Source organism: Xiphophorus couchianus, chromosome 5, assembly GCF_001444195.1.
Source record: "Xiphophorus couchianus chromosome 5, X_couchianus-1.0, whole genome shotgun sequence".
NCBI classification, from domain to species: Eukaryota; Metazoa; Chordata; class Actinopteri; order Cyprinodontiformes; family Poeciliidae; genus Xiphophorus; species Xiphophorus couchianus.
The window spans coordinates 34,621,067-34,765,245 of record NC_040232.1 but is presented as its reverse complement, the minus strand read 5'-3'; the positions used below and the strand labels follow the sequence as shown (position 1 = coordinate 34,765,245).

Genomic DNA, 144,179 nt, shown 5'->3' with positions numbered 1-144,179 from the left:
ATAAATCTGAGTTAAATCAGAAGGTGGATAATTTTTTTTAAAAGTCATATGTTTAAAATTTTGCTTATTTGTTTGTCCAACAGGAAGCGGCTCTGCAGAATGAAAGGTTGTGGAGATGAACGATGCGTTTCCTCAAGCTGGATGTTCAGACCTGCTCTTTTACGTACTCGGCTTGGCAGAAAGTCGCCTTTCCAGCTCTGGAGATGCTACAAAACATCCATTAGTCTGGATTTAACAAGTGCAATCTCGTGAACTCCTCAACTCAGAGAGGCTTTGACACACTAAACACTGGACCTCAACTTGTGTCACCTTAAAAGCACAAATGGATGAACTAAATGAGGATCTATCTGTACAGCGCTTCAGGAACGCAGGACAAGAGGCAGCCATTGACTGGCTACTTTCAACAAGTTGCTTAATAGCCAAGATGGATATTGAATTGCTGATTTGGGGCTAAACATGGAGTTTGAAATAATAATAATAAAAAAAGCGAACTGACCAGGAGAACTGGATTTCTACACTGGGAAGACTGGAAACTGTAGCCTACAGCCTTGGCCTCAGTGCCAAAAAAAAAATACTGTTATCCTGAAATGTTTGAGTCTAATATAATGTAACACTGGAGTAGTAGCACACTGATCATACCACACCGACTTTAGAGTCTACTATGTACTGTAGCTAATTGTACAGGACAATATTAGTAACCTGCTCAATCATTACTACTGTCTAATAAAATAAACAGAACAGCAACTAAAACGCCTGCTTTAACAAAATGCTATAGATATCCACAAGTCTTAAAGACATGTCTTTTAGAGGCTGTTGTGAACCAGTTATGTAGATGATGCTACATTGTAAGAAAAAAGAAAGCTTTTAAGAAAATTATTTCCTGGTGAAAGAGAAAAAAAAGTATTTCTTAACTTATTGAAGAGGAGGATATGAAGTCGTTTGGTTCTCAAGTGTAATTATTGCCACAGACATGTAATATTTGGTTGTACTGTAATGAATGTTATTTTTCATAAAAAATAATAAAAAAATGATCAAGAAAAATTGCAGTGATATCTTTGGGCAACTGAAGAAAAACCATGCACATTATCAGCGCCTGCACTTATGCACTTTGTGTGTTTAGCTGCACGTTGCATATTAGAATCACCTGCTAATCTTTGCTCTATGACTGCAAGTCATGTGGCACCGTCACACGAAGCAAAGCAGCGGTCAGCAGAGTTTCTGGTTGCTATAGGTACTCATGGACAGATATGTCAACAGAGGAGTATCGAATGTTTGACAGCAGGACAAGGGAGGGAGGCTGTCAGCTCAGGAATGACAACGTGATGAATGACAGAAAGGGTGAGAGCATACTAAGGGTCCTGAGAGGGGTCCGGGAACCTGACAGGAATGATGAGAAAGACCAAATCTACACACAACTCGAAAAGATGGGGGGACGGAGGGGGGGAATCATTTTAGAAGCAATAGTTAAGCGTTTTTCACATGAGCTCGTTTTAGTAGCATGTTCAGTTCTGCAAGAATATTTTTAAACCAGAACATTTCTGCAGAAATTTAAAAGGTGTCTGCCAACATGTGCGTATTGGTCGGATCCATATCAGGTGATCTAATGCTGAAAATGAGCAAAAATGCTAGAGTTAGCTTTAATTCTGTCAGTAGCATGTGGGGTATCACTAGCATGTTTGACCTCCAGTGACTTACTCAACTCAGTATGCAAACATTAGTATGTAAACTAAAATTAGCTAAAATTATAAGGCTAGCTTAAATTCTGTGGGGCATTACTAGCATGTGGACGCACATTGACTTACTCCATTTAGTTTGCTAAATGTAGATAACATATCAAAAATGAGCTAAAATGCTTATTTTTAAGGCAAACATTAGCATCAGAGCTATCACTAGCACTTAAAGAGACTAGCATGTAAACACTACCAGTAGGATGCAGGGTCCTGGAGGTGCATGGGAGTTTGCCCAACCAGTTTAAATGTGTTTTGCGGACTTGGAGAAGACGTTTGACTTTGTCCCTCTGGAAATTCGGCTAGAGGTGATTTTGGAGTACGGGCGACCAAGCCCCTTGATACGCACGTTTAGGTTCCTGTATGACTAGTTTCAGAGTTTGCTTTGCTTTGCAGGCTGTAAGTCAGGCATGCATGTTATGGTGGCCCTTTGACATGGAAGCTGTTAATAATCTGTAGGGACAGAATTTCTAAGCGCAGTCGAGGTGTAGAGGGATTCATTCTGGAGGGCTCAGGATTGTGTCTCTGCCTTTTACAGATGACATTGTTTTGTCGGCTTCATCAGCTTGTGATCTACAGTAATCCGCAGCCAAATTTGAAGAGGTCAGGAACTAAATAAACACCTCCAAATCTGGGACTAAGGTGTTGAGCTGGAAATGGGTAAACCACCTTCTCCAGTTTGATGACAAGTAATGCCCCAAGTTTGCAAATAAGGGGAAAGACAACAGAAGATTGATAAGTAGATTGATACACCATCTGCAATGATGCAGCATTGGTCTGTCACGGTGAAGAGAGAATGGAGCCAAAAAGCGAAGATCACGTTCCTGCCTTCATTTATGGTCATAAACTTTGAGTAGAATGAACAATCTCAAGGTCAGAAGCGGCTGAAATGAGTTTCTATCTCAGGTTGTCTAGACTGTCTGTTACAGGGAGGGTGAGAACCGGGTCATCTGGCAGTGGTTTAGAGAAGAGCTGCTGCTCTACATTGAGAGGACCCAGCGACTTGGGCATCTGGTCAGGATGTGTCCTTGACCCAGAGATGTCCTCACTGGGGAGTAGAAAGTTCTGGTGGAAGATAAAGTATACATGGATGAAGGCAGGCAGGAGTTATTAAAGTGGAAAAAAGTTTATATCAAAATAAAAAATGTGGAACTTGTCCTTTATTCCTTGAGGGATTTTAGGTGCAACAACACCTGGATGGTGTGCAGCAGATGAATCCAGCAATGACTGACTAAAACATGAAGGATTAAAGACTGAAGATCACAGATTAGTGGAACCTAGAAATGTAAATATAATCCATGTTTCACATGATCAAAAAGCATTGAACAAGAAGACAAAATACATAAAGTAATAAATGAACAAATAATTGGGTGCCAATTGACTTAGTGGTTCAGCAGGCACTGCATCATGTGCAGAGGTTATTGTCCTTGAGCCAAGGCTCAATTTACGCCCCTGCGCCATTTACTGCATGTCTTCTCCCGCCCCTCTGCCATTCTTCTTGATCAACGTCCAATGAATGAAGGTCTCTCTCTACAGCTCCAAAATCTAAAATAAACAAATAAGTACAATTCATAAAACTCTCAGGGAGAAACATGGTTAAACAAAAAGCTTTTACAGCGATCAACAAAATTTATGATAGGAAACTATGCTCTGTGCCACAGGTCCTGTCATGAGCCTGGTTGACGTCAAAACATGCAAAAGAAGCAAACACATATTAACTTAGGCTGCCTACAAGGGAAACGTGTTCTCGTCTCATCCCCAGACATTTATCTGGCAGAGTACAATGTTATTTAAGGAATGAAAATAAGGCCAATGTTTTGTGACTCTGTGATTGTGTGGCCCCTTCCCGCCTTGAGATGGTCCTTTGTGGGCTGAGAAAAAGAAATAGAAATCTGACAACTTCAGCTGATAAGACTCCTGTACTCACAGGACAGTTTGAAGAACATCTTGTCTTGTTCAAAAAAATATTGTAACAAAACTGCTATCTCCTTGTGATTTTGTTATTTGCTGTATTTTTTTTTGTAATACAATTTCTTGTGAGTCTTTGCAGCTTGTTACAGATTTCTGGCCTCTCCTCAGATAAATCATGACCCCCCTCCGATCGGGTCCGGTTGTCTGTAGAGTAGGTGTGAGGTTTTGTGGTCCAATGAACCACTGAGGGTGAGCCAAAGTTCAGCCAGGTCACAGAGGCCACACAAACGTTCTGCTCCCAATGCATTATGATGGTTTATGAGAGTGGATGCACATGCACATGGTGGGCATGCGAACGTGGCTGCCTGCCATCCCTGTGGTGTTCCTCTGACAAGTGTGTGTGATTGTGTTCACGGTGTTGTGAACCAAATGGAGAGAGTGTCTTTTGGCACGACGTCCCCCCACGCCGGTAGCTTAATGAGCTGGTAGCTGGCAGCCACTCAGGGTCGGTGGGACCCTGCGGGGTCGCACCATGGTGTTTTGAGTCAACAGCTCGGCGGGTCCTCGTACATTTTACACTCGCCCGAGAAGACGAGTGCACGCTTTTCGGAGAGGTCACAGCAGCTTGGCACAGCTTTAGCCGATCAACATACGGAGGGTTATGTGCACACAGGCCGACATCGGGGGAACACAACTCTCTTGCTCACCACTATGTGTTTGCGTTCACATTTTTTTGTGAAGTTAACCCTATGATAGTGGGGAGCGATTACATAAGGTTCTGGAGGTAAACAGAGTTTCGCGGTATCTGTACACGCATTCAACTTCTCACCTATCACAGATGTTTCACCTGTCAGGACAAGCAGTTAGCAAAAATATTCTCCACGGTTCTCCCTTCGTTTGAATAAAACATGCTTGTTAGGGTAACTGTGTCTTTTATGCTTAGTTCACACAGCAAGATTTTTATGATGGTTTTTAGTGATTTCTTCCATCCACCAAACTTAAGGATGCCCCGATTAGCTCTTAAGATAATGTTAAGAGATGCTCCTGTTGTGTGCGGTGGGTACTAAGAGTGATCCGGTCTGTTCTGATGGACTTCAGGACCATTCTGATCTAAACCCCCCCCCCAAAAAACCGGGCATTAGTCTGGCCTAAGTGTGAGTTAATGCATGAAGGACTTGCGATCTGTCCAGAGTCTACCCCACCTCTTAGCTAGTTCACAGCAAGAATAATAAAGCAAATGAATGAATAGACATTTCTCCCTAAAAAAAAAAAATTACAACAAATGTACCCTGCTTTGTCTTGTTCAGGGTCAAAGGCATCAAAATAGACTCACAGGAAGCCAGTTGACAGCATGTATATTTTTGGAGTGTGAGAGGAAAACACATGGACAGGAAAACAAGGCAAATTCCACTCACAAGGACTCCTGCAGCTGAATTTCACCCTGGGATCTTTTTCCCAAAAATCATATTGTTAAAGATATTTGTATGTCGCATAGGCCGTTAAGCACAGACTCTTTTTTTTTTCAGTTTGTACTGGGGATGTCCCAGTCCAGGGGTTTTTAAATGATTAGTATCATAGTAACTGATTAAACTCACAGTATAGTGTTGGTGAGCCGTCTGTTTTATATCAGCCAGACTCATGAGGAGCGTTTTGTTAGACCAAGTTTTAAAAATTAGGGGGCCATATTTACATGCTTACTATTTTTACCAGCCATGTTGTCAACAAGTTGAGTAAAATAGAAAGAAAATCTGCTAATGCTAGCCCATAACTTTAGCACAATTTATTATAATTACCGTGGGAGCTTTTATCAGCTGGCAGCAAGTTACTTAATCCCGACTGATGAAATGAGTGGCTTCTCGCTTCTTCAACAGAAATGTTGAAACACACACTGCATGGTGGTGGAAGTGTGTTAAAGAAAGGGGCGATTATTGGAAGGCGTCAAGCAGAGAAAACATCCATCCATCCATCCATCCATTTTCTGTCCACCCTTGTCCCTAATGGGGTCGGGAGGGTTGCTGGTGCCCATCTCCAGCTACGTTCCGGGCGAGAGGCGGGGTACACCCCGGACAGGTCGCCAGTCTGTCGCAGGGCAACACAGAGACATACAGGACAAACAACCATGCACACACACACTCACACCTAGGGAGAATTTAGAGAAACCAATTGACCTGACAGTCATGTTTTTGGACTGTGGGAGGAAGCCGGAGTACCCGGAGAGAACCCACGCATGCACAGGGAGAACATGCAAACTCCATGCAGAAAGACCCCGGCCGGGAATCGAACCCAGGACCTTCTTGCTGCAAGGCAACAGTGCTACCAACTGCGCCACTGTGCAGCCCGCAGAGAAAACATCCGAGGAAATTCCACAAACTACTAAAATTGAGTGAAGGTCAGTCCAATGCAGCATTACAAATGCGATGGAAACTGGAGGGACTGGGACTGAACAGCTGCGTCGCCATAAGAAAACCACGAATCAATGATGGATGGATGAGGGTAAGAAGAGAAGCAGATAGTGTCCACTGTGTAGGCCTGCTGCTGCAGTTGGTCAAGTCTTGATTTAGCCACATTATAAACGCAAAAACATGAGGTCAACTGACTGCAATTCACTTAAAGAAAAGTTCCCCTAATTTGACCACTTTTGCTACTTTCCAGAAAGAAACTGGCTTATGATTACTCAGCCCTCTTTTAATCAAATCTGATTCATTCCCTTAAGGTTGGTCCAAAGCTGTCCGCATAAGCCCGGTAAAGGTCAAAGCACTTTGTTGAATAAAAAAAGTTTAGAACAGTAAGTTAATAAACTGCTTCAGTGGAAAAGCTAAAATATATTATGCTAGTTTCATCCTTCTGGCGTTCTGCGTTCCCTGAGGTTTGAAAGAAAATCCACAAATCCCATTTGTGGGGTGTTATGGAGCTTTAAAGAACCGATAAATCCTAAAGGATTAACCGGCACTTAGTCGGCCCCATGAAATTCAACAAAAATGATTAAAAAAGGAAAAAAAAACAAACATATGAAGAAGATTTATTGTTAGAGGAGTCCAGGTATCAGAAGAGATAAAGTATTTGTAAAATAGCGATCAGGTTGGGAGTTTGTCCATGATGTGAGTCTGAATAATGCATTTCTAGTTGAATTTGTTTAGATGATTAAAAAACAAACAAAAAAAGAAAAAAAAAAACAATTCACACTCGCCGAAATCAGATTTAGTGTGCCGGGAGATTTCCATTCTCTGCCCAGCAGTTTGCACATTTCTGGCTCGGCCTGCTTCTTATTGTGACAGACTTTGTCAATATTATCCGTCTGTCCCGATGGGGAAGTGAATCTCCCTAAAACCATTTGTTTCGCTCTCTGGAGGAAACCCAGATGACCGGCCCCGCCCGAGTGAACGCCCGCACACACACAAACACACGCCGCCTCGGCCACAATAGTGTTGTCATGTGGTGACGGTGGGTTTGTGCTGGTAGTTTGGTTTCTTTGCTGTTTTCTGTGGCTCCCCCACAAGACCCCCCACCCACCGTTTGTCCTGGGTTCACTATGGGTTAGAACGCTCACATGAACATCCATGTGAGCGTTTTCCATTATGTTGAACATGTATTTCCAAATATAAGGCCAGAATGGGAGCAAACTCTCTTACCATAGCTCTAGATTTTGATTGAGTGGCTACATTTGAGTTCACAGATCACAACTGCTCTCTTTCTTTTCACAAACCTCAGTACTACTTTGAACTAAGTGGAAAATCTTACCAATTGCGCCCAAATGTAGAATTGCATTTTATATGAATGAATTATCCATCCATCCAACCATTTTCTGTTCACCCTTGTCCCTAATGGGGTCGGGAGGGTTGCTGGTGCCCATCTCCAGCTACGTTCCGGGCGAGAGGCGGGGTACACCCTGGACAGGTCGCCAGTCTGTCGCAGGGCAATGAATGAATTAAATAAAGCTAAAAAAAAATGGGACAGATTGGGCTCAAACCCTATCCCTACATATCCACTGGAGGAGGATCGTGTTCTGGCATTGGGATATAAAGTGGGTGTTTTTTTATGCTTCAAGGTGCGGACCATTATCAATTATCAAATGTGAGGTCGTATTTTTAGGAAGTGCTTACATCGACAGTTTGAACACATGAAGATCGCAACAAAACAACACTTCAAAAACACCAAATATTACCAAGTATTCTTGGCCTATTTGTATTTGGCCTACAAATAGAAACTTGGCCTAGTTTCTATTTGTACTAGGATATTTGTTTCTAGTACAAATATCCACAATTGAATAAAAGGCTAAACTAGCTTGACTTCTCAGCATGACATAAGAACTTGTTTCAAGTGAATTCCTTGATAACGACTTTAAAACGTACTGGTTCCACTGGCAGATAGTTTCACCTAAAAGACATTTTTCCCATGTTATAGGTGAGATAATTTGCCAGCGGAACTAGTAAATCTTCATCAATACGAAGCCTCGTTGACTTAAACCAACCTAAAAATCAAACTTTAAAGAGGTTTGATTGTTGCTTCTGCCATCAGCGTGTGGGAACAAAAGCTTTGGCACTGTGGAGAACTTTGAAGGTGTTTCTCTGAAACATTGATTCACACTCTAAACCAAGACCAAGATCACAAAAAGCAGTTCTAGTCGGCCATTCACAAGGCTCAAAACGGTTTAGTCCCGTTACAATCCACAGTCCAGATTTGAGTTTCTAAGTTAAAGATAATGCCAAAAATGACATGTTAAGATGTTAGTATGTAAATCAATAAATTCAGCTGGTAAATAGTTGTACAAAATGTTATTCAAGAGTTCAAGTGCTTGTTGTGAGCCACAGGTCAAGGTATTAATGAGAATATTATTCTCAATTATTTTTTAGCTATGATGTAAAGAATCGACTCGCTGGCAACTTGAACTATGATGGACCCTCACTCTGTTCCGTCATCTGGGCTCAAAATAGATTAAAAAACAAAAATAAATCTAAAAAAGGAACATACTACGAACTGCTGCCAAGTTTTCTTTGTTATTCATTGTTTCAAAAATAATTTGGAACAATTAACGGCAATAAAACATCTGCAGTCAACTTGCTGAACCGGTGATTTTTCCATATAAAGACGAGTCAGCTAGTCTTCCATGGAAAAAAGAAAAAAGGTCCAACCTAAGCTCTTCTTAGACATGCTATTAGCACGTCTCTCAAACAAAAGCAACTCCTAAAGCAGAAGTGAAACCAGAGTTAGCCTGGGCGTTGCTTTCCAGTGCTGAATAGTTCTTTGAGACTTTGCTTTGATGATATCTCCTTTAATTGCGTTGCCAAGTTGGTTTGCTTGTTGATACGTAATTCTCCAGTAGCTATTCATCTAACTGATAAACTGAAAAGGCAGCAAATGTTGGCATGTCGAGGCAGAAAAAGCAGCTCTTTGGGTTGGTCCAGCTGTCATGCAACTACCTAGTGACAGCAACACTTTGGTAGAAACAGTTACCTTAGTAGTTCTATAGAAACGTCCCACATGCAACCTGTAATTTGGCTACAAACACTCATGCAACCAGGTTTTTATCCAGAACGAGCAGGAGAGGTGTTGGGTCCGGTCCTATTAGCTCTACTCACTTCTGTCTCTTGTTGACTTGGTGTTGTACTCAAGAACTCTGCGTAGTCTCCTCCATGTACGCCCAAGAATCTTCCAGACAACCTTGCAGTATTGACCCGGATTGCTGGTTTCTCTCCACGGACATCTGCTGCAGATCCTAACCTAGGAATCTCAAACCGCTCCAAAATTCAAACCACAGACACGCCAGAAGCAGTTTTTGTTTTCTTTTTTTAATGAACATTCAGGTAGAAACAGATAAAAACCAACCTCTTGTTCTACGTTTTGCTTCGTAACCAGAGTCTGGACTCTGAGGTGCTGATAAACAATTGCTTGCTGGCGGCGTGGACGCTTGAAGTTTTACATTTGACCCAAATGCTAGCGTTTGGCCGTGATGTATGCGATGCACCGGTTTGACGCTATGAACTTTACTGGAAACTGCCTGCGCCGTAAACAACCATAATCACTGTGAAGAGGAAGTAGAACGAATCAATCTGATGTGGCCAACACGGACTGAACGGCTTTGTTAACTTCCTCTGCTGCCACTGCTAAAACTACAGGCCGACTGCGATTCTTTCTGAAACAGTGCAGAAAACCAGCGTCATCTTTCACAACTTGTTCTGCTCACTGATTGGTCTGTTTGAAATTTTTCCAGAATAATCCAGATCAATGGGAGAAAGCCCAGACGGAGGACTGAGGGGAGATGAGAATCGAGCAGAATTGCGTAGCAAGGCAGTGGCCAGGCTAGTAAAACACTGTACAGCTAACAGGATTTAAAGCAATATTTTTTAACACAGTGAGAATAAGTATGTCTCTTACTTTCTATATTGAAGTATTGTCGTAAAGGTGCTTTGCCACAAAACATTTGTTGTCCTTATGCTCACCTATTTTAAAAGGATATTCGAAGCCTTATGCTGAACTTAAAGTAAACAGGTCTGCAGCAGGCATGCTAACTTTTTGTAGCATATTGAGTTTACGATTATCATAAAAAGAGAGTTGATGGATGACGAAGCCGAGACTGTCCTATTCAGAAGTTTACGCAACAAGCAAAATTCAGACATTTTTTTAGCTCTTGGAAAAGTTCAGGGTTTTTCCCAGGCCTTCGCTAAACTGACAGCTCAGTTGTGCAACTTCAGAACATCACGCCGTCTCTGATACGTCTTAGAAAATGTCTAAACTGTAAAATCATCTTCTAAAAAAATTTTGAATTTCCGTAATAACCTATGCCTACTTGTTCTGGGGAAAAAAAATATTTGCAACAAAAAAAACCCCAATCATATATATATATATATATAAAGCTTTGAATGACGGTGCAGGTTTTACGTGTTGAGCTTCATTACTGCACAGTTAAGATTAGTTAGTTAGAAAATCAAGTTTTTGTTATTAAATCCTGTGAATCAGTTCATATGACTAATGAGCTCCAACCAGAGCCTCAGTCCAAACTGTTCAGTAATCCACTGTGTGAGACAGTGACGGCTCTGTCCAAATGATCTCATTTCCCAAAAATCTTTCAAAAATCAAAACGTCCGTCTCTCCCCCTAATTTCTGCAAATAAGTACAAAAAGCTTTGAAAACAAAGAACCCGGGTTGTCAGTCAAGTGATGACAAACATGGCGCAAGACCGTGTTGCACAATAGCTCGGCATTCAATATTTCTGCACATCCTCCTGCGCCGCTTCCTGTTATGATCTTGATAGGAGCTCGACTCATGTTTACGCTCACGGGAGAAAATCATCAACAACGGTTATCTGTCGCCCTTTGTGTCACCACCGGGTCCCAACAGCGTCTGCGCAGCGCCGACATCATGAATGAGTGAATGGGAGTTATTTCACAAAGGGGATAATGCATATCGATCATTGTGAATGCATCAGATTTATCCAAAGAGGCAGATTTTCTTCTGTAGTCCCTCAATTAGCACGTATAACATTCATGACTTATCATTTGTAACAGATTTCAATGTACAGCTAAAACTACTGTAATGTAGTTAATTAAAAAATTTGTCAAGGTGTGAGCACATTCTGTTTTAATCTTGAAGCCGTTATGAAGACCATGATAAAAACTTAAATCTTCTTTCTAGCAAAAAAAAAAAAAAAAAAAAAGTCTGAGGTTTTGGTCACATTTAGATTTTCCCATAATTGATTTAAAATCAGTTGATTTTTTTTTTTTTTTTTTGACATTTTTTAAAGTCTTTCCAATGGGAAAAGTTGGAAATGTGGAGCAGCCAGTAAATCAGAGGAATCGCATTTTTATTTTTAGCCACATTATTTGTTTCGGGAGTTGTGGTTACAGTAACCAGACATTAGCTGGCTTCCAGATTTCCATTTTAGATGCACAGAAGTGAAACACAGAGTTCATGCTTCTTGTGTTCTTTTTCACAAAGCTTTAAAATCTAATTCTCTCTCTCTCTCTCTCTTTTTCTGTATTCCCTTCTTCCAATCAGACTCCTCTCCTCATGCTGCTCTGCATGTGTGCAAAGATGAAGAAAGTAACCCTGAAAGCGGAACGCCAGGATTGACCAGAACTATATTCGACTCTGGTTCCACGAGGGATGTTGCAACATTCGTGTTGCAACACGCGTACATCCTCAGAATACGGCAACTTTTTTTTGTTTTTGCAGAAGTCTGTGATTTAGAAAAAAAAATAAAAATATTACTCTTATGCACTCATTTCTTACAAATCTGTCAGATTTCATCATTATTCCCAAATGTGCATTTGGGAAGTAGAACTAAGGTCAACCATTTTATGTTTCCCACACAAAACTTGACCGCTGACGCCCTACTTCACAAACACTTCACTCTTCACATGTAGTGACGAAACAAGTGACATGGAAAAGCTGAAAAGAGAAGAAATTCCACCTCATCTGTGGCTAATTTCACTGTAAACCAACACATAATACGTTGTAAACGAATCAATAAATGACGCGAGTTCATGAGTGATTTCGCTCACATACCAGCCATATTCTCATCAACTGAAAGGAAACGTCTTCTGATTGGTTCAGATGATTTTATTTTACTTTATTGTGAAAACATAATCTCACACTGAACTCTGACAGTTTGCTTTACAGATTTCTTTTCTTTTAAAATCTGGTGAAGGTAAAATGGATCCCAGTCCTCGTCCAAACTTTCATTGCCACATTTCTAGTTGTCCTAAAAGGTTTTGTCATTTCTCTGACTTCAGATACGTGCAGTTTGAACGTACTAGATATTTTCAGCCACTTGTTGACTGAAGGCAGTCGTTACACATCTTCCTTACATGAATCGTGTGCTCTCTTGTCCTTCCAACACTGAACAGTAGGTGAAGACAGGCGTCACGTCGCCTCTGTAACCTCAGGACCCAAACAATAAATCCTGCATTATTCATTATGTTGTTCTTCAAAAGTCGGGTTCATTCAAACATGCAAAGTAAGTGTTACAAAATGCTAAAGTTACATTTACGGGAATTGGCAGGGTTGCCAATGAGTGTTGCACTCATGGATTTGCAGATTTTTAAAAAAAGAAACATCATTTCTTATCAGAGATTTTGTTATTCTCCAACTACAAAATGTACTTAAGATAAATGTTGGATTTCTTGAATTGTTACATGATGTCACTTTTTTTGGCCTAATGAACTTCATCATGTTTTAGTGTCAATCCTGCAAATTAATCTGGTAAATTCATTTGGCCAGCGCTGTTAATATTTAGAATTTGATGGGTAAAAAGAGAATATGACAGATTTTATTTATTTACTTTCTTTTTGGATGCTGTCAGTCAAAATGATGGACAACCAAAAGTCTACGTAGCGCGGCCTCTGGTTATACCTTTCTTTCTAATCCTGGAGATGTGATGTTGCTGCGTATAGTCACCTTCCTAGAATAATGGGCCAAGTCATTTTTTGCCAAAAGTCATTTATTTAATTTTTTTTGCCTAAAACATATTTTGGAAAGAAAGAGTTGGTGATTATAAATTTTTAGGTCATTATTTTAGGAAAGTGAGGATATTATACCACTGGTGGAGTTGCTACTGCAGCAGAGACTCAGAAGAACCGGCTGCGACATGAAAATAGCACCGCTGACCGTATCCAACATTCGCATATCACGCGAGTTTCACTCGAGGTTCCAGAGATCAAACGGTCAACCTAAAACTCTCAGAGTGCTCGCTCTCACCGGGGCAGGTTGGCTGAAGAGGGGCTTTTTAATGACATCACCAACCACATCTGAAATTCTAAGAACAGAAAAGGATTTTAACGTGCATCGTCTCCCTGGTTCGGAGCAATTCGAATACTTTACTTGAATATTTCTGTAACCATCTGTTGTTTATCTTCTCAGCTTGTCATCACGCACTCTTTGGTTCTGCTGTCAGCTCCACCTAAACTCTCGACACTCTCTCTCTCTCTCTAATCACCCTGATCTCTCCCCTGCACTCCGGGTCACTCTGTAATCCGTCTGTCCGAGCCCATCGGTTATTGTGCCATGCATGTTGCCCTGTCGCGCCCCCTCCTATGCGTGTGGCGCTCCATTTTCACCGCGGGTCGACTTCTCTCTTCACTTAAACCACTGCCTGCTTGGTGCTGATTCAGCACCTCGACCTAAACTTTAACCCGAAGAAACAAAACAAAACAGAGAAGACAATAACCCAAACACAGAGTACCAATGTGTGCACTGCATTTATAATAGCTTCACATTTGTGACTTTTTTTTTTTTTATGTCGGCGTTTCCAGATCCCAACATAACGTTTCACAATAAGAATGTTTACGCGGCGTTTAAAAGCGTGTGAATGCATATCAGCCACGTGAGATCAGAGCAGTGAGTGGAAACTCGGAGAGGAGGTGTGCCGTGGGTTCCTGTTTATCACACGAGGAAACGCACAAGCATGTACTAATTGGGCTAAAGCATGTGGTTGGTTCAAAACAGAAGTTACAAATTTGACTTATGACAGCTGGCTTCAAGTCAGATTTATTCTTGTTTTTTACCCTTTTTGCCCTAAGGCAGGGGTCTCAAACTCCAGTCCTCAAGGGCTGCAGTCCTGCAACTTTTAGATGTGCCTCTGCTGCACCACCTGAACAGAATAATTAGGTAATTAAGGCTCTGGAAAACTGATCTACACAAGGAGGAGGTCATTAAGTAATTTCATTCCAGTGTTTTGTACCTGTGGCACATTTAAAAACTGCAGGACTGCGGCCCTCGAGGACTGGAGTTTGAGACCCCTGCCCAAAGGTAAAGGAAATAAGCCATCGCGTGTGGCAAGAATAACAATTCTTGCCACACGCAAGTCCAGAAGACACAGGTGGAGGCCTCAACAATCGCCTGGATCCATGACTACCTCACTAACAGGCCACAGCTTTTTAGACTGAAGGACCGTGTGTCTAACCAGACCAGGTGGTCAGCGCCACTGGAGCGCCACAGGGCACTGTACTCTCACCAATCCTTTTCACTCTCTACACTTCAGACTTCCAGCCCAAGTCCAACTTCTGTCATCTGCAGAAATACTCAGATGACTCTGCGGTTGTTGTGTTTGTCGGAGACGAACAAGAATCTCAGTAGGGAGATCTGGTGGACAGCTTTGGGGCATGGAGTGAGATCAATCATTTGATCTTGAATGTGAACAAATGAAAGGAGGTGACTGTAGATTTCAAGACAAACCAGGTTAAATAAAACCGTATTTCCATGAGGGAAGAAGAAGTGGAGGTGGTTGAGGGATATACATATCTCTGTGTTCTTCTGGACTGAAGATGCAACAGTGAAGCCGTCTACAAGACAGGACAGAACAGACTGTACTTCTTGAAGAAGGTAAGGTCCTTCGAGGTTTGCAACAAGATGCTACATATTTGATAACTCTGTTGTCGAGCGTAATCTCTTCTGACATTATCTCCTGGGGCAGCACCGTTTTTAGCAACAGGCTCAACAACCTGATAAAGAAGACTTGTTCTGTTCCTGTCCGGGAATGACTGTGGAACCTCTGGAGACGATGGTGAAAAGAAGGATTTTACACAAAATCAAGAAAACTATGTACAATCCTGAGCATCCTCTTCATGAGACTGTCATATAAAAACAGCTTCTTCAGTCAGAGGCTTTTTCACACCTGCTGTTATGCAGGCCGCTGCAGGAGAGCCTTCCTGCCCACAGTCAATGGCATCTACAACAACCTTTTAAAGAACCTTGTGTAACGTGAGTTACAACATTATTTATTTATTTTTTTACCCCTCCAGGGGGTCTTTTGTGGGCTCTAATGTCCCTTATATGACAGTAGGCTGACAGGAAACGGGGAAGGAGAGGGGGGAAGACATGCGGCAAATATCGTTGGGTCCGGGAGTCGAACCCGCAACGGCCGCGTCGAGGACTCGAGGCCTCCAAATACGGGTCGTGCTAACCGCTACGCCACCACGGCACGCCCAGTTACAACAACATTTAATTCCAATAAAGTATTCTTAAATCTGAATCGTTTTGATGTGTGCATGGACTCCATGTTTTCAAATGGATCAACGTTAGAAAACACATTGATTGGATAAATATGGAATCTTGTTATCCTGTGGTCACAAAATCTTGTTTTCTGAAGTAATATTGAATTTGCATGTTTTTAAATGCTTCACTTAGATGCATAAAGTTTGTATGGTTATTACTGTTTTTGTCATAGTAGATTTTTGCCAGTGACACACAGGTTTTCACAGCTCCACTGGCAGGAAGTGCTACCTTAGCGACCAGAGGGGAAACAAAGGAAGTTCAAACCGCATGTTTCAAATTCCAGCGCTTTTCTTACCCGAGCAAAGGAACCAAAACCAGGGAGGGAGGGATGGATGCAGAAGTGACGGGAAACAATGAACAGCACACACACTTTCCCTCCCCAAGAAGACTCCAACGTTCAGACTGAAGAGCCACAGTCGTACAGACGGCCAGGCACAAACAAAAGGTCAATTATGAAGTGCTGGTTAGAAATGAATAAATAAAAGCAGCTATGCACATATTTCATGAAACAGTGGCAGGGGTGAGGTCATCTATCACTCACTGAAAATCTCACCACAAAAACAACCATGCGGAGGTCAGAAGGGAAATCTTAATATAATCTCAAGTTAGAAAAAAGAATTGTTGTTTCAGTAGAAAACAGGAACTGTATCGTTCACATTTCTTGCAAAGAGACAAAGCAACTTCTTTCCCTTTTGTAAATGTCTCCCACACAGTCAACACAGATTGTGTGACTGTTTGCTGTAGTGTCAATATTTGAGATCCTCCAGAGGTAGTTTTAAAAAAATAAAAATTAGAAATTGTATTTAACATATATGACTCTGTTCTGCCCCAATGAATAGGTTTCAATATGAGAAATGTACTATTACTCACACTTGGGAGCATGGCAGCACGCCCACAGATTTAATTGGTTAACACAAAAAACAGATCAACCCGTCAACGCGTGCAGCTAAATGCATTCAAAAGTAAAATGTGAATAATCACCAGAACAACTCAAATTGAGTATCAGGATCCGCAGTGTGAATGTAGCGTTAGTCCCTCAACTTGTAACTGTTTTGTGTAATTAATGTGACACAAATTTGTTTAGTTTTTTACCGTTTTACCAAATGTGGAGAGGCAGCGGATTTCTGTGTAACCTCTTTTACACAACCGCTAGCTAACATTTGGCCCCAACGTACGTAATGCGTCAGTTAGACGCTATGAAGCTCACCGGAAATTCCTGGTAAACAAACATCTTGAAATTCTACCAAAGAAATCCAGCTCAATGGGAGAAAGCAAAGATGGGGCACTGAGGGGAAGTGAGAATCGAGCAGAACTGTGTAGGAAGGCGATGTTCAGGCGATTAAACTCATTATGTCTTTATCTTCTTTAGCTTATAGAAGCATAACTCAAGATAACCTATGCTACCCTATCGATAAGCTTAACAAAAAAAAGAAGAAATGTTTTAGGCCTAAACAGAGAGGGCGCGTGCCTCACAAACTAAAACCGGGAGCTGGTTCCGTCGTGTCTGAAAAGCTTTGGCACAAGATTTTGCAACGTTCTTCTCACTCAACCTGAAAGTTTTGTTGATAACGGATCTTAACTTTGGTGCTAAGAAACACCGTGGCGTTCTGAAGTCATGGTTCTGTGCAAACCTGTCAAGTCTTTCTTTTTTCCTTTCAACAATGAAGGAAAATCTGAACACCCGATAACTGGCTAAACTTGAGTAAAACAAACAAAATAAAAGTGCTTTATTGCATCTCTGCTTATTTAATCCTGTTGATCTGACGAAATACATCACGCTCACATTTCCCTCTCTGTTTGTAAATTCCTCAGAAGAAACGCTCTGCTCAATGCACCTGCATAATTCTCTCCCTCTGCCCCTTTCACCTCCTCCCTCCCACATTCTCTCCGTTCTGACAGTGTGATCCATGGGGGCATTATCTTCCCATTATCTGTCCCTCCCATAATCATTTTCCTCACCTCAGCCGGCATCTCTGGAGAATATTAATCAGCTCACAGACAAGACTAATCACTGCTCTGTGGCTATAATGGGAGACGCAGTCAATCTTGCGCCGCACCGCCAGCGTGCACGTACACACGGAGAGGAGCAGTTTCCAATTAGTGAGTAACTCCCTCCATGCCTGTGGAAAAAAAAAAAAACACCTCAAGTCTTCATAAATTGGAACACTAAATGTCAGAGATGGAAAGAAGAAGTTATTGTACAACTGCAATAAAGATAACATATTGTACCAGTAATTTGTAACAATCTTTCTTTATTTTATTTTATTTTTAAATCTGCAACATTCAGCTTAGGGAATGTTATTCTGGGAAATACTAGAATTTGCTGCGTATCCCTTTGTCTTGTTTTGACGCTCCAGAACGCTACAAAAGTACAAAATCTTATCAAGTATTTTTGTGTAGTTTCTAAAACAAAATATCTTTGTTCACTTGAAATAAGATAAAACTAACTAAGAGGAAGCTTGTTTAACTCAGTAATTCCTTCATGTTGATGAAAACGTATTAGTTCCAGCTGGCAGATTATTTCACTTACAGCATGAGAAAAATGTCTTTTTGGCCCGGATGAAGTGAGTCTGGACTGGAGGTTTCTTGGTAGAATCTGAATGTTTATGTTCAACAACCTTTATATTGGAAACTCAGTGATTTTTAACCTGCACCTCCTCAATACCACCGTCAAAAAGGCCTTTTAAATCAGCAACACAACAGGTTGTACTCCCTTTATTTAGAAGAACCAATCCTAAGACAACAAGGGATTTACTAATCATATTAAACGTGTGTCTACGCCTGTCACGATAACAAATTTTACTGGACAATAAATTGTCCCTGAAGTCACCACAATAAACGATAATATTGTTTTTTGGGACCATTTTCAAGTAATATAATGAGAGTGACATAATAATGCAAGAACACATTCTCAAGGACCAATAAACTTTCATTTCTAATGAACATTTAACACTGGAACTGGAAGACATTTTACATATCCAAAATAAATGAAACAACAGGAAAATGAATTATGAGGTCTCTATAAACAAAAATGTCCTTCAAAAAAAAAAGGGCGAGTTGAGACCAAAGCGTCAGACTGAAGATTTTTGCCATCCAGTTTTCGGTAGAAAAGAGAAAAACGGCAAATCGTGCAAATGGAAATTATTGAGCTGGTTTTAGCTTATCGTGCGATTAACTGATCTATATTGATTATTGTCCAAAAAGTAGGCGACGCAGATGAGTTACTCTATGTAATCTAAAAACAATGTTTCTGACTTCACATCCATGGAACTGAAGTGTAACCTGAGAGTAAAAACGATAAATATCTCCTTCAGTCATTTTGCGAAAATTTAGCCTGCATCCAAAAATCAGCCCATAAATCATCTTGCAAATTAATAAACCCCTTCCTAACGAAAGAACCACCGACAGAGGAAGAAAAGGGCAAAAGATGAAAGGATGCAGCTTTCCCCCCTCGACGGACCAAAACTAGAATGTTCTTGAACATGAACCGTCGCCCCGAGGATGACGACAAGCGGAGGAGAGAAACGGAGGGATGGAAAGAGGAGGAGTGTGGAAGATCAGAGGCTGAGGAATGCTTGCCATGGGGATGCAAAACTACAAACCGTATGAAACTTCAAGTGTCCGCGTGTATGTGCTTGCAGGCTTAAAAACGCGCATAAAAGGCGAGATGTACTTTCGTACGTGCAATGTCAGTTGTTCCCTAAACGCGCCGACAAACACTTGGCGTCTCTCAGCGCGTCCTCAAACTCCCAAAACTGATCTCCAAGAGAAACGTCACGGTGAAAGACCTGTTAGCATGACACTGGATGTGGTGCAAAGATAAGGAACAAGTGGTTATATGAGGAGCTGTCAATATGTGTGTGTGCGTGAGAGTGTGTGTGTTTGTACGTGGGCCATAAATCCTAAGGGGGACTTAAAGCAGACACAGCTGTTTCACACCAGTCCAGATGTCGCAGGCAAGAGATCCACAGCGATATAACGACGAAGGAAGACATGACCAGACCGATACTACACACATCAAAGACTGCGGACTAACAGACACGCGTTGTGGAGAAGGAGAAGAAGAAAAAAAGGACACAAACACACATTGCAGATGGCGTTGGGTCTCGGCGAGCATCAGAAGAAGCTTTGAACCAAGTGAACTAGCTTTCCTAGTAGGGCTGCAGATTTCAGGTGGGGGGTGTAAATGTGCGGGAGTAAATATTTAACCTCAAGTAGTGCCTCAGAGCTTTTCTTTTTTTTTTGACTTCTTTTAATGATTGAGCTACTTTATTTGCAACTCCCACACCTTGAAAACATCCCTGTTCAGATCTTTGCCAACCTGTTTCCAGCGTTGGAGCTCAGTTTTGCTCGACCCACTAACTTTGTTCCTCCGCACAGTTTTATATAGGATTGCTCTGACGTTTGTGCTGCACAGATTCCACCTGAAAATGACCAGTTTTCTATGAAAAAGACACTTTTAAGATTTTTTTTTTTTTTTCTGATGTAACTAAAGCAAAAGTGAAGTAGTGGTTTAAAACGCGTGTAGCGATGACAGCGCCAGGGTAAGCCACAAATGAATGAGTTCATTCATTTCACTAAATTTTACTTGAAGAGTGGCGATATTTCATAATAAAATTATTCAAGTGAAATAAACAAACAGCATATAAAAGCACATTTTCCACAAAAGGTTACTCAAGTGAATGTAACTCAGCAAATGTTGCTAGTTGCCACTCAACTCCCAACAATAAGTAAGACACCTTGAAGAAATGCCAGCAATGGAAAAAAAAACAAAAAAAAATAGCATCTATACATTTGTTTTCTCAAAATACAGCCACCAACATGAAACTGAAAGAAGAACGGTGAAGAATCACGAGTGCTTGCCACATTTTTCACAAAAAGTGCTTTACTCGTTATCAGTTCGCTACAGCCCTGATGTGGGTCCAAGCTGATAAAACGGCTGAAACAATGGCACCTTTTACAACGTTGATGTCAACAAACCAGATTCCACATCTCTTATCTGTTCATTTCTACAAAAAAAAAAAAACTTCTTTCAATGTTAAAGTAAAACCAGTTTTGCATGTCGACACCCTTATTTCATGGTTTTCTGTGTGGTGGTAGTGGTGGCGGCCTGGAGAGTTTCAGTCTCCCATCAAGTCATTATAGGGGACGAGTGCACTCTCGCTCACCTTCGCCTCTCGGATGCACTGAAGGTTTCATCGTATACTCCCTGCATCGGGTTTCCTTCGCAGGATGTTTTGAAAGTAAAACTGTAGCATTTTTCTATCTTTCTTGACGCGTTCACATGTGGGCTCAGGTTTCCCAAGACGAGCAAACGCGCACGCCATCGACATCTGCCGCAAACACACAGTTGCATGCAGAGGCGACGTTACAACACAGTACAAAGAGAAATTCCTCAGACATTAAGGCAGAACATGGCGGACGTTATCTGACTGTTCGAATGAGCTCGTCACGCCTCGTATTTTCTACATGATTTATCTTTTTCTGACAGCTGCTTGGGAATGGCTTACAACTTTCACGCGCCACTTCCTTCCATTACTTTGAAGGTATGTTTACAGATAGACATCAGTCAGATTTCTGCGTTTAATTCACCACCGGTTGACTGATAAGTTACATTGTGAAACTACTAGCTCTCTGCCACTTTTCATTACTGATCTTATTGGGGTAGTCACTCTCACTAGTATGAGTAAAAAATAGGTTTGGACCCACATTTACTGTAAAAAAAAAAAAAAAAACTACCTAATTTACTCTTTACATATAAAAAACGAGGGTTTCAAAAGCTAAGAAAAAAAACATAATTCCAACAGAAAACTCTCTGTTGAAATAGGCAAACAAACAGCACATGCAAATCAAATTGATATTAACGTGGTGAGATTCCTCCTGGATCTCTCAGTGAATCTGGAGCAGTTTGCTCAATGTGCACGACGCATTATATGGCTGCTGTGACTGACCTTTCAGTGCTGTGTGACTTTATAAACTGGCAACCAGAGCTACACTATCAGCAACAGAGGGAGAAGTGGTGTTGGTGTAAAGTAAACCTGAGATGATGTTGGGTTTAAATGAAAAGTTAAAGACATTTACGATTCGAGAGTCAGCTGGTGACTGCAGGTACAGATTGATGACAGGACGTTCAACAGGAAAGAAACTCAGTGTAAGAAATGATCAACCAGCTTGTCCTTACACAGATAAAAGCAAATGTTCATTTTTTGCGCATTTTTGTAAAAATAATTTCTCACAATGATATTCATAGTGCTGTTTGGATGCAAACAAGTTTGGACCATTTTATCTGAGTAAAAACCTATTTCACCCAAACGTACATTTAATATCAACAGATGTACAGAGTTGGGTCGGACCTAGTTACATTTACTCAATTACATGTATGTGAGTAACTTTTTTTTTGTTTTGTGAAAAACTTTACTTTTAGGAGTAGTTTTACTATGCTCTACTTTTTACTTTTATTGAGTAATTTTATGATGAAGTATTTCTCCTCTTACTTGAGTAAAATGTCTGGATTCTCTACCCACTGAATGAAGAACGAACAGATTCAACCAAAAATAATTCACCAGACACAGACACACACGTGCAGTTATTGTTAAAGGTTTATATTAAAAAATTTTCTTTTACCCGATTTTATTTTTGTTTCTCATGTAAATTATTATCATTTTGGTCCTTAAAATACCAACATTTTCACTCAAATTTTATTCTGGTCCATCTGATGATGTACATTTTAAATATTAAGCGATTGATAATTTGATCCGTTACTCTACGTGAGTAACTTCTTGGATGGATACTTTTTTACTTTTACTTGAGTACAATTTTTGGGTCCTCTGTAGATGTACCAGTCGTCTTTGTGATGAGCTTTTTCAAAATTGGCATGTTTCCATCATAATTTCAACACGTGCCATACCACATGGTTAATGGAAGCGGAGTTACAGTAAAGTCCTTCACATCATCGTGGCGAGACAAAAATGAGTGAGAAACATGGCGGCCTAATCACCAAAGAGATCCATCACAGCCTCATGAAACGGCTGTTGACTCAGCTGTGCTGTGTGAGGTATAAGCCATGGAGACCACCTCAAACACACCTTGGTCAGGGGGCGCAAGTACTTAACCACTCTAAAACAACACCGAAGTGTGAATCGTTCTGTAGTTTATCCACACAAGCCCCATCAAGGGCATTGGCTCTTTGTACGGGCAAACCCTAATTACAGCCTGGACAGTCATGAAAAAGCTTCCGTTCTGACATCAAATGCAAAGTCATTGAAGTACAAAGGCTTTCCTTTTTTTTTCCCCCCTTTGTTTTTGATGGCAGAAGGTGCGTAGAACCGAGGAGGAAACGGCGAACAGATAACACGACTTGCAAGGGAGTTGGCAGAGGAACGGATTTGCAGCAGACAATTGCGAAGACAAAAATGGCACCGGGGAGACAGACGAGCATGAACAAAAAATGGAAACATGATAAGAATGATGGATGTTGGACGAGAGCTCCACTTGCGTATCAGTGAGTGTGTAAATAGCTGTCGGTTCGGTGGACAGGATAAAACAGCGTTGGAACAATGGCGCAGACAAGGTGATTCACAAACTTTATGAGCGGTTTTCACATCATCCTGGTTCAGTTAGAGACCGCACACTTGTGTGTGTTGGACGGACTTTTCTGAAATGGTTTTCCTCTCTTTGTTGCGTAGAAGCAACAATGGTTTATCCGGCACCACATTGGGAGGGGGGAACCAGTTATCCCAATGCAGTCCGGAAAACTCAGAAAAAGTAGAAAGTCTGAGTTAAGTATTTTAGGTCTGGATGGATATGAAGAAAGAAAAATATTTATATTTCCAGACACTTGTATCTTTCCTATCCTCTAAATCTGGGATGTCAAACTCCAGTCCTCGAGGGCCGCTGGCCTGCAACTTTTAGATGTGCCTCTGCTGCACCACCTGAACAGAATAATTAGGTCATTAAGGCTCTGGAGAACTGATCTACACAAGGAGGAGGTAATTAAGCCGTTTCATTCCAGCGTTTTCTACCTGTGGCACATCTAAAAACTGCAGGACAGCGGCCCTCGAGGACTGGAGTTTGAGACCTGTGCTCTAAATTAACCCATCCATCCGGCTATCAATGTGTCAATACATCAGTCTATCCATCCACGTATCTCTTATTTCCACTAATTACTCCGCCCGTGTTTCATCAAAACGTCACCTGTAGAACTGAAATCTCTTAATCAAAACTTAAAGTACATAATGTAAGATAAAAATGTCTCAAAAAACATTTTATTATGCCCCAATTTCCTTTAGTTTTCAGCCAGACCTTGGTGGGTTTACTCAAATGTTTTGGGTAATTTTCATTCTACAGGATCTAGTTCTGCTTGAGCTTAGTTTTTTATCATCTTTCTTTCTTTCTTTCTCTCGGTCTGAAATTGTCCCTAAGAGCTGTCTTCTGGACCAAAGACTTTATGGTAGAGTCAGTAACGGTGACATGGTTGGGATTCCCTGAACTACTACCTTTCCAGCTCTGTGCTTCTCAGCTGGAATGCTGTACTTTTTCTCAGACAGCAAATATTTCCTCTTTACAGATCTCCTATGAAAGTTAAACTTCTAGTCTCTTTTTTATTGTACTGCAGTGGTACGTTTACATCCACGTTTCCAGAAGCTGCCAGGGCTTAGGTACATTACAGGGTTTGTGAAGACCTCCTGTACCCAACACCTGGACGTGTTGGTCATATAGCTCTGATTTATCGCAGTACGAGGGTTGAAAAGTCTTTGCAGCTGTTGCTATCCTCGTAAGCGTTTGATTGTTTTTTTGGGGTTTTTTTGGTAGTGCCTTAACGTTGAAGTGCTTTCACTTAAAAATAAAGGCTGCTTCTGAAAAGTTTGTTACATATCAAGACACATCGACACTCAAACTGCATGACTGTAACAGAACAGTATTCAATATAACTGAATCACAATGTATGGTTAGGAAAACTTCAGAAAACACAGAAAACAGAAGCCTTAAATATCAAATGGCAACACACACACACGTTCTGGTTCAACAGTGATGTGATTGGTGCATCTTTATCAATAGTCATTGTGTTCAGTTCCATTGTTGACTTTCTTAGATTGAAAATGTCTTCATCTTTTGAATCACACCTTGCGCCTTGTGTGGTGTCTGTCCACTGGTTCATCGGCCACTGGAGCGTTTTGTTCGAGTCTGTGTTTGTCGTCTTATCCAGGAGTTGTCGTCCGCCAGTATCTTCTCTTCTTTGACAAAAACTGTTTGGTGTTGACCTTTGGTACATTAAATATGGCTAGCACATAATCTGGGTCTTCAGGATCATCTGATTTTGAACCTGAACAATACATTAGAACAGGGATGCTCACACCTTTTTGAGCATGCAAGCCACTTATGAAATGGCAAAGTCAAGTTAAATTATTTCTAATTATATTGAGAATTCTTTCATTCCGTATGAAAGTGAAAGGTTTTATGCTCTTACATGGTCCCCCCCATCATTTTTATTCCATTTCTTAAGCTTAAGAGAAAAACCAAGGGCTAAAAATTGGAGCTAACTTGCTCCAATTTTGCAAAGCAAAATTGCTTGTACATGCAGTGTGTCGAAAAGTCCCTTCTTCTTCTTCTTTGTTATAAAGATGGTTAGTAAACAACTAAAGAAAATATTACCGCCACCAACTGTCTATTTTTTTTTTTCAAATGTCATGCGATCTGACGTGTTGAGCACTCCATACCAGCTGGTGGCACCATTTTTGTTGTTTGCCAACCGCCAATACACACTGAAGAAGAAGAAGCCGTGTTGCTTAACAATGCACAAGTAGTAAAGAATCTCCTTCCTGCATAACAGGACATACGCTTACAAAAAAAATTAAATATTTGTTAGTAAATTTAATTTGAATCTTGGAGCGACTGTGTTTTTAGGCTTCAGATAAAACCTAATAAAAATACCCAAGTGATGTTCAACCCTACTAAAAGTGCCACTTGCATAAATAAAATCTAGATTTTTTCATTATGATGAAGCAGGAAAATTTAAAGATGGGTTAAAGGACTGGGGTATTGGTTGTCTCTGGGTATTTAAAGTACCTATTCAGGTGTGGTGTCAGGAATGCTATCTTTCGTTGATAAGAGTTTATTCTTGTGCGTGTTTGTGTTTGTCTAGGACCAAATCATTTGCCGTGTTCCTGTTTGTCTGAAGCATAAACAGACGGTTCCTGTGTAGGTGAGGACGCAGAATCATTTCAGTGGGTATGTGTGAGTTTATTTGGGGAAAAGGGCTGTGTGTTTATGGTGAATGTCCACGTGCGTGTGGTTCTTCCACATAATATCCGCTTCTAGCTTTTGTACTCCAACAGCAGATTTGTCTCTGTTTTTATTTCTTATTTTTTCAGATGTGGATGTTTGAAAAATCAGAGAAGGGCGATGGCCGCCTGTCTCACAGCAAAAAAGTTTCCTTCTACAATCAAGCGACTTATTGTCTAGTAATGATTTTAAATAAACTTTTTCATTTAAACGTTGTAGATAAATCCTATAAACGCTTGGTTTTCTGAAAAAGGTGCAGGTTTTATTGAATTTGTTTAACACCCACACGTACTGTTACTGAAATAAAAAGGAAATATTGCAACCAGAAAGTTGAGTTTACACTTTAAAGAGACTTAATATTCTGAGCTGTTGGATGTGAAAAGGAGACAATGCAGTTACTTTGAAATGGAAATGTAATTTTTTTTTTCCACTGTGGTTGTGGTGAGTCGGTATCTTACTAAAACTAAAGTCGTCTTTGTTTGACGGATCAGCAGTCAAGCTAACTGCTACTCAGACCAGGGCTTGTTTAGGAGCTGATTTTTCAAATGTAAAACCTGCTTAACAGGAAAATGCCCCTTTAAACATTGAATGCTAATTACATTCATAACTCAGCTATACAGTGGTGATGACAAAAAATGGATCAACAGCCAGTATCCTGCTTTTTCCTTTGTAAATGCATTTTTTGTCTCCAACATCTATGACATAAATATGCATTATCGTTATTTTCACTTTCTTCCACTTTGAAAGAAGATCAGATTTCAAACGTTGGGCGCCAAACCAAAGTTTTACAGCTTTCCTGCTGTCCACTCACTGTGCACCTTTTCTTGCAGAAGCGGACTGACACGTTGTAGAAAACATATTTTCCTCTCGAGTAGCTTTTTACATCTCACCAATTCACGTGACTTGATTTTAAACCACCTGCCTGTTACTGAAAATAGTCGTCATTAAAGTCCTCCTCCCTCAGCGACACGCCCAGAGCAGTGTTGAGGCCAACCAGTCATGAATTTCTATTTAAACACCAGAACTATTTTGCGATGCCCACATTTTTGTATGCAAAGCAGTTAACACAGACATACGAATTCATGCAAGGAACAACAAACACCGCCTAATAGTGACCCTGAGATGCACACACTCTGTATGCTCACACCAACATCACAAGCCAAGTTCTTGACAAGCGACTCCAAGCAGTCTCTGCCTCCTCCACAGCTTCATAATTGACCTTCTGTGTGTGTCTGGCCATCTGTGTGACTCTAGCCGCCCTGTTTGAACATTTCCATCAACCCATCTCTGCTCATTTCGTTTGTCCTCCGTTTCTCCTCCGCTCCCTTTGCCCGTCCAATCACACGCTGCAGCCTTAAATAACGAACACTGTTTGTGACTGCTTCCTCATCTGGGGTCTCATCTCTAACGGAAGATTTGTTGCCGCAGGACGCCAGCGTATCGGCCCGTGTTTTTGATGCACATCGGTTTATGCGCCGTCGGCGATGCGGTTACTACTGGGCATTCTTTTCATTTTCTCTGGATTCAAAGTGGATCAAAATGTCAAGCGAAAGTTTGAAATCTTAATATTCTGCAATAATGGAAGATGGGCTTAAGATACCAGATGGAAATAAGTTTGTTCATTGAAGTTTGCTCATTGTTTATAATTGCTTATCTCTGCAGTGGGTTGGTGCCTAACGCCAGTGGTCCTTTGGTTTGAGGAGGGGTTCACGCTGGCAGGTCAGCAGTTCATCATAAGGCAACTGCTGATGTAGTTGTCCGTTGACAACTATGTTGCCATAACTATGTGGTCCGTTGACCACATAGTTATGCAAATTGTAATTATGAAAATAAATTTGCTTAATCTCAACATGACAGTCTTGGGAAAAAACACACGGTTTTCGATAATGGACAAATTGGTTTGTCGGCCGTATCAAAATTATTGTATTTCGCAAAACTGAAGGATGTTACTACTGGCAAAAACGACAGACGACGACAGGAAGTGGTAGGATGATGGCGCGGCATGATTTTTAACTAATTATCTTATTCACATGTAATTTTAATTGCGTTTCTTATATATTTACAAGATCTTGTGCACATTTGTAATGGAAACGCAGCTGGTGAGACGCACTCGTACCTGAGAAGACAAACCTAGCCGTCATGTTTCTGGACTAAAGCCCGATCACGGTGCCCTGAGGGAACCCATGAACAGGGATGACATGCAAATTCCACGCAGAAATCGTTTTGCTCCAAGACAACAGTGGGCCACTATACTGCCTGTTCAGAAATCAGTGTAAGGTAATTTATGCATCTTGCCTGACCTGCAGGACCCAAGTTGCTGTAATGACGAGAAGGATGCTCTTGATGACGACCCCTGCAGCAGGTTAAGGTCAAGGAGAAGTGCATTGGTCCTGCAGCATGATCACTGCCCCACATGTGTGGCAGAAGCAGAGCAGCAGCGCCTCTCTGTGGCAGCAAGGGCAAACTCAGTCTGAGACAGAAATATGAGAACATCATTTTTAACATATATAGAGACAGATCTTTAATTCTTTTGTTTTCAAATGGAAAAAAAAAACAGTTTGACATTTCACTTCCCTGGCTTTCCTCGTGTCTATGACACTTTTTTTTTGATACCTTGGAGTTTGATTTCAACTTTTTATCATCAGCCATTTTGAAAATAACAGATCAACTTAGCTCTGAACACTCGCACATGTTCTCTGCATGTATAATTTTAATGTGTTTATGTCAGTTTGAGCAACCAAAAGCACGAATCTCTAATGTGTAAACAGCGCCTCCTTGTGTTCTTCTACGAAAACACAAAGACATTCCAACAGCAACTAGCAGCATGGTTGAAGAAAATGTTATTGCCCAAAAATAAACTAAATAAGAGCATTTAAAAAAAATGCAAAAAAGAATTAAATATTGTTCTATTATCAAACAGTGATCACAAAATACAAGTTACTAAAGTAAATGTAGGTTTACACAAAGTCCAAAATTAAACAGTAATACATTGAAGTTAACAGTTACAGAAGTAAACGTATCCCAGCTTTTAAAGCAGAAGAAATAAAGTCAATATTACAAGCATGTAATATTCAACATTTAACAAAGTTTTCCACTTCTAAAAATGTTAAATTACAATTTTTTGCATGTTGCTTCATGTTTTTCAATAAATAATTTATAGATTCATTTACAGATTCAACACAAAAAGCAGGCAAACAAAAGAAACAAGAATACAAATTCTGACACTACAACATGGCTCCTCTCTAACAACGTTTTACCAGCATTTCACTGAGCAGTAGCTCCAATGATCCCTCCCAGATCCACCAGGTGTTTGCTGATTACTGCTGGCTAGTCTGAAGGAGCTGAGTGGGGGAGTCGCAAGGTGAGGGCAGCTCTGAGGAGGAGCTTAGTCCTCGAAGGCGGGGCTAGGTCCACCCGGGCGTTTTGCACAGCTGAATGGTTTCCACGGGAGATTAAAGGATTTCTCAATAATCATGCATGAAAGAAGTTACACTCCAGGTATGTTTTTAACATAACATATTTTACATTATCATAACATAATGTAAAGCTAAAAAAAAAAGAAGTCAATTTTACATAATACTGCCCCTTTAAATATTTCAAGCTCAGTCAGAGCAACTCTAGTTATAAATTTTAAATCTTGACACATTCTCAACTGGATACAGGTCTGAACTTTGACTAAAACCATTTTGCCGTATCACTTAGGCACCGATTGCAGTTTTCTGACATATCACGATTATCGATCTTTAAAAAAGCCTGACCTTCCGATTCGGATTTTCAATTGGAATATCAATTCTTTTCATGTGAAATCTCGTTAAATATAGCAAGAAAGTCATTGATTTGGCAACAGTGGGGTGACTACTGTTAACAGCAAACATGCAAATGTAATCCGACTGGCCGGTCTGTCAGCCAAACCTCTCTAAAGGCAGAGCGGAGGAGGACATCGACCTTTGTGATAAGATCAGCTGCATGTGTAAGTATTGGAGGATCACCCGTCTCCCACAATTGAGGAAATTGGCACAGATGAATCGGCTGGTCGATAAATCGCTGCACCCTTAGTATCGATAGCTCTACGTTGGGGATCGTCTTCCTGACGGAAGGAGAACAAAGAATATTTTAGGGTGAAATTCTCCTGCCACTGGTGGATCACACAAGATGAGTTTACGTTCTCATTTCTCCATTGACAGCAGCGCTAATTGCGACCTCGTCATCCTCTGTAACCTTCCTCAGCTCTCCTGTCTCCGCGCCTCTGGATTCATGTCCCTCCTCTGATTCTGACACTAGAAACTGGCCGAGGACGGACCCAGAGGAGCAAGCGCTTCTAAAGAAGATCTGACCCAATTAACCTATCGCACCGAGCGACTCCATATTTAGCAGTTTGCTGCTCATACCGGTGTGATCCAAGGTATCCTGATCCGTCAGGTGGACCATTTTTAGACGTTGCCATTCTCCTGGTGCAGAGCTGCTGAACTGCCTGTCTTCCCTGTGGCTCTCCCCTTGTTGATTCTTCAAGCAGAGGCGAATTCCCAGGAGCGGCTCCCTGTCAGGGTCCTCACTGTCAGAGACACGGAGCGTACGAAGTTCCTCCGCCGCATCCTGTCGGCGCCTCCGACTAAAGTCTGCGGTGAAACGTCATTTCAGCTCAACGCGTTTTAGATTACCTGCCGAGACTTGGCCTCTGCGACCGCTATAATCTTAATTCAAATCAATAACGCTTCTGAAAATATACTGTAAAAAATACTACTAATAAAACATGAATAAAATGTGAGTTTTCTGGGTTTTTTGGAACGTTTCCCACCTTTCATCAGCAGTTCTTCTCGGTACGTTTCTGCACTCTGACGCAGTGCTGGCCTCAATAACATTCATTACATTCCTTAATTTGACGTATAGCAGCAACTCCCGAGGAAGAGCTGATAATTATATTCCGGGGAGAGGGTGACTGTGCCTCCATGGTGGGTTATGCAGGGTGTGAGATGGAGAGAAATGTCAGGATGTCAGAGTCCCTGAGAGGTCTGACAGACAGAAATATGCAGACATGAAATGATAATGCAGGTAATTTCAGTTTACTGAAAGGTAGATGCACTTTATAAAGCACTCCCAACATTTTAAAATATATCTTTTTACCATAAGAGTGCAAAAAGCCTAAATTGTCTTTTTCCTTTTTAGCATATTGTCACCATCTTGAAATAATGTAATAAGTATTTTTTTTGCCAGAAGTGACTTTTGCAACAAAAAAAAGTACTAGTACTACTACTAATAATAATAAATAAATCACCATCTTGACTTTTTTTTTTAAAAAAATGCTGATTTACAATAAAATGAGAATAAGCCTGTAACTGATTATTAACTTCCATGTATTTTGGACAACAGTCTTAGAAAAACGTCTTAATTTCACATGTTTTAAATTAAATGGAGGCTTATTAGTAAATAGCAATGTGTCATTCAAATGACAGCTGCATTTCCTTGCAGGTAAATTCAAGGATTTCCTTACAAGCAAAAAAAAAACAAAAAAAAAACAAACATTGGCAAACGTTATTAAACTAATGTTTTCTTTCCAATTAGATTGTGGAATTTGTCCCAAAGAAAAACGCTGACTCAGTGTTTTATCTTTTCACGTTCTGGAATTGGCTATGAAATGTGTAAGAATGAGCTCAGTGAAAACAAAAGTGAATTTTACGATTAAAGCTAAGCTCAAAAACTACACACACAAAAAAACCACATTTCCCTGCTTGCTTCATAACGTCAGAGCTTTAGAAATAAATTTTCAAAAATGCAAACAAAAAAAAACCTTCTAAATGTACTGAGCACAAAGTGGTGCACATCTACAGAAGAATATACTGTTTAAAAAAGCACTAAACAAAACTATATTCAAATATTTACACAGCATGTGATTATTTTATCTAATTTTAGCTAAGTAAGAAGCTAAAATTCCTGTGTTAAACAACAGTAGGAATTCAAAAAGTGAAGAAAAAGACACAAAGCTCAATCACAACTTCATGGCTAACTCTGACAGGGTGACGGTGGATATGTGTAAAAGTCCCGGTTTGAAATAAATCTCTTTTTTTTTTTTTTTTTACGATTGAGAAACTGATCAAAGAAGAACTGAAGCTCTTTTCCAGAACATTACAGAGAATCTCGCATTTCCTCTTCTGGTTTCGATGTGGGAGCCGTGGTAAGCTGAACGGATCGTTTCACTGGAAGTGAATGTTCAGGATCGTTTATATAAATATTTCTACCTCGAGTTACGTCACGAGTTTTTAGATCTTAGAAGCAAAGATCTGCCACACCCACACTAACAGATGAAGGAAGTCAATCCCACTGATTTACAGGTCCTCCACTAATATAGATATATATTGAGACGTTTTCTAAAACAATTTACAAAAAACTAGAGAGGCAGGAGAATATTTCATACAACTGGCATCATCAGACACATGGAACAGAAACAACAGAGAACTCATCCAAAATAGCTGCGTTCACACTGACTATATAATTATGCAATTTGATGTTTTGAAAATAAATTAGCTCAATGGAAACACAACGCAAATGCAACTTAGAAATAACTCTTGTTTTTTGATCAAAAGTTTTGGCATTTGAATGAAGTAGGGTTTTTTTTTTTTTTGGCCACACTGAAGTTGGTTTATTTTGCAAAACTGCAATGGGAAAAAATTTTTTTTGCCTCACACGTGTCACCAGATGTTACCACTGGTGCAAAACAAGAAGACGACGACGACAGGAAGTTACCGACATATATTGAATTGGTGTAGCAAAATAAATAAGACATCTGGACATTTTCACTTTCTGCAAAAGGTTTTTGTGTCACACAAGTTTAACACCAAACTTGTTTACTTTAGTACAAGTAAAACGTTTTCTTGTCCTAAAACTGCATGCAAAAACCTTTTAAATAAATACAAGTATACAAAAATGATTTGAAATGAGTTTATTCTGCTAAGTGAAATGTTTGGATCCGTTAGGAATAAACGTACAGCAGCGATCATTAGCTCCCGTACTTCCTTCTGTCTTGTGCCACATTTAAATATTTCTCTCAGGGTTCAGAGCCATAAACTGAGAGGTCAGAGGCCATGCTCACGTGCAGTTCCCATGGAAACTGGTTGACAGGCCTCTGGACCTGCCCCTGCTGACGCCTGCCCTCCTTGATCATCAGCTGGACGTCCTCGTCGTCGAGAAGGCGTATGAGGTCGCCCTCGGGGTCGCGGTAGTTCAGGGCAATGTCGTCCACCTTGAAGACATTCCTGACCGAGAGAGAGAGGGAGAGTCAGTAAGAAATTGGTTTTAATAATCTAGATGGCGCATGTTAAATATTTTCAACCAGTGTGTGCTGTAGAATTGGTTTTGACTGTGTTATGTTTTAGATCTGTTACACTTAACTGCATTTTGACAAAAATAAAAATAAAACATCTCCCAGGACTATTCCTTTATCTAAATTAGGAGGGATTTTAATTCAGTTTTAGGGTGTAACCTCTTAAAAATGTTAATAGATTGTAGCTTTGAAACTACAGACTAATAATCCCTACTGGACCTTTGCTCTAATCTACAACTTATAGTTGTACTGGTGAAAGTAAAAGAAACTTCACTTGGCTTTTAAACCATAACTGCTATGAATCAATCTGAGATTAGAGCCGATTTAGGCGTTTTCACTGTGGACGCCCGTCTGCAGTGGGCAGTCACACGTTTGCTTAGCTGGCTGAACCTGAAGCAGTGACATTCCCACAGGAAGAGCAGGGATAAGAGCCAGGATATATGTAAACAGAATGGTTCTGGATCCCACAGTGAAGATGCACTAAGCTGATGGCTAATGTAAAATAAAACGTTTAGAGAAATTAAAGAAAAGAGAAAAATGTTCTGGGTCAAATAGATGAAACAAACGTTTTACACAGCAATCGTGGCACTGCTTACTGAAACTGGTAATAAAGAGAAGTGAACAGAGTCTAAAGTGATTTAAACCCTGAGAATTAAAGAATAAAAGATTTTTACACAATTAATGTTCACTTTTGCTACATCTTTGGTCTGAAGGAAATGGGCTGCTGCTTTCTTTTGTGTGCATATTTTTAAGTATCGCATCAAAAAAGGTTGATAGAAATGCCAAAAGTCAAAATAACTTCCTTAATCTTCCAAACAAGAATTTTTTTTACTGTGGTCTGAAGTGGTTTTTGGCTTTCTCGAGACAGAGTTCGTGCGCCAGAGGTGAGACGAAAACACATTTGCCAAATAAGTTCTTACGTTTACCTCACATTACTGACCAGCTGTTTCCACCAAACAGTAACATCTTCAACACTAGATGCCAAGACAATTACAACTTAAAATGCATTTCCGGAAACCTCTTCATTTATTCCGAAAAATGAAAAGTATGCGGTCCATGGACAAAGTCAAGATCTGATGAAATGACGCTTTGGGTTGATGGAAACAAGCCGGATCTGCTTTTTTCTTTCTTTCTCTTTGGTGACATTTTAAAAGTCAGCTCATGATTTGCATGGCAGTTGAATGGAAACTTAGATGGTACCTTAATAAAATTGGCTGGATAGCGTTTCACTAGTAGACATTATGTCTATGTGTGACTGAATTGAAATGTTTGGTTTGGTAAAGAGCCTTGTGAATTGGCATTATATAAATAAATTGAACTGAATAATACATTGCATTTGACAGGACTTTCATAGTTCTGTTGCCTAGTGACCCACCGTGGATTCATTGCGTCAAAAGTTACAACTAGAATAAGGCTTTTAATCAATTAAAATTGCTGACTAATTTACACTAACCCCCCCGCCCCCCCACCACTCAATCACAGCTTCTTCCCTTTTCAGTTAAGTATAATATTTTCTATTCTCCTAAATCCCATTTACTCATTTCATCCAGCATCACAGCCTCACTCTGTAATCTGCCTCTCTCCCTCTTGTTATTGGCGCCGAGCCGTATTAAAACTCAAGAGCAGAGTCTCATCCGTCCGACTCTGGGGCACAATAGCCCCAAACACGGAGAAACAATAATGAGCAGATAAGCAGAGGAAATGAGCTGATTATGAATAGAGGAGGGGGGGGTTCAATTGTCGTAGCACTCACCTATCTAAATGAGCAAATAACGAGAGATGGAGGGAGAGGATGGATGAAAGGAAAAGGGGCAAAGAAGAACACAGTGTCACGCAGTCAGTGAAGCGGTGGAGGAGGAAACGAGAGCGGCCCCAAAGGAATTTATTTTGATTAATTCTGATGATTGGAAAGTGGTAAGTATTGCAGCACATAACGAGGTCTGCTCTCCCTCAGGGAAGGCAGGTCAATGAACAGCCGCCTTAAGATATAGAACATCATCGCGCGATAAAGGTTGAGATGGAGAACCAACTCGGATCAGCAAAACTAAGAAATAAAAACCAGCGCCTTGACAAGGTATTCACACTCACTTTAGTTTTGTTTTTCATTTTTATGACATTACAAACAAACTGGAATGCCTTTGATTGGGATGTGAATGAGTAACAAGATGTGCTCATTGATAACAGTGCATCTGCAGGTTTCAGCAAGTCGATTTCAAGACCTTTTTAATGCCACCTTGAATAATATTTACAACAAAAAAACCCCTAAGAATACAGGATGGTTCAGGGATTATCAATCTTGTCAAAAACTGTGAAACTTCTGGGTCTGTTTGCAGCTCTTGGCTGCAGCTTTGTGCGTCAAACACTGCCTGCCTCAAGTTTAAAAGGGAAAGAGTTTTTTTTGCTCTTAGTCTCATTTTGGTTGGCAGCAGAAGTGAGCTAGTTGCGAAGATTAATGTCGTCCATCCAACTGGCGATACATTTGCCCTTACCCATGATAGAAGCAAACACTTAGCTAGCTACTAAGGGTGCATTGGTAGCTAGTTAGCGTTAGCCTCCACCACATCGAGTCACAGAACGCGACAAAGATTTCTGCGCATGACTCAGACTTTTGGGTGACCGAGAAGTCCTGCAAGAAAAACACTGCTTATGCGAGAATGTCCGTTAAATAGTTCTGCCACAGCAAAATTTAAGACTTGTGATTAATGTATTTAAGGCCAATGTGACATTTTTTAAGACATAAAAGAAAGTTTAAGAACTTGATTTGACACACACAAATTTAAAACTGCCTAAGTCTTTTAAAGGATGCGACAACACCCTCTACAAAGTGGGAAAAAAAGGACTTGGAAAATGAGTTGGCATTCAGCCCCCACTTTCTTCAGAAAAACTGCATTTATCCTGAGATTAACACGCACACAAGATTTTTGTAAAGAACTGGCTGCACTGACAAAAAAGTTCAAAAGGTTTTCGCTCTTTTTGCGAGGCGTATAGAAGTGAAATTATTTACCCAGCTGAATGAACACTAGAGACGAAGACTGGATGAATTAGATCAGCTGTCAATCTGCAAATTTAATAAATACGTGTGGATGATCTCAGTTTTAATAACAGCAGAAAACAGATTCTGTGTCTCTCATTTGCAGTAGGAGGCAGATGACACCCGACTCCTTCACACATGGAAAAATATCCATAGCATATCCCCAATCGTCACCCCGTTGTTCTACCAAATAAGCCATTATCACATATCTAAAAGGTGTGAAGATGCACATGATACCTTTACCTCTGCACAGCTTATGAAACATATATGAGTGACACCTGTATTTGTGCTTCCTCACATACGTAGATGCCAATGCAACAAGCTCTTACAGACATCAAATTCTCAGTTTTACCCACTAAAACGTTGAACCGACACAACGAAAGCAGAAGCAGCACAGCGCTCACCTCATGCGGGACACCAGCTCGTTGTACGTTGGCTGGATAGTGAGCGCCTCTTGTACACACACGTCTCTGTATGAATGGACAAAGATGGCCAAAAATTAGACAGCAAAGATTAACAGTTAAAGGAGAAACAGTTAAATTCCACAGTGAGGACAATGTTGTTGTTTTTTTTTTGTCTTATTTCAGTAGATTTTAAGTGGTGCAAAACAAAGTCTGTCAACCTCAGACAGTATACAGTTGCCCTGTTGAGAACAGGGAGTCACCTTTGTTCTGACCATCTGCACCTGCAGGTTGTCTGCAGTAGCAGTACTGTTTAGAAATACAGCAGAAGCCATATATTTACATGCATAATTTACATTTACAGACAGGTTGCACCATGACGTCCAGCCCCCATCTCTCTGATGGGGGCTGGACGTCCCAAAAAAAACCTGCTCACCAACAATCACTACCGTTGGTTTTAGCTGTCAAGTTGTCAACGTAACACGCTGAATGTTAAATGTGCAAGTGATGTACAGTATAAGACAAAAAGGGACACAGTGCTTTAGATAGCAGGGTTCAGGGTCATCACATTTCACAGGTCAGGAAAAAGCTTGAAGGAAAAATAGCAAGTGAGAGGGATGTAGCTCAGTCATGCTAGCTTGACTTTGACAACCTTAGCATGTAGACATGCTGTGTAATTTGTTGTGTTTCGGTTAAGTTACACTGACTGACTCTGACTGATCATCCATGGAGCAGATGTTTAGCTAATCAACCACCACCACTTATTAATTATCACAAAATAAACATGGAGCCTGAAAACATATGACTGTAACAGACTGGATGTTCTGTTCTTTGAGTGGGAAACGTTTACGTGGTTTTGGTGTTGAATCCCGATAAACTGGAACATAATCTCTGACTTGTCATATAGTGGAGCTGTTGTAAGTCAGTTGCTACGGTAACGGCTCTGTGTGTAGCACAGACGAAACAGTGAGCGAGAAAAAAAGAACAAGAGTGGTTCTGAGTTGTTCTTTAATGATTCTTCTGTAATATTTTTCCCTTTGCTGTGGCGCACAGCACTATTAATACCTACATCTCCAGGTTTCATTTAGTAACCAGAATTTTTCTACCACAGCAACGGTACCATGGACGGCATGTAAAAAAAAAAACAGCGTGTTGCACATGTGTAAAATTTCCTTACAATAACATGCAACATGTCTATGCTAATCCTGTCTGGAGGAATGGGACAGAAATCTAGCAAACTGTTGGAAGGAACTTGTGAAAGGACTTAATTATACTAAGGAAATGGATGTAAACGTCTGAATTCAAAGAATAATAATTTAAAAAAATCTTCTCTGGTATTTTCGAAACAGAAATGTTGGAAAATCTAAAGGACCTAAAACATGAAATGTTTAGTCTGATTAAATGTCAGGAAGTGAGAAAAGAAGAATGTGTCTTTCTTTTACAATAAATGTGAATATCCAGCATTCAATGTTATACAGAGAGCAAGATCAAACCGACCTGGTTTCCACTCCGGATGGGGTGAGCAGGAAACAGCGAAGGCAGCTGTAAGTGTGGCCCCCGCCTTCACCCTCAGAGTCACTTTCTGGGAGGGGCTTAATAATCTTCACAAAGGATTCTGGGAAAATACCTGTTTGATTGTTCGCCGTCCCCTGAAGGAAATAAGAGGAGACAGAAACACGGATGTGATGAGGAGAGTCTCAGAGGGCGGAGGTAATTCAAAGAGAGAAACGAGGGGGAAAAAACCCAAACAGAGCCGGAGAGGCTTGGTGGAATAATTAGGCAGCTCATAACGAGCTGCTCATGTGAGAGGCACTCGGCGCGGTCATAAAGCTCCGTTAGCACGCCCGTGATATCTGAGCATGTTAGTCTGGAAAAATTAAAACCATGTGTAAAAGGTGCAAACTTTTACAATAGAACTGTGATTGGACAACACAAAGAGGACAAATCAGATACATATTCAGGATTTGTACCAAGTGAATGCTGCCTGTCTGTACAAAGAAAAAAGAAATCAGTAAGTTTTAACTCTAGAGTTGTTTTGGAACCGTGGCTTTGTTAGGGTTGGTCCACGCCAAGAAGGGAAACGAACCAATTTTAATTCCAAACTTTAAGTGGTCTGGATCTATGTTTCCCCAGGTTTTCTTAATGTCTTAAAATCAAATTTTTAGATTTTTAAAAAAACTAATTTTCAGTCAAACATGTCCGCTCAGTGAACTGTTTTTCTTTTTTGTTATTTTTATTCAACAAACCCAGCCTATAAATGAGTCGGTCGTTAGAAAAGCCTGGATGTTTAGGCGCACTTTCTTGTCTCAAAGAAATACGTTTCCTTCATTTATTTTATTGAAAAGCTTTTTTTAAATTATTTTTTAATGGAAGCTTTTTTAGTTTCTGTTACAAATTTATGCAGAACTTTGTCAGCATTCTGCTAATGTAGAAAAAAAAATAAACAATCTCGCAATTGTGGCGTTTCCATTAAATAAGAAACACAATTAAAGGTAGCACTGCTTGAGACACAGAAAATAGAAAAGCAAATTCAGCATTTAGAGACACAAATCAGTGTTTTAGGTCTTTAATTTCATAAACACAGGAGATTTATTTACTGCATACACAATGTAGCTGGTTTCTTAGACCTAACACTGTTTGTTTTTTCTTTCACTTGTCCTGATGGCTCTTTTTCTTTAAGAATAGAGTAATATAACATCATAATCAGACGCAAACAGATGGATAGAAAATGTGTATCCAGAAACAGCTTGAAGAAAAACTGATCTGAACCCTGCTGAAAGATTACATCAAAGTTTTTCTCCTTGAAAGAAACATGAAGAAATTCGGACTGGTTCAACACTTTTACGGAACATTGTGTTACGTTTGTTGGCGAGAACGAACAGATCAAGGTTTTTATGTTCTGCTCTTTTGTTTCCGAACTCCCGTTCAGGTTAAGTGCCTTTTCCTCCTCCATGTTTACTCTCACTCCATCACATCAGCTTCCACCTTCTGTTTCTTTCTCCCACTCACTTTCAACTCTTGTTTCTTAACTTTACATTTTTTTATACATATTATGTTGCCTGACTTTCTTTTTTTATTATTTTAAGACTGACCAGAATTTATTCCAATTATATTGCTTGCCAAGGTCCGTATTTCAGAGTGGAGCTGCTAATTAAAATGTGTAATTTTGGATGGCAGTCTTAGCTTCTAATCAGACCTTTTATTATTATAATCATTATCATTTCTCATTTAATTAATATCTATTTTCTGTCTTCTCTTTTCACTGTTATTCATTCTAACATCTCTTTGCTCCTCCTGGATAAGAATCAAACAGACACTTTTGTGTTTTCTGTACATCCATGTAAATCTAAATAAAATCAGATTTATTTCCACAAAGAGGAAAACCATAATCATTGCTAAAGAGGCTCTGCTTGGATACATTATTATTATTTTAAGCCACACTTGAACCAGAAATGACATCACAAGTGTCTAGCCTGAGCTAATGTGCAGAAGTTGCTCAGTGGTCCAAAGTCGGCTTTGGAGCTCCACCAGGTGTTTGCTAATTGCTGCTGGCTAGTCTGAAGGAGCTGCTCTGTGAGGCAGAAGAATGGAAGCTGCAGCTCTGAAGAGGAGCTTCGTCCTTGAAGGCGGGGCTAGGTCCAACCAGGTGTTTTACATAGCTACATGGATGATATGAGAGATCCAACCATTTAGCTCTGCTTTGATTCTTTGCATGAAAGAATCAAAGCAGAACTCATGTTTACATTAGAACATGATGTAAAGCTCCAAAAAGTTTGTTTTACATGATCCTGCTCCCCTAAATCAAAAATCACGTTCTTCAACAATTACAATAAACTTCCTCTTGCAGACATTTATCAAAACATACGACTTGTCCTCTTTTCAAAAGATTATATCACATTACATGAGTTTCAGTGAGTTGGCTCCTTAGACTCTGAAGGCTCTGTTAGGTTGTTAGGTTTTCTCCATTATGTGTTTTATTACTTGGACAGAAGTTCTGATTGTTTCCATCTTTCCACATTTAGTTTCTTTCTCTTACATAAAGTATGGATTTTGTTTGGAGTGCATCGCTTGTTGTAATGTGAACAAATTGTGAGGTTTTCAGAGATGGTCATTTTACTTTATAGCCTAACTCAGCTTTAAACTTTACCAGCGTTGTTCCTCGATCTTCATGACGCGGTTAGCTCTTTCCTTTCCTCCTACGTGAGTAACTCGAAGTTGGACTTGGTTGACCTTTTATTTCGGCGTGTCAGATCAAAATGGATAGTATGCTCTTTTTGCGCTTTTTCGATTTTTAAAATGTTTTATAACAGCAAAGCTACCAGCTGATAGCTTCAGTTTTTTTTTTATCCTTCTCTGTTCCTTTCCATCCTCCTCCTCTTCTCCTCCAACTCTTTTCGCCTCCCCCACCTCTCACTCGTTCTCTCTCTCCCTCCTCCGCTCTCCGTCTCTCTCTCTCTCTCTTCCCGCTCCCCGTTCTTACCTCCAGCCAGTCGGCATTGACTCGTCGCAGCAGGAAGATCACTTCTCCCCTCTTCAGGTTTAACTCTGCCTTGCCGTTCCCGCGAAAGTCAAACATCGCCTGAGACAAACAAGACGGGGGGGGGGAAATAAAAGAAGATTAAAAAAAGCAAGTGAGTGGGAGAACGAAAAGAGAGGAACAGAGAGAGTCAGAGCGAAGCAGGCGGACTGAGCACCAAGAGTGAGCAATGACGGGTAAGACTTCACACACCTTTTAGTTTCTGGAGAGTTAGGGATGAGTGTTTCGTGTGTAAGTTAATGAAGGATGTAAAACAGGAGGATGAAGATTTTATTCTGCTTAGAAAGTTGAGATTTTTGCCCGAAGAGGGGAAACTGATATACAAATACGATGAAAGTTACAATTTAAAAATGAAGGTACGGTAAAATACGTTGAAAATTCAGAGTTCAACAAATGATTTGAAGACTAGTTCAAATGTGAATTATTCTACCTAAAACTGACAGACAAACAAAAAGCATCAAGATGACATTTTGGTGTCGCCTGGTGATATTTCTAAACTGGCATCCGTTGAGAAATAATCAATGTCCCCAAACAAAAATCCAGTTAGGAAGCTGAGGCCATCAGAGGTACGATCTGTGACTAAACTGCTACATTTTCATGGAATAGATGCAAAAACTGTGACGAGCAGACATGAAAATGCTGGAAAGCAATAAGAGGCATTGTGTAAAGGTGGATGAATTCTTAACCTTTCAGGTTATCATCAGTGTGTGAAATAAAAGCCTGTAAGAGTGAATTTGCATGGAAAGTAGAGCTCACCAGACCCAATTTACGCGTTTTACACACACACAAAAAAAAGCCTTTTAGCCTAAAATCCACTCACACAAACTACTTCATTCACCGTGTAACTTTTTGGCCACAATTTACCTAAAAAATAAACCCTTCTTATGTTCATTTTTGTTTTGAATATCTGCTTGAAAGACTAAGAGGCAAAGAAAATAAAAAAATAAAAATTTGGACAGCAAGCAGCAAAAGTAAAGAGAGAAAAGGCAGAGAGAATTACAACCGTGACCGAAAAAAGAACAAGGAGCGGTAAAAGCAGTGGGAGGGAGGTGCAGAGGAGGTGGAGGAGGATGAAGAGTAGGAGGAAGAGGATAGTGGGTAATAGAAAAAGGAAAAGTTAAGCAGAGGTGCAGCGCTGCAGAGAGTTGATCAATGCTGCTTGTTTTTATGCTGGTTGTTTCCCACAGAGAAATGGTGATGGTGCCATTGGTGTAACAACAATGTTTCTGGAATAAAAAAGGAAAAAGGTTATTTTTGCCATTTGCAATATTATTGTGGCTGAATAGGACAAAAATAGGTCAACAGATTAGATCAATAGAAATTATGATTGTTTAATTGGGAATCAGTTAATCATTTATTTGACTGCGAGTTGCTTTTTACGTGTTGCAAAAGTGACATTTTGTAAGTAAGTTTCAGTGGGAAACTAACCTAACTTTGAGCTTTATGTGAAGTTTGCGTCCACTTTTTACAAGTCCGTTTCACCTAAACATGTTTTGTCTTTATGTTGTTGTTTTTTGTTTTTTTTGGACAGGTATTGTAATTTTGCTAAACTTCCAAACATTTAATACATTTGTTTTCTCCTCTCCAGTTTTACAATCTCAAAAATGTCAAATCAGTTTATGCTAATGCTATTTTATAAAAATTAAGACCTTATTCATATTTGGGTTTGCATTAGAATGTTATCTACAGAGAAGGTGATGGTTTTTAACCAGAAAATTGATTTAAGAGGTGGAGTGTGGCCAATAACCTCCCTGTGCAGTAAGATGTTGACTTGTTTGGTCGCCAACATGTTTCACTCAGGAAGATAATTGGTGTTGCACCATCTCCAGCCCCCAATCCCAGTGTAGACAATCTCCCAATGCAAATGTGACAGAATCATAGAAGTTTATTGGAACAGTGTCCAAAGATGGTGGAAGTCTCTTTTGCTTTAGTTTGATTCCAAACTAAACATAGCTTACGTTTCTTAGCCCAACAGGTCTGTAAACGAGGCTAAGAGAGTTGATCACTGCAGGTAACTTATGCTAGTGTGTAAAACCTTTTAACATAATCTCACTTTAAAAAAATCCCAAACTATTCCTTCAACTAGTTTCCTTCTCTCCAAAAGAAGTCAAAATTTCTTCTAACCTTTTCATGGTTGCTTGTAATACGTCTCTATTACTTTGGAAGATTTGCCAATGTCTTTTGTTTGACATTTGATTATTTCTATTGCAATATCTTCTTAAACATTTGGATCTTTAGACAATTTCTTATCTTATCTGCCGAGGGATAAACTGTTTTATGTTCCTAAAGTAAATATGTGAGAAAATTTGTAGGAAAACACATTTTGACAGACATGAAACTAAATGATTCCCAAAGATCTTAAAACACAAACAACTCTTGTGCATATATTTTCAGGATGTTTTTAATGACAGTTTTAATTTATTATTATTTTTTTTTTTAGTAATTTGAAAACAAATTTGCTGAATGGGAACAACAATAATTTAGAAAGAACTCGTTTTTTGATAAAAAGCTTTGGGGCCAGCAAGAGGTTGTTTTTTTTTGGCCTTATTGAAATTGGCTTATTGTGCAAAATTTCAATGGAAACACTTAATCTGCATCACACACGTCGCATGATCAACAACAGGATTTTGTCACAAAGAAAAAGACTACAGGAAGTGGCGAGAGGATGACGGCGCGGCATGTTTTTTAGGGACTTATCTCGTGAACAAACTTATCCATGTGTGATTTTAATTACGTCTCTTATTTAATGGAACAACAGTGATTGTGAAATTGTGTTCTTTGGGCGTTAGCAGAATATTGACAAAGTTTTGTTCACATTCGTAATGGAAACACAGCAAGTGACACTTTGTCCCTGCCCCCACCGACCGTCATTAGATCTTTTTTTGTGTGTGTGTTGTTCACAGTGAAACAAATCCTGTTCTGACATGGGCTGAAAGGCCACTGGGAAAGGAAGAAGCCATTATTCCGAACACTACATAAAAAGCAGGCTGAAATTTGCAAATGAACTCGAGGACAAAAGTCTTAATGTTTGGAGACATTTGGTCTGATGAAACTTGATAACCATTGTTGACACTGGAATCAGTCACCATCCCAAACAACGGAGGGTGTCTGTGTCATGTTGTGTGAGTGTTTTGCTGCAGAAGGGACGGATGCACTTCACAAAACAGATAGCATCGCGAGTAAATATGTGGAAATGTTAAAGAAACATTTCAAAATAAGAGACAAAGTGCAATCTTTGACACAAATGGGTCCAAATGGACAGTCACTCCAGCCAGAATAGGTACAAATTAGCTAATCTGGCTAATTTGGTGCTACCATAAGACTGGTCCTCGAGGGCCGGTGTCCTGCAACTCTTAGATGTCTCCCTGGTCCAACACACTTGAATCCAACAGCTGAATCACCTCCTAAGTGCAGTCAAGTTCTCCAGAGTCCTGCTAATGATCTCATTATTTGACTCAGGTGTGTTGAAGTAGAGACGCATCTAAAAGTTGCAGGAGACCGGCCCTCGAGGCCTGGAGTTGCCCACCCCTGTGCTAGAGCCAAATATTTGACAAAATATTGATATGTTGTCAAATATACATTGCCAAAATATTGACAAATATGTCTTTATTTTTGAGTGGCTACCTCAAAGTACCAAAGAAAGTTGAAAATTATGAGCAACGTGGCCCAAAAGCCTGAAACAGTAACACCAGGTCTGTCACAAGGAATAGGACAAAATCCCAAAAATATTGCGTTGCTTACAGGACAAGTTACTCTACAATGACACCGACTTAAATTGCAACCATACTGGTAACACCAAAGTAAACTTCTGAATTTTAAGAAGTGATACTTCTTAAAAAAAGTATCACTGAAATAACACAAGATCTTACCAAGTGTTTTCGGTCTCGTTTCTAGAGAAAATATCTTCGTACACTTGAAACAAGACAAAGATTTCTTAAGAGTAACTTTAAAGCAAGATGTCGTTACTTGCTTTAAGTAAATAATTACTTAATGTTAATATAAAAGTATTAGTTCAACTGACAAATAATTTCACTTAAAACAAGACATTTCCCCCATGTTTAAGTGAAATGATCTGTCAATGGAACAAGACCTTTTTCATCAATATTAAGACAAAATTGACCTAAAAAAAGCTCATATTTCGTTGAAAAGTTACTTGTAAGTTGATTTTCTCTCATTTCAAGTCTAAGATATTTGAACTAGAAACTAGACCAAAAGTACTTTGTAAGATTTTCTATTTTTGCAGTGATGTGATAACTTCTGGTATTTGATAAACAATATAAATGAAAATTCAGGCAATCCGAACTGTTCCAAACCAGGAACGGTTCAAACTAATGTCAGACATTGAGATAAGAGGTTATGTTTCTTTCCATACATTCAGTTGTGAAACATGCACATGTATGTAGAGTGGCGTGAATGCACGAGCTTTGAAAATGAATAGCTAAATCCAAAAAGAGAGATTGCATCAGAAATTGGGTCTGACATGTCGACAATTTAAGAAACATTTCTTCAGAATACTCCACATGTTCTCTTGTGCGTCTCATTCACTGGCGACACAGGGGAGGACGTGTGTGCGTGTGTGTGTGTGTGTGTGTGTGTGTGTGTGTGTGTGTGTGTGTGTGTGGATGTGTGTCGAGAGAAAATGAGCCACATACTGGTGGCAGATTAATGAAGCTGGGGAAAGAGGGAGCAGCTTGGATTAACAATCCGCTGAGATTACACTCACCCAGAGGACAACACACACACGAACCGACACGCACACTTGTTCTCGCCGCAGGAATCCAGGGCCGCTATTTTTAATAAATGGCTCTTCACACTGTTTTATTACAGTGTGTACCTTCAGGTTGCAGTAATTTGCAGATGATGTGAAAATGTGTTTGAGGCCACCATTTCCAACTTAAACACCAAACACGCTGTGACAAAGCAATTGACCGTCTCCATATGCCTTCTGTCGCTCTATGACCTTATCATCCATCCTGCTATCCTTTTAAGATTGTTCTTCTGTTGTCTCTATTGTTGTCTCCATCCATAGCAATTGACGGTCTTACAGAAAATTAATTTATATAATAAAACTAAAGAGAAACAAGAAAGAGTCATTGTAAAAAGGTGAAAACAATGCAAGAACATTTTCCTTTAAAGTGTAGATTTTCACTGGGAGTCGGGTTTGGAGTCACAGTTGAATAATCAGTTGAGACAAAAATGTTCAGTTTTACTTATGTCCAAAGACATAAAACTCAAATTACGCAGCTAATTTTTACTATTTGTCATTAGTTTCGATGCAAGTGATCGATTAATGAGTTAATCTAAAGTTAATTGATCTTATCCATCGACCAATGATTAATTGGTAAGCGGCCATTTTCTTCAAAACTTTTGTTTTCTCTTGTATCAAGAGGACCGACTGTCTTTCCTTCACGTAAAGGGCAACATTTTTCATAATATGTTAAATAAGAAAACACACATCAATTTTTCAACTGTATTTAACGCTGACTAAATTAACAGAAAATTGTGATTTTCTCACGCTATTAAACTTAGATGCATTTATAAAATATAGCAAAATGAGAACATCTTAGGTTGCTAAATATAAAAATAATTCCCCATTAAAAGACAGCTATTCATACAGAAGTACTGGCTTTACTTTTGTATGAAGTACTGGCAGAACTCTAGAAAGTATTGTTAAAACGTCCCTCTATGAAATCTGTTAATTCACGAAAGCCCTCAAAACAAACCTTGCTATTTGTTATTATATTTGTTTTTTTCCATAATGGCACAATTTTTCTGTCATCAAGTTCTCGCCTTCGTAGCACAAAAGTAATTTTTGAATCAGGAGTTGATGCTGCTCTGTCATGTAACTCGGCTGAACGAGTGCAATTAAAGTTATAACTTAACAAACTTAGCTGAGCTGGTCCAGTTTTTATATTTCAAAACATTATTTAAGTGCATTATTTTCCATCCCTCACCAGACTCTCTTTGGACCGTTTCTCTTTCCCGTTCTTCTATGTCACCGCCATCTTGAATCCTGTATCAGCTGGCTCCGCAGCTTATGGACGACCAGCGGCGCCCTCTGCTGGATGGCGGCCAAACTACAACACTAAAAGAAGGCCTAAGCGGACGTTATCAGTTAATCAATTGGAACTAATTGTAATCAAATAAACTATTAATCAACAAGTAACCGTAAGTTGATTACCTGTTTGCATCCCTAGTTTAAAGGCTTTACACAGAGTCCCTCCTCAGTTATTTATTATTTATCTTGGAAAACAACCTCCATGTTTTTGAGGCTGATTATTATTATTTATCTTAAAGGTAGTTCTACATATTTGTACATACATATTAAACCACCTCTTTTCCAATTAATATTCATTAGAAAATCTGCAATGCCATATTTACTAGCATGCGCTGCATCAAGGTGTTTATTTATCCCGTTTCTGGCAGCAATTTAAAATGTGTTTTCCTCTCGAATTCTGCTTTTCTGTTCACTTGTGCTCATTTTCCTCACTGGACAAACCGTGCCTCTGGCTTATCCGCACGAAACTCCCACCAACCGAGAGCAGCTTGTCTCATTGACCTCGTTTAAAGCTCATAGTAGCACAGTTAACAACAATTACTCATCACGCTGTTTGGGGCAAAGCCTGGAATAAATCCTTGCGGAGTGGAAAGTGTTGCAGAGAAGACGGCAGTGCTCTGCAGTGACAAATGCCCGTCGTGTTCTCCTGTTATCCATAAGGCTCAGACCAGCCAGTGATCATTGCTCGGATAGAGCTTAATAGCTTCTTTCCAGCAGCACTGGGGAACACACACACACACACAACATAGCCCCCCCAAAAAATGCACAGAGGACCACTCACTTTTCCAGAGAGAAAAAAAGACAGAGCTAAAATAAATGTTGAGTAGGCTGGCAGCTTCATGAGTGGAGTACATCAGTGCTTTACTTCTGTGTGGGAGAGAGGGTAAGAAGACAGAGAGGAGGCAGTGAAATGAAGTTTGCCGATTAAAGACTATTTCAGTGTGCAGTAAAGAAAATTTATTGTGTGTGTGTGTGTGTGCCTATTAGAGTCCCACGGTTTTTGGGGCAGCACAAGGTCAGGAAAGCTAAATGCTAAATGCTTTAGCGAGGGGATGAAGCACGGATAGTTCAAGAGCTTCACTTCACCTGCAGACACGCACTCAGCATGCAGGCTACTAGCCTAGCAGACCGAGCCACTTACACAAGAGGGAAAATGTATACCGAGAGCACACTGACAGCGCTAAGTAAGGGGAAGACAAAATGTGCAAAGTTTGTCTCTTCCAGTTTTAAACATATGTTTTTAGTCGTGACTGAGGGACAGTGAACCTCTGAGTGGTTTTCTACGGTGGCCCTGAAGTTCAAACCACTAAACACAATTACAAATTAAGAAAACGGTAGAGCTACTGTAGGTCCCAGTGGGAAACCTCAGACATCTCTGACTGAACGACACCACTTTTGGCTTCAGATACAGACGTTATTCTGGTTGTTGAAATCATGAATGTTAGCAACGTGCTGATGCTAACGTAGCCACTGCTGTCCAACAATAGTTTGAATGAGGGCATGTTTTGAGGATGATTGAATAAGTCTCTTCACCCAAATCATGATTTCTACACTTCAGTTCATCCATTCATGCAGAAAGTTACTAGATAGCTAACCAGATAGCTAGCTTTTTAGGTAGATATCTCATTAGCTAGATAGCTAGGTGGCTAGATAGGTAGGTAGATTAACAAGCATCATCATCATGTCCTCTAGCCTACAGATTGTCTGCAGCATGTTTACCTTACATTTGCTGCAATAGCTTCCCAACCAAACTTGTTCAGCTCTGAGGTGAATGACTGCTGCATCAAAACATTTTTAGCAAAGAACAGAACAATAATGACAGAATGCGACGAGGAGGCAGCAGAGAGGATTAAAGCTAGAAGGTTACAAAGTTGTGTAGAGAAAACCTGTGTGAGGGGCAAACAGAAGAACAAACCCAGGAGGAGTTTGATGTGTCATGGAGAGCTTTGAAGGGAGAATGATGAAGAGGTAATGCAAGGAGAGAGCCTCCTATGAAAGGAGGAATGGATACAGAAATTAAATTAAAACAGGAAGTGAAGCGAGACAGGAACTTTTGATGAGGTCAACAAGGTCACAGTGAAGTGGATGAAGAGAGTTGCACTGGAACACTTCAAAATTTGAAGTGTTCCAGTTTGACACAGGGGTCTAAAGGTTTCCACCTGTCTTTTCTGCCTGTTATTTTGAGATAGTTAGTGTTAAATCTACTGCAGAGCTTTTGGAATATATCACATGTATATGCTATGCTTTAAAAGAACCAAAATGATTAGCAATAATAGTTTAACAGGCTTTTCCTAAAGTGATTAAGTATTTTCTTGAGACAGTGTCTCATTGAATTCACTTATTTTTAGTTCAGTCTGTCGGCGTGTGCAACCATTTTCACTGCAAATGCATCGGATATTAACCATGTTTATGTTTACACATGGATGACAATTCAGCAAACCAGACTGACTTTTAAAAAACTTTGTGGGGTGCTGTGGTGGCGCAGGGGCAAAGCATGACCCACGTTGAGGCCTTAGTCCTTGTAGCAGTGGTCGTAGGTTCGATTCCCGGCCTGGCGACGTTTGCCGCATGTCTTCCCCCTCTCTGATTACCCTGTTTCCTGTCAAACTACTTTCAAATAAAGGCCACTAGAGCCAACAAAACCTTAAAAAAAAAAAAAAAAAACTTTGTTCCTACCAAACTTTCATAAGAATGCAGACATTGTTTCTGACTCTTGTCTTGCAATCGTGAAAGAAACAGAGTTCAACAGGCCTGTAAATTTGTCTTTCACACAAGCAGGATTATTATTATTATTATTATTATTATTGTTATATTTCCCCATGATCAGGGAGATATTGGCTCCTAGTGGAGTGGCTCTTCAAACCTAAACTATGATCGGATGGCAAATTATTCTGAGGAATTCTGAGAAAACAAGTCGTCCAACTTAAAAAGAATTGAGTTAATTTATTACAAGTAGTCAAACTGAGTTCATCCAGGTAAAAATATTTAGTTTGTTAAGTTTTCATGTCGAACCAATGTAAATAAATTAAGGTTGACAAACTTAATTTGATTACATGTAACAAATTAACTCAATTGTTTTATGTGGGACCTCATTTTCTCTTTTTTTCCCCGGTATAAATAAAGCGGCATCGTATTAAAGGGTTCAATACTATTGTATGGTTAGTTCTTATGGCTAAATCATATAAATTTTCTTCTTTTTTTCCCACATAAAATAAGATTAAGAGTAAAATTACCTATTGATTAAAATTTTTACTAAAATAAAATGTTGCTTTAACAAAATGTCAGATAAAAACATCCTGGATTGTCTCTTTGAACATAATATGAAATAATAAAAGAAAAGCATTAACAATGCTATTTTGCTAATCTAGACGGCCTTCTGCTCTGTTCCTATTTGTTCTGCCGTGATTTACTTTATATTTTAGAACATTACTCTGATCTTTACTTCCAAGATGTTTGGATAAGAAACAGCCAGTTTTCATTAGAACAACCTTTAAACAACTTGCTGAAAACACAGAAATCTACTAGATCCTCCAGTAAACATCTTCTTGTTTCACCCAGAAGCCACTCTAGATCAGCTGTTTCTACAGCGTCCAGCTTTACAAGCAAATTCAAACCATATTTACACTCTGAAGGTTTCACTTAGGCTTTGGAAACTTTATCCCCCTCCCCCTTGTTATTTAATTCCTTTCACTTTTTTCATTTTCAGATTGTGTAGGATTTTATGTGCCGTTTCAAACTTCGATGTATTTCATTTTAATTTGCAAGAATTGTTGGATAGAATTAGCCTAGTCGACTTTTAAACTTCTTTTCCTACATGCCTCTTAAAACTTTTGTAGTGGCTCAGGGTTTAACTCAGGTAGTGTTAGGACTCTGCTGATGTGTGTGTGTGTGTGTGTGTGTGTTTGTGTGTGTGTATCATGAGTTGCACTGAAGCCAACAGGTTGCTGCTAACAGGATAACGCAGCACGTTTCTGAGTGAGTTAGTGCATTCTGCGTGGTTGCTTTAACTACGAGGTTGCAGCTCTGTGGGAGGTGATCGTAGCCAAAGCAGCAAAGAAAAGAAAGAAATGCGGCTGCATGTACCTCTGCCCTGGGGGAGGAGAAGAGGTCCATCTTTGGTGCTTTTACTGTTTTCCTAGAACACACAGAGAAACGTAGAAAGAGTCACGCAACTGAACGTCGTCTGCAGAAGACAAGAGGTGAAAAACACGCAAACTGATAGAACAAGCTTTTCCCAAAATAATCCACAGCTCAAAGTGAGAGGACGACTTAATGTGTGTATTTTCGGTCGGGACACCAGAGTGTATTAGACGTTTATGCTATTGGTTTGCCTGAAATCTGTCCTGAGAAATTAGATGTGCTGTCATGAGATTTATTTATTTTATTTTCCAAAAAGGCAGATACATTATAAGGATTTTTTTTATATATATATGAAATGTTTGGATGTCTTAGATCCAAATTTGGCACTAAAATTTCCTCATCATAAAAAATATTAATTTAACATCAAATACATTTTTAACTAATCACTTATGCATTAACAGTTTACTACAAGCATAAATGTAATCTGAAGTTTTTATTCTTTCTTGTCCTTTATATATATACAGTGTATATAAAAAAATGCAGATAGTGTACAGAAATTTCATAATTAACAAGGTAAATGCAGAATAAAATTTTGTCTTAACATCTAAATTATTTTAAGAAAATCAAAACACATAATTTTAATACTTCAATAATTGAATCAAAAATCCTCCCAAAAACTGGTTTGCCTTTATTATACCTGAGACTAACAAAATGATCTTTCTTGTTCAAAAACAACATTTGTAGAAATCACAGTGACTTCATGCTCCAACAAAAACCCTCCGCGATACGATCAAACAGAAAATAAATGCATCAGGTTGTCAAAAGAAAAAATGCACAGCGGTTTAAAAATAAACGTCCTATTTACCTCAAGAACTGTCTCTGCTCTAAAGAGTTGATGGGAACACCGAACGTGAGAAGTGGTTTCAAACAAAGTAACAGTCTCAGAGGAAGACACTCAAAAGAGGAAACATCGGTTTTTCTTGAACGTTTCCAAAAACAAAAAAAGCTAGATTTTCCTTTGAACTGCCTGAAGGTAGGCACAGGACAGGGGAACAAGTCAAACCTTTGCATAATTTCCTGTTGAGAGAGTCTCCACTTATATCTGACTGGACCACAAGAAAAGGAGCCAATGAGAGGCTCTGAAAACTGTTAGGTAAGAGGAAGGAGATTTTTGTGTAACTTTGCTTGCGTTGTTTCTCTGCTTCTTGGCTCAACGCAGCCAGAAACTGAGAGGAAAACGAGGAGATGTTGCCTTGCAGGCCCGTTCATACAATTGAACATTCACATTTTGGTCAAATTACAATTTTAATGTATTTTATTAGGATGTTATGAGTTAGATCAACACAAACTGTTGTATACCCGTGAAGTGGAAAGATATAGAGACATGATTCTCAGTATGTTTACCCCCCCCAAAAAGGATTTTGTGATACACTTTATCCAATCTGACTTAGCTTGAGCAATTCTGCAATAAAAATAATAATAATAATAATAATAATAATTAACGTGATAAAACAGGTGGAGATTGTTGTTCAGATAAAGGCTATTCTACAAAGTATTTATTAGAAGGATAAAAAATAAAAGGCAAACCACATTTTAAGACTACATGTGGGTAAAAAAGGGAACTATTCATCCTTTTCCTTCCACTTTACAATTCGACACAACTTCACGTCAGTCTATCAAATAAAATCTTACTAAAATCTTTTGTTTGTGAAAGAAAAATTTAAGGGGTTGAAATCAACAATGGTTTATTAGTATTTAACGCAATCTGCATTTTTTTAGTCCTCTCATGTTATCTTCAATGCCAGGAAGCTTTAATTTCTAGGTCATTAGCGTCTATGAGACAGAAATCAGCAATGTAACCGAGACCCGGATCTGAAAACCTGGAACTGTCTTATATTTAGAGAGGAAGTTCATGACTAGAAAGGTCACTGTTGCCACATTGCATGCGCTGGGAATTATTGTTGAACTCCTGGCTGTGGGAAAGCACCCACACCTCCAGATTGTGCATTGGCTGGTTGACCAAAAGAAACCAGAATCCTGAGTACAAAACATTCTCATGATGGTAGTATTGATTGTGGTGTAATAATCTATTTAGCAAGTATTGAGTGGATTAGTGTTAAGGTTCATTTTATAATAAAATAGAGATTTTCAAATTTGTGAAAATCCAGAAACATTGAAACATTTTTAGAGGTCCTTGATACCGAATGTTAGCCCCAGGCTCTGGATTTGGAAAACACACAAATCCAGAGCCTGATTTGTGTGAAATTACCTATTGCCATCCGATCAATAGGTAATTTCTTTTTCTTTGTTAGAAAAAGAAAAGACTTTGGAACTAAAACTGAACTAAATATGACAAACCAATGTAAACAACAGACCAAAGACAGGAAGAAGGAACTTTAACCACAACACAATGAATCCAAATCAATCAACAAAATAAGACAACAAAAGGATGTAGTCAATCAAAAACTACAAAGACACAAAAACCCACTACCAATGAGTGAAACGTCTTCGGACCCTAAACAAGAGCACAAATATATAAAATTTAATGTAATCATAACAATAAGAATGTAGTGTAAAAAAACTGTCTCTAATTTACGGTAAAATACCGGCAGCAGAATTTTAACGTAGAAATACGGTTTTGGTCATGGATTTTGGATCTGATGGATTTTACCATATTTTTTTAAAACATATTTATATGGTCTAAAAACCACTGCTGCCAGTATTTTACCATAAATTAGAGGCTTTTTTTTTTTTACAGCGTGTCAATCGTTCCACTAAGACATATGATTAATGAGACTATTTAAGGCATGGCAGAGAAGTTTCACTTCCACTGAACTGACTGGAGTCAACATCATTCCAACATCCCTGTGACTCCGACATCAGACGTTTGGCTAATAGCTGATGACATCCAGCAACATTTACACCATTTGTCGTGAACTCGTACTGAAAACCAACACTTCTCTGAAAGCCGTTTTAGTATTTCATAATTCCTTTGGAAATGATCACAAGAGCTTCCTCATAGTTTGAATATTTGCACGGGTTGTTCCTTTGTTACACAACAGAAAGTTGATGAGATTCCTGGAGAACTCTTAAAAATGCAGGGCGCATTAAAATAGTTATGGTATCCTCATTTGTCAGAAATAAACAAACATATTTTGATTTAATTGATGTTTGTCAAGGTAGTGACATAAGTGGTCAAAGGTTTAAAACTTGGCTGCTTTTTCAAACATTGTAAATCTAAATCCTGACCATCTTTCAGGTGGTCAACGTGTTTTGTAATGTACTTAACTCTGACCTACATATCTTTAAAGCAAAAACAGGTTGCTAAACCCCAGGGCTGAAGTGGTGTTGCGTCTACAAATACTTAGCAGAAGATACTTTTTCAAAAATTGGCAGTAGGAAATTGTGGCAAAGACAAACTTTGTTGTCAAGTCTTAGCTGAATTTGCTCGCAAATACTAAGGGTGAAACATTTGATCAGATTTAAAATAATATCTCAGCTCCAGCAAACCAATTGACAAATAACTGTGATCGTTTCTGACTCATATGATCTGGTTAAAAATAATAAGATAAATAGATTAATGTCATCAGCGTAGAGACTGTAACCTAGTTCCCCGATTCCCAACCAGAATCCAGGCGCTGGTGTGTTGACTGTATTGTCAGGCTGCTTTAAACACTGGGAAAGGTTCAATGCCCTTTGTTTTAGGCAATACTGTAACTCTGCTTCAGTAGTGCTTTTATTTTGAAAGTACCGGGCTTACACTTTGCGGGTGGGTGGACGAAGACGCCTCAGGGCCCGAGGCGCGTGCTGGCTGTCCTGTTCCGTCTGGTAGAAGAACATCCTGAGAGTATCATCAAGTAGCAGCCATGTTGGAAGACCAAGCAGCCTCTGAGCAGAGAGAAATGAGGATGAGTTGGGGGCGGAGGGAAGTGCTGGAAGGATGCAGTGCCTCACTATCCTCATGATATGACAAGGATAAAGAATAAAGATGAGGGAACAGATGCATGAACAATGCCACAAACAAGAATCATATTAGCGGCTTTTTTGGCATGCAAAATGGAATTAAGAAAGAACGAATCTGCACACCTCTACTGTAGAATAAAGAGTACAGGGAGGGGGGTTTTCACAAAAGTGAAAAAATCCCCAATATTTTTTTTCTTTTGCCATGTAAAATAATTATATTATCTCCATATTAATAACATTTTTCTGTTGAGCAGTTTTTGTTATGTTTGTGATTTAAAGGGGCAGTGTTATGTGTTTTCCAGGCACAAAGTGCCATTTTATAGCACAAGCAATTAACTATGTCAACTTCAGTTGTTAGGAAATTGCTATATATTGTATATCAAATGTGACTTAAAAGAAATTTTACTTTGCAACTTAACACTTGAAATTGGGCTTCTGTCTCTTTAAGAAACTTCTGCTCTTTCTGAAGCTCCACCTTCAGGAGGTCATCACAACATGGCTCCTCTATTAACCCTTTAGCATAATTTTTACCAGCGTTGCTCTGAGAAGTAGCTCGTTTAATGAACCCAGCAGATGTGCCGTTCCACCAGGTGTTTGCTAATTGCTGCTGGCTAGTCTGAAGGAGCTGAGTGGGGTCGTTGCGGGGCAGTGGTGCTGTGTGAGGCGGAAGTGAACTGGCAACCCACCGGTTCCAGAACAAGCTCTACCACTGCTGCCACCTTCACCCCATGCTCCACTCCGTGGTGGTGGATTGCTCTCTCAGGGTCAAGGGTCAGTTTTATTCATCAGGTCAAGTCTCTTGGTGTTCTGTTCATGAGTGACGGTAGGATGGAGTGGGAGATGGATAGACTGACAGGTTTGTAATGTGGGTGCTTCCCTGGTATGTACCCTAAATTACCGGTTTAGCTTCATTCTGATCCTTGACACGGACACAAGCAGCAGACTTAAATGACTGGACTTAACCTTAGAGAGTCCAGTCATTTGGAGACAACTCTAAGTGCAACAGCTGTTGCTCTGCAGCTGAGGTAGGTAAGGGGTGCTTCCTTCCTAGGCAACTTCCTTTAGAGGTTTTCCACCATCTCGCACTTGGAGGATACCCCAAGGCAGAACCCAGTGGAGGGAGTATTTATCCCTTCTAGTCTTTAAATGCCTTTAGGATTCCCCAGTGAGAGTTGTAGAGTGTCACTGTGAAGAAGCATATCTGGGTTTCTTTACTGTTCTTGTTAACTCTGCATGCCAACTTTGGCTAGGCAAAAAGGCAGCAGATGGCTGGATGTACGAATTTGTTGTGAATCCAGGTGTCTTGATGAAGGGAAACTGGAAACAGTACAACACTGAACCGTGCTGCACCATCTTATGCTTTGGTTGTTTGCCATAAAAGTTAACTGAAGCATAATTGTGCTCTTAAGCTTTTAAGGAAAGAAAAACATATTTTTAAAACTCCTGCGGTCTTAGCGTGACAATAAAGAGGAGCACAGCAAGTGTCACAGTTGGACAGCGGGGAAGCGGAGGGCTTGTCCAGTCAGACCGTCAGTTCCCAAAACTACACGACAACAAACAAAAACCTTGTAAAAGCGCACACAGGGTCAGTATGACACTGTTGGACCACCCACTGAGTAAAAAACTCATTGGGTCCAAATGATGGTCTCTTTAGACCACCCTAAAGTAGTCAAGGACAGGATTGTCACGACAAGAGCATTGGGTTTGGTCATTTCAGCAATGGGTTCAGTAAAACTCACATGGTTCGGAACACCTGACCCATCTTCTGTCAATTAACGTCTGGTGATGCCAGCAAATATTTGAAAGGCTTAACGACAACTGCAAAGACGGGAAAGGGCAAGGACAAGTGGAGCAGTGGAGTGGATAAAAACAGAGGATATGACCAGAATTACAAGTGCAAGGCAAGCAAAGGCGATAAGAGTGTGAGAAGTGAGAGCAACGTAGGTTGTAGTAGAACAAGAGTAAAGGAGAAAAGAGAAGAAAGTGAGTGGGAGAAACAGAACCTGATCGTGTTTTTAGCAATGGAGCAGCAGCGAAACATGTCAAAAGTCCCACAACTAAAGTCAGTCAGACGTGATGTGGGCACAGGGCAGAGCAAAGAGAAGAGAGCAGAAACGCCTACATGTTGAGCTCCATCTCCAAACCACTGCTGAAATATCTGAGTCGGTGCTTATCCACCTACAGCATCGTTCTGCCCACTAAGATGTAGGTTTCTGCATCGCACGGCGCAGAAGACTGCGAGCGCGCCAGCAATTCCTTCTCCTTTGAACTAAATGTAAAAAAAAAAAGAAAAAAAGGCGCTTATTATGAAAATCAAATGTGATTACCTTCATGTACGTGTTGAGTTCAGGTATTCGGCTTTCTGCAATCTCCTTTTTGTTGCCGATGTAGATTTTTCCTGCGGTCAAAGTTAAAGGTTCACAAAGACATGAGAGGAATTAAAAGGATTTTTCCTATATGGGAGCAGAAATTGTTGCACTTCAGGTGTTTTTCTTTATGTTCAAGATTTCACATGACTCTCAATTTACCCCACGTATCAGCTGATGTACTAAGACCGCATAAACTGTGGATTATTGCCAACATGTTACTGTAAAGATAGTGAGCAGAGGTTATTTTACGGCTGCTTAAAAAAAGTATTTGCCCCCTTATAGAGTTGGCAATGATTTATTTTGATGTGTCTTGTCTTGACGTACCATACAGGAGTGCTGGTTGGTTTCATATGCTAGTGTAGCTTTGCTCTATAAGAACAATATATTAAGATGGTATCCTAATTAATTGGTTGACTTTACTAAATCAATCCAGACTGCATCTGGTATCAAAGTAGAGCGATTCCACTAACGGAGTAGGAACCTGCAGCTAGTTTTTAGTTTTTATTATTCTGCTGCGTGACCCGAGTTCTCCTGAGCTAAAGGAGAACTCAAACTGATGGGTGCACATTATTCTGTAAGAGGCTTTTTTTTTTTTGGTAAAATTTATGATTCCAACAAATAGAGCAAATAATTTATGCCCTAAAGTCCAAGTCAGGATTTGATCACATCAGGGTGAGATCATCAAACTACCAACACAATGTTTGATGTTTTGAGTTTGACAAAGCTAAATAGTTTCTTGCAGCACAGTGTTGCTTTTTCTTATATTTTCCCTACTTCTTGCTGTTGAACAGGAGCCATTTTTATGACTCCATCCATCCATCCATCCACCCATCCATCCATCCATCCATCCATTTTCTAACACCTTGTCCCTAGTGGGGTTGTGAGGGGTGCTGGTGCCTATCTACAGCGAACCAGAGGCGGGGTCACCCTGGACAGGTCACCAGTAGGTCACAGGGCAACACAGAGACAGACAGGACAAACAATCATGCACACACACACACACACACACACACACACACACACACACACACACACACACACACACACACACACACACACACCTAGAGAGAATTTAGAGAGACCAATTAACCTGACAGTCATGTCAAAGGTTAAGGTGGTAAATACACGTCGTGTGGCTAGCGACATTGTATTCTTGGTTTGGGTAGTTTTGTATTTATTTTATTTTTGTTTACCATTAATATATGGAATTGCTATTTTAAAAACTGCTTTTTGTAATTACTGAGGTCATATTCATCCAATCTTACATTTCCATCACGATCTGAGACTCGTAAGTGTAACAAAAAAGCAAACAGAAGAAATCTGAAGGGAGACGAATACTTGTTTTCACCACCCAGTGGAAGTTTTAGCGATTTGAAAAGTGTCGTTTTACAGAAATAATATTGTTTTTAAAGTCAAACGGTGATCAGACCAATGAAAGTATTAGCATGTCAACACGCTCCGAGCAAAAATTCTAAATTGTATTTATTTGTTCGATCCGAGCACCATCCTACGAGGTTTACACTTTAATAGGCTGGCGTGCAAATATTGAACCGTAATAATGGTCAAAACATCCATCAGGTTGACTTTTTTTTCTCTGGCTCAAACATCTAACAGGAAGTACAGAGATGTGTTTTACTCAACCTGAGAACGTGACATTCATTCAACTACTCCAGTGGTTTGTTTTCAGATTCGTCTGAGATTGGCTGTGATTCTAAATTGTTCCCCAGACATTCATCCACGTAGCGATGCTGTTTAAATCAATCCTCATCCAGCCATCATCCAACCCCGTGGTTTTTGGACGTGTTGTAATGTCCGTCATCCTCTTTCCTCACCAACTGGGAAGTGGGGAAAGAGGAAACAAACAAACGCAAATTCTGACATCAACGTCTTTATGCGCTCCCCCACCTTTAATTAGAGAAGCCTGAACCGACGAGAGAGAGTCTGTATTGTTTTTCTTTTAGCCCGTCTTCCCATCAGCCCGTTCTCCCCACTGTCGTCCTTATTCCCTTTCCATCCTGATGAGATCTGGCAGTCCAATTAAACCAGCAGACTCCATAGTGGCAGCTGCTATATCTGAGTTTTTGGGAAAGTAGAACTTTCTTAATATAGTGAAACACATCATAGCCTTAAGGTTTTTTTTTTTTTTAAATCGGTTACATTGTTCCCAATAAAGACGTTTTGACTACGGACTTTCAAAGAACAAACTGGGTTAAAGAAAGATCTACATTTCAGCGTACGTCTTGTGGATGTTTTACGGGTCGCGTCCCAATGGGAGGAGAACCGGGGGCGGATCCAGAACCTGATGGAGGGAGTAGGTATCGCTTCTGACCCAGAAACACATCGGGTCAAAGCAGGAGGTACTGTGAGCGATGCTGGGATTTCTTGTAATGCGAACATTTATGCGAAAATCAGATCACTTTGTCCAGAAAACACGATGTCAAGTTGTGTAAGTGAACTGCGTTTTTTTTTTTTTTAAATGAAGCCTTAAACCAAGACAAATGCCACGTATATGTTTGATGTTCACTGCATGTCAACGACATGGGTTTATGTAGCCCATACACACACCGACCTCCACCCTCAAGATCAATGCCACCAGCTTGGAGGCGCCGGCTTCTTATTGGTTCAAATAGTGGCTTCCAGGCACAATCAATGTAGACGCTGATGACAAATCCCAGAAAGACGGACTTCTGGAAAAACAACGAGCTGAACAAAGGCAAAGGAAAGACGAAGGCAACGTAACGAAAACGCACCGTTTCTAACGGTGGCTCCTAAACTTTGGAAATCTTTGCCTTTGAAAATCCGAGCGGTGCATCTTCATTCACCTAAATCTCTTTTAAAGGTTTTTGGTTCCCGATTGCACATCCACACCTAAACACACTAACCGGACTAAACAGGCAAATGAACAGGATTAAAGTGGACTAAACAGGCCCAGTGTGAACGGACCCTAAAGTCTCCATATATTCATTTGAATATCACGTACATCCAGTCATTTTTAAGGTGGCTGTTATCAAAACCTAGCGGCTTTGATCAATTTTTGCGTTTTGTGAAAAGTTGCTAAAAGTGAGAAATTATTTTTGTTCTCCTAGTATGTATTGGCAGATTAAAATATTTTAAAATAAAAAAATCTTTACTTAGTGGTAAACAATAAATAGAAACTACAGCAAACAAAATTTACAGGAGAAAATTTTAGGTTGGAGCAGCAGAGGTGGGGGACGCTTTTCTGCCAAATTTAGCCACAATTTTTTATTTTTATTTTTATTTTTTGCTATTGTAGCTTCTTTCTACAGCAAACAGTCACCCCCGTTGGTAAAATGTGAGAGCTCCAAGTTTGTCCCAATTGAAAAACTAAACTTCTAAATCCCAGTTTGGGTTCCAGTTGAGGATTTAAATGGATATATTTGACTTACAAATATTGACAAAAAAGCTTTGAACACAACTAATGGCTTCATCTGCTTTTAAATTTGCGTTCATGATGTTTTGATGATGTGGTCAGGAAGACTTTTACAAAATCTATTTGTCTCTGAACGCAGAAAGCGTAATGGATAAACATTTTAATGTAAAGGTTAGAGAGCGGCAGGGCTTTAACAGCGCGGCGGAGCGGCTGAAGTGTTTCCTCTTTGTTCGGCCGGCAGCAGAAAATCTCCGCGGCGACGGCAAAACCAGAAATTAGATTACATGTTGATTACACTTCTTTTTTTCTTCTCCACACAAACAGTAGTAAATGTTTTTCTTCCATTAGCCGCCGCTAATGGAAGAAAATGTTTTCATTAAATTGTGAGGCATTTTTGCAGGTTTTTTTTTTCTTTCTAAAAACGAACCAATACAGTCAAACAGATTCAATGAATAATGAAGTAAAGCATGGAAAGTATTCAAACAAATCAAAATAAATTAAGCCTGCCGTAAAAAAAATATATATAAAAATGATAAATAATGATGCTATTCGTTAACTTACAAGGTCATTCAGGAGGTGAGTGTGTGTGTTGGGAGTTGTTGGTGTGTGTGTGTGTGTGTGTGTGTGTGTGTGTGTTGGGAGTTGTTGGTGTGTGTGTGTGTGTGTTGGGAGTTGTTGGTGTGTGTTCTTGACTCATATTCTGGGAAAATGTTTTTTTTTAGCGTTTTCTGAGAAATCTGCAGTGGGAGGATCGATGAAAACTTCCCTGGTGTTCTGGACTTTCAGGACAAATTGTCCTCAACACACAGAACTTTATTCTGCATCTTGCCACTCGCAGTAAAACATAATCATATTTATCTGTTCTTGTGTAATATATTCAATCCTTTAGGTTACTCACACTGTTACATTAAAGCGGGCTGAACAGACAGTACATTTCCTGGAAATGAAACTGATATGCAAGATGAAGTCCTATTGATTGCTATTAAGGGTATGCAACAGTATATTGGCACAGATTTCCTTAATTTTGGGTGATCTGTGATTGGTGATACGTCTAAAACTGATCACAAAGGTCTGAAAATCAGCCGCTGTCTCCTTTTGCTCTGCCAGGAGAGATGACTGACTAGAAACCAGGTCACCTTAGTCACCATGTTAGTCACTTTTCAGACAAAAAGAAAAGAAAATCAGCATTGCCAAAAAAATCTGAATGAACAACAAGGGTGTTTTAAAGATTGGTGATCGGCCAGAAAACTGCAATCGGTGCACCAGTAATGATCCTATCTGAGAAAGTCTGCTTCGTTATGCACACTAAGTGCAAAAATATCCAAAGGAAATATGAATGACACGTCGGCGCCCATGTTGCACTGCTGGACAAACGTCCCAGAAAGCTAAACAAGTTTGAAAGCCCACAATAAAATACCGCTTTGTGTGTATTTGCATCAATGACATCACAAGACGCTTTAGTACATTATGGTAGATGAGAAATGCTGTTTGGTTGTTTCATAGTTGGTGACTGCATGTTGTTTTTATCATGAAGCTCTATGAAGAACCAGGCTGCTGAGGTGTGATGCACAGATAACATTAACATTGTTTAGCTTAGCTTAACATAGCTTAGCTTATCTTAACTTAACTTAGCTTAACTTAACATAGCTTAGCTTAACTTAAATTAACTTAGCTTAACATAGCTTAGCTTAACTTAAATTAGCTTAACATAGCTTAGCTTATCTTAACTTAACTTAGCTTAACTTAAATTAACTTAGCTTAACATAGCTTAGCTTAACTTAAATTAGCTTAACATAGCCTAACTTAGCTTAACTTAACATAGCTTAGCTTAACTTAAATTAACTTAACATAGCTTAGCTTAACTTAAATTAACTTAGCTTAACATAGCTTAGCCTTAACTTAAATTAACTTAGCTTATCTTAACTTAGCTTAACTTAACATAGCTTAACTTAATTTAGCTTAAATTAGCTTAGCTTAACTTAACTTACCTTAGCGTAATTTAGCTTAGCTTAGCTCAGCTTAACTTGAAGAACTCTTGGTGATTTTGAGTTGCAGCTGGTTCAAATTTAATGTTTGAATATAGATTATTTTTTTTACAACACAATTAGTTTAAATTAATCGCCGCAATTTTTCAACATGAAATCTGTCCACTCTAGTCCGAGTTGGTCATATTCAAAAACTGCTTCCAAACGTTTTAATGTTGCTCTTTTTTCTGAAACAAGTGCAGGCTCAAAAGTTTTTCTGCATCCACACAGAACGCGAAGAAATATCTGATTAAATCAGTCAAATAAGGTGAAAACTCAGAAGAACCTTGTTTAGTTGCCTTATAACCAGACGCCTTGTTTTGCGGAGGGTAGATTTGATCAATTCACAAAATAAATCAAATGCTCACCATGAACTGGAGTTCTGTAGCTGATCTGAACTAAAATTCAGGCTAAAGTCTTTTAGCTTAAAAAATTCCAACCATTTTTTGTGTAGATTCTGTCTGGCATGGGAGAAAGAATCATGACTAGAAACCCCCCCTCAGTTTTAGTATGAGTTATATGAAGGATTTCTGATTTGTCTGATTTGACAATAATAAAGACATAATTATAGCCCATGACAGACACGTATCTGAACAATGTGAGATGTGACACCCTGATGAGTTGTGTGTCTGTCAATCAGCTGACCTGGAAGAGGAGGCAGGACGCAAGCGTTGGCACCGGGCCGGTCCGGGTCGTCAGGGGAGTATTTGCTCTCCAGGGTTTGGTGGAGGCTGAAAAACTCTCTGTAGCGCCGATAGATCAGATACTTACTGCCTCCCTTTGTCTTCACCTCGACCACAAACCTCTAGTTGGGAAACAGAAACAGAAAAGCACGTCACTGCGGCACTAAACATATTCTACACGTTGCATGCAGAGCTGGCCCCAGAATGAAGGAGGCCCTGGGCAGAATCTATTTGGGGCCCAATAAGTTTTCTCATTCTTCAGTTAGCCCAACTTTTTCATTTTTTTTTTTTTTTTTACAGTTTACTAGTAATCTAAATTTAAATTACATATTCTATATTACAGAATTTGTTTGAGAATTATACCAATCATAGAATAGAATAGACTTTATAACACAGATACATTGCAGTATAAGGACACTGTTGGGTATTTTCTACAATTCAAAGGCTTTTTTTAATCACAGAGAATAAAAATAAGATAATATGGACACACAAAAAACACGCATTTAAGAAATACGTTAAACATAGTTATTATATAAACAGTTCTATTTTGGTCACAATCAGTCAGGATAATATTTTATTTCTTCCCGCTTCTCAAATGGAAAAATACAATTGAATCAAAATTGGGTTTTGTGATTCCCCCCCCCCCAGCTGTTGACAGTCTTGCATTTAACGCTGCATGAAAATAATATATAATATTATTACTGTTGTTTAGCTAATTTTTTTTTTGTTTAAGCTAATTTCAAACTATGACGCCATGTGAAAAGTTATTCAAAATACGAGTCGATTCTTTCATTTATGTTTTACTTTATGCAACCGGGTTATTAAAACAAGTTATATTAACTGCTTATTACAACCAATTACAAGCAATAGTAGAATACAACTTTTACAAGAGTCAGGGATTTTAAACGTTTTAAACGTTTAAAACCGGGTAGTTTTTTCACGTTTAAACTTCCCGGGTTTGTTTTCGTGAATGACTTGTGACAATGAATCTGTTAAGACTTACAAAGTAATCAATGAAACCTTTTTTCTCCTCGACGTCAGCGATGGTGGCGCTGATGGGGATGTTGTCCGGCAGCTGGTCAAAGTCACTGACGAGATGGAAAGACGTGATCAGTTACAATGTTCAGTTCTTATCGGAACCAGTTTTATTTGCATCCGAAAAAGGCTGAATTTGAATTAAAATCTTAATTGTTTCCAGCGCAAAACAACGCAAACATTGCGCAACTGCTAATAATAATAATAATAATAATAACTGTCATAAACTTTCATTACCTCGTCAGAAATCAGGCGAACGATCAAATGAACTGAACTGTCTGCCTTCACTACCAGTTTTTGCGCACACTCGTCACTCACCTCTCGTCCCGCAGCTGCTGCGGCTGCGACATGTTTTGCGCACAGCTCGGTTCCGGACTCAAGGGGTAAGAAATCTGGGACTCCGGTCAGGAGGAGAAGCGCCTGTCAGAAGAGCTAGAAACGACTCAATCGCTCACACGCCAAACCGCTGAGAGGCTCTTCGGGCATCTGGTGGCTTGAGAGGCGCAACAGTGCGGAAACGGGCAAGAGTCAGGAAGCGAAAGTTCCCCAGAAAAGATTCATGAGCGGATCCGGCCCTGCAGATGTTCCGCCTGGCTGCGAGGGCGGGGAAATGTCACCAAACAGTTTATTTATTAATGTATTACTCTATCAGCTGACAACTTCAGCTTAGAGTGGGCCTGTCGTGGTTTTATTTGTATTGATTTTGGATTGTATAGCGAGCGAAAACCAAAATTCAGTCTCCCGATACTTTGCATAAGACAAATGAAAGTGCTTTTTAAAATGTCACATAATTGTCTTGCTGTGGCCTAAATAATCGTAGGAAGGAGTCCTGAAGTTGAACGTTTTCCAGCAGTCAGTAACCGATAAGCCACTAAAAACATTTCTTAAGAATCATGGCTGTTTACAGAATTTAATATTTAAAGTTAACTGGAAGGAAAATGTGCAGGAGAAAATTTGTTCAAGAGTTTAGAGGAGATCCACAATTTACGGATCCTCGCTGGAGTGAGTAGCTGTGTATGTTGACCAGATAAGTGTGTAATCTGACATTTAGAAAATAAACTTGCATAAGAGAAACTCACCAAATTAATCAAAAAAAAGGTTTCTTGATAAGAAAATAAAATTACAAAAAGTTTTGGTGCTCGGATGAGATGCTTTTGCTTTGTTTTTTTTTGGCCTCGAAATCGATTTATTTTTGCAAAACTAAAGTGAAAACACTTTCCGCATCACATCCGTGGGAGCCACCACACAGACGTACTCAGGATACGGGCTGCAACTGATGCATATCCTGCCACTGCTGAACCTGAGACAGCATCAGGTTCTGTCTTACCTGGATTGAGGACAAAATAAATAAAAAAAAAAAAAGATTTGACTGTTGTAGATGTTTTGAGATGAGAGTCAATTTAGCATTTTGTTTTGAAATCAAGGTTCCAGAGTCTTGAAGACGAGTGGTTAGGCAAAAAAAGAAAAAGTTCTGGATTGAAGAGACACAACCGGCGCATTTCACCTCAAAGCTGTCGTAGTGGGATCAGAGGAGAGCTCTGGAAAGAATTGACCAACGTGGAATAGTTGGAATAATTCTTACAAAATGTGCTGATATTCCTGCCATCCTGCGTTCTGATAGTGTTTTTATAACTACACATTTTCAAACTAAAGGTGATAAATCAGAACCAAGCTCTGACTTAGTTCTGTAGATTGAAAAGCTAAACACAGGAGTCACTTTCGGGAACTTCTCTATCCAACGTCAGTGTTTTCCTTGAAACATGACCTCATATTTCCACTTTTTTCCCCCCGTCCTCATCTGAAGGGAAACACACACACTCTTCCCGAATCCACTATTTCAATCTGAATTGATCCAGTGTTGACCTCTGACCTCTTTTTGTCCCCTGTTGACAAAAGAAAAAACAGAAGACAGCCTGTGAGATTTGAAAGTGAGATCTGGTGACAACCGAACGCCCCTGACACTAGATGTCAGCAAAGCTGCTGAAATGACGAAGGTAGCCGTGTTCAGTAGGACCAGTGATTTGGCATCTGGTGTGAAACAGTTTCTGATTTTGGTTTCTTCATCTCATTCAGTGACGTCGGCTCTGCTTAAGACCTAAAAATTTAACTGTCAGTCTTTTTTCTTTTTTTTTAAAGCTGCAAAAGAGCAGAACTTCATAGCTACCAGCTTGTGTGAGCAGAAAGCAAAAGGAGGCTGCAGCCGCCGCGTTCTGGGCGTGCTAACCGGCTCGCTTCCACTTCTTCTTTCGACCCGACTGAGACTTATTTCCACTCACGTTACAGTCTTAATATTTGTTTAAGAGGCTGATGTCAGAGTGAAGTGTCCAATCATTTATATCCTTCAAGAAAATAGTGCTTGTGAAAGAAAAAAATAATAATAAATGTACAAATTTGCTTGGCTGAAACTGGCTGTGAGTGTCTGACTGTCAGGGGGGAAAAAAACCCAAAAACAACAACAAGTGCACTGAAGTACACCGGTGCATAAAAGTGTGTGTGAGTGTGAATGAAGCGCATGTCGACTCCGTATCTATTTTCACGTTGCCTGAGATGGATGGGCCGAAAGGCTGCTCGCATGTCAGGCCATCGCCAGCCATGAATTGCAGAAACATTTTTTGAGGTTGTATTTATCTTCAAGGTCAGGCCAGCTGCTGAAGTCTGTTGTGCGTCTGGGATGTGGTGTGTGTGTGTGTGTGTGTGTGTGTGTGTGAGAGAGAGAATTTAGGGATTGCGAATGTGCATTAAGGTGTGTGTGTATGTTTTCAAAAAATGTCTGCTGGTGAAATCTAATAAGTAATTAAGTTGACACACACACACACACACATATACAGAAATAGAAGAAGCAAGACTGACAGAAAGCCTCAACAAGCGCCTGGGTTGTGTTGGCCATGTTGACAGCTGGTTTCCATGGGAACGTTAGAAGAGCGGCAGGAAGAGGAAGAGCCGAAGATGAGAACTTCTCTGTTCTCTGATGGACGCTGGGGGGTTAGAGATGACGGCTGAATCAAAAACATTCACAGAATATTTCCAGAACAGTTTGAAATGTTAAACATCAGACAAATGGAGGTCATGTTTAATTAAAAGTGAAAAACGTCTTTCACAATTTCTAAAAACTCCTTAAACGGGTGATGTGAAATCAACCTTTTTCAGCTTTCCATCACGTCATAAAGTTATTCCCTCATCAAAAACGTACCTGGAGTGTTGCTTTGTTTCTTTCATGCTTGAATCTCCACGGCAACCATTCGGGGGTCGCCTGAACGCTTGCTTCCACTGAGCGCCGGCGTCGTCTCCACGGCGAGGTTTCGCCTCAAAGCGGCGCTCTCCTATGTCTTCCCCACTCCGCTCCTTCAGACTAGCCAGCAGCAATTAGCAAACACCAGGTGGAGCTGAACATCTGAGCTCACTATAGGAGCTGCTTCTCAGTGCAGTGCTCCTATGAACGGATGTTAAACGGCTTAACGGAGAAACATCGTAGAGAGCCAGATGTGTAAAACCTTTTTTCCCCTGGAGGTTAAAGTTCACACAAATCCCAAAAAAATTACATTTGTGAATTATTTCGAGCTGCATGCACTCTGTTAACTGGATCTCATAATGCCAGGCAGAAGGACGAGAGGCTGCATTTTAAATAAATAAATAAATCTGATCACAAGCTGACATGGTCCAATGTTCTCATGAAGACTTGCTGTCATAAACACCAGATTTTAATACACCATGTGTAAAACTAAAATTTGGTGTCTCGTTATTTAGCGAGCTGCTTCACTGGCGCAACTCCTAAAAACTTGCATGCCTTAAAAAACATTATCTCCCATATGCTCACCCACACAAATACAGTCACTTCAGGACTTAATATAATGCTAGTAACTAATGTAATCAGCTGCGTCCTCTAAAAAGATACAAAACTTCCTTCTCCCACTGTACTGAACTAATAAGGTTGTGAGTTATCAGCAGAGTGCAACTAAGACTCCAAGGCTTAATAATAATAATAATAATAATAATAATAATGTGTCCATTTTAAATGTCAAAAGAAATCTGGGGACAAAATGATTTGTTTAAGATTTACAGCAGCTCTGTATTCATTAGGGAAAGTGATGAAAGTGCGTCATGATGGGATTGTGACTTTACTAAGGAAGCATCATCATTATCCTCATCATCATCACCTGAGCTATTGTTACTACTTAAATACTCAAAGAAGTCAACTTAGATGCATTCTTTAGTTGTGATTATGAACTATAAATGAACATAAAACTGAAACCAGATATCGTGTCTCCATACCGAATTGACGCTGTTTGACATTAAATCAGACCAAACCTTTTCTGTGTTAGATTGGGTGAAATTTTTATTTTCTGTTTATGACATGTCATTACTTTCTGGAATCAGCTTTGAAGCCTGAATGACGTAAGGACGTAGGTAAAATGTTTTTATTGTCCTCCAACAAGCTTATTTTGAGTTATCACGTAAAAGTCGACTTTTTTTTAGCTGTAAGTCGTTCCTTCCCCACTCAGCTCCTCCAGACTAGCCAGCAGCAGTCAGCAAATACCTGGTGGAGCTGTGAGTCTGCTGAGCTCATCATAGGAGCTGCTTCTCAGGGCAACGCTCTTACGAATGAATGGTTTTATAGAGGAACGTTGATGTGACGTCTTCCTTAAGGAGCAGTGACCAAAAATTCAATACGATCCAATTTCAGACACTGGAAAAAATTGTTATATGTTTTTTTTTGTTGTTTTTTTTAAGTGTACTGTATATAACTTTAGCTTCATGCGCAAACATGGCAGTAATTTGTCACAGATAAAAGTCTCTGTTTAAATCTGTAAAAATTCAGTTTCCTCTGTTGGAGCACAGATCACAGTCGAAATGCTCCTCACATCTGCGAGCGCAGACGCCAGCGGGTTCCCCCTGCATTTATTTTTAGGGCTAATATCTGCTAATCTTTGGGTCTACGTGGACCGGGGATACCCCTCTAATAATGCTAACACAACACACACACACACACGCCTTCACACAGCCTTGGCTTGGGGCTGCTCCTGCCATGGCTGACCTAATGCACCACCTGTTGCTGAGCAGCACATTGGTCATTAAAAACACATTCAATTCCTTTCAGCCCCACTCTCTTCCGTCTGTCACTGTTCCTCTCACTTTCTCTCTAATTTTAGTTTGATCTGCCGCTCACACTTTCGATCTTTTATCCCCAGCAGGGCACACCCACAGCTCATAATCATTTCTCATTGTCACGTCAACCTTTAGGGTTCTACTCTTACTTTCTGCCGTTTACGTTTTCACGATGCTCGCTGCTTTTATCGTCTTTCGTCCGTAGCTTCTTGGCCGTGTCCTTCTCGTCAGGTTTACCCTGACCTATCTATTAGGCTCTGTTGACCCCGCGCTGCCTTCTCGTCTTGATCCTTTCTCCCCCGCAACAAATCCTTCCAGCATGTTGTCCTCGCCGCCTCACCCCTCCCATTCACATTTTCTTACAATGCTGGAAAGTGCTGAGGAGCAGTAATTCAATAGACAGGAAACCTAAGAGAGTCTTGGGACAAGAGACATAAATAGACATGGACATTTATTATTATTATATGTACAGTTTAGACAATGCTAATGTTTGCTGATTGCTATAGCATTTTGTCACATAGGCCTCCGCTAAACATAAAGAGCAGATGGAAAGTATATATTTCTTTATTCCTTGAACTTTTCACCTTTCAGAAAACAAAGCTAATCATTTTTATTGGGATTTTGGTTGATAAACCACACAGTATAATACTGCCACAACCATTCGCCATGATGGGGGCGGGGCGCTCCACAGCCCCTTTGTCCACTTTTTTTTTTTTTTACTGAAACAGGATTTATTTAAATAATGGTGGGTTTTTATTTTGTTTCTCGTCCATAAAAGTCAGATTTGTGAAGTGGATAATTACTAGTTGTGATACAATTGATGCCGAGATTAAATTTCACACAGTGGTAATCCATTTTCTGCTCAGGTGACATCTGGGGGAAACTGGTTGTACTGCATGTTATTTGGACATTTTTGTATACAAAATTTGCATAATTGTGTGTTTTGTTTTGTTTAATTCTCATTGATGTCATACTTCAAAATATACAAAATATATGATGGACACAGTTTATAGGTACCTTTTTGAGTAATTCAAACATTTTATCAAGGTTTGAATTAGTAAGAATAAAACATATGGCCACATCCCAAATCTACTAGGATTAATTAATTACTTTTGGACATAGAGCTAGGTTGAAAAAAGTCGTTTGAGTACTACTATCTTTATCTGATATACTAATTTATCTGATTATCTGAAACATTTAAAGGGGCGGTATTATGTACATTCCAACCACACAGTCCTTTTTTATAGCATAATCATAATCATTTGTTACCTTCAGATGTGACATATGTATCAAATATGACTTAAAGGAACAAGAAATTGGGTCTCTGTCTCTTTAAAAACTCTTGATCTTTTTGAATCTCCACCTTCAGGAAGTCGTCACAACATGGCTCCTCTATTTACCAGCATTGCACTGAGAAGTAACTTGTGTAATAATTTCATTAGATGCTCAGCTCCACCAGGTGTTTGCTAATTGCTGCTGGCTAGTCTGAAGGAGTTGAGTGGGGGATTTGTGGGGGAGGGCTGCTCTGTGAGGTGGAACCTCTGAAGCTTGGAAACTGCAGCTCTCAGGAGGAGCTTTGACCTCGAAGGCAGGGCTAGACCCACCCAGGCGTTTTGCACAGCTGAATGGTTGCCATGGAGATTAAATGACTTCTCAAACATGCATGAAAGAATCACTGAAGGTATGTTTTTGATGATGGAATAACATTGTAACATGATGTAAAGCTCAAAAAGTTGATTTGACTTAATACTGCCCCTTTAAACAACAAACAAAGAGAAAAGCAGAAGCTACTTATTCACAACATTAGAGCCACACATGCTGTGCTTTCTTTTTACAGTCACTGTAGGTTGGTCAGGATGAATTCAAGGTAAGGTTTGCACTTGATCTTGATCTTAAATCCCGGCATAAAAAAAACAACATATGTGTTTTCCTGTTGTTATTGTTACTATCAAGGCTATTAGAATTGTTGTAAACTAGGTAACATCCCATTTATGAGGAATGCTCAGTCTGTTCAAGGTAGCCTCAAAATGACTCAATCCGAATAAATCCCAGCAGACAAAGAGCAAAAACGACGTCTGTCTCCTTGGTGGAGATGAGGTCCAGCTGAAGTAAGATAAAGAGCTATTATTAATAGGCCACCAGTGTTTGCGTCATGTCTTGACAAACCCGTCTTCTGAAAATAGAGAGGTGGGGATGAGCCCGGTGCCCGCGACGAGTGTGTCTGTGTTCAGAGGCAGCTATAAAAGTCTTATTGTGTCCTCCGTCCCTCCAGTTGTTCATCTTACCCTCCATCTCCAGGCCTTCTGTCTTCTCCCGTCTCCCTCCGTCCGTCCATCCATCCAGCCATCCATCACCTGTCCTCTTGCTTTCTTTTCCTCTGCAGCTAGCCATCTATTCATTCAGGTAAGACTCATCATATATGAAACGCAGTAGCACAACTGTTTGAAAGCAAAAAGATGAAGAAAAAAGCCAGAAATTGGTAAAGTGCAGAGCCGGGATGAAGGCCGTCGTAAACATGAAACAGCAAAGATCAACAAAAGCAATGTGGGATACTGCAGCTGATTGAGATGCTACAAGTCTGTTAGCATTGCTGATTTAACAACTGTAAGACAGCACAGCTTAATTGAACCTTATAAGTCATACAAGTGGAGCAACGCATTGATAGTCTTGAATGAGACGCAAATGGAGTCAGGTGTCCATAATGGCGGCATCACACCATTCTTCTGTGGTAAAGGACAAATAAGTCTTTATTTTATCAGCTACTTTAAAATCTTTGTCGAGACTGAATTTGGAAAATTGTTCCGTCAACATCTCATACACCCTGTTGTGTCGGTTTGATCTTTATATGAAAACAAACGCCACCTGTTGCTATGGCGATGTCAGGTGGACGCATTTCTCCAATGGGTTTTACTTTGGCTCAAAGGTCACCAGTGGAAGGTGTTTCCTCGCAGAGCCATCACACTTGGATTTCGGCTTTCAGTGCAGCCGTTCTTTCAACATGGAGGCTTCGCCCTTTTTAAGAAAACGTACATTTCGCTCAGTGTTAGACTTGCGAAAGTTGGTCCGAGCTGATTTATCTGGAACCTTCGGTCCAGATGAAATGTTCTAGAAGAGCAATAAAATTTATTTAAATTGACTAGAACTGTTTTTCTGATGGTGAAAATCTGAACAGGCACTATTTGGGGCAGAACTCTTGCATTGTTTATTGCAGGAAAAGTTGCGGACTCAGCTGTGCTGGCGCAATTATTTTAGGTTCAGTGAGGGGAAAGGATAAAGAATGACTCAAACCTGAGATATTTTATCACAGCAATTGTCTCAGTTCCTTAAAGTGAAAGGTTTGGCCATTTGGAGTTTAAAAAAAACCCAGAAAGCTGAAAACAAAAGGAGAAGGAACAATTTCTTTAGTGGTCCCCAGACGTGGACACTCTCTTCTTTGGATAAACTGTGATTTCTGTTCAAACTAATTTAAAATCCATCCTATTAAATATGCTTTGTCAATACTCTACTTTTGTTTTAAATGTTTATGGATCTTTGTCATTTTTGCATCTCAAAAAGAGCTGACGTATATCCTCTTTAAAACAAAGGCTGTAGGTTAGCAGCGAGCTGCTTTCTATTTCTTGCCTAATATTGGATTTCAGCTGCTTGAAGGTTCAGGGTCTTCACTGCTAAATGTTTTAGATGGCTGGCAGAACCGATCAGCAGGCAGGCCAATTTGAACCATTTAACTATGAAGTAATGATTTTGCTATGCAAGTATAATGTGGGCTGGAATTCCTTTAAGTGCTTTAGGTCAGCTGGTGTTTTCCTCTTTAGCCCAGGGAGAAAAAAACATTTTAAAATTATTCTGTCTTTTTCCTAAGAGTAATCAGCAGAAATTTTATATCTTATTCAAGTCTGTTTTGCATGACGGCGTTTGCCCTAATACACTGTCGTGTAGGTTGGTTTTTTTTTTTGTTTTTTTAACAGTTGTAGGTAAAAAAATGTTTTCCAGATTTCTGGAAGAAAAAGAAAAACTCAGAAACTTTTTTCTGATTACTTTTCTAGAAAATGTCTGAGATTAAAATAATTCTGCTTTTCTTCTCTTTTTTGTGGTTTTGTGTATTTTTCAGGGTTAATTTTACATTTTTCTTTGTGAAGAGAAATGTGGCACAAACATGGTTTAGTAACGCCAAATAGTGTATATTTTGACCCTAATGTGTGAGTTTCAAAAATTCCTAAGAAACATGAATACGTTTTTATTTCAGGACAATGTTACATTTGTTCATGTAACGTGAACAAATTTACATTAACATTTGAACAAATGTACATCTTTAAAGATCAATTTAAGGATGTGAATTGATCTTTCATCACTGATAAGTGAAAAAGAAATGTTGCAAAAGTGGCCAATGTTTCCCGCTTAATACAACCAGTTTAGCTTGTAAACCTGAAGAGTTGTTCTATTAGCTTCCTCCCATTGACTCAACATATACATTACATGTTAACGCTCCAGAATGTAAAAAACAACAAAATTCCTAAGAAACATGAATACGTTTTTATTTCAGCCAGCATTTCTCGGGACAATTTCAAATAAAAAAATTAAACATGTTGTTTTTAATAATTTTTTCCAGAGTTTTCTAACTTTTTTGAGTTGCTGACCACAGAACACGTCCGGCTGTCTTGGTATTTTTCCCCAGCGTGTTTACCTTTACGCTCCCTGACAGGACATGAAGATCCAGCGCAACCTGACACTGTTTTGGTAAAAGTTCCCTCCAGGTGAAATTAGCTGCAGCTTTCGGTCTGAACTGTCTGGCCTACAATGGCGTTCTGTTTACAGGATATCAGCAAATAATAGTAATTAAAACTTTTTTTAAAAGCATAAGATTTCTAGACGTGTTCAAATGCACAAATGGATCCACACTAATTGGCTTTTGTTGCCAAAAGTCAGAAACATGATAGGTGTCAAGAAAGTTGAGAACAAGTAAACAGGAGGGAGAGAAAGAGGAAGGCTGTAAATCCCTGTGCTTATTCTGTCACTCTGTCATTTGGTCAGGAAGGGGAGACAGTTTGTTGGACTCAAGACAGTCCAGCTTGCAGAGGGACTGTTGACATGTCCCCAACAGGGACAGTTGTGTGTGTGTCAGTCCTAAATATGCTCTCCAAGACTCCATAGTGAGTGAGAAAGCACAGAGACGCATGTTTCTGGTCTCTGAGGATATAAGGACTCAGTTGTTTGAAACAGACCAGATAAATTCATCAACATTACCCCGATTCAAGAAGCAAGAACTCCCTCTAATGGCTTGTGACACCTATTGACAGCTAAAGATCACTGCAGTGGAATGGAAAAAAAACGTGTCTTTTTATTTTTATTTTCAAAAGATGTTGAAAAGACAGCATTCTAACCAACATGTCTCATTTTTGTTGTTAAGAGCAGGAATGTCCCTTTCTTTCTGTGTCACTTAAACTAAAACCATGCAGAGTTTAGGAAAGGTTTCAAAAACCCAACCTAAATTATGCCTTAAACGTCTTCTCCTCTTCTCTCTCCAGCCGGCAGAATGGTAATGACAGATCTTTTAAAACCTGAGGAGATCAAGAAAGCTCTTGATGCCTTTTCAGGTTTGTTACCATTTTATTCTCTCAAGATAAAAGTGTTGATCAGACTGCTATTTTAACCTTCCCTCGATCTTAGGAAATGGGGTCATTTGAAGCTTTTCATCCTGTGGCGCGGTCCGGCGTGCGCTTTTAAAAGTTTTTTTGTGTGTGGTTTTGGGAATTTATGGTCTGACGGTCAACCAAGCATTCCTGCTGTCCGACAGTGACATCTGCTGCGCTTTTCCTGAGCGTCGCTCAAAGATCGCGAGAGGGTTAAAAAGCCTCTTCCAAAAGATGCAGCCAATCCAGACACTCTAAAAACTCAATGTGTCTTTTCCTTCAACTTTCCTAGCGGAAACCTTCGACCCAAGGAAGTTCTTTGAGATGGTGGGAATGAAGGCCATGACAGCTGAAAACGTCAAGAAGGTCTTCCAGGTTCTGGATGTGGACGGTAGTGGATTCATAGAGGAAGAGGAGCTCAAGTGAGATGGAAAAACACAAAAATAAAGCTGTTTTGAAATGAGATGCACACGAGACATTAACGTGTGTTATGCACTTTGTGTGTGTGATCTGTATTTGGAATAACGTGTTTGTCTCAGGTTTGTGCTGAAGGGATTTTCGAAGGACGGCAGGGACCTGACGGATGATGAGACAAAAGCATTCATCACAGCCGCAGACAAAGATGGAGATGGAAAAATTGGCATTGATGGTGAGAAGAGAAAGAAAGTCACACATTTTATTACTGGGAAAGGAATAGAATGATACAACAAAGTGGGGTTCTTCAAAGCACAAGAGATTTTTTTTCTTAGATTTGAAGTGGCCACTGTATTCAGATTTATAATTCAGGTGCAATGAGTTATAATGTTTTAAGCTTTAAGGCAGCTTCTTAAATCATTCTTGATAAAATGTTTAGAAATCCGACATTATCATGACAAACAGCTGCAAAGGAGGCCACAAAATATTATTTTACATTAACAAAGAATGTAATTAAACATAGCACTATATGAAAAAACAATGAAATGTTGATTCTTTGATAATCTAAGCACTTTTCCACATAACATAAAATTAACTTTTTAATTACAACATACTGTGAATCGCTTTGTAAAAAAAGGAGGATTTTCAAGTGTAAACATAATGTTCATAATGAAAGAGATTAATATGAGTAGATAACAATTCCTTCTTTAATTTGGTAAAAATACAGGAACCTGTTTCAAGCTGTGATCACATGGTTTCTTATTTTGTCATGTATGTTGGTCCAACTAAAACTGTGTTTTAGGTTCTTAAAGTACATTTTGTAAAACATCAAATTCTATCACACACATAAAGCTTAATGATTACTCCACCATGTTGGGCTGAATGCTCACTACTCAGTGTGCAGCGTATCAGGGCCCCCATGTGATCAAATGATTCTTAGAGGAATCAAACAGAAAACATTCCCAACCCCGCTGCCGTGTCAGCCACTCCAAACATTCAGCATGCTCAGGCAAGTCGTCTGCGCAGACAGAGCATCTGCATAGTGCAGCATGAGATTAGTTGATGTTACTACAGGTCATTAGTAAGACATTAAGGATGAGAATTTAGTCGCAGTGATAGCTATCTGCGATATATATATATAGGAAGTCTACATAGCATCGTACATGCTAAACGTTTTGAATGTTTTGACATCTCTGCAGAAGCCTGGCGTAGCCCAGTGATCCAGTTACAGAGGCTACTGTGTGAAACAAAAGGTTTATGCTGGAGTCTTATTTATTTACAGACTCTCATGGTTGCACATTAGTGACGCGCTGAGCAAACACAAAACTGCATGGCAGGAGTACGACAATCAAAGCATTTCCTTGCTAATCAAATAGTTTCAAAATTGTTTTTGTCAAGAACTTTTCACTGAATTCCTTTTCTCCCACTACAAAGTATTTTTTATGATACACAAACTTTTTGAATCAGTTTGCTTTGGTTTTCACTGATTTGACACTTTGAGTTTCACTTCAGTTTAAAAAGTGCTATGAAGTGTTTAACTTGATTATATTGTCAACTAAATTCAAATTAAAACTGCAAAGTTGTATGTAGGGGTTGAACCAACTAGTCGACTAGTCGACTAGTCGACTCTAGGACGTCTCGCGAGTTTTTACATTTCATGTCGACTAGTCGCAGTCATGTGATTGCCGGTGGTGACAGCCTGTGCTGATCTGACAGCACAGTATACGTCACAAGACACAAGAAAAATAAGTTAATACATTAGTTTAAATGATATGTAGATGAATGCATATTTGTGGTTTTACAGTGTTTTTAAAAGGAGATGGAGTTGCAGCTGCAGTCCACTACAAAACACGATCGTCTAAAACTCGCCCCCTTCCCGCTAAGGATGTCACTTAGCCGGCTCCCGAGTGTCTTTGTCACGACGATCTAACTAATACATTATGTTGCTGATTAAATAAAGATCTGTGGTAATGACAGCTGCTGATTAAATAAAAGCCTGTAGTTGGTAATGACAGTGTATACTTGTCTGACATATATATAGCCGTGAGTTCGTGCTAAGAATGACACTTTGTGCTTAGAAGTGTCATCAGATCAGCTGTCAGAAGTGTATGACACTCTGACAGCTGATCTGACAGAACACTGGCTACAAAATGGCGTCTTCAAAACAGATCGAGGACAAGCCCGCATCTTGTCAAACAGGTAGAAATTACTGGGTCCTTGTATGACAATGTGCTCTTAGCGAACTCTTAGCGAAAAGAATATTGACAGCGAGTGAACTTTATTTACCCGCCCCCGCGCCACCTCTTTTTATTGTTTTTACATGCCATCTAAAAGATGTGCGTTTCCTTTTGAATGTTGGTTTCCCAGCAACTTATTATTTATCATAAACTATCCCGATGTTTTGTTGTTTCACTTGTTGCTGTTCTGTGTAAATGCCGCATTTTTCCGTGAAAACGGGTAATAAAGCCTGTACGTTACTCCAAAGCTTTGCGTCTTGCGTTGCTATGACGTCACAACGACTAGTCAACTCGACATCGACTCGACTTTTATCATGTTGACGTTGACTAGAAAATATCTTAAATCGTTCAATCTGCTGAGTCAGCAGAACTTCCTGCCTGCCGCGCATCGGGCGGAGGAGAAGCAGGTGGTTTCGTTGAATTCAGCTGTAACCAAACGGGATCCGTTCATAACAAGTTTGGCTTGTGATGTTCCAAAAGCACCATGTAGTCAGTGTGATAATTTGACTCCTATAGTAACTATCCAGAGATCATCAGCATCAGCCGGTGTTTAGAAAAAAAAAGTCAGACCCGACTTTGTGCAACAAACTTTTCCCCGCTGCTCACGAAGAATCTCCATAATAGACTTAGTAAAAGCAGGAGAAGGGGAGAGAGTGTGTGTGTGTGTATGTGTGTGTGTGTGTGTGGGGGGGGGTGGGTGTCAATATCTGCCGTGAAAATAGCTAATATAGCCTCCAAGTAGTTGTGAAGGGTTTTTGCGCTTACGTCACTATGACGTCACCGCGACTAGTCGACATCGACTCGACTATTATCATGATGTAGTCGACCTTAAAAAATATGTAGTCGTTCAACCCCTAGTTGTATGGTGGTTTTAAATATTGTTGAGATAAGCATGGGCTGGCGTGATGTTCTTACAATATAATATCACTGAGTAAAATGCCACAATTCCACTTAATGGAGATATTAACGCAGGTATGTAAGACGAATTGCATAACTTGATCCAGCTGCTTTTATTCAACACAGAAAATCAACAAAGATGCAGGCTACTGTTAAATTATAACATGTTATGCTTAGAAAACAGCAATAACGTAATAAAAACGATTGGTAAGTGTTGTCTAGCTTCCACTTCGTTGCTATTTTATAAAACATTTCAACATCCAAATCTGTTTTTTCTTGTAAGCAATGGAAAAGTGCTGCAGTCATCTTTCAGCTGGATTAATGGAAGCTCCATACAGTCTAAAAACTATTTTAGAAAACCCGACTTATAACTCTCAGGTGTGATTTCAGTGCCCTACTGCCACATATAGGAATCATTTATTCATGATCTGCAGTGCCATGTTGGTGCGCCAGGGCGGCGGTGTAGGTGACCCATTTGTCTTTCTCTGCATTTTCAGAGTTTGAGGCCTTGGTGCATGAGTAAAAGGCGGATATCTGAAATTCACCCCCGTTCTTCTTCCTCCGTCTCTTCGTCCCCACATTTGTAAACGCCCTCCTCCATACCCTCCCTGCCTCCCTCCGGACCCCACTTACGGAGTCAGGCCAGGCCCGTTCTCTTCGGAACGCCAACGGTGACGGGCTACCTGGGAGTGACACCGAAGAGAATCACACCGGCAGCGCATCAGTGTCTCCTTCATAATATATACATATATATATATATATATTTGTTTAACTAAACATGCTGTACAGATTTAGGAATCATTACTTACCACAAATGAGGATAGTTTGTGATATGAAAACGGGTGGTGATAGTGCTGTAGGTGGTGTAGATGTTCAAGGCTCCTTTAAGCTCAACTTCTTGTGCATTCTGTCTTCTTCGCTGGTTTTTATTTCTGGCTGTTTGTGCATCAGATCACTTTCTTCCCACTGCTCTTCCTCCTCCACCCTCCCTGACCTTCCTCTTCTCTCCTCTGTCCCTTCCTCCACCTCCACCTCCTCCTCACTTCCAAACTCTGATCAGATGACGTGGTTAAAAAAAAGAAAAAAAGAATCGTATGTAAGGAGAACTGTGAAGAGAGAAGACGCCAGTACGAAATGATAATAAAAAATCATTTGAGATACCGTGTCTTCACTTGTTGGTGCGCATAAAAGGTAACTGTCACAAAAGCAAGCAGCTAAAAACTTTTAAAAGACGGGGAATTCAATTTATTTGGTTTGGTTGTATGTGATTTAACAAACTAATACAAATTTAAATGCAGTATGTTGACTGACTATGAGGCAGAAGGAATAATAAAACAGCAAGCAATATTCTCCCATTTAATGAGAAAAAAACGGTACTTTTAGACAACAGTAAGTCTAAATGTTCCTTTTACATCCGTACTACAGGAGACAAAAACAAAACAAAACAACATAAACTCTTAATTACTACACAGAGACTTGCTAAAGCAGCTTCTCCGGTTTGTGGTTTAAATAATTCAGATAACGAGGTATGGCTCTGCATTTTCTACACCGTGCAAAGAAATGTCACTGTCCATCAGAGTTCAGGGCGTTCACGTTTTAAAGATGCACACGCTGCCTTCATGCCCCGATGCCAGAGTTTGAGAAACGGAGCTCTGCTCGGATCCGCTCAGTGGATCCGAGGAGCGGATCTGTCGTTGGTCGTAGTCGGACGAAGCTTCACGGTGGCGAACGGGTTTGTGCCCCTGAAACGAGAGCGTGATGGAAAATGTTACACAACACCGCACGCGCTCAGCTGGCTCCTGCTGGCGCACGGCGAGGTATTCAAACATGTCCACACGATCCAGGTAAGGAAATCCACACCACGACGATCCAAACACGAGGGGAGGTGGACTCTGATTCAGGAGGCTGCGCCGCTCGACCTGCTACAACCCAAAGTCTGAGCAGTTTTAGAAATGATCTGTCAGGATTGGGGCTGAGAATGCACTGTAAACCAATACTTTCTTTTGCATAATAAGTTGAGCCATCGTTGCCGATATTTTCGTTATTTTGCAAAAGGCTGAGACCAACTGTAAGCTACTCAAAATAAGTATTTGCTTTAATTAACAATTCTATCAAAACATGAGAACTGAACACTGATAAACATGAGCAACGATTACTGATGATTCAGTTAATTACTCGTAACCTCTAGTTTTAAAACCTTGAGTTCTTAAGTAATGGATCAGCTTGGACACAAGAATTTATGTAAACAGAGCTAGATTGTTTTGGTTTTTGATTTTTTTCTAAACTAGACATCCCAGTGCAATCACTCACTGTGTGCTGCTTTAGCGATGATTACTAATTTGGTTTTACAGTAGCTGGAAATACCACAAAGTCAAAGTGTTTTACAGAACATACCATTTGTGTCAATAGTACTCAGCAAATGAAATTTGTGCATCTAATAACTCTTATTCTAAGAGCATTAAACAGTGATTTTGCCTAAGTACAGAGCTAATTAAACAGCTAGTAAAGTGCCTTGCAAACAGTGGTACAAAAAGTGACTCTGCAGTAGATGACACACATGGGTGCTGAGCTAAAGCGAGCGCCGTAGCAATTGGTGGATAAATACTCGTAGTCTTCATTTCTGTGTTTAACAGCAGCTTGTGTGTGTAAATGTTATGATCAATAACAGAGGCATGTCACTGGTTGGGCGCCCATCAGCTCAATCACCTCCATAACTATCGCTCCCCCACATACGCTGGGGCACATTCGTTAGGTTTTAATCGTGTTGTCACTTGTCGACAAGCAGCGAAAGATGGGGAGGCAGAAAAAAAAAGCTAGAGAGTAAAAATCAAAGGAGGGAGAAAGATAATGATGTCAAAGGGAGGAAAAAAAATGTTTTCAAAGTGGTTGAGAGACATGTTCGTGTATGAAGCGGAGGGTTGTAAATATTCTGGTTAAGTTAATAGTTAATATTCGGGTCACTGTTGCAACTGTGAAGAGAAATAAAGGAACTAGTTTGTTTGGAATAAGTTTGTGCAGTTTGCCACAAGCTTTGTTGGGGACACAAAAAAGCTTTTACTCTGACCAGAGGAGGGAATAATGAACTACATTTATATTTCCACTTCTTTCGTTTCCAACATGACGAATTAACCCCCCAAAAAACCTACACCAAATGTTTTCTGGTATAGGTTTTGCTTTCAGATATAAATTTACCTTGGAAACAAAGGGTTATCAGGCTGCCCATGTGGAGACAATGCCTAGTAAAAAAACAAACAAACAAAAAAACAGATTAAGAATAGAACAGTTCATTTGCAGAAAACAGACAATGTAACTAAAAACACCTGAACATCAGCCGTCATGTCCCCCTTCCTGTCTGGGACGGGGGAGACGGATCGCACGTCCACAGAGCTTCTTCTGAGATTCAAACTCTGCTGCGGAGGCGGAGGTGGAAGTTTTGTCTCTATCGCTGGTTCCGTCCGCCTGTCGGGCGCCGGAGAAACCGGCCGGACGTCCGCCGACGCCCTGCGGCTGGGTGTCGCCGGGGGCGGGACGTCGCCGTAGCCCTTGACCTCTGGCTGTTCGCTGTGAGCGTCGGTGTCCAGAAGACTGTTCATGCTGTGACTTCTGAGAGAAACGCTGCTGCGTTACAGGAAGCATATGTGGAAAAAGAAATATTATATATAACTGAACTTTTTTCTTGGAGAGAAGGAATATGAGAAAGGTGAGAATGGAATGAAATTATATTTTTATTTATTTTGAACAAGTAAAATGTCAGAGTAAATATGAAATTATTAGGAAAACACAAAAAAATATGTAATAATAATAATCAAACATAAAACAACAAACCTTTTATATCAAGGAGCAGGACGAAGGCAAAGCTCATTAAATCCTAATCCCAATTGTCTAACCTAACTATGGCTCAGATTATACATATTTACACATATAATTGAATGAGTAATGAATGAGTAGGTATTTGACAGTGGAGTTACAAATGCATAAAAATGAGGATTGTTGAGAGACAGGAGTTCCCACCTGGTTGATAAAGTGTTGGAGAAATCTTCAGCTGGAGACACATATGCAGCAGGAAACCAGCCCTGACTGAGGAGACATGAAACAAAACAGATTAGGTCAAATCTATTACCTCTAGTACCTCTGGTACCTCTAGTACCTCTAGTACCTCTGGTACCTCTGGTACCTCTGGTACTCTTGTACCTTGCAAGAGAATTCATAATCATTGGACTTCTTTCTTTCTTTTTTTTAACTTTTTTTTTTATCATCTTCAAAGTTCTAATCCAAGACTTTGAGACTTTTGTTTTTCTTTCTTTTATTGTTATACATTTTATGTAGCCTTTTTGTGTTTGATTTACTTTTTTATTTTGTTTATTTGCTATAAATTTAATGCAGTTTTTTTCCTTTATTTTTAAAAAAAAATATTTCAGTTTTTTTTTTCACAGTCCTGAATCTGATGCATGTCGGGTACATTTCCATTCAGCTTCTCGAGTCACTTATTTGCATAATCATGCTCTGCTGTAATTACAGCTCTATGTGTTTTGGGATATACTGTATGTCTACTAGTTTTGTGCATCTTACAGACAGAGCATCTATGACCAGCGATATTCTAGTCCTTATGCAGATTGTCAGATTGCAGCTCATCCAGAGTTAATATGGTCCACTTGGTTGGTTAACTGTCCAATAATCTTCTCGTTTTGCATCAGTTTAGTGATTAGCAGGTTTGTAGTTATGCCATGGACTTCCTACGTCTGGATGAACAGCGCTCTATTAGCTGAAGTTAAAAGTTTGTAGATGTTCTTATATCATGCTTTAATTTCTCCACAACTTTATTTTTGGTATGCCTGTTGTGTTCCTTGCTGCTGTTTGCTCAGTAATGCTCTTTAAGATTAAATTACACGCAGGTGGACTACTTACTCACTAGGTGAAGACTGAAGGCGATTAGTTTAACTAGATTTTAATAAGGGGTACCAGCGTAAAAAGAGTTAAGCATAAAATCAGTCTGAACTTTTCAGGATTTAGTTTGTTAATTTTTCAGAAAATTTTTTTTTCCCGTTAAGTTTTACTTCATAGCTGTGCACCACTTTCTGTTGGTTGATCACATAGGACCTTCATAAAACGTTTCTAGTTGTAATGGGATAAAAATGTGCATGTGAATACTTTCAAGGCCCTGTGAAGATATTTGCTTTAGCTTTTGTGGAAAATGAATTGTGTGTGTAATAATGATTAGTCATGATACATTCAATAGAAACTTTGCCTCTACATTGTGCATTGAGGTTTGAAGAAACACTGTTTCACTGTCAAACACAAGAATGAGTCAAAAGGTGAACAGCCACCTTGCCTATATATCCTTGTACAAAACAGGTTAATTCACTGAACATGAGGATGAACTATAATCAGTCTGTCACTTCTGGATGCGTCTGTCTGCACACAGCTGACTCAGCTCACCGCAGGCTGCTTTCTGCGCGTCCGTACAGCCAGCCGTTTCGTGGCTCCTGGACTAGCACGATGACAGTCTCTCCTCTGTTAAAAGGCAAAAGCTTCGGGTTGGATGAGGAGGGGTGAGACACCAGGGCTCTCATGGGCCTTCCTCCTCCCAAACCCAGTGACTCCCCCACTGAACTGGAGCGAGAGCGACTGGGAAGGGGAGACGGTGCTGGAGAAAGTGAACACAAGGATGAAATCATAAAGTTAGAAAACAAAAAGCCTTGAAGGATTTTTGCTACTTTTTGGGGTCGAAATGTCATCCATTAATAATGTATACTAAGATGCAACAGTAGCAGTTCGTATTTCCCTCTATTACCTCTAGATGGCACTTTACCCAGTGCCAACTGCTCCCGCCTGGCCCAGGACATATCCTCATCCCTGGTGACTGTCTGCAGCAGAGAGCTGACCGAGCCTCGCAGCTTTGCACATAAAACAAACCGATTATAAATGAGACGAACTCTATGTCCATGCAGATTTTTTTCTGCATGGACTCTATGTCCCTGCATGGACATAGAGTCAGAAAAAAATCTGATTGTGTTTTATAGATAAGTTTATAGAAGTTAAATGATGTAGTGTGGGTGCAGGATTTAGTTAGGGAATATGTACCAACCAAAAAATAAATAAAAAAACCGTTGAAAAACTGGTTTAATTTTTTCAACCCTCTCTTTTCAGGGTCTTTAGATTCAGTTAAAAGCCTTTTTGTAAATTACATGAGCTGAATTTGATCCATGATGTTAGGAGAAGTGACCTTTAGAGATTGTGTTTACTTTAATACCGCAACAAAGAACTATGCTACAAAGTGATGACATAATTTAGTCCATACCAGAGTCTCTTCATCTGTGAGAGTACCTGCTGAATTCCCTGAAATACTTTCACAGTAAGAAACATCTGTTAACAAAACCAAAGGCAGCTGTGACACTTATTTGATTATCAAGACATTTTAATTCCAGTCCTTCATGTTTCCACCTTCTATAAATGTGATACATCCATCTATCTATAGATGGATTTATCAAGTACAGCTGACATGTTTGTCAACAGCTCTGCTTAGAAAAAAACATTAATGTCATTCCTGCTGTTAGCTTAATGTTACGGTTAAGTTGCCGTGGCAACTGAACATAGTTACATGTGTACATAGTGAGAAATGTATTTTTAAACAAGTGAAACGTCCAATGAATGCAAATAATGATACTTGATTGATTGTTCAATGAGTTAATAAGCTTAATAATCCCGCTAAGCATCCTACTAGCTTATTATCTAATGAGCAACTTTGCTAATTATCTATCTATCTATCTATCTATCTATCTATCTATCTATCTATCTATCTATCTATCTATCTATCTATCTATCTATCTATCTATCTATCTATCTATCTATCTATCTATCTTAGAGACTTATTTATCAAAGCAGTATTAACTGTGGTCAATAAAACAATAACTGACATTAAAAAACAATAACGGTGTTAGCACCTGCACCTCTTGATCTACATGAGTTGGAGTGCGTGATCTGGACCCCTTGGTCTCGTTCACTTTCTCTTTCCATCCATCTGCCTTCTGCTGGAGGGATCCGCCGGTCTGAAAGCAGACGGGGGAATTGAGCGCCTCATTAAATCACAAAAACAATCAGGGTGAAACAAGATTAGCGCATAAGCATCAGCAAATTAGAAATTTGCACATTGAGAGTTGAGTTTTATTAGATAAGCAAGCAATTAACATGATATTACACGGCTGGAACAGAAATAAAAAAGAAAAATCAATGTGTTGGCTGGAGTAAGAAATTGCAGGAAGGGAGGATGAAAGCAGCAGTACTGAGGCTGCAGCAAAATCTATCTCAAACATGCCTGACTGGCAAAACAGGCATCAGGATCAATAAATTAAAAAACATACATTATCAACTGGGTTTCTGTCTCAATAAGACATTTTCTGTTATGCTATTGAATGAACACAGAAGGGGCAAAACAGATACAGTGCCAGAAGCCTCATGGACCCCGATGAACCCAAATAGAGCACAATGCCAAAGCAGCAGCAGTTCTTCTTAGACTCAAAGAGAAAGGCCATAACCTGAATAAAAACAAGTGTCAACAAGTTCAGCCGGGAATTCTTTGGATTCATTTTTCAGGCTGAGGACATATCTGCAAACCCCATTAAGGAAGCGAGTGCCCCCCGATCATTCCCACAGAGGTGAGAAGACTGCTTGGTATGGCGATATTTTGCTCATGTTTTATCAAAGACTTTGCACCGCTCTATGACCTGACTAATAAAGACACACCATGGCACAGGGGCCCATACAAAAGAACTGCAGGCGTTTAAGGACAGTTTGACCAGTGAGAAGATCATGTCGTATTTTGATCCACCTCAATCCCCAGTTGGCCTAGGATTCATCCTTTATTAACTTGGAAAGAATGATGAGAGACACAGTAGACATGCTCATTCGTAGAGAGATGAAACTCACATGGTCAGAGCAGATTTCTACGGCCCACTCCCAACTGGCGAGTGTCTGCTGGTGATCATGGAAGAGTACACCCATTATCCCGTAGTGAAGGTTGTCAGATCTGCTTCAGCTAATACCGATATCCCTGTCCTGGACAAGATATTCTCAATGCTTGAGATTCTCAGAAGTCCTCAACACATACAACGCACCTCCTTCCAGCAGTGGTCAGTTCTCTAAATTCCTAACACACATGAGCTGCAAACACAGAAACATAGCACCTTTATGGGCTCAATCAACTTCAACAGCCGACCATTTTATGCATACTCTGGGAACAGTAGTTTGAGTATCAGACAGTCAAAGTATCCCGTGAAAGCAAATGCTTAACACATTTCTCCACGAATATCGCTCTGCTCCACACAGTACTACCGAGGGATCCCCAGCAGATAATAAAAGATACACACATAGACACCGACCCTCTCCCACACAATCAGACCAGATAGCAAAGGCAAAAAATTTAACTCTATGCAGACATGCGCCATGACAGCCTCAGCACAGCAAGTTACTACAGCAGTGCCACAACCACCATAACTCACATCACTACCTCCATTGTCACCCCCGGTAATAATTGACATTCAATCACAGGAACTCCTCCTTTTTCAAAAGGCTCAACGCCAACGGTCATAACTCAATGTCTTGTCTTAGTCTTGCAGGTGATTTAAGTGACACCCTTCATTATAAAACTTAATTAGAAATTGGTTCAGGTTTATTTCAAAAGCAATGGACACGGTGAAAGAAAGCGGAGAAGAGAAAAAAGAAAGGAATACAGTTGGGGCAAAATGTTAAAAGGGAGAGAGGGAGACAGGACTAGAGAAAAGGAAGAAGGATAAAGAGAACACAAGAAAGCACCCTGGGAATCTGCTTTTACACCAGCAGAAAGAGAGGACAGGAAACCAAGAAACCACAGTGGCAAACAACATATGCATTCATAACAACAACGTCACTGAAAAGTACAACATACTAACTAATACAACATGTATTTAGTGGAAACTGCAGCCTAAGATAGAGTGCATCTCTAAACATCTAAATACAAACACCTGTGTGTGCTTCTGTATATCAGATTTCACCAATGTTAAATAGAGGGTGTGAGGAAATACACACCTGGAGTGAAATGATTTGCTTTATCAGGTCAAGCTTATTTGTATAGCACATTTCAGCAACAAGGCAGTTCAAAGTGCTTTACACGTTAAATTGTGTTTTTCACAGTCCTCAGTGTCTCAAATATGCATGAAATGTGGGGCGTAAAGTTGAGGTCTTAAATTCTGAAGCATAGTTATTTTTGCAGCAACAAACATGACACATAAATCTAAACAAACGAAAACAATAAACTATGAAGACAAACACCTGAAATAAAGAGCAAGAGCGCTAGAAGCCAGCTGTATAAATGCATTTACTGCACACTTGAAATAAACCTGCAGCATACTGAGCGGGACTTGAAAGAGTATATATACCTTGTTTATGAGAAACAGTAGGGACTGAGTGAGGCCGCAGTGCTTCTCCGCCAGAAAGCGATACCTTCGTTCCTCCTCCTTCAGGATCTCCTGGTGGCTCTGCCTCAGGTAAACCATGTATTCACTGTTCTCCTAAAAAAAGAAAATAGAAAAAAAAAAAGACACGTAGTAAAATATTTCGACGCAAAAAGTGGCACAGAGGTTTCACTTCGGCACTGTGTCTGCGCACTGTAGACGTACCAGAGAGTCTCTAAAGGTTCCTCTTCTAAGTTGTTTTTCCAGAGCTTCAGCCTGGTTTCTCACCTCCATCTCATACACTCTGCGGCTGCCCTGTAGCAAATTAAACAGTTAAACTCTCCCGAATCTGCCTGATGGCGGTCCAATGAGTGATGTTCATGCTTGTGTTGATTAGCTCCTCTTGGCTGTCAGTAATCCCAGTGAGGCAGCATGTTGCAAGTTTTCCAAATAAAAACTTTTCCCTCATTAAGAGGCTGGCAGAACGCAGCGGATGACAAACCAACAGCGGAGACCAAGCTTTGCCATTCTTTTACATGTTTGGTTTTTTTTGTTGTGACTTGATCATAAACAAACGTTTTATGGTGGTTCTGTTACTTTTTTGGGTTAGTTCAACTAAAGGGATTTGTGCTAGATATAACATTTATCACACATTTACAAAAAGCCTGCTGCTAAACTTGGAGGAATCTGGTGGTCCCCTACACACCGCCTAGATGAACTTGGTCTTGACCAAACTATTCATTTGGTTTTATGAATAGTAAAATGTAAATTGAATGTAAATTTAAACACTAACTCTTGCAAAAACATTTCTAAAGACAATTCCTCATTTTAGGCCCCAGTAAGGCCTACCAAACTCACTTCCATGTACTCCCCGTCCAGCTTGACGTTCTTCTCCATCGCTTGCAGCACCTCTATCTGGAACCACTGAAACTGATGCAGGAAGAAAAGCGTCTCTGCTCAATCTACGTCAGCCATGCTTACAAACGTTTGTAAACCTTCAGCCGTTTGTTTGACTAAATCTTCAAAAACGTGTTGAATTACCTAATTTTGCAAACACTTGCCAGATGAACGTTTTTTTTTTTTCATTTCGATGGGAAATGTACTTACCAACCCTTCCATCTCTGCAGAGAGCCGTCGCTGTGTTTCTGATATCTGGACCAGGACGTCGCCTGTTTAAAAGAATAACAGAAAATATCCTAAATGTGTGTGATAAAGATTGATTATTTTATTGCTATGGCCCTTCTTAAGGTCTGCTTAGATTTTTAAGATGTTTTTTAATTCCAGTCAAGTGAGAAAAAATATAAATTTTGAATTCATATTTTCAACAGAACATCCATTGACACGTCATTTTGTGTGAATTATTATCAGCAAAAACTTTTCTTTATGAGGATCTCAGTCCTTTAACGGTGCTCCTCAGATGTATTGAAATGCTTTGCACTTATTTTGTCACTCAACATCAAATGTCCGTTTTTTTTCCTCTTAAAAATCTAAAAGGTTTTGCGAGGATTTGTAGTCAGCACCATTTACTGTGACACCTATAAACAACAAATCACTTTCTTCTAGTTGATAGACAGATTTCACTTTCGTGTCATTAAACCTCAATAAAATGTATAAATGCATTACATTGTGGTTAACTTAGTGATAAAGTTCCTGCAATAAATGGACTTCTAAATAATATACTAATTTACTGAATGGGCACGTAAATTTGACAAAAAAATCTGTAAATGTAATTTAGGTTTTTTTTTAATAATACTACATGCAGGACAAGAAATTAAAAATGATGACTGTGTGATTGAAGGACAGTTGCTTTACTCTAAACTGCTGTTTGGTGACATTTTGACCAATCCAATCTGACTGAGCCTGAGAAATTTTGCAAACAGGAAGGCACAAAAATGTTAGCATCCACTTGTGCAAAAATGTTCAAGATTAAAACCCCCAAAAACCTGAAGCCATAATTGCAATAAATAAATAAAATTGATGGTTCTACAAATTATTTATTCAGGGAAGCTGAGTACAAACACACCTTTGCAATGTTGGACATAAAGGAGTAATTTTTGTCGGTCAGTTACATACGATCCCGATAAAACAAATTGAAGTTTGTGGTTTTCATTTAGTCTGCACTCAATATATGATGTGGACACAATGCCAAATTCCCAAAGCATTTATAATCAAGGAATCTCTGCTGTTATAGTTTACGGTTAAGTTACTAAACCGAGTGTAACTGAACAACTGTCTTTATCTATAATTCAAAGGACGCCATAGGGTGTGTGGTGACTCTGGTCCTCTAACTGACCTTAGAAAGCAGAACAACATTTGTCATGCTGTGCTAACCTTTCAGCAATCAATATAAACAAAGCAGCAACAAAACAACTGTCACTAATAAAACTACTGTAACAGAGCGCGGTGTTGTTACTGTAGTGCATCTTCATGGGGATAAATGTGATGTATTAAGTTAAAATACGTCAATTCAATCATTACAAATTTAAAAGAGACAACTGTCTCACCAAGAGAATGAGAGGAAAGCGTGTGCAGAGCCTGGTCACCCATCTTGGCCAGAGCGCTGAAGTAGGCCTCGCTGCAACCGGCTAAGGCTGCAAAAAACACACAGTGAAGCAAACATTTCAAACATGAAACATTACAGACAGACGTTTCGGCTCTTTAGTAACTTCACACATTTTTTTTTTTCTAACATGCACTTAATTGGGTCACTTGGCAGCCCCGCTCTTACTCATTAGGAAAATACATCCTGAAGTGCTGACACCTGATCCGTGCTCCTGGTCTAGGAATAGACTCGTGCCGGAGGGTTTTGTATTACAACACTCCGCCGCGACTGAAGGCCTGTTCTTGTTTCAAGAGGAGGAAGAGAGGGGCATTAACAATGCATGCTGCTCTCCCAGTTACCTGTGTTTCACTTACAATCCAGATTAAACGAAGGCCACGAAACGAAATCTAAACTAGCATGTTTTAATAAATTCTGTTAACATTTTGAAATCTTTTTTCTTTTTAATGCCTGTTAGATCTAATCTATAGAGAATCCATTTGTTGAATTTGTCTGTGGGTCTTTTGGTGTCATTTTATCCAGACTTTCTTCCATTTTGTACCCCAAAACAAACTCATTCTTACCTATAAAATTAAGCACTGCATGTCAGTCTATTTACTTGTTTCTTGAGTTTCTTTGAATTATTAGGACAAATATTAAAAATAAAATGCTAAAATTTTGCACAGAATTTGATTTTAGTCTTTCATATTTCTGAATTAATTCATATGAAGCCTGTTTTACATTAATTGTAGCTCAGACCTCTATTCTGATCAGCTAATTTCAATGAAACATCAGAGGATGGGCCCCGATAATAAAAAATAATAATAATAATGACTATGAGCAGCCTTCTGATATTGGATAATATTAGGAACAAAGGCCAGCCACAATCTTCTCCTTGCTTAGTTTTCTAACTTATATGTGACTAGTTTGTGTAAAATTTGATTAACTCCATATTTTATCATGAATTTCTAATATTTTTTTCTTTTTTTCATGAAACTGGTAATTTAGAGTAAAGCATCACCAAAACAAAGACACATATTTCCATGCCAGCACTGATCAACTCGCTGACCTTGAAAAGCTTTAACATAGCTGTTTCCAAGAGCAACAAGCTTCTGAAGACCCGGGTTGAAATGCTCCATCAGGCTCTAGAACAAAGAAATATAGTTATAAAACGGAAAGACAAAACAATACTTAGCTGTTATTTCACAAGGGGAAAAAAAAATCATAAACTTACCGAGTAGACACTCAAAGTTGATTTGTGCAATTGATCACTGCTGACTCCTGACATAGTGACCGATTCTTTAGGTATGGAAGAACAGAAAAACACCAAAAATACTGTATAATAAAAAGTCTAATAAAAAGTCTGCACTCCCATTCAAGTTTGTAAAAAAAAAAAGTATCTGAAGGCCCTTTCTAGGAGTCTACAAAGAAAGTGACTGGAGTTTCACCTCTTTCCTCTGCTGGCTAAAAGCTGGTAGCGCTTTTCTGTCCCTCCTTTAGTCATTCAGCGGTGAGCTGCTTAACTGGCCTGTCATCGCCCGTTTTCATGGAAAGAGAGAGCAAGCATGTGTGGAGAGGAGAAAAGGGAGGAGGTGGCACCCATATGACTGGATGAAATATTAAACTGAGACCTGAAAGGAGAGGAGAGCGCTCTATGACATATGAATCCACTCACCTGAGGGACGACCTGCGCTGGAGTGGAACCAGCCGCTGACACAACGAGGAGGCAGAAAACAAGTCATTCAAACGGTTTCTTGCTAAGATTTTTCCTCAGTTGTAACCTGAAATTAGCTTGAAGTCACCAAAACAGATCAGTGGTTTGTCAAATTTAAGAACATGTGCTTCATCAGCAACTTCTGGTTTCTGTCTTCCCTACTGTATGATTATGAAAAACATAATCGTTCAATAACATACGAGCAGAAATAAAACTGCAAAATTGTGTTAAAGATTTTGACTGTGATTAAGCAGTATTGTCAAGGCAACGCCTTTAATTTCTCTTCACAATATCAGCCGATATCCTTGACATTTGGCTTCTTGGGGTTCATAAAAAGCAGGAAAAAAAAGTTCTTCCAAACGGGCAATTTTAATCCGATTTTAAAAATAGGATTAGTCGGCAAATATTGCACCATAGCAGTGCTTTCCAATAATTAAAATAACAATCAAATCAAACTTAGATGAAAAGAGAAACAGCAAATGTGATGTTGTCGTGGACACTGCTGCAATAGTAATCCAGAGAGTTAACATTCTTGCGGTCATTTCAGACATAGAGGAACTTTTAAATGCGCACCCTGTGCTATAAAAATAACACCTTTCATAATGTCTTTATTTCTCCTGTTTTTATATTTGATATTTCATGTAAATAACACAAATTAGAGAGCAAAAACAACAACTTGACATCCCCTTTTAATGTGTTTCAATTATTTAACACATATTAGAAATTTCCTTCAAGAAAACATCATAATCCTAAATAAATTTAATGGTTATAAATACTGACAAAATACATCAGGCAAACATCAAAAATATTTAGGGTTTCATTCCTGAAGGATGCCATGAGGACAGCACACAAATTAACATGATAAAACCTAAATGAAATTTACTGAAAATGTACGAGTCGTGGAAGGAATATTAGCCCCTGTTTAAATACTCATTATTTTAAAACACAAGTTTTATCTTAACGACACAAAATGTACGAGACAAAGCTTTGACACGTAAAAACCAAACCTACTAACTCGTTGAGAAAAGGACAGCTGACAGGTGAAATCCCACCTTTTTGTGCAGGAAAGCTGTATTTTCAATACTGAACCACAATGTACTAATAAAAAAACCAATCAGTGCACAGAGGAAGCAGACAGCAGAGTGCTATCCACAGTATGAAAGTTTGATGAGTTGGCACATTGGCGCTGGAGGTCCAGACTTGTCAGATTGCACATTGCACTTGTCAGAGTTTCCAAACAATAACAGAGGCGCCGCTGACAGAGTGAGCAAATCTCAGAGGTGTTGTGTGACTTCAGTATGTGAAGCAATCTACAAACTAGACTGATACTTCCAGCTCCACCGTATTATAGTGGCTTTAAAGCAGAAGGTGTGACAAATACGGATCATAAAGGCATTTCATGGCACATTAACTCGATTGTGTTCTGTCTATGGATTATGTATATATGTTACCAACTGCGGGAATTGCATTCTTTTATTGCACATCCGCAAGGTCGTCGTAGATGACATCTTCGGCCCCTGCGTCATCTTTATGTTGCTCTTGGCAACGACTTACAGTCTCCAGCACGGTTTTCAAACGTCGACTCAGAGCGGCGAGGTGAGGCTCGGACAGCAGAGGGGCCACTTGGTGAAGCGGGTCCTGCGACAGCGACGCCCTCATGACGTCACTAATGTGGTACTGAGGCAGAGACAGGAGACGGAGGCGCAGCCAAGTGGAGCGGCGGATCCTGAGGACGGCACAACAAAAGGGACGCATGAGAAGAGAGTAGTTAGATTATTTATGGAGAGAAAACAAACCAGATATTTAAGGTTCTAAAGACCCTTTAAACTTTATTGTATAACAAAGAGTTTAATGAGCTTGGATGTGATTGGATGCATACTTGTAGAGTTCCAGGAAAACATCTGGCTTTTAAGATTGATCAGAAATAAAAAAATCTGAAAAGTGTGGCACGCACTCTCTGCAATTACAGCTCCATATACACTAGCATTTTTACACATCTAGAGACTGACATTGTTGCCTATTCTTCTTCTATAAAAGAAAAACAGCCTAAGCTCAGGTTGGTCAGATGGAGAGTGTGTGTAAACGGCACTTCTCAAGTCTTGCCACGAATTTTTAATTGGATTTTGACAAGAAAATTTTATTGAAAGAGCTGCATCATGTATTTTCCAAGCACATAGAGCCATTTTATAGCACAATCAAGTAACTATGTTACCATAAATTGTTGTGAAAATGCTGTATATATCAAATTAATCAGACGTTGCAATTTAATGGGCTTCTTTCCCTTTAAGAAACTCCTGCTCTTTCCGACACTCTGCCTCCAGGACATCATCACCACAGAATGCCTCCATAAAGCTTTTTACAACGTTTTCAGGAGCCCTGCACTGGAAAATAGTTCCTATAGAGCTCAGCAGTTGTGTGGTCCCACCAGGTGTTTGCTAATTGCTGCTGCCACTAGTCTGATGGAGGTGAGTGGGGGAGTGAGGTGGAAGCTCGGTTTGGAGACTGTTGGAAAAAGTCGAGTTTACATAATAGCCCCCCTTTAAAACCGCTTGGAACAACGTAAAAGATTTAATGATTTTCTCTCTTTTCTTTTCATACCTGCAGCACTGTCGTAGTGGGGCTAGAATCGAAGGTTCATCTTTTGAGTGACGCCCAAATCTGGATCCCAAGAAAATAAAAGTAGCAAATATGAATAAAGATGTTTCTGGCAAAAAATAAATAAATAAATAACTGCATTAAAAGCCTCTAAAATACTCACGCCCTCCCATTGTCGAGATGCAGCAGGAAAGTATTGTTGCCAAATTTCTCAAAGGTTTCATAATGATGCCTGTCCAGGTTACCTAGAAAAGAAAAAACATGGGTTCAAATCTTTCTCATTTTACAAAATGGATATACGTTGTTTTTCATTTATTGTTCTCCTGTTTAAGAAAAAAACAACTTACTGGTGATTCTTTTAATTATCGATTTATTTACTTATGTACCTTTCAATCATTTACTGTAGAGAAATTAAAGAAAACTCGACAAAATAACAAGATACTCCCAGTTTTAACACAAATTTTTAATTAAACCCTCCTTTTAAAACGTTACAAAGTTGAAGGAAAATACATAACCGTGAATTTTGACACTTCACATTAAGTTAAAAGGATAAATCCCATCACGATAAAGCAGACGTTAGGCGACCTCACTCTGGGACAGAAGTCACAGCGGCTCAAAAGAGTCAGAGTGTACTCACTAATCTCACCCTTCTCAAACTGCACAAAGCAGGATTGAGTTTGGCACAAAGAGGAACTTTAGTGATTATGTTAACATCGCTCAGTTCCCAAGTCCCACTCTCCCCATCCTCGCTCAGATAGATGGGGCAGTAGTAGACTGGTAAATGCGAGGCAGTCGGCGTGGCTTGAAGGTTGCCAACATCTGTTAAAAATGAACTTTTACAAGACAAGGTATCTATTGCAGTTCTTCTGCTCCTGACTTGAGCCTTGACACTGAGAAACGGCATTGCACACGGCAGAGGGGAGACGGCTTCCTGCAGGGCTCCCGTCTCTGGGTCCCACGACGCCCCTATCAGCTGCAAGCCACACAAACGCACGGCATCTGCACGAAGCAAGATGGGGAACGTGCCCTCAGGAAGAACCTGGGGAGGCAAAAACAACAAAAGTTACGGTGATGAGTCACCTGGGTGTAAATCCATTGTATTTAGTGAAGCAGGAGTTCAGAATTTTTGAAGTGAGGTTCTGTTGAGAGGTCAGGGTTTCGCCCAGAGTATTATAAATAAGCGTGGTGGGCCACCAGGCTTAACTAGTGCGCCTGCCCAGACTAAGCATCATTTGTTTATTTAAAATTTTTTATTTTTTATTTTTTACACTAGTAACAGAGATGGAAAAAACGAGTTACAGTGGGAACAAAAAAATCACCACAATCTGTCTAAATCCCTGGTTTTGGGATTAGAACAGCATCAACACGTAGGAGCAGTTGGAATGCATGTATTATTGGATTATTGTTGTTTTGTTTTAAAGTTTTGTTTTGAGATTACGCATTGTGTATTGGCACTGTGTGAATAAACTGAATTGAATTGTTTTGTTGATGTAAAAAAAACATTGGACCAAAATAAATAATTTTGAACTGTTGCAGGTGTAGATCTGCAGTATGTAACTTTTATTAAGAAGAAAATATGTTTTTTTACATATTTGTTTAAAATATCACTATACTATGACAGTATGGCATGAGACGGAGAATCTTGATGAAAAAGTTCCGTCGGGTGCTACTGTTGCCACTTGCAGAAATGCAAATGAGTCCCACTTAGAAGCATCAAATCAGAGCCAGTAGGGCTGTCTTAGAGCTGTCAGTCATGCTTGTGTGCACGCTGCTCAATGTGCTTATGGTGGAGAAACTTACTATTGCAGGAAATCTGTTTATCTGCCATCATCAGTGGCTATGCTAACTAGCCTTTGCATTCATGACAGGCTATGCTATTGGGAAAAGCTGCAGCATAGCAGAAAGCAGTGGGGAGTGTGTGAGCAGCACATACACAAGGATGACTGACTAATTGGTTGTTTCTGACTGAGCGGTATATTTCTGCAGATAGAAGACGGAGCTTGATTTTTTTGTACACATTATCTGTCACACTAGTGACAGTTTTAATACATATTGGAAAATCCTTTTTTATAGAAATTACACACTGCAGATTTAATGTGACATATACATAGAACATAGGAATAAAAAAGTAAAATAAATAACGAATAAAGTGTGGAATAAATGAATAAACACCGTCCTACGTTGAAGTGTTCAGAATTAACAGCCTGAATGTGTGGCAATACTTTAAAGACAAGAAACTCACTTTAAAAATCCTACACTACATTTGAAACCTTTTTCCTCAACCTGAAAATGTAGTATTATATCGCTGACGTATTTGTAATTTTCCAGGGCAGCCTCTCGCATCAACGCCAGCAGAAAGCCTCTGGGCTTTCTGAAAGCCGCCAGTCGATAAGCATCTGGTGGATGTGAGGCGCCGTCGTAGCCAAGGTAAGCACTGAGCAGCTTTGCCCTCTCCTCCAACCGAGACAAGTCGGTGAGCTTCAACAGGGGGGCAGAGAACGCAGTGTACTGATCAGACTGCTGGAGCTGTGAGAGGTGCAAGGACACTAAATGAATGAGATCATCCCATTCGGCCTGGAGGAAGTCACGGACGGGATTGCGAAAAGCGGCGGCCTCTTCTATAATTCTGCCGTCTTTCTTGCGTGTGAGGTAATTCTTCAGATCTTGGAGTCTCTGTTCTGCTATGTCCGTTGGCAGATTGACAGTCAGATCCTGAGTAGGGCTGAAGCTCCTCTCTGTCCCTAACGGTGATTGGGACCCCTGAAGGAGTACGTTCAAATTGTGGCTATTGATTTTGTCAACTTCAGGGGTCACATCGGCACTGAAGCCGAGCACCACCAGGTTGCTGATGGCCAAATCCAGAAAACGTCGATCCAAAACATGAAGCAGGCTTGGCAAATCTAAGAAAGGAAGACAACAACATTGTGTTAATGCTGAGCATATTTCCACAACTATAATAGTTTTAATATGTTTACTTCTTGTCTAAGTTATTTAAGTAGACTCTTCTAACATTTGAGCTGTGCTCGTTTATAATACTTTATATAGAGAGGGCTTTGCAACAGTAATACAGCTGACAAAACTTGAAGTTGTTTTGTCACTTTAAAGCCACAAACCTTCATATCTTTAGGGAAATTTTATGTGACAAAGTAGTAAATGCAACACACTGTGTGTGGCAGAAAAGTAACACTAAACAATTTTAATGAATCCACCACTCCCATAGTGAAACACTGCAGTATCATGGTACTGCCTCTGCACCATGATACAGCAGAGGCAGTATCATGGTGTAGGGCTGCTCTTTAATGCCAGAAATCCAGTTAGTGTTCAGAGAATTGGGAGGTAACTAGCTACATTTCCTTTAGTAAAGTTTTGGAAAAAAATTTACTTTTGGGAGTATTTTTACAATGCTGTACTGGTTACGACAACTGAAAATCTTCCAATAAACATTTGACATTTAACAAATGTATCAATAACAGTGATAAATCGTTCATCTGTGGAGTCTTGTCAGTTTCTCGACCTGTTGACGATTAACTTTTTGTGCCGCAGCAACCAAACAGTCCGAGGTGCTGCCCAGAGAGGCGGACTGTCTCCTTCACTGGAAATCTGCCCATGAGTTCTCAAATGGGTTCACGTCAGGTGAAGAAGACAACAATGTCGTAAAGTTTTCAATTTTAACGGCTTGACTGTCTACACACTCAGGAGTACTAGCATGCACGTGGAAGTATTGTTCTGCATAAAAATGATTGAGGATATGGTCAAAACACTCACTTGCCTAATAATTGTGCACAAAATGAACATCCAAAAACACGTTTCACTATCCTTTCGTTTCACACGCAGTGGTCAATCACGTAATATCACAAAACACAGCAATAAACTACATGGGTGTAGCAAGACAAAACGTGTAAAATTTCGAAAGACTGAAAATACTTTTGCTCAACGGCGAAAGAATATTAAATATTTAAAGTTTATTAATGACATTTCAATAAGGTTACATAGTTACCATAATGAGAACAGCCCTTGATCATTTCTGAAAGGATGGCCGGTCCGTTGCCTGAAAGGGACGGCTCCATGGTGAAGCAACACTTGGCGACACTCTCCACCAGCTCTGAATCTGCAGAGTCTATTATGTGGCCGCCATAAACAACACTGGCTACAAATACAAGCAACACGTGGTTAAAAGCGGGCTGTGAACTAGAGAGACAGCGGTATTCTTCCAGGCCTTACCTGCTATGTAGCGTAAAGCGTTCCATTTGTCATGGCACTGACCGGTGAAGAAAATGTATGCATCTAATAAAGCAATGAGGTCATCTTGACACCTTTATAAAAGGTATTAAAAAAAGTTCATGAATTTGAAATTTGCTTACAAGTTAAAAAAAAACAAAAAAAACAGCACAATTAGAATTGAAAAAATTAGCCGTTTTCATTACGAAGTTGATACTTACCAGTGATATGTTCTTCCGAAGCTCAAATATTTATAGGTCTGCCTCTGCATTAGAACTGAGTGAAAGATGGCACAGCGGAGAAGCACCTTCATGTTGTCATCTGCGACATGTGGCCACGACTGATGCTGACTGACTGAGAAAACCTGTCTGAAGGAAACGCTCAGCTCCTCTTTCAGATTCGAGGGGGAGTCAAAGCACAGCGGTAGGGCCCCCACTCTCACTCTGACTGTGAACAAAATAAAATGTAAACAAAACTGTACTCCTTATGACAACAAAACTTGTGTTTTAAATAAAACAGTAAGAAATAGCAACCATTAGTCAACAACAGCTTTCACAAAGTGCATAATCTGATGACAGAGGATAGATTCGGTACAATAAAAAATAACTGTGGCCAAGTACCATGGATGGTTAGAGAGAAGAATCGCTTTGAATGGCAGCTACTGTGATATATTCATAAATAAACAGACCATCATTAAATATGTATGAACTATACCTGGTAGAAATTTGGCTGTATTTTCTTTATTTACAAACCACAACCGAAAGCATGGATGAACCGCGGCTGCCTCCTCTGGAAGTCATGGAAACATGTGGATAGAAAAACAGACGGATTGGCCGCAATATCAATTAAATATGTTCTGAATTTACAATAGAACAGAAAGAAACAGAAATAGGCTCAGATAGCAGATATTCACAGAATGGGAGGAGTAACCTTCACAGTCAATTTTAAGATAAAATTCTTTTTCAAACACTGGAATAAATTTAAAAAATGTATCAAGCAGTACAGTTGAAAGCATACATTTACAAATACTGATTAGAAACACACATACGCATGTTTTCCTCACTATCTGAAGTTAAATCAGACCAAATTTCTTGGTTTAGAAAGTTATTTCTATTTGCTAAATGTCATAAAACACACTGAGAACATTTATTGAGAGTTTTTCGCCATCAATAATTTAGAAGGTTTATGTGAAATGAACAATAATAAAACATTAAGGACGCCACTTGATTCTAGTTTCCACTTTATTACCAAGATTCATGGACTCAATCTATTGTAATTTTGATCTATAGTTCCACAAAATGCAACACCAGTTATGGTTCATGCCTCTGGCTTTTGTATGCTCCATTTAACTTCTTACAAACAAAAAGAGACAGAAGAAAAAGAATGTCATGTGCAAAGTAATGAAGGCTGCTTTTTTATTTTATTTTTTTTACTGAAGTCATTTCTACAACTTTGTATTTATTTCATTTACCATAAGAAATGGAAATGTCACGATTTGAAAACAAAAAATAAAAAGAAAGAAAGAAAGGGATAGTGATTATTGTCCCAGAGTGGGGAAATTCAGGCATAAAATGGACTGCTGCTGAAACGGCCAAACGACTTTACCTCCGAGGGAAGGTAACAGCTGTCTGAGGCGCACCAGCACCTCGCTGTCCCACTTCTCCAACAGGTCACAGTTGTTGAAGACCAGCCAATGGCCCTCACTGCTGGCTTTGTCCAACATTAAAAGGATTTCTTCTTTACCAAACAGTCCCCCGAACGTAATTACTCTTACCTGGACCAAAATAGGTGTGAAAGAAATACATGAAAGAAATTAGAACTTTTTAACGAAGCACTCAGTGCCTTGCAGAAGCATTCACACAACCCTTCAACGTTTTTCACATTTGTCACATTAAGCCATAAATTTTGATCCAACGTATTGGGATTTGAAATGATACGCTAACACAGAGCAACTCATGAAGGAAGACAGGATACATCCTGCAGGATGTAACGTTTTTACATGTTTGTCTGCTCACCTCTTTGTTTCCATCTTTGTGGGCCATCCGACGTATGAAATCAAGAGGATCGATGCTTATCTTCATATCTCCTTCTGTGCTTGGCAGTGTAAAGATGATGGGTAAGTTGAATCTTGTCAGATATTCTGAGAGAACATCTGGGTCCCCAGAGGTTGGAGCTGCTGCTTTTTTGGAAGACAGTAAAAGCAAGCAGGAATTCATAGCGTCCCCTAGTTTCTTTAGGCAGTCAGTGAGGATGGTTTTCCACAGGATAGCCCTCTGCAGCAGCGAAAGGTGAGAGTGAGAGCAACGCGGAACGTTCCCTACTATAGTAGAAGAAGTGAAGCACAGATATTCCTGCCACTGTGTGGGAGCGATGCGGAGCGAATCGATTAGCTTGTTGAAACAGGGAATCTTCTCCAACAAGATTAGCTCTGAGTGAACATTTGAAGGTATCCAGCTGGGTAGGTCTAAGGATTTTACTTCAGCCTCACTGTGTTCAATGTCTTTGAGACCCCTGAGGAAGATCACCTTCTCTACCTCAGTGCAAAGCTGGTTGTGCTCGAGTATTTCCAGGGACACCAACAGTTTCAAAACAGCAAAGTGTCTCCTGAACAGACGTGGTCTGTAGTTTAGCAGCAGGTAGTGCGCCATCGTGTTCATAACCTCTGGTAGCATGATCGTTCCCACTTTCCCAGTTGGAAATGATGTTAATGCCCTGATCTTTTCATTGAAAGCCTCTTGCATAACTTTCCGGAATTTTTGCAGGGAAAAGTAATATGCGGAAGAAAGACGGGACACGGACTGGACGGCCTGGTAGAGGGCGGCGCCCAGATTCATTAACAGACGAGGGTCGGCCAACAGGGACTCCTGGTAGTCCAGCTCTTCTCTTAACTTATTCTTCTCATCGTGCAAAGTCTCCATTTCTTCTTCATAGACATCCAAACGAGGTAGAAAATTTGAATCTTTGAACAGCAAGCATTTACTCTGTAAAATGTAGTCCATCAGCCCTTCCTAGGAGAAGAATTAGAACATTCAGTACAAATACAAAGTAACAGAATAACAATTCATCAGTATTTAACATTATTTAACATTTAACACGGGCCATTAGGCTTTACAATGCTGCTATTTGTGGGGGAGGAGGGAGACGGGGTAACTTTTAACTTTTAACATATTTAAGCACTTTTACTAGACTTCTTTTAGTGGGAATGTATTTATTTATTATATTCTTCTATCTTGTATGGTTGTCTCCAGATGTACGATTTTAATGCTGTGTGGATGTGAATTAATGTGTGAGCAACAGATAACCTTAATTTCCCTATGGGATTAATAAAGTTTAACCTAACCTAACCTAACATGATTGTTTTGCATAATGGTTGTCTTTAAACTAGGGATGCACTGATCCGGGGTTCTCACTTCTTACCCAGATGTCTAAGGTTTAATATCAGCTGATACCAATCCGACACAGAAAATCAGTGCTGAATTAATTTAAAACAAATTACTTTAAACAGAGATAAATGTACTGAATTACAAATTTGCTAACCATGCACCAGTTCAGCACACCTAAACACACCAATACCTTCACAAACTTGGTCAAACATGTAAAAGCAACACAACTTTAATTTATTTAGTCAGTACAATTAAGTGTAGAACAGCCAATGTGAAATAAATGATGAACTAAAAACTGAAAAAACCAATAGGTTGACTATCTTGGTCGAATATGTAAAAAATACACTCAAACTCAAATGGTTCAGAAAGTGCAATTAGAAAAAAATAATAAATCGTGATGTCGCTCAGAGCACAAAGCAGGGTTTCCCCCAGTGTATTATAAGCCTGGCAGCCCGCCATGCTTTAATGGCCCCCACCGCCAGGTTAAGCGTTGCTTGTTTCAATTATATATATATATATATATATATATATATATATATACAGTACAGACCAAAAGTTTGGACACACTTTCTCATTGAATTCAATGAGAAGGTGTGTCCAAACTTTTGGTCTGTACTGTATATATATATATATTTTTTTTTTGCCTGATTGCAAGTGTCTCTTTTGCTCTGAGCATTTCACTGGCAGAGCAGATGTATTGCTAAAAGATAGGTTTATAACTGATGCATTTAAAGCTGGCAGAGCGGAGCAATCACACAGCTGGCGCCTCTACGCGTTACCTCGCTGGTGGACCGCCTCGGCGCCCCGACCAGCAGGCTTAGCAAGTATTCTGGGGGAAACCCTGACAAAGCATAGAGTTAGACTGAATAGACACATTTTTCAATTTTGGGACCGATATAGATATTAGTGTCAGATCAGTGCATCTCTACTTTAACCTTGACCTCTAAATAAATAACTCAATCCACGAGTTGAAGACTTCCAAGACTAAATTTGTAAAATGTTCAATAATCCATCACAACAGAAACACCCAGAAACAAATAGCCTGCCTAAGTCACCTCTGCTGAGACCAGTTTCTCCTGCAGGAACCAATTGTAATTCAGGAATCGCATGTGTTGCATCAGCAGCACTTTGCAATCAGACTGCAGCAGCTGTGTCAGCAGCAGCTCCCGGATTTCTTCTGAGCTCAGAGAAAGGTCAACCACAAGCACTTCAGCGAAGATGGACGGATCGATCTCTGGGGAACAGGAGTAAATGAAACCTTGAGTTATTACTTTTAAATGCGCAGGAAGAGGTCATCGCCTCAAAGTCAACCTGCTTCCTGCTCAGCATCCATGTCGGGTTGTAGCTTATAATTTTATCCTTATAATTTTATTATCCCTTCAAGGTTCAGCTTATAAAAACAGCGCTATGTAAAAGTACTCGCGTGCCTTGAGCGTTTTCATGTTTTGATCTTACCTGATAAAATGTGAAACAGCTCAGGAGGTGGAATTTAATCCATGTTAGAACATGAATAAACTAGGTTCTTGTTAGCATTACTAAGACAGCCATCAAAGCAAATGCCTGCACACACTTAGTCTAATATTAATTTAAGGAAGCCATTTGCAATAATCAGTTAATCAATTAATTTCATGATACATTTTTTAACTCAACATTATAAACAGATTATAATTTGTTTCTGTTTACAGTTTCTGTAAACAGAAACTTTATAATCCATTTTAATTAAGGTTTCAGTTGTTTGTGGTTCTTATTTCTACTTCTTGTTTTTGGTTGTCTTGATTTATTTTGGATATTTAAAATATCTCCCAGTTCCAGTGTCACCAGCTATTTTTACATTATCAAACCTTGTTAGTCTGTGAGAGGGTGGACTTGCATCATTATTCTATTATCAATATGTTATGGTCTCAAAATGCCAATATTGCCATTTATCGCAATAATCTTTGGGATAATTAATCATCAAGCAAAATTTGTTGTCGTGATAGGCCTAAATGTAGGAAAAAATGTTGGTGCAAAAATGTTGGGTAAATTTACATTTACTCATGAAAAGTGCAACACCTGCAGCAGACGTTCTTACCCCTTTTAAGCAGTCTGACAGGCAGAGGCGTGCTGAGGAAGAGGCGGAAATCTGGATGAACGGGTTGAGGAGGCTGCTCTCGTCTATAAAACCAAAATCGATTTGGAGGCACCAGTTTTGCCAGAAACTCGGGACTAGGTTTGGCACGTTCCACATTAGTAACAAGTACAGCCAATCCTGGAAAAAAAAACAAACAAGATTTGCATCAGTATTTGACTTATGAAAAACACTTCTTTATTTGAACAATAGGTACTTTATTTGGTTATTTAAATCACCTTTCTCAGCAGCGAGATCCAGCTTCTCAATGAGGTCCGAATCATCAGCACACAGCACCATATCACACTCTAACTCCTTCTCAAGAGTTGCAGTCCTTCCTGGACAGGAGGTAAGTGAGATGTACTGACTGCTAGCACAGATTTGAAGAGGTTTCAAAACAACTTAGAAATGAGACTCAGTGAACTGCACAAGACAAGACGTGATGTGAATATTACCCAACAGACACACACAGAGCCGTTATTAACTTTGAAGTCATATCAAAGCATATCGTTCGGTCCAATTAAGAGTGTGTGGCACGACTTGAAAGTCAATGTTCACAAATAGCAAAAATACTGATGTTTGTTGTTGTAAATGGACATAGTGTTAGGATGTTCAAATGGTATGAATACTTTTGAAAAGCACTCCGTTCCCTCAATAAGAAAGGGCAAATAAGATGATCAAAAAATAAATATAGTTAGATTTTTTAAATCAGAAAACACAAGGTGTTAAATTCTTTATAGTGCTTTGTTCCAATCACAAATATGTAAATGCCATTAAATTAAAATAACTGTGTGCTTAATGATTGTGACTCCTTGAATTAAATTAGTTCAGGTTAAACAGAAATAAGTTCAACAATGAGAGGACCTACGTCTTGTGAACCACTTCTGAGAGCTCAGTTGGAAGTGTTGGTAAGAGTCTGCCAGAAGAGGCCAGCGGAAAATGCAGGCCTCGTTGTAGCCCCATAGAAACAGCTTCACTCTGAGTCTGGTCGAGAATGTGTCCTCAAGCTGCCAGTCGTTTATTTCTAAAAGCCAACCCAGAGGCAGCGTCAGATTCTCAGTCACGGGGATGGGAAACCCAGGAGGGGGAGTAATGGTTTCTGTGCCTCCGTCGGTAAACAGGGAGCTTCTGATGTCCTTGGGGTTTACGTCAATATGTCGAGTCCGGCAAAGTTCCATCCACTTGTCCTTTAGATCTGTCCGTACAGCAGCCCCAAACGGTCCTAAGTATGAGATGGCGGCCGAAAGAATAAGGGCGTCACCAGGTATCTTCTGACGACGCGACTCCAATTTCTGAGATAAAATAAAAGAGAAATTTGTTACCGCTCAACACTGTTGCCTCCTTGCAGATTTAATGGATATTTCAGATCATCAAACTAGTTTTAAGATTAGTGGTGACCTAAAAAGAGAGAAAAGTTTCTATTTTATTTATTTGTGAAATGTTATATCTAACCCAATGCTAAATAGTGAATTAACAATGACTGACCACATTTTTCAGTTCAGTTTTATCAGCCACCACTAATTCAGGGTTTCAAAGGTCTCACTGCCTGAAATTTAAGACTTTTAAAGACCATTATGAATAAAATTTAAGATCGATATCACAATAGAAATGTACGAAAGTAATGCTTGTTTTCCCAGGGGACCAAAACTGTAAAATGTTTGCGATCTTTGGCTGTAGCCTTGTATGGGTTGGCAACAGAAATAAGTGTCGAAGACAAACGTTGTCCAACCAACAGCTGATAAATTTACATTTACCCATGAAAAGTGCAAAAATGCTAGTTACTTACTAGCAAGTACTAGCATCTGGTTACCAGTAGCCTTAATGGCCTTGAGACAGAGAGTGCAGTGAGTGATGATTTCAGCATGCTCAAATGCTGACTCAAATCAGCATGTGCCTGAGACAAAAGCGGCGTAAAAAAAAACAAAAAAACAAAAACTTATATAGTTACAGCAAATTTAAAAATCTGTAATTAATGTATTTAAGGCCAACATACATTTTCTTTAATTTTAGACTTTTTAAGGATGTGGGGACACCCTGTTACTCCCAGAATCACTTAAACTAAATCTAAGTTTATTTTAAGTGATTAAGGGAGTATTTGTCCCCTTATTTGTATGTAAGGGGACAAATATCCTGTCACCGCATCGCAAATAAAAGCCAAAAAAATAAAAATCTGGGAAAACGATTTGTAGAAATTGTGGGTTCAGAAAGCATGTTTGTATCACCTGAAATAAAGCCCTCCAGTTTTGGTACAGCATCGCCACATGCACAGCACATCTGGTAGCCTCTTCTCCTTCGTCCTCAGCTTTGTACAGCTGGCGTTGGAGGTCCTGCAGCTCATTTCGAATGTTTCGAAGCTGTTGCTCGTAGTTCTCTAAGCGGTTATCGGCCTCCCTCTCTCGCTTCTTCAACAAGTGCAGTATACGCCGTGCACTTCCGGCTTGAGTTTCCAATTGTCTCTTGAGCAACACGTTATGTTGCAAAAGGCAGCACTCATACATGGCCCGGATCCATCGGCACAGGGACTCACAGGCCCTGCTGACTTCTCGCACAGCCTCTGGTTCAAACAGAGGACTCTCGATTATCTCTTTGAGCTGCGCCAGCTGCTCACCGGTCATACTGGAGCGGTCAAAGAACTGCAGCTCCTGGGGACAAAAAATGATTTTGCTAAAAGCATTCAACAAAGGTGCAAAAAAACGATTGTTTAATTGGTGTACAAACTGATGATGAATGAATGAGCACTGCTTTGAATTGCATTGCATTCTGTGTCATATTAAGAAGGTTTCACTCCGAGACACTTTCCCTTCACGCACCTCAAAAATGTTGGTCTGTCCGAGGAGATGCTTGGCACTCTCCCAGCCTGCCGGACGGTTAAACATCAAACACATAGCGTCCATCATCTTCACCACCCCCTCTGGTGGATCCCTGTAGTGACGCACCTCCTCCAGGTCAGCTTGATTCAAGCAATTCAGAATGTCAAGGCCTGCCAGGAATATTGATTGTATCTTGAAAAAGACAAAGCAAAAAAGAACAACCGTAAACTACTAGATGTCCAAAAATGTTCAACACAAAGCATCCATTACAAAACAAAAGACATTAATGTAGTTTTGGACAAATATTATACAGTGTCTTGCAAAGAAAATGTATTTTCTGACATTTTAAACAAAACATTTTCACGTATATAAAAAGCAAATTTTGTTAGACCAAAATGCATAATAACGAGATGGAAAGAAGTGGATATGTATTCAGCCATCTTTAGTCAGATACCCCTAAATAAAATCCAGTGCGAGCCATAGCCATCAGATTGTGGATGGGCAATATGATATGTGGTACTATTGTGATAACGATAAAATTTACGATAAGAACTACTTATTACTTTTTTTAGGTAGCTGTATGGCTGTGATTGCAATCATCGCCCTACAGTACAAACACTGATCTTGAAAAACATTTCCATTTGTAATATGCCTCTTTAGGACACAAGTCACAAAAAGAATTGTGATTTGTAACTGCACTTAATCATATTTTAAATTTTTTTGTTGATACATCTTTTGTTGAACAGTGGAGAAAAATAGCAGAATGAATTCCAACAATAACAGCATTTTTTAAACATAATTGACTTGAATTTATTGCGGCAACAATTGTTTAAACTCTTATCATGCTAAGAAATTGATCACAATAAATGATGAACGATACAATAAACACCCATCCCTGCTTCAGAATCACTTAAGTTGTAAAGAGAATCTAAAATCAGTACAAATTCAGATGTTCAGTGAAGACCTGAAAGGTTTATCAGAGAAAAGTCGTGAACAACAGTGCTATGGAGAAGAAACACAGAAGGGAAGAAACACAGCAGACAGTTCAGAAAGAAAGTTGTGGAGACGATTAAGATAGTTTGAAGTAATAGGTAAAGGTAACTTTATTTATATTGGACATTTCCAGCAACAAGACAGTTCAAAGTGCTTTACATGAATTAGAAAAAATTCAAACCAAACAACCAAACCAAAAGAAAGACAAAAAGGTAAGAGTAACAAAAAAAGCTAAATGTTGGTTCTACATATTTGATTCTTGTTCTGGGTTACTAAGTTTTATAAACTAATAGGAGTTTCTCTAGGGTCTTGCGCCTATATTAAAAGTATGAAGCTAAATGTTGGTCTAAAGTAATAAGTACTCCACAATCCATACTCTAACTGGAGTTGATCAATTAGTGAGGTATAAATTAGATTTACAAAGTTGAGAGTTCTCCATGTTTGAAACTGAATTTTCTGGCCTGCATACATGTGTGAGGGAAAACTAACAAAGCAAAAGGTGGTTCAACAGAGTATTGACTCAGATGGGCTGGATACATACAGTATAGACACCAGACTCTTCAGATCTATATTTATGAAAATGTTGTCATGATATTAAATGAAAAAACATTACCAGATTTTCAAACTGTGAAATCATCTTCTCCATGTGATTCAGTTTGTTCTCTCCAGCAATGCGTCTCTCCACAGCTTCTTCATATTCAACCCTCAACCGTTGTAAAATATCCAGGAGCTCTGACTCAAGCTTTTGAATAGAGAAACAGATTTTTTGTTAAAAAAAAAGGCACTTCTGGCTAATTCTGCATATGTTCTGTTATACTCATGACTAGAGTAAACTCCAAAGGTAAACAAATGTTTTAAAGAAACTTTTAAAGATATTCTAATGACAAACAAAACTACAGTAGAGTTTAATTACATTAAAAATGCATTAAATTGCTTTGCATTACCTTCTGTGCGTTATCAATCTGTTCTTGCAGTCGCGTTAAAAGTTGTTTACACAGTTCTGATGTTTTATTCACAGCATCCAAGCGTGTCAGAGCATTAGTAATTCTGGAAGAAATATATAGAACTTTATGTTTCAGTCCAGAAAAACCATGTGTGACATATTGTATTTATCTCCATTAAGGAAAAAACAGAACCTGAATTGAATGTTAGAATTCTCAAGATACACATAATTACAAATGTTATGGCAACTAAGGAAATAGCATAACAATTAGAGAAAGAAATATCTGATTTACAATATTTTACCCTCGTAACACCCAACATACAGTATGCCTGGTTTGATGCATAACAATTTCCTTTGTTTGATATTGTTTGTTCTTCTCAATCAGCAAAAAAAGGAAAGCAAAGTGTGATATTATTCTTTACAATCCATTATCACAAGAACTGAAACGGTCTAGAATACTCTGATTCTGCTTTACCCTAGTGAAAAGCAAATGTACTGTAATGTAAGTATATTAAATTTTAAAACACTGCAGTCAGAACTATCAGAATTGTCAGTATGTTTGAATGGTTCTATAGTACATCTTTTTATCTGGAAAAGCTATACACCATAGTATGTTTTATATAGCCGAGTGTGTCAATGTCATATTTTTGTCAATTCAGGTTTAACCTTAAAATGATTTTTAAAAAAAGAAGGGGAAAAAAAGCTGCAACAATACAGCAGAACAGTTACCTGTCATGTTTGGTTTGCCATTTGCTGTACAGTTTGTTGTAAACGTGGGCAAAGCAGGCGATGAACTCCAAATAAGTCGTAGGGATCAACGGACGAGATTTATCAAAGATAGAAGAATGCTTAAATGAAGACTGGTGGATTCCTGCCATAGCCACAGACAAGGTATCCTCTGAGACCTCTGTGGGTGCTTTAAAAAAAAAGAACAAACACAACCACATAAAACCAAAGAGTTAATGTTTCAGGGGCAAAAACAGGTACAAAAAAAACCAAAACATGGTAAGGTTTAGATGAGTTCTATTGGCGAGACTCACTATTTAAAGGACACAATTTGAGGCTCTGAATAGCTAGTTCTGCCAAAGACTGACAGGACCATGTCTGGTAGACTTCCACACAGCAGCTGAGCTTCAGGGCCTTGGTCAATTGTGTCTAAAATGTAAAAGTATGCAGGAAGTAAAATATTGTTGCACAGAACATTAAATTTTTTTTACCCAGGACGTTGGTTTTATCTTCCTAATGATTGCATGTACAGTAAATACAATAGATCTGACATCTTTAACCTTGACAATAAAGTTGCTGTTAAAATATTTTAAAATAAGGTATGTATTTTGGATTGTTTATCTATAAAAGTGAACATAAAATATTTTTTTATTACAGCACAATACAAAATTTATTTGACACACTTAATATTTCAGCACTTACACTCCAGAGCTGTGTTTCTTTGTTTGCGGGTAAATCATTGACTTTTGCGAAAGACATCAACAGGAACACGTGGATGTTTTTGTAATCTTTACCAAAAGACCTTTGGTTCACAGAGAAAGACATAACACAGAGTTGAGAGTTCACACACAAAAACCAGCAAGCTTTGAACAATTCCATGCCATGTATTTGTATATACTTATATATATTCACAATGCCATAATGCGGTTTTAAAATTTTTTTAAATTAAAACAAAACAGAAACTCAGTTCAAAACAGGTACATTTATCAGGCACTATGACATTACAACCAACTAAATATCTGTACATCATCCTATATGTTAAATGTTACAAAATACTATGCAGAAAGTGAATATTTTTCCTCTTAAAGTTGCAGTATATAGCCTTTATAAAAAAAAAAACTACTTATTTACGTTCAAATTCTCATTATGTTATAACAGTATAATATGAGACAGATAATTTCTGGGGGAAAAAATCAAGCTCCAGTGCCTTTTCCCAATGCTCCAAGTACTAACTGCAGAAATACACCAGTCAGTAAGAAACAACCAATCAGAGCCAGGAGGAGGGTTTCAGTGCTGTCATTCACTCTTGTTCTCACCCATTCCCTCTTGCTTCCTGCTATGCTACAGCTACTTCACCAAAACATAGTCTGCCTCGAATCCTAAGGCATGGCCACAGATGGCGGATAAACGGTTTTCCTTTAACAGGAAGTTGTTTCTCTACCAATAGCACATTTTTCGATGCGTACACGATGGTGATTGACAGCGGTAAGACACTCCTCCAGAATCTGATTGGTTGTTTTTGACCGGGAGCGGAGCATTTCTTTAGACAGCAATAGCAGTACTGGGAGGAGGTGGAGGACCTTGATTTTTTTTCACAGATTATCTGTCTCATACCTTACTGTCATGACATAGTGACAGTTTAAATAAATATAGAAAAGGACATTTGTGTAAAAGTTACATACTGCAGCTTCAATTGGTGTGCCTGGAGCAGGAAAAAGAAGCATGCATGTTTTCCTCAAGTTTAAAAGGGGCTAATTTGTGATGACTAGACAACTGATACAAAGCATCCCTGAAAAGCTTTGGAAAAGCTGTCCTTCATGCCAAAAAGAGTTACTTTAGCTTAAGTTGCTAAATAAATTTGGGCTGCCGTTGACAAAAAAGTGTCAGGAAACAGTGCATCACAATGTCCTACCAAGATGCCCATTTTGGTCATAAAGATGCATATGTTTGGTGTGTTGCTGGACTTTATTCTTTGAACAAGTACTAGATTTTGCACAATGACTAAGTGATAAACTTTGTCTTCCACTTACTTTTCATTTATCCAACTTTCCATGCGGTATCGACTTAAGTATTTCAGAGAGGTCACTCTGAAAACATGAGTACTCAGTTTTTCTTCTCTGTAATCCACTGGGGAGGCCTTCTGTGCCATAAGCATCAGTATTTCTTCTCTCACAGCCGGACTGACGTTTTCATGGACCAGTATTATGGTATTAATGTCATTCAGTTTGGTTCTGTGCTTTGCTTCTTTTAGGATGTCGTGGAACTGAGTCTCATTGCTAGAATCTAACTCTGTTAACTCATAACCTGTGATGTAGGCAGCTAAACGTACAGCAGTTTTACGTCCCGTTTTTCTGTCTGAGCCGATCAGCACTCCATGGCCTCCAGGTAGAAGCAAAGCCCTGAGTATGTGTAGTAGCTGCATCATTCCCTGTGTGTGCAAAATGTACCTGTTTGTTATGCTATAGATATCATCGACTTCTCTATCAATGAGCGCTTGCAGCTTTTGCTGTAGTACATCAAAGTCATGCTGCTGATACGAGCTGCGTTTAATCTTTGGCTGATGCTTCACAGATTCTGTTGCAGGATAGAACTCAGGAGCACACACAAGCCTGGTCATTTCTTCTACGATGAGCTTCAACAACTCTGGTCCAACTGTGTAACTTTCAAGGCTTGTCTCCTCTGTGGAAAATGCTCTAGATTCTGCCTGGCCATTCTGAAGGTCTGACTGTCCACCTATACTCCTCCTCTGATGAAATTGTGTAGAATCAACATTCTGACCTACTGTAAGTAATTGTTGTATATCTTCAACTTCCAAAATGTCCATCTGGGTTCCTTCCATAAACTCACGTCCATAGTGGATTAATGTTGTCTTGGCAACAAGTGTCAGAAAAGTATTCATCTCCTTCTCTGAGCAGAACCTGTCACCGAAGGTGCGTATGCATTCATGCATCCAGAGATGTATTATGCTAAGAATAGGTACTGAAGTACTTGATGCAAACGGCAGAAAACCTGAATGCTTTTTTCTGTCTTTCTGGGTTTTTGTGTTTAGAATGTCATGCTGCCACAAGTACATCCCTGAAAACACCTTCTGGATGTCATGGTAAGAGAATATAAAGAAGGGCCTCTTTCCAGTGGGATGAAAATGATCACATACAGCATTGTAAAGACTTATAGTTGCAGTGACTATACAGGTTGACATTTTCTCGACACAGCAATCTAGTGGCATTTCTCTAAGCCACCTTTTTAGAAATGCAGAATGGAAAGACAAAATAGCATCTTCAGAAAGGCTAGGCAGCACAAAGATGGAGAAGAGTCTTGAGAGTCGCAAAGATATTCCACTACTCTCACGATCACGATCACCCAGTCTGGAGATATTAGACGTAGTCAAATAGCTGACAGTTTCAGAATTCACAGTCTCAAGAAAGTAGGAGTCAAGTGTCACAATCTCTCCCTTTGACATACATTGACGAAGTGCCTCCAAGGCTGTTGATTCTCTCCCAGAGACATCTTTCAACAAAAATAAAATATATTAATTTCAAAAGCTTTTTATCTATGAAATGTAACAGTCATTATTTTTACTTACCACAGGGAGCATCATGCAAATCCTCCACAAACAAAAGGAGACTTAGAGGTTTTGCTGTTGAATACACATCTTTTCCGTACTTCTGTCTGCAGATATTTTTAAGTATGAGGCGCAGGTCTTTGTAGGTCAGGAGTGGACTTGCTGCAATGTTAATGTGTGGCAGGTCAAAACTTGACAAGCTGTTGCTCAGAGTAGTTCTCCCAGAACCCGGCTCTCCTGCAATCAACACTGGCTGGTTTGTCTCCAACATTGTGTCCACCAGATGCCAGTATGTCCAAAACTATTGTAATAAATTGGAAATAAGAATAGATAGATTCAAAGACTAGAGGATGATAGCCTGAATGCTTTATTCATTTTCACAATTGTTGATTCAATATAACGAACAAACCTTTGGAGTAACGGTATTTGTTGACAACATATCATTTGGATTCATTTTACTGTCTTTACTGAAAAAGTGTTCAAATAAACTTTCTAGCTCTGGCACTTGAATTTTGTACCTGGAATCAAACAGCACCTTGCGGGTTAACAAGTCAAATTTTGGCCAATGCCTGAAAAAAACAAAAACAAACAAAAAACAGAAAGGTTAAAAAAAGTTGTTACAAATAATAGAAGAGATACTCAGCAATGTAAAACTGCTCAACACACAAAGAACTACATTTCAAAGGCTCCATTAAGATTTGTGTACCTAAAGTGCAGATGTCCACCAAATGCCCAAACATAAGCCACCAAGAAAAAGTTTCTGAAGAGCAGCTCTTGCTCATTTTGAGCATTGCTGTTTGGGTCATCGGTTTCATCTAAAGTCACATGAGATAGACAGGTAAGTCACACAAAATGGAAACCAGCATGACTATCACAAGTGTATCAGCTCATCTTTAGTGATTAACACACCTGTTTTGTCTTTTTGGGGGTGCCTTACAAAATGTAGAAGAACAGCTCGTAGGATCCTAACAAAAGATGTGATTTCTTGAAGGCCATAATTTTCACATGATCCACTTTCAAAATTATTGACAGAAGTTAAACCATGTTGTCCAAGTAAACTCAACGTTTTGGAGAAAAGGTCTTGAGCCAGTCGTTTCCACATTTTCTGTACTCCTTCATCCAGTTTATACTCTTTTGAGATAGCATCCATTTCACTGTTCCATATGGACTTCCACACATCAGTGTGTTTGAAATAAACAAGGCCACACCGGGTCACAACAGAAGGGCTTGCATCACATAGGTCGGTCATCTCCAGCAGCAGACTGAATTGTGATGGAGATAAGATTGTTTCACCTGTTGCCATACACAGATGTGGATCCTGGGGACTGCACAGTGTGGTTAAGTAATCTAACCAGCAAGGCTGACCTATAGGCTCTCCATCCAATACCAACCACTTTGCAAGTGATGTCTCTTCGCTGTCTATGTTATCCATAAAGATTTCAAGGCATGTTCGATCGTATCGTTCTGAATCTTTCAGAACTTTTGCAACAGCTCCATCTTTCCATCCTCTTTCTTCACAGAAACATCCAAATAGCTCACTGTGGGACATGGCATTTGGAAACAGGACCACAGTGTCAACATAGCACCATTTCAATGCAATGATCTGTGCTTCTCCATTTGAGGTACCTTTGCTGTTTATACTTGTGCTTGCCAGTCTACTTAATGCCCCAGCCAGAATACTGTAACAAGTAGTTTTTCCACTACCTGATGGGCCAATAAGAATGACTGTTTGAGAGAACTTCAGGGTCTGGTATAGAGTAAGGGTTTGCTTTATTATTTCCTTGTCACAACAGAGGTGAACTTCTTGCAGCTCTTCAACAACTGCATCTTGAAGTTGTTTTTTCTCTCTTTCTTGAATAAATTTTTGAAAATCTGGAAACTGAACTGCTAAAGGGAATGTGTCCTTGAGAATAGTGTAGAACTGGGAGGCTTTTCTGTGCTCCGGTGTCAAAACAGAAAGAATAGCTTTGACAATCGCTGTTTCCTCCATCAAAGCCTGTAGAGTGCACAGCAGAGCCTTGCGTAGCTGTGGAAGCTTTGTAGTTTCTTTTTTTTCCACTGACAAAGGATCACTCTCTTCAGCATCACTTACTTGATCCCGAATGGAAATTTCTCGCTGCCTTACAGCATGGTGTAAGTATATTTCTGAGGCAGAGATGAGCTTTTGCAAGACAACAAGAAAACAGCTTTGATTGTCATTGAATAAATCAGGGAGGCATTCAGAATCTTTAATCAGGGTGATCAGGCACAACAGACGATGGCTTAAAGACAATGCATCTAAGAATCCAATGGAAGCCAGCGTCACTTCAGCAACAATTCTGTAATCAGGGTGTGCTAATGAAACAGGCCTGGCAGCAAATCGCAGGCAATCTGGAATCTTTGATGCATATTGATTAGATGAGGTAAGAACACATCCAAAGCTTGTGTTGAAAAACAGTATTTTCCCTAAAAGCTCAGAATGGTATTCTGGATCTAACGTCTCAATGCAACCTGTGTTTCTGGGTGCAGTTTCACACTTTTTTGTCAGCTTTTGATTCCTTTTTTTCTGTACAGCCACATAGCAGTGGTGTATGTCACTGAGAAGTTGTTGTAGCACTGTCAGGACACCTTGTGATAGTAAGTCCACAGATTCCAACAAAAGCCACGCTCCTGCCTGAATGGCACCCACCAACATTCGTTGAACAACACCAGATGCTGTGCTTGGAGAGCACTCTTTAACCACAACCAGCTGTCCAAGAGCTTTTCCTAGCTGGATTACAGTGTTTGTTCTCCCAGACATTGAAAGTCCACCCATAAATCCAGACCTGTACCTCATCAAAGCAAGAACAAGCCCCAGTGTTGCCTTGTCTGTGGTGGGAGTATGCACCAACAACCAGTCATGTGGTCCATAATACTCAAAGCCGTACTGGAAATGGTGACCCAAAATATCCACATAACATGATGGATTATCACTGCAATCCAGACTCTCATTTTCTGTGTTGATATGATACTTCACCATGCTTAGCCACTCAAAAGATGACTCGGGTACCCCTGGTAGGTCTATGAGTCGAGACAGCTGCTGTCCATGATTCATTGCAAGTTGCACCAAGGCCCGCAAACACATCATTGCATATTTGGAAATCAAAGATTTATTTTCAGAGCCCAGGACTCTATTCCTGATAACATTGCAAAGAATTGTCAGTTTTAAATTGTTCTTTGTCTTGATCTCGTTCAACGCTTCTGGACTTCCTTCCTGGAAAGCCTTGAGAACACATCCGTAGCAGAATGCCTCCTCTACCACAAGCAGACATTGAAGTGGAAAATCCAGAAACAAATCTAACAATGGGTGTGCATCTTTCATCTCGTCTGCATTGCCCGACTCAGAGTCAGCCACTTTACTGACATACATTATCTCTTGACCGACCGGCTCAAGCTGTCTTCTCAGCACTGTGCACTGTTTTATGAGTTTTACCATTGACAATTTCAAGTGTTTTTCAAATTCACATAGCCAAAACACGATGTCACGGCTCGATTCCAGAGGAGGCTGAAAAGCAATGTGTTCCCGGAGGCTGCCAAAAACACCCAGAACTTTGGGATTTTCAGATAAAAGCCCAGAGTCCTCCAAAATGGTTGCATGTGACAATCCTTTAAGATCCACTTCAAGCGAATGTACACCTTTGAAGCATTTGCGCAAAAAGAATTGCTGTTTCAATACCAAAGGGTGAAAAGAGAGTAGCTGCATTATCTCACTCTTGCTCAAAAAGTACAGTCTTGGAAACCGCTCACGAAAGTTCTGAAAAAGTTTCTCCATCCGGTTGGAAATATCTTCCATTGTAAACAAACCATCCATGAGGGTCTTGCAAAAGCTTTCACCATAATATCTGCGATTTTGTTCAGAGCTCAGAAATGTCCACACGTGAGGGTCGGTTGAGATTGATTGCATTATTTTTTTAAAAGCTTCATCAACTGGTTGAAAATGCTTCAGCTGAAAAAAAAATTCCACATGAAAATATTTAGTTACAAAGCTTTTAAAATGAGACATGTTCAACTTGTGTACGCATTAGAACTTACCAGATCTACTCGGTCACAATTTGATGTTTCTATTAATGTCTTTGTCAGGAAGACCCAAATCTGCTGAAATCTTTCAAATAAATCAAGCAGCTTATCTATAAATGACGAGAAAAAAGGCAGTTTATTTTAAAGAGCTGAAGACAAACAGAAAATCTTTTAAAATACTTTCTTAATCACTACTTCACCTAGAAATTTTAGAGACTCAGCCAATTTTCTCAACTGCAGCCTGAACTCAACACTGTGTGGGGACTTCATCATAGTGGAAAGTGTTATCAAATCCTTCTGTATGTCAGTAAAGTATGTTTCTAGGCCTTAGAGAGAAAGTAGGAGAATATTGCTGTAACGTAAACTCCTGAGGTATAGAAGCAGTGAAATCAAAGTCTTCATGTGAAATACCGAAATGGTGAAATTTATTTGGCCATACCAACAATGGAGAATCTGGTACCATTACAGAAGCATTGCTGGGTGGTTTTAACAGTTAACCGGATGGATCCTATGAACATCTCTTCTGCCTCGAAGCTTCTTGAAGTCCGACAATGACGGCAAGTAGGGAGAACCAACTCATGTAGCTGAAAGAGTCTCTGTTTCCATTGTGAACAAAGCATTTGGAGACCCTTCTCCAAGTCTCTCTCTATTTGTGCGTCCCTGCATGTCTGATAATAGTAAAAAAAAAAAAAGAGGATGATTTACATTAAGTAATTATTAAGCCTGATTTCCAAAACATGTTATCTTGTCCTTTGTTGCCATGCAATCACTACTGTACCAGACTGCATATAATCTGAAATATTTACTTGCCTTTTCTAAAAGTGTTTGGTGGGTTTCAGAGACAAAAAAAGACATGAATGTACCGACAGTCAGGTTGTTCTCCTGAACATCAAGGAGGCCCATGTCTGTGTGACAAAATTTTTTTTATGAATATTTCATATTACTCTTGGAATCATATATACCTTGTAAAAGTATTTACATCCCTTAAACAATTCCACATTTTGCCAAATACAAATTCTTGTGTATTTTACAGCGGTTATGTGTTACAGACCAAAACAAAGTAGTACTTAACTGTAAAGTGGGAAAAAATGATGCAGCGTTTTCTAAATTAACAAATAAAAACCTTAGAGATATGGTGTTTATTAAAATGACTCATATAACCTCTCGTAAAAATGAATGCAACCTTAAAATAAAATCATAAAAATGAGTAAATAATAATGTTCGAAAACAAACAGCAAAAAGAAAGCCATTGTTAAAATAAAGAAACAAAAGAGTCCTTCTGATGGATTGACACAAGCCTTGCAGAAGTCAAAATAGCCTCAATGTAGAACAATTCCTTCAGCAGGAAAATGAACCTAAACATACAGTCAAAATACAATGGAGTAGTATAGATCAAAGCATATTTTGTGTTGGAATGGAAAAGTCAAAGATTGTATCTAAATCCAGAGGATGTGAGACAATTCTTCAAACTTGCCCTAGAGAGGTTGTCCATTTAATATGGCTAGCTTGAAAAGTCAGAAGGGCAAATGTTGGTGGTTTTACAAAGTATTGACCAAGGGTGTTTAATATGGACCCATGGTACATTTTTCTCAATTTCAATAAGCAAAGAATGCTGAAAACTACATATTCTTGTTTTTCCACTTCACAATTATGCGCAACTTAGTGTTATTCTGTTATATTAAGTCCCCCCCAAAATCAATTATCGTAGTAGGAAAAAGCAATAGTGAGCAGTGAAAAAATTCACATGAAATTATTATTTTTGCAAAGCACTGTATAAGATGTGGTTCATGTGGTAAAACATACATAAACAAAGTCACTAACCTTGGAGAAGAATTTTCCAGTGTTTCTCCTTAAGCATGGACTTCTTCAGATTTGCCAAGACCTCAGCCTGGTGGCTTAGCTTTTTCAAGATTCTTGAAGTCTCTTCCAGCACTGCATCATCAGCAGGGATGATACTGGTCAAAGATAGTGCTTGGTTTTTCCAAAGGATAATTTTCTCCATAGCTTGTGGCACTGAAACCTAACAATGAAAACAAACCAGGAGATAAATGAAGCATCATAGAATAATAAGGATTTCTAGAGTACAGGTAGGGATGGAGTTAAAAGTTTTATATTTTGTAGTACTGTTGTGATAATAATGAAACTAGCAATAAGAACTATTTATTACTTCTTTTTTAGGTAACTGTAAGGCTGTGACTGCATGGCACAGCAGTCACAGCCCCACAACAACAAATACTGCTCTTAAGAAACATACCCATTTGTAATACACTTCTTTAGGATACCAAGCACGTATAGAAGTTTGATTTGTGTCATTAAACTGCGCACGGTAGCTGCATTTAATCATATTTTCTAATTTATCAGTACCTATTGATACTCTCATAGAAAAAATTACTCAAATTCCTAAAATAATGCTTTACAACAGGCCTAAACTAGGCCGGATGACGATGACACGTTATTTGTTGTAGGTTTATTCAAGTTATTTAAGCTCCAAAGAAATTAACAGATGCCAGAAAAAAATCACAAATTCACTTAAGTCTGAAGGACATTCCAATTTACTTAAGGAGTAGATCAAATAAAAAAATTTATATTGTAGCTATTTCATTTTCTCTGGTAATAAGGTAAAAATGAATGACTTGACAGGTTACATCACTGAGTTTTAGTAGATTCCACTCTTCCATCCACGTAGTGCACTCAGCTTTAAGTTGCCACAGCTCTCCACGGGCGAGGATTTTCTTAACATCTACTGCCAGACTAGCTAGATCCAGTTGCTGCTCTAATGGGACGCACAAAGAGTCAGAGGTTTGGTAACTTGATAACATCTATTTCTCAATTAGTTGAGTAACTATTAAAGATGCCTATTCTTTTTTTTTCTCATACAAAATATTTTTATCTAGACTCACCTTGCATGGTTTGACTGCAATTACTAAGCTCCTCCAGTTTGGTCCTGAGTGTTTGCACACGTGTACCCATGTATTTTAGTTTACACACCATCTCGTTGGCATTCTGGCTCGGGTCAAGGAAAGGCCCAGAGGTGGCCTTAAGGACTATATTTCTAAGGTCATATGACAAATATGAAAACATTGTGCCCAGTGCATTGGTCACAGTGGGAAGGCTTTGGGACACAAGGGCATCAGCCTGTTTCAGATGGGCAATAAAATTATCCCACATCCTCATCACCTAAATATAAGAACACAAACAGATGCAAATGAAAAAGTAATATTTTTGAGATCTGACCAAACGTTGCAAGTTTTCAAGTTTATGCACATAAAAGGAGAGCATGTCTATGAAGTGTCTTATTTATGGCATAATTTTCACATCTCTGTCAGCTAACCTTCTCTTCCAAAGCCAGTTCCTCCTCAGTCATCTTCCTATAGATCATGCAAATTGTGTCACGGAGAGAGAGAATGTATTCCAAACGCCTCTGCATGTCAGCCAACATCTTCTCCAACTCCCTGACCTGCACAGGGGCAACAAATAACCTGTTTATCCAACATATTTTAAAGTATCACAACCCTCTACCACTTCCACTGCCAATTAGAGATGCCGGTTGATAGAAAGATGTTAAAATAAATGTTGCACAAAGATCAAATCCTTGAAATGAAAAACTTTTAAAAATAGAACAAAGATGTATAGAGACATTGCTTTGTATTTCAATATGAAACAGCAGTGAAAGTGTAAAAAAAAAAAAGATGGCCTAAAATGACACTTATTGTTCATAAACCTTTCTTTTAAGTGTAAAACAAACAAAATTGTCTTTAATTTAGAGACTTAAACAGACTTATAGGGCATCCTGGCAACCTATCTTTGGTCATTTTAAGTCACCTAAAACAAGAGAATTTTGATCTGATTTTACGTCCGACAGTGAGAAAAAAAATCTGTATTCGGTGTACACAAGTATCAGGTTTTAACTGCATTTCACGTTGATATAACCATTATTTTCAAATGTTGTCCTCTTTTGTGTAAACGTCTTATTTTGAAAAAGTTTCTTTACCGTAAAGACGAATTGAGAGAAGTCATTCACATCATCTGGTTCTGTTCTGAGTTCAGCAGTCATCCTCTCCAACTCCTCTATGAGGGTTTCTGACTGCCTCTTCATCTGGTCAACAAGCAAGCTTTGCACTTCCTCCTTAATGATGCCAAGCACCTCCACTGATGAAACAACAGGAAAGAGAGGAAGAGGATTCATCATGAGACACAAAGTACATTTCTCAAACAGTACAGACATTAGCAAACCTTTCATGAAGCTTAAAGAGCATCTTGGTGGTTTGTACGTTATGTTCTGTTAACAGTGTGCAATTTTTGCGACAAATCTAGTTTAATGTATTGTTTGACGCAGATACAGCACATAAATTTGAAAAATTAAATCAATTTAAAAGGTGTTCAAATGTATTCACTGCTCTCTTTTTTTCTTTTTTTTTTTTTTTTTGCAGTTTTCAGTGTTTTACATTACTTAACATTTGGAAAAGTTTCCAAAACCCCAGAGTATTAATATCTGACTTTCAGTTTATGAAACCACAAGTTGCAGTTTGAGAAAAGGAAGCTTTTGTTTTCGCCCAGGGGACACATACTTAGAGTTTGCTTTGTACTGGTAGAATGGATGACGATCAGATTGTTGGATGTGCGGCTTGATGGGGTCACTGTCTGGACTCTCTGAGCCCAGCAGTGCAGCTGCTTAATGAGCTCCTCATACACAGACGCAGGCTGATCCTTAATGGTTTCCAGTAAGGCTGAACTCCACTGACTGACAAACAAATGGATGTTCTTCAACCATGAGTAATTCGCATAGAGCTGTTCTATTTCTAGTTCGGAGTCCTGTCCGAAGAGACATGAAAAGATATGAACAGACTACTAATATTTAAGATCAGCGTCTAGTGATTGTAAAAACAGATACTTTTACCTTGATGATCTTGGCATGCTCAGTATCAACTTGCTTTGTAACATCATTGATGTTGACGTACCACTCTAGCCGGGCTTTGGAAAGAGGATAGTCATTCACCTTTTTGCCTTCCACCATCAAAGAAGCTGAATGAGAAAGGTTGGTTAATCAATCACTGCAACTGCGTTTGCTTCTGGAGAACAATAAAAACTTGTCTTTCTTACAAAATTGCAACTCTAAGCTACGGAAGCTGAGAGCGGACATCTTTTGCACATACTTTTTCCAGATGGTTTTCTGGAGATAAATTCATTCGCCAGTGGTTTTCTCAAGATAACGAGTTATCCCGATGGTTTCCTCAAGATGAGTATTTTTCCCGATGGTTCTCTCAAGATAACGAGTTAATTTCACAATGTTTTTATTGAGATAGTGAGTTAATTTCCCGATGGTTTTCTCGAATTAACAAGTTAATTGAGGTGCGTGTTAAACCTGAATCCATCCTTCAATTTCATACCACTGGTGATAGGTTTACTTGAAAAAAACCATCAGGAAATTAAGTCATCTCAAGAAAACCAAGGGAAAATAAGTATATGTAGAGCATGTCTGCTGTGGGTTCCATATAAAGCAACTGATGTTACTACAACACAACATTAATAGAAACAAAAAGAAATGACCGTACCTGTCGCAGTAGAATATTCATCAGAGGTTAAATCCTGATCCGAGTCGCAGTCTTTGCTGCTAGTCTCCAGGAAGAATCCTAAATCGTCACATATCTGTCAGGGATGAAAAGAGTTGATGTCCATACAATACATATTCTAATTTAAATATCATAAAATTTGTTTTAAAAAAATAAATGCTTATCTACCTGAACAATGGTGTCAGCCCTCAGGAAGGAATTGGTCAGTGCTTTGTGAAACTCAGAGATTGGTGGGTCAGTGCTTAACTGACTATTGGCACTGAAACGCAATTCAGTGTAGAAGACACTGCGCCGCTGAGATGAAACTTTCTGAGAAACGCATAATACAATAAACATCAGCGTACCAACTCCTAAAAGATGAGTTTCATAATAGCTTTGTGTCCCTATTTATGTTAACAGGAACAAAATGTGTCTTAGTTCTGAAAATAACTTTTAGAGAAGAGAACGTGAAAGTGACTGGTTTTTGCCCAGTGTTAATTCCAAATAAAACTGATGTGTAATTCTGCTTTCCACAAAGGCCAGATTTGGGTAGTGCACTACAAAAACATGTCCTACTAACATGTTACCCCACCTAAGCAGTGGATCTCTGCAACTGGTTGTGCCAAACTCTATAAACAAGAGTATATGCAGGTTTCAGAAAGTCAAACTTAAGGCCATTTTAATGCCATCATGAATAAAATTTAAGACTGAAAAAACTATAAATAAATGGAATATTAGAGGGATCCCCCTCTATTACCATCATCCATAGCAAAAACTATGAGATTTCTGGGCTCTGTTTGAAGCTCTTGGCAGTGGCTTTGCGCTTCTCACACTGCAAATGGCTCTCTGCAACCTTAACACCGATAGCGCCAAGCTTTTTTTTTTTCCAGAGCACGCCAAGTGTCATAATGGTAGGTGGTTTCCATCCATGATTTTAAAAAAAAAGTAGCTAGCAAGCACATATTAGTAATAACCATTAGCTTAACCGTCTTGACTTTAAAATTTAGGACCTGTGTTAACGTATTTAAGGCACACATATATATTTTTAAATGAATCTAAGATATTTTAAGACCTTATTTTTATATACATGAATTTAAGACTTTTTAGGGAACAGACACCTGATAATTTGATGAGTTAAACAGTATTCTTTGAGATATTCAAAACTCGGAATACCTTTTTATAGCCTGGCCTAACTTGAAACTGCTCCACAACTTTATCATTGCTCTGTTCATTGGCATTCATAATGCTGTTAGTCCATTAACTTTCTCAAACAAATGCAGTGACTGAATACATTTGCATACTCTCTTTCTACGTTAAAGTTTAAACTTTAACTTCATGCCATATAAAAACATTTGCGCTACATAAACACATTTGCAGTACACTTTGTTTTATACTCTCTTCATACCTTAAAGAATTTGAGAAAAGAATTGGCATCTTGCTGAACGACAGTAGCAAGATTCTGCATAATGATGTGATGGACCAACAACGCAAAGTTTCCCAGTTTCTTCAAAATGCTTTCCGCCTCGGCCAGCTGTTTCTTTATGCTTTGTCGGCGGGCCAAGAGCTGGTAAATGGCTTCAGAAGAATTCTTGATCTTTTTGGAAAGTTTTAGTTGAATCTGGAGCGCCGTGTGATTTTCATAAGACTCATCTTTTACCTGAAGATAAAAGTTTCATCAAAGAGAATTAGACGTTTTTTCAATTAATAAAACAAAAGCAATATTTTTGCTGAGCCAAAAACTGCATCTTTTTTAGATGTCTTTGTGAGACAAAGACATACCGAATTCATAAGCGCAGCCTGATATTTGGATAACCTCTGTAGAGTCAGAAAACACTCATTGTTTTTCATCATCAGTACTTTCTTGAATTCTAGCAACGAAAAGCTTTTAGATTCATCCAAAGGCATCCAGTTTATTCCTTGTAGCTCCTCAATTACTCTGTAGGCACAAGGAGTACAAAAGTGGCTTAAAAGTCCAATTTTGTTTGCTTCATCTAAGCGTTTAAGACAGTTTGCATTCAACACAAATGTTCCAGTATTATTTAGATCACTATCCAAACTGAAGTTACTCCTAACTTACCCAGATAACAGATGTAGAGCAGTTCTGAACTGAGGTACAGCTAAAAGAAGCAGGTCCTGAAGCTCGTCGCACTTGCGCCGAAAATTTATCCTGCGTACCGTCTTATGCCAGCTGCCACACGCAGCCAAGAGAAGATGAAAAGAAATACATATAAGCAACGTTGCACATTATAGCCCAGCGGGGAGAAATAGGGGTTTTTAAAAATCGGCAGTCAGTGATTGGCCAGGAAGCTACGATTGGTGCACCCCCAGTAAGACAGACAAATTATTGTAGAAGCACTTTACCTGGAAAAAGTTTTGTTCATTCTGAAGTTTCTGAAAAAACTGATTCTCTGCAAAGTCGTCCATAGCACGTACTCTCTGTACCAATCTCCAAGACTGACAGCTCCACCAAATCCTGTCGTCGTCACGTGAACCACAGAATTAGGGCAGAAGACGTAGTAGTCCGTTCCAGCATCTGTGGCCGGGACCACTTGCAGATCATAAGGCCTACAAATCAAAATTACACTTACACACTCATTTACATTTTAACATTCAGCATTCAATCAACAAAAGGAATCAAGTGTCAGTTCTACCTGTATGTATCCTCATGCACTTCCTTCAGGTAAAACAGTTCCTCCAGGCCTTTCCTTTCTGCAAACAAATGAAAAACCTCTATGCCACTCATAGAGTATTCATTTTGTTTACTTCCTTTTGCACTTTTCATTTTTCTTCTGCCCTTCCCCTCTGACGCATCTATCGATTCATAATACCCTGCAAGACTGAAGCAACAAAGAAGAATCAACAAATGAGAAACTCCTTTAGGACTCAAAGGGAAAAACTTGACCTTTTGAGGTTGGTCAGATTTTCATGAAAGGATTTCAGTTAGCAATATAACCTTCTGTTTAGCATTACGCCGTTGAAGCTCAGCGTTTGGAAACAAAAATGCTATTTCATTTTTTCTTTTTCTTTAACTACCAAACAATATTACCTCTCTGCTTTCAGCTGAGCGATTCTAGTGGGGGTGTGAGCTCTTAAGGCAAGGGTCACTGGTCGAAGTCCTTCAGCCCATTTTGCCTCCGCTATGGCTCTCTGCGAACCAGCATGACCGATGAGATGAGGTGGTTTCCACAACGGCTCGGGTTTGTTAGATGGAAGGTCTTCAGTGAAAGATGTAAAACTGAAAAGGTCCTTTGACCCAGAGGATGTTGGGAAGCATTTCTCAGAGAACAGAGGCAGTAAAGTTCTTTCAGGGGAGTGGGCCTTTTTCTTAACTGTGGGTCCACACTTTGATTTGTCACTATGACACATCGGAGAAGAGCCAGCGAACATGCTGCTGATTTGTTTGTGTACACCACTAGCCGGTGTGAGAATAACAAAATAGACACTGCATTGCAACAGTCAGTTTCTGTAGGGAATTAAAGAAATGAGAAAAGGTTACAGCCATGCTGTATCATGCAGTAGTCATACATGGCATCGCAGATGAAGTTGAAAGAAAAGTACACATGATTTTCAATATTTTTAGCAAATGCAAATTTGAAAAGTTTGTACTTGGTTGCCTTGAATCAATACTTTGTATTATTGCCATTTGCAGCTGCAGGTGTTTTGGGGCATATTTTCACACTAAAATCCCTGCTAATTTATGCTTTCAAAAAAGCTCAAGCTTAATCAGATTGGATGGAAAGTGTGTGTAAACGCAAATTTCAAGTCTTGTGCCATTCCAACATATGAATTATGCTTCTAGTCCAACTTTTGCTGCTCCGGCTTTATGTTTAATATTTCTATTCTGTCAGGAGGTGAACCTACACCCTCACACATCTGTGTATTTTTAAAAGCTTGGGATATTTTTTTTTTCGTTCTCTAACAAATGGACTCTGTTTATTCATTAGTTGACCTCTGAAGGTAGTTCACAATACTACTTTCAGAGGTAGTAAGGTATATATCCCAAAATCTTTTAGGATATATTAAAAGATACCGAACCATTTCCACATCACACTTTCCAGATTGTTATTTGGAAGAAATTGTAAAAAGCACGTAGCCTTTGCCTTTCTCTACTTCATGTTAGTGCACCACATAATATCACAGAAAAATACATAAACGTTTGTGGCAAAGTGTGAAAAAGTTCAGAGTGAGAATTTTGTTGGCACTGTAGCTTTAAAGATTTAAATTAAATATATAGTGAACTAAGCAAGATAACAATGAATGTAATATTTAAACAAATAATGGTTAAATTATTGACAAGCATTAACTACCCTGTAGTCGTAGCACAACACCTGTGCACAATACCTGTGCTACGACTACATTTAGTTTCTTCCACTAAATTTAACAGGTTTTTTCAGTAGTTTACAGTAGTTTGGTCTGTTACCCATCACTACTGCGTGACAAAATTTACCATGCTAAGCTAAATGTGAGTTTTGTTAGCTAACTATGCTAGCATTTCGACGACAGACGACGACTCGCAGAAAAACATAATAATAAAAAAGCTTCCTCAATTATGAGTGTCTGCAAATGAAAAAAATAAAATAAAATAAAGTGCCAATTATAAACTTGAACGGTTACTTGAAACATAACGCGCTCTCGCTAACCAATTACAAATAAATAAATGAAAAAGACACTTTAGCAACTTTCTTTCTTACCTGCGCAGGGAAAAGTTGTGAGGGAACCACGGCGACGAGCTCGTTGTTATGGCAACGCGCAGTGAACTCTGTTGACGGGAGGTTGTCAGGCGTTGAAGGTTGAGTGAAAACAGACCTGTAGCCTTCATTTTTAAAAAAATAAAATCTCGTTTCATCCCTTGTTCGAAAAGTTCCTTATGCTCTTGTTGGAATTTTAATACATTTGCTCATACAGTTGGAGTATACTTGCTTTCGGAAACCGTTCTCCGTTTATAGTGATTTACGTTTTACTGCGACAGCCAATGTTTGGAAGACGCTGATCAATAAAGTTTTGAGACAATCCTTTGAAAACAAGTCCCACTCATTATCATAATCCTTTTATCAGAAGAAACGTGTGAGAAGAAAATAAAAAGTTGATTTTACATGATATTCTACATGTTTAAAAAAATATACATAAAGGATGAGGGTTTTTTTTTTCAATTAGGACATGTATATTTATTTATTTATTTATTTATTTATTTATATTCAGTCATGAATTACTTACATCGCTCTTAGGTATACTTTACACATTTTATCTCTTATGGTTACATTTGTATTATTAATATTTAACACCTTGGATGGAGTAGCTTGTCAACTAATAAGCAATTTCCCCTCAGAGATCAGTAAAGTATATCCTACTTTATTTTTGGTGAACTTCAGGGAGGTATGGAGCAATAATGAAAAGTTGCTAAGAACAGACTCTACCTAAACTCTACAGAAAATGAATGCTTAATTTTTTTTCTTCACATTGCTATATTCATTTAGTTTTGCACTGTTGCTTATAAAGCTGAAATGTACACACAGCTTTTCATTACGGCTCCACGACTCCATGAAGTTTTCAAAACTCTAACAGACTCGTATAAAAAGCTTTAAATGTTTTGATGTCATCTGTCTAGACAGCATTCAGCTCAAGTCTGTTTGTCACCTTGAGTCTTTCTTTTTTATTACAGTGACTGTAAAAAGCAATTTTCAATCTGAGGCCTGCGCTAATATCACAGCGGAGTTCTCTCAGTCTTGCTGCAGATCTGGGCAACGACAGGGACACTTATTTTTATTTGTGTATGTGTTACCTCACACTTGCTCAGCAGACGGGGTCGCTGCAAAGCCAATGACCCAATGCCACGGACTGGGCTTCTAACATTTTCTAACTGACATTAAAAAGTGATTTAGCTCCTTTCTATCTTTAGTAAAAATACTAAGTAACTAGAATGCAAGTAGCTGAATTAAAGTTTTCTGACAGGTTCTGATGAGTTGGTTGTGACTGGATGGGATATGAACAAACTGAATTAAACTGTAGTGTAAAGCAGTTCTGTCCTGAATAAACATACTCATCAAGAAATCCAACACGACCAAATCTATGAAGTCCACCAGTCTTGTGCCTTTGTCATACGGAGGGGTCTTCTTCACGTTCACGCAGTAATTAGGATCCGTTTCCCATCTGAAACACACGGAAAGTCATATTTTCTGAAAAAAAAACAATACTTCCTAAGCATTAGGGCAATCGCAGGACAATTCTGAAAGAAAAAAAAAACTCTGTGCGTTTAATCCCAAAGGATATTTTTACATTAATCTTAAAAAAAATTTCTAGAAAAAATTGGAAATTTCGGATTTTCAAAAATGAAAAATGTCAGACCTTTGGATCTCGGAAAATTTCCAAAGGTTGATTTTTTTTTTTTTTTTTTTACTCTTGAAACTCAGAAACAACCAAGGTTTTTTTTCTAGAAAATGTCTGAGATTAATCTCAAAACTTCGGAGTTTTTTTCTAGAAAATTTTAATGCGCAGAAAATGTTCTCCTGTTTTATGGACATTGTTTTAATTTACACTCAGAAACGCCCTTGTTTTTGTCCAGAACATTTCTGACATTAATCTCAATTTTTTTTTTTTTTTTTTTTTGTCAGAAATTTACTCCTTCTCTTTTCCTACCTACAACACGCCATCTTGTAAATTGATACGTTTCCAAAACAAACACGCTCGCTGACTGACTGAAATCTCAATCCATTTGGTATGATTTGAAGTTCCTCGTCGTAAACAGCTCGACGCTTCCGGGTCTACTTACTGCGCCAGCTTGCTGCGGCTGTAGGAGCGTCTCCATGGAGACCTCCAGCTCCTGCGTTTGGCCAGCGACAGGTCTGGCAGCATCACGGCCAGCGAGGCCTCCAGGTCCTGGGGGGTCCCACACACCGCGTGCTCCGTGGAGCAGTAGTAGGAACACTGGCCATAGAAGCACACATTGCCCACTAGAGGGAGAAAGAAGCGCACAGATAAGAAAAATAGAGGTCGGTGATGAAAAAGAGACACCAATGTCAAAGCGAGTAAAAATAAATAAATAAATAAATAAATAAATAAGAAGAAGAGAGAACTCGCGTGGTTGAAATTAACTTGTTTATATTCAGAATTTCAAAGGCCTTGCAAAGTGGGGCTGCATGAATAATTGAGGAGTGTGTGTGTACCGGGGGAATTAAAGAAGGTTTTAGCCAATTTGCGGTCAGTTGTGACATCTTTGATCTCCTTCACCACGTCCACCAGCCTCCCGACGGCAGGAGGGACTCTCCGGTAGCCCAGGATCCTGCAGCGAGATGAAGGGGAGACGAGAAGAAAGACGAGTGCAGAGAGGAAAGGCAGAAGAAGACGGCGGGGAGAAAGATCTGAGACGCAGCGTTGCGTAACAGGCGTTCATTAAGCCAATGCATCACGTCGCCGTTTAATTGACGACGCTCGCCGTGGCAGCGGGGCGGATTTATGGGCTTTAATAAAGCCATTCTCTACCTGTCCAGATGAAAGGCGGCAATTTCCGCGTTGTGTCGTTCAAAGTCGGAGAAGTAGTAAAGGTTGTAGTTGGTCTCTTCGTCTCTCTCCTGTCTGTTTGGGAAAAGAAGAATTTATGTATGCAGGTTCTAGTAAATTCTACTCAATTCTTCTGGTTCTGTTTGACAGAATGTGTCTAATCCAGTCATTTAGATCCAACCCCTTAAGATAGGTAACACCCTGCCACCTGGGCAGTCACAGTCAGTGGCCTTAGAGTGCAACATCATTTATCTTTAAGGATTTCCTGTTGAGTTTGTGCCAGGAGAACTTACATTTTTGAAATATATTTTATCGCCATATATTCTAGGGCTGCACCGATTGCAGTTTTCCTACCTGCTGATACCGAGTTTGTTTTTCTTTTGTCTGAAATGTCACTGGAAATACTTGTAAATATTTACTTTCTAGGAGTGCCAATAAGTGTGAAGGGGTCAACCCCATGACACATCCTCTGTCCAGCAGTTTTCCTACAGCTTTTTTTTGTGTTATTATTATTATTATTCCGTTTTTCTCTTTTCCATTCTTTATTTGCTTATTCTGTCTTTGGAATGCAGTACACTGCAGCTGTATAACCTCCCTTTGGGGAATGAATAATACATGAAATTGGATTTCCTTCCAACAATGCTCTTCCTTAAATCTGGTGTTTATTTACTGGAGCCATTTCAAGAAGATTACATTTAGTGCAGGCTTTGCTAAATGGTCAATGTGTTTTGTTTTTTTGTTGTTGTTTTTTCTTCCTTCTCCAACTCACTTCTTGGGCTTGAACAGAGCTTGTCCGTAGTTGGGAAACGACATCACCAGCTTCAGTTGCGTCCCCCCTGACTTCTGCACTGAAAAACAAGCACAGAGAGCGTTACCATCGCAACACACACACACACACACACACACACACCGACACACAGGTTAGCAATTCAGCACTCCATTTCATACACGTTGCCTTCAACATATAGGTACTGTAAATGTATCTTTATTTACATTCTATCGTAGTTCTGAATGTATTAATCTCCATCCATCTTCCCATCACCCGCATCCACACTGCACGATGCATCATGCAGGTTTTTTTTTTAACATTTTGCATGGAGCTCAAAGAATTTTGCTTTTGCAAGCCATTCCATAAACACTTGTAAGATTGTCAAAGCTTTTTTTTCTACTGTAGCAATGCTTATGCAGAAGATAATTTCAGCTACCTTTTAAGAAACACTCTGGTCCAGATCTGGATTTCGTAGTTAACCTCAAAAGGGTTCAGCCAAATAATCACAATAAAAACTTCAACAGTGAAGAAACTCACATCACTCACATGGAGAAGTTTGCTGCAAAGCCAGCAACTCGTGCATTCCTGGCGATCATCTGCTGAACCCTCTTCCATCTGCGTTGAACCTCAAAGGTCCTCCCCAAGCTTCAGTCTCTCTCATTTGAGAAGAACTTCAAAGTCCTGTTTGAAAGTCTAGCCCCAAACCTCAGGTGTTGCAGGAATACCAGAACCCTCCTTTTCAGCCTGACTCTTTACTCTCTGCGGCCCCTAGTTTGCCACCACACATTTGGCTAAGAATACCAATGATGTTTCCGTTTAAAATCACAGCAGGTTCTGATTCAAAGGTCTATCCATTTGAATTAAAATCAGTACATTTTTGTTCTTCGCTTAAAAATTCTCTCCTTGCCTGGAAATTCAGCCAAGACGCCTGATTGGGGGTGTAAAACAGCTTCAGCCCCTCTGCTTTAATTATTCAGCAGGAGAGAAAAAGAACACTGCATAAATATGGAACGCCAACACTGCACATGTTCCTACCTGCGCTGACGACGCGATGTGTGGCGAGCTGCTGGGCTAAAGGCTCCATGTTGGGGTCACGGTGTGGGTAGAGCTCCCAGCGTGTGATGCCCAGATGAAAGCGTAACCATGGAGGCTGGCTGCTAACACTGCTGTTCCACTGGACATTGTCATATATGTCTTGTGTGTCACTTTCCCTGTAAAAATTTAAAAAAACATACTTCTAGCAAACAGTTTCGGAGTTGTCATGCTATGCAAACACCTGCAATATTTTAGGCCTGTGTTTGTCAAACTGTGGTATGGCTACCACTGGTGAAACTTGGCTAGCTTTAGCTTTAGCTTTAGCGGAAAAATACTCCAAGAATCTTCTAGAATGTGAACTGAAAACATCTGCTGGTGGATACTTATGCTGCCGACTACTTATCTTTGACACATTGACTTGGATGAAGGAATAACATCACACCCAACCAAGATTTGTTCTGCTTGCCAGCTGGATTTAGCAGAGGTTTAACTCAATGACTAGGATGTTAGTAAAACATGCTAATAGCCGGCAAACTCTACATTTTAGGCTTTCAACACTAAAACAACATGTTCAAATGGAGGTTGCACATACAGTATGAGTGGGAAAGTTTGAATGAGATTCAAATTGCCAGAAGCACACATGAGTAGATTATTACACACATTATTAGTGGCTATCACCAGATGGCGGCCATATTGGTCTTTGCTGAGAAACTCCTCTCTTTCCTGCTTGGTGACCTGATTTGAATATTTATATGACTAGTCACTTGGAAATGTTTATTAAAATATGCAAAGAGATAGAATTTTTGTTCTTTTTTTGTGACAAACTAATAACAAAAGAACACATCAAACTCTTTCTGTAGTGTTCTTTCTATCTATCTATCTATCTATCTATCTATCTATCTATCTATCTATCTATCTATCTATCTATCTATCTATCTATCTATCTATCTATCTATCTATCTATCTTTCTATCTATCTATCCATCTATCTATCTATCTATCTATCTATCTATCTATCTATCTATCTATCTATCTATCTATCTATCTATCTATCTATCTATCTATCTATCTTTCTATCTATCTATCTATCTATCTATCTTTCTATCTATCTATCTATCTATCTATCTATCTATCTATCTATCTATCTATCTATCTATCTATCTATCTATCTATCTATCTATCTATCTTTCTATCTATCTATCTATCTATCTATCTTTCTATCTATCTATCTATCTATCTATCTATCTATCTATCTATCTATCTATCTATCTATCTATCTATCTATCTATCTATCTATCTATCTATGCTACATATCTGAACTAAGGTTATCGGTATCAACGTCGGTATTGGCTGATGCTTGCTTCCAATTTTTAAAATATCAGTATCATTCAGATGAGTAAGACTGGGCCGATATTAAAAACCAATGTTGACTTCCATCTTGCCATTTGTGTTTCAGACGGTGAAGAGGAATGTGACATTTGGTATTTGTTTGGTCATGTGACGATGATAGTGATACAGCGTAGGATTATCACTATCAATATTACTATCAATATTACTGTTTAAAGGAACAGTAATATTGGCTGTTTTTGAGCTATAGCTGTCTGAACTACTTCTCAGTGCAATTTATACTGCTCCATCATGGAGCAGAGAACTGTGTCTGCTCCCTGCAGTCTGACCCATCTGGTAGAATCTTCCACTGTACATGCTAGGAGTAAGCTAGGAAACTTAGTTAACTGTTAGCAAAATTACACATATAAAAAAAACAGAGTAGATGAGTTTAAGGTTCCATTTGCCTTATCTCTCTCTCTCTCTCTTCTACCTGGAAATTCTCAGATTATTTCTTCTCTTTTAACACTATAATGCTGACCACATCTGGGAGCTCCTCTGACTCGGTTTGGTCTTTGGTTTCACTTTCAGAAGCCAGTCGTCCTCGGGAGCAGCCGGCCTGGGCGTGTTGTAGAGCGAATGGTCGAACAGCGCCTTCAGCTTCAACATGTCGGACTCCCAGCGTTCCGTTTGGTTGGCATTGTTCTCTGTGTTGTTCTCCGTCGCTCGTTTATCTCCTTTCCATGTCAAGCGTTTGTAAGGAAGCCTTTGAACGTTTACTTTTGCTCCCCTTCTGCAGTCTTGACTGGAAGAATCCCCCTGAATGGCGTCTGTTGGTGGCTCCCCGTGCCCTCCGTCCCTCGCCGAGGAGCTGGCGTTGCACGCCAAAACCCTGAAGCTCATCTCGGGTGGCAGCGGGGCGTCACAGGGCAGGTGAGGGATGGAAAGTGTGACGAGTGCCAGGAGGAGGTGGAGGGAAACGGTCACGAACGCCAAGGAGAGACAGATTGTCCTGGAGCGACGCCACATGCACCATGTCATCCTCCTGAAAAGACAGACAAGCGGGTCAAAGGATAAGAAATAGCTCGGACACTAAAAGATACACGAACAATAGGGTCTGAATGAGTAAAAATAAACAGCAAAAGTGGTCATACCTCTTTAGACTCTCACATTTCGGAATTACAAAACCTTATTGGATTGCATGTGGCAGAACAACACAGAGACATTAGGATACTTGTGGAGGGGAAGAAAACAATCCGTGTCTTTCAAAGTGTGTTAGCATTACTTTATGTTCCAATTATCTGGGGTGTCTAAGTGCAGCCCAGGGGCCATCTGTGGCCCCATAGATTAATTTTTTGTGGCTGCCAGCTGCAGCTTTTGCCCATCCAGGTACAGGCATAGGTGGTTAATGCAAATGGAGACTTTTTATTTTTAAATCGGGGTCAGGGTTTCACCCAGTGTAAAACTGGTGGGCCACCAGGCTTTACTTGTGTCCCCACCAGGCTTAGTATTGTTTATTTATTTTCTTTTGGTTTTTTTTTAAAAACAATTGCCTTTTTTTTTTAAAGACTTTGTAGTTGGAGTTTAGGTATTAATCTTCCAGTCTTCCAAGTGATATTTTCAAATTTCCTGTCAACTTTAAGCATTTTTTAACCCCAAAACACATCGAACCGCTGCATGACTGCCCAAGAGTCCCAAGCACCGGTCTTAGCAAGTCTTCTGGGGGGAATACCGGGGGTAAAATAGAGAATACAGAATGTTAAGTACAACACTAAGTATTCCTGGTTTTCTAACCAAGCTTTGATAATGAGTTGAACCACGACTATCCAAAGACTTTTACTGAAAACCCATTTTCTTTTTAACAATGAGAATGGCAAGCATTTTGAAAGAAAGTGAAACAAATCCTGTTTTTATCATTTGCTCAGTTGAGTCAAAAACTATTTGGAAACCTGGATGTCTTTCTGTCTTTCTTTCCCCACATGACAAAAAGTTTGGACGCCCCTGTCCTTAATAAAACTGATTGCAACTCACTGCCTTAAGAAGTCGTCTAATTATTAAATACAGTCCATGCAATTTACCTCAGAAAACAAATAAAACTGTTCTTTGAAGACCTCAGAGATTTGTAAGAGAAAATTAGCAAACCAATAGCAATGAATGCTAGAAGTTACTCTGGTCGGACACATGGTGGTGGCGGCATCATGCTGTGGATGTCCATTTCTTCAACAGACACAAGTAAACAAACAGAGTTCAGCAGCAGTTAAAACCAAACAGGAAAACAACCCTAAACAATCAACAAGAGCTTCGATAGAATGATTTTGTTCAAATTTATTCACATCTTAGAATGGTCCAGTCAAAGTCCACAAATAAATTAAATTGAAATTCCGTGGAAAGACTTGAAAATAGTTCTCACATATGACCTAGATAATCTGACTGACTTTAATTTATTGTGAAGAAAAAGAAAATAGGCAGAAAAAAAGCAAAGCTGTGGACACAGAGTAACCAAAAACACTTCATTAATATTTGCAGTAGGTTCTCCAAAATGAATGCCTCCCTTTTCACACATTATATATTCCGTCAATATAAGAAACATGCACTGTTTTGTGCTGATTTATCACGCAAAATCCCCATATGTTGCATTGTGGTTGCCATTTGGACAATGTTGTAAATGTTAATGTTCTCTGGATGTGTTAGCAAAGCGCCTAATGTTTGGACAAAAAGAGAAAGAGCAAGCATGGTATAGTTAACGCTTTGAAAAACAAACTTCTAAACCAAAGCTGTAATCAGAATTTTAACAAGGTCTTTAAGATTTTTTTTTCTTTTCCCTTCTAAATCTAAATCAAAATCTTTTAACATCCAGAGTAAAAAGGCAAGGCATGCTACAGGAGACATACTCACATGTTTCTTTGTTTTACCACTTATCTGCTCCTACTGGTGTCTTTTCCAGAGGTACGAACAGACACTGTGTTGTACCCGGGTTCCAGTCGTCACATTTTTCTCTATTTTTTTCTCTAACTTCAAAGAATTGCAAGTTGGGAGAGCTGCCAGGTTAGAGTGATCTGGGCACAGATCAATGTGTTTGCTCATTACTCTTTAAAACTGTTTGTCTTATGTAATGTGACTTTTCTCAGTTTTTTTGTTGCTGTTGTTTTTTCTTTAATGCCTGACACGTATGAATTATTGAATACGCAACTTATTTCATCTGTTACACCCAACATGCAATGCCAGAAGATTTTCTTTCTTACAAGAGACAGTACTTACATTTGAATACAAATGTAGTCTTAATCTATTTAAGCTTCCGCAGCAACCATTGACAAAACGATGAATATTTCACCACTCATGGTCAGTCTCGCATGCGTTCCGAAATTTAAATTGACTCCATTCACGAACCATGCGCAGACAAAGACTTTGGTTTTTTTCCTCTTTGTTGAGCAACCGCAATGAATCTGCAGCTTTCAAAGCAGCTGCAGAGAAAACCATAAAACCAGCAAGAGAAAGGAAACATTAGTTAAAAAAATTATGTATATACAGTGTATGTATATATAAAATAGCATGTAAGCAAAGCAGCTGTCAACCAGAAGAGCTGGGAGACAGAGGTTTCATGTTCTGTGCTGAGACTTCATCAGGCTCGCCAGGCCTCATAGAGGATCCCTAAAGATACGGCGCTCCTGTGAAGTCGGGCTCTTTGGGGTGTGCATGCGTGTGTGTGTGTGTGTGTGTGTGTGTGTGTGTGTGTGTGTGTGTGTGTGTGTGTGTGTGTGTTGCTGCATGTTTTATAACTGCGCGCGTGCTCGCTCAGCCCGCTCCACGTGCTGCGTGTCGTAGCCATGTGACACTCTTGAGAATATATTGATGAGAAATCACAGCGTGTGAGTCATTTAATATCAGCTCAAAGCGATAGACTTTTTTTTCTTTTTTTTCTTTTTTTCCTCACAGTTGGTCACATTCATTCATTATTCACCGACATTTGTAAGGAAACATCATAAATGATGCTGGGTAACAACATGTTTTGAATGCAAACTAACATGCAGACCACAGGAGATTTGAATAAATATTCCATTTTAAAAAAAAAAAAAAAACAACATAAAACCAACAACATTGAAGGACTCGCAAACACCTCCTCACCTCGAAGGCCTGTGAAAACAGCCAGAACTCGGTTGGTAATTATTTCAGTGTTTGCAAAAAAACAAGTCAATATTAAGAAGAGAAATCTATGGGCTTAAGAGTTTCCAACAGCGCTGGGTTTCTGTGTAGGATAAGCAAATATGAGCATTGCAGTTTACACAGGCACTTCTAGAGTTTGCCAATAAAAAAGTAGACATTAAAAACTCTTTGTTCTGTAGTACCATAGGACTTGGTCATGTTTAGAACATGTGACCTGAAGGTCATTGCCATGGCAGCAAAGGAGATGCCTGTGGGTGGCCACCAGCAGTGATGCCCGTTGATAAAGTGAAGGATGCCTCAGGTATTAAATCAAGTGGAGTTTACTTGTATTGCACATTTCAGCAAACAACAAAAAAAGCAGTTCAAGGGGGTTTACGCCATAAAAACACAATACAGTAACCAGTTATGAAACAAGCAACAAACATTACATTTAGTCAAACGCCATCATCGAAATTATCAAGCAAATGCACATCAAATTTTGATCAATGTTCCTGTTGTCATTAATCAACACGAAACAGGTGGAATTTTAGCTTTTAATTTAAAGGGATTCAGTGCTTTGTCTGTTTTGCAGTTTTCTGGAAGTTTGTTCTTGCTTAGTGGGGTAAAAAAAATAATAAAATGTCTACTCACTGAGCCAGTTTAAGGACTTTAGAACTGAGGTGATCTGCTCTACTTTCCTAGCTTTAGTGAGAACACCAGCAGCAGCGTTTTGAATCAGCTGCAGCTGTCTGATTGACTTTTCTTCTAGACAGATCTGTGAAATCACTGTTGCAGTAATCAATGCAACTAAAGAGAAACACCTGAATAAGTTTCTCTAGATCTTGCAGCGACATTAGACCTTTAAGCCAAGAAATGTTCTTCAGGTGATAGAAGGCCGACTGTAACTGTCTTTATGTGACTCTGAAGGTTCAGGTCAGAGTCCATCACTATGCTTAGATTTCAGGCCTGATCTGTAATAACCAAAGCTGTATATGCTGACTCTAGATCATTTCTCTTTGGGTCAAAAGATAAAAAGTTACATTTTGTTTCTGTTCAGCTGGAGAACGTTACGGCACATCCACTCATTCAACTGTTCTACGCGTCCATTCAGTGTTACCCATGAAAACGTTAGCATGTATTGGGTGGCCAGAAGGACGGCAGCTTCTGGGCTGGGAGAAGGAAAGTCTTGGGAGAGGGAGGAATTTGAAGAGGCTTTCAATTGGCCTCAAGAAAGTTCTGGAAAACAGGAATGGCTGTCGCCATCATCATTGTTGAAAGTGAGAGAAGCATTTTAACAGTGTCTTGAATCCAGCGGACAAATTGTTTGTGAAGCAAAATTGTCTGACAATGTAGGGAAAGTTGAGTCCAATCCTATAAGGCAGAGGAAGCTGAAGTAAATAAAAATCCCCATCTATTTAAGGTGACTAAAATTTAGGAGATATGTTGCTTAATGCTGAAGTGACAAAGGGCACTGATGGCCCTAATCTTTAAAAGAGAGGGACAGAAAGTCCAACTATCAAGGATATAAACCTTCATTCTCTGTAAGAAAATTTTCTCTGGGGTTTTGGGAGGAGGTTTTGGGAGGAGGTTCTGAACAAGAACGATCCAGATTTGTTTATCCATGGAGTCACCGAGGTGGCTATATGAGAGTTGCTTCGTCCGGTCTTGATGTGTTTGGTGGATCTGGAGAAAACTCCCAAGCTGAGCGTCTTTCTGGGCTGATGCTTCAGGAATACAGGGTATGTATGCATCTTGTTTAACATCAACCCTTCTAAGTTTGACTCAACACCTTCTTTGGTTGATTTGTTAAGGCTCACATGTGTGCGAAACAAAACTGTCTCAACTATGATTTCTGAATAGTTAGCAGCAGTTCGGAGACAGGGCCAAAGTTTGTGGGTTTGACACCAAACTGTTAAGAGGCTAAAGAGTTAGCAACCCAGTTGGCTGCTTTGCTTCGTTTTAAGTCCCTCATACTTATACATGATTCTTAAAATAATTTGATGACAGTGATCAAACATTCACTAGAGCTGTAAGCTTTTTGTTAATTTCTTGTTCTAACAGTGGGACTGGGACTAGTGTTATTCATATGATTGCTGGTGAAGTAAGATTTGTTTTATTTGTTTGTTTGTTTTTCAGTGAATTATTGAATGATTTGTGTTTTACATAATTTTCAAGGTTAAAGCAGCAGCAAAATGCTAAAAGCACACCATGTTTCATCACAGCCCAAAGCCCAAAGCACACATTTCAAGTGCAATAGATTGTTCTCTTTTTAACTTTTTTCAATTTGATATGTTTAGAGAAAAAAGTTATCACAGACATGAAGGGGGGGATATCAATTATAAGATTCAGACAGAGTCAAAGCTGCCAACTCCATGTCTTTCTTTCCAGTATTTTATCATTCTTACATGAAATAACCCACGAGTCTCTCTGGAGTCTACGTATTGCTAACTAGATTTTGTCTGCTGTACTCTCTGTCTCTGTATGCCACTGATGTATTATAAACAAGCTATGCTAAGTTTGATCCATAGAAATTATTCATCTTTTATTCCTTCCATCTGCCTATTCTTGTTCTTTTTTTTAATGCAATTTCCCCAAAGCTTTCGGTGCCCCATTTTTTTCTCAGTAGGCATTGTAGCCAAACATTTCCACAGGTACAGCTACTCAGATTAAAAATAGGATTTGCCTCATGCGCCCTCACAGAGAAAGAGACATGCACATTAATAATGGATTGTGTTTTGTATTTCTCGGTTTAAAAAAAGAATCCCAGTGGTGGTATCCAGATGAAAGATTCATCCCTTCCGCAGGATTAGAGCTGCCTCTGTGTTTTCAGAAATCTCAGAGGATTTAAGGGTGTTTTTTAAAAAGTCCTGCGGGGATTTTTCAAAGTTGGCCATTTTTTGCCTCCTGATGGCAAAATTTAGAGCCGAACCCTCCAAATTTCCCTGTCCTCTCCAATGGCTCCCCATCGTTTTTCCGTTCCCAAGTCGTTGAACTCAAGAATGAAATCATGTCGCCCAGCATAATTTGATATCACAGGGACTGAAGGTGCAGCAGACACATTTTTAGTTTCCTAAGAAGCCACTAGACTATTGGGGCTCAGTAAACATCATGTGCTTGGTTCTGTGTCTTTGGAGTTTGGCCACTGGACTACTGGAGCCATGGTAACTAAAGTGACTGCCATTTAGGAGGATTTATGAATCCTCCCAAATGTCTCTGATTACCCATTGATGATCTCAGTTAGCATCATGTGCTCGGTTCTCTGTCTGTCTCTGGAGTTTGGCCACTGGACTACTGGAGCCATGGTAACTGAAGTTGTTGCCATCTCGGAGCATGGCTACACACTTAAACATAACAGTGCCTGCAGCCAGTGGGAAGCGAACCTGGGTCTCTGTGGGGAGGTCCGTGAGGCTTAACCACTAGGCTACAGGAACCATAAGTCACTTTCAATGACTTATAGTCCTTATATCTTTAAATTTTGAAATAATCTTCTTGAAATTCATCTTCTTTCATTCCCCCGTTGTGCTGCAATAACACACTTGCACACACACTCCACACCTCCACACCTCCACTTGTCATCACAGGTGGTCAGGCGGTTGCTAAGATACAACACTAAGCTTTTCTTGCTCAAAGGCATGCTTTGAATAAGGACACCGAAGCAAAACTATCAACGAGTAGAGGACTAACTGTTTATCTGAGACAAAAGCTTGCTTAGCATATTTTAGTCAAATCAGACTAGATGCTAATAAATTTACTTTCGTGAAACAGCACTTGGGGGGGGAGGGGGGAACAGCAAAGAGGAAGTGAAGCAGCAGAAATAGAACCATGCACATGCAGAGGAGTGTGGATGTCTTTCAGCATTTCCCCTACACAGAATCGTGACTATTACTTCAATGAAAGCCCTAAAGAGCCTCTTTCAGAAAGATTTGCCGTTCTCCACACTCACACTGGGGAGGGATTTTCAGACCAAACAAACTAGAGTGTTTTGTGTGACTTTGTGGCTGTCTGCATAAATATTTAACGGCGTGGAGGAGACACAAGGAAGAGGTGGGGCTTTACGTAAAAAGTCTCCGAGGTTAATAATGGACGAGGCCGGCGCCTGTGGCAGAGGCATGTTCCCCGACACACTGTTCGCCGGATTACTCTCGGCGCTGTTACAGTAATTGCAGAATGTAATGGCCTCTCCCCATGAAATAGGTCAACGAAGTAAATCCAGGTGAAAGCTATCAGTGTAGTATGCTGGCATCAATCCCATCAATCCCACGGTATCCCTGTCAAAATGCGCTCAGTCACTACGCTCGGGTGTTTGCATGCAGAATTGGGTCAGCGATTGGAAAACTGGGGCTGTTTGCCAACATCCAAAATCTGGTGAGCGAACTTGTTTTTAGCAGAGCTGTACCAAACCGTGCAGCTTACCAGTCTTGGATATTCACCCTGCATGTTAAATATAAGGGTGCTGCCTGTAAACCGTGAATCTGATCAACATTCACAGGGACCTTTCTCTGACATTTAATGCTCATTAGAGCTGTTTGCCGGATTGAGTGGATCTAATAACTTTAATTATTACTGATAATATTTTCTTGTTAGTCATCTTGTCATGTCAGTGGGATCCAATATGCCGTGTAATGTTTTTTACATAGATCTTATTATGAGTCGGTTTAGTTGACGCCATGTGGCCGAACAGTGTTGTGAAAAATATTTGTCTTTGTTAAAAGGGCTGCATTATGTATTTTCCAGACACACAGCTGTTTTATCACAATCAAGAAACTGTGTTGCCTTCAGTTGTTATAAAAATGCTGCACATATAAAACATAAGTTAAAAGAAATTTGACTTTACAATTTGACGTCTCGAAATTGCCGTCCGTCTCTTTAAGAAGCGCCTGCTCTTTCTGACGCTCATTGTTTTATCACTACTACAGAGCAAACTTTATTTGTTCACAACTAGCCAGGTATTCTAAGTGCTTTCATTCATCATTAAAATCGTTTTTTTTTTCCCCCACAAAGTTTTATCAATGCAAATAAACTCGCAATAAACTTTGTGGAGCGAGTAAATCACAAGAACAAACTGTTGACCAGTTCTGATGCTTCTTGTGTGGGTGTCAGCTGTGGTTGTTGGCTCTTCCAGCGCTACAGGCGCCTTTTGCAGGTCAAATGGACAAGAAGCTTATGATTTCCATTTTAACTACTTCCATCAGCATGTACAGATCAGATATCAATCCCACTGCACAGAAAGCTACAGCAGGAGACAGTATTCTTCAAATATCACCAAGACTGATAACATGTTTGTCCTCCATTTACGGTAACACTGTAAGTCATAGACATGCATTTTATGGAGAAGTAAGGATCTGTTTTTGATTGATTTTAATAAGCTGCACTGACTGGTTTAGCCGATCCAAAACATTGCAAAAAAAGCCAGTGGATCAACTATATTTCTGTTATCCTATTAATATTCTATTAAAAGTCCGAGGAGAATAATAACAAACAAAAAAAGCTTAAAGTTTAAAGCTTCAAAACAGCTGAGATTGAAGTAAAGGTTCGCCTTCCAGTAGACAATTACCTACAAGAATACAGACGGAGATGCAACAAACTTATTTAGACCGCAGCATATTCATGCGGGAGAATGGCCTATTCAAAGTCAGACCTGGATCTGATTGTATAAACATGAGAACTAATGTTTAAAGTCACCTGTCATTCAGACTGACTGAATCGGAGCCATTTTGCAACAACAAAGAAAACAAAAACTACAAA

General features: G+C 39.4%; 6 protein-coding genes and 1 long non-coding RNA gene across 11 annotated transcripts in view; 3 read left to right on the top strand and 4 right to left on the bottom strand.

The window, feature by feature from the left end:
• Positions 1-1,041, top strand: part of pdgfba (platelet-derived growth factor beta polypeptide a) — a 22,070-nt gene extending 21,029 nt beyond the window's left edge. The window contains exon 7 of the mRNA XM_028018501.1: positions 84-1,041. The gene's annotated coding sequence lies outside the window, so the exon portion shown is untranslated. The remainder of the gene's footprint in view (positions 1-83) is intronic.
• Positions 1,042-23,012: 21,971 nt separating this feature from the next.
• LOC114144356 (uncharacterized) lies at positions 23,013-26,145 on the top strand. Its single transcript, XR_003595475.1, has 3 exons — positions 23,013-23,196; positions 25,768-25,827; positions 25,997-26,145. It is a non-coding gene; the product is annotated as an uncharacterized LOC114144356 (long non-coding RNA).
• Positions 26,146-32,826: 6,681 nt separating this feature from the next.
• On the bottom strand, positions 32,827-65,631 carry ncf4 (neutrophil cytosolic factor 4). The gene is made up of 10 exons (XM_028017264.1): positions 65,113-65,631; positions 64,763-64,847; positions 63,722-63,881; positions 57,620-57,690; positions 55,090-55,217; positions 51,333-51,384; positions 41,135-41,233; positions 38,152-38,303; positions 36,658-36,723; positions 32,827-33,154 (listed from the first exon to the last, which is right to left on the bottom strand). Exons 1-10 carry the CDS (start codon positions 65,142-65,144, stop codon positions 32,947-32,949), a joined length of 1,053 nt encoding a protein of 350 aa, XP_027873065.1. The 5' UTR covers positions 65,145-65,631; the 3' UTR covers positions 32,827-32,946.
• Positions 41,217-80,230, top strand: LOC114144446 (parvalbumin-7-like). Of its 2 annotated transcripts, none has more exons than XM_028017265.1 (5): positions 41,217-41,367; positions 75,420-75,488; positions 75,817-75,946; positions 76,064-76,173; positions 79,570-80,230. In XM_028017265.1, the coding sequence occupies exons 1-5, from the start codon at positions 41,361-41,363 to the stop codon at positions 79,593-79,595; spliced, it is 342 nt and encodes a 113-aa protein (XP_027873066.1). In that variant the 5' UTR covers positions 41,217-41,360; the 3' UTR covers positions 79,596-80,230. The 2 variants fall into 2 exon arrangements, with proteins under 2 accessions (XP_027873066.1, XP_027873067.1); XM_028017266.1 differs by lacking the exon at positions 41,217-41,367 and adding an exon at positions 72,139-72,300.
• baiap2l2b (BAR/IMD domain containing adaptor protein 2 like 2b) lies at positions 79,974-93,385 on the bottom strand. Of its 3 annotated transcripts, XM_028017261.1 has the most exons (15): positions 92,485-93,382; positions 92,271-92,335; positions 92,106-92,181; positions 91,002-91,088; positions 89,605-89,666; positions 89,356-89,427; positions 88,723-88,812; positions 88,483-88,614; positions 86,014-86,118; positions 84,864-84,966; positions 84,509-84,716; positions 83,084-83,149; positions 82,393-82,690; positions 82,265-82,308; positions 79,974-80,814 (listed from the first exon to the last, which is right to left on the bottom strand). In XM_028017261.1, the coding sequence occupies exons 2-15, from the start codon at positions 92,322-92,324 to the stop codon at positions 80,739-80,741; spliced, it is 1,473 nt and encodes a 490-aa protein (XP_027873062.1). In that variant the 5' UTR covers positions 92,325-92,335; positions 92,485-93,382; the 3' UTR covers positions 79,974-80,738. The 3 variants fall into 3 exon arrangements, with proteins under 3 accessions (XP_027873062.1, XP_027873063.1, XP_027873064.1); XM_028017262.1 differs by having other exon boundaries at positions 82,393-82,687; positions 92,271-93,385; XM_028017263.1 differs by having other exon boundaries at positions 86,020-86,118; positions 92,271-93,384.
• Positions 93,386-93,426: 41 nt separating this feature from the next.
• LOC114144442 (extracellular serine/threonine protein kinase FAM20C-like) lies at positions 93,427-137,335 on the bottom strand. 2 transcript variants are annotated; one of them, XM_028017259.1, is made up of 11 exons: positions 137,190-137,335; positions 134,836-135,339; positions 132,970-133,145; positions 131,935-132,013; positions 131,148-131,240; positions 130,832-130,947; positions 130,438-130,618; positions 129,709-129,818; positions 95,509-95,590; positions 95,349-95,408; positions 93,427-94,476 (listed from the first exon to the last, which is right to left on the bottom strand). In XM_028017259.1, coding segments are annotated over exons 1-11 (1,656 nt in total). In that variant the 5' UTR covers positions 137,192-137,335; the 3' UTR covers positions 93,427-94,223. The 2 variants fall into 2 exon arrangements, with proteins under 2 accessions (XP_027873060.1, XP_027873061.1); XM_028017260.1 differs by lacking the exon at positions 137,190-137,335 and adding an exon at positions 135,449-135,811.
• On the bottom strand, positions 95,790-128,761 carry dnhd1 (dynein heavy chain domain 1). The gene is made up of 43 exons (XM_028017258.1): positions 126,718-128,761; positions 126,323-126,508; positions 126,033-126,236; positions 125,749-125,859; positions 125,451-125,607; positions 125,077-125,328; positions 123,861-124,001; positions 123,675-123,768; positions 123,020-123,144; positions 122,691-122,934; positions 122,114-122,271; positions 121,454-121,579; positions 121,023-121,299; positions 120,768-120,895; positions 119,944-120,142; positions 118,933-119,027; positions 118,562-118,790; positions 118,323-118,448; positions 118,138-118,232; positions 114,997-118,051; positions 114,794-114,902; positions 114,497-114,656; positions 114,109-114,388; positions 112,556-114,032; positions 111,228-111,327; positions 110,840-110,954; positions 110,529-110,715; positions 109,801-109,903; positions 109,470-109,598; positions 107,864-108,055; positions 107,276-107,695; positions 105,922-106,345; positions 105,293-105,391; positions 105,018-105,194; positions 104,002-104,180; positions 101,579-102,571; positions 101,169-101,337; positions 100,278-100,352; positions 99,785-100,010; positions 99,567-99,658; positions 99,343-99,492; positions 97,629-98,245; positions 95,790-96,384 (listed from the first exon to the last, which is right to left on the bottom strand). The coding sequence occupies exons 1-43, from the start codon at positions 127,056-127,058 to the stop codon at positions 95,968-95,970; spliced, it is 13,233 nt and encodes a 4,410-aa protein (XP_027873059.1). The 5' UTR covers positions 127,059-128,761; the 3' UTR covers positions 95,790-95,967.
• Positions 137,336-144,179: the final 6,844 nt, after the last annotated feature.

What these genes read in the sequence shown, in the direction of transcription:
- LOC114144446 (XM_028017265.1), top strand. An exon ending in AGCTCTTGATGCCTTTTCAG is followed by an intron (nt 75,489 to 75,816) that starts GTTTGTTACCAT and finishes CAACTTTCCTAG; the next exon opens with CGGAAACCTTCGACCCAAGG. An exon ending in ATAGAGGAAGAGGAGCTCAA is followed by an intron (nt 75,947 to 76,063) that starts GTGAGATGGAAA and finishes TGTTTGTCTCAG; the next exon opens with GTTTGTGCTGAAGGGATTTT.
- ncf4 (XM_028017264.1), bottom strand. Translation starts at nt 65,144, where the DNA reads ATGTCGCAGCCGCAGCAGCTGCGGGACGAGAG. An exon ending in CAGCAGCTGCGGGACGAGAG is followed by an intron (nt 64,848 to 65,112) that starts GTGAGTGACGAG and finishes CCATCTCGTCAG; the next exon opens with TGACTTTGACCAGCTGCCGG. An exon ending in CGTCCACCCACCCGCAAAGT is followed by an intron (nt 51,385 to 55,089) that starts GTAAGCCCGGTA and finishes TGTGTGTTCTAG; the next exon opens with GAAAACAGTAAAAGCACCAA.
- baiap2l2b (XM_028017261.1), bottom strand. Translation starts at nt 92,324, where the DNA reads ATGTCAGGAGTCAGCAGTGATCAATTGCACAAATCAACTTTGAGTGTC. An exon ending in GCTTTCCTCTCATTCTCTTG is followed by an intron (nt 89,667 to 91,001) that starts GTGAGACAGTTG and finishes TCTTTTAAACAG; the next exon opens with GCGACGTCCTGGTCCAGATA. An exon ending in CTGCAGAGATGGAAGGGTTG is followed by an intron (nt 89,428 to 89,604) that starts GTAAGTACATTT and finishes TTCCTGCATCAG; the next exon opens with TTTCAGTGGTTCCAGATAGA.
- dnhd1 (XM_028017258.1), bottom strand. Translation starts at nt 127,058, where the DNA reads ATGTTCGCTGGCTCTTCTCCGATGTGTCATAGTGACAAATCAAAGTGT. An exon ending in ACCAAACACTTTTAGAAAAG is followed by an intron (nt 118,791 to 118,932) that starts GCAAGTAAATAT and finishes TACTATTATCAG; the next exon opens with ACATGCAGGGACGCACAAAT. An exon ending in CAAATACCGTTACTCCAAAG is followed by an intron (nt 114,389 to 114,496) that starts GTTTGTTCGTTA and finishes TTATTACAATAG; the next exon opens with TTTTGGACATACTGGCATCT.
- LOC114144442 (XM_028017259.1), bottom strand. An exon ending in AACCTTCTTTAATTCCCCCG is followed by an intron (nt 130,619 to 130,831) that starts GTACACACACAC and finishes TTCTCCCTCTAG; the next exon opens with TGGGCAATGTGTGCTTCTAT. An exon ending in CGTGTTGGATTTCTTGATGA is followed by an intron (nt 95,591 to 129,708) that starts GTATGTTTATTC and finishes TTTCTTTTCTAG; the next exon opens with GTAACCTGGACAGGCATCAT.